We start from the raw sequence: 143,697 nt of genomic DNA, 5'->3' as shown, positions 1-143,697 counted from the left end.
TGTATTTCCCCAGTAGACTGAGTCGTAGTGGAAGGTGCTCTGATTATAACAAAGATATTTAAAACAACACTGAGGTATCAGGTGGATAAAATTTTTAGGTTTCATGCATGAAAATGCTGCTTGTACATCTACTGATCTCTATGCCGCTTGCGGGATGTTACTGAACAGTTCTATTCTGAGATGGCTGATTCACATTTCAAAAACTTCTTACAATGACATCCATAAGAAAAACAAACAGGAGTGACGCACATGTGTATGAATGGTTTCAAAACAGTAATTATTGTAGAAAGGGGGTAAGTTTCGGTGGGAGAGTATAACAGGTAATTCAGTGTTAACAACTGAGTTGAAAACGTAAATTAACCACCGTAAAGAGTAAAAAAGCTGACGTTTCGAGCGTTAGCCCTTCGTCAGAGCGATTGGAGGAATTGTGGGTTGTGTGTGGGTTTAGATGCAGATAGTGGAGCTACGCCATTGGTGGGAATATGGTGAGGAGAAAACAGGAATAAATTAGTTGAATGAAAAGCGCTCGTTGATTCCGTGGGGATTAAGGGTGCCGATTTGGAAGATAAATTTTTTATTCTGGTGTTTTGCGGTTTTCCGAACTCCCTAGATGTAAGGAAAGGCCGCAGACTGCCATAAGCTGTTTAGAATGATCAGGGAGATTAAAGTCTCTAGCGACTGACTTGGTTGTGTCCTTGTCATTTCTTTCCACGCTGCAAAGGTGTTCTCGGAAACGGTCACCCAGTCGTCTTCCTGTTTCGCCGATGTATAACTTTTTGCAATAAGTGCAAGTTATGCAGTAAATAACATTGGCGGAGGTGCACGTAAAGTGATCAGTGATCTTAATGGACCTTTTTGGGTCCCGATATTTTCTCTATGTTATGAATAATGGAACAAGTTTTGCATAGTGAGCGAGCGCATTTGAAAGTCATTGGTTTGAAATGAACTCCTGACTAAAAAGTTGCTTATGTTTTTGTCGCGTTTGAATGAAACAAGTGGGGGTTGCGAAAAGATAGTGCCAGTCTCTGATTGGAGTAATTTAAATTTTTTAAGAATGATAGATTTAACTGCGTGGTTGTGAGGGTAAAATGTAAGAGTAAACGGAATGCGGTCAGTGTTTTCCTTCTCAGCCGTTTTTAGTGCTTACTGTCGATCAATTTGTTGGGCAAAGTGGTGGCCCGCTTGAACGACAGAAACAGGATAGCCACGTTTATCGAAAAACTGGCGCATTGTCTCTGATTTTCCGGAAAAATCAGAGTCGTCACTACATAAACGACGAAGTCTGAGAAACTGTGAAAAGGGTATGGAGTTCTTGACGAGTGATGGCTGTGAAGATGAATACAACAAGTAACTATCTGAATCTGTAGGTTTTGTAGTAAACACGAATGCATAAACCGTTGCCTTCAATTGAAATTTTGATGTCTAGAAAAGCCAAAGAAGTGTCGGAAATTTCCCAGGTATATTTAAGAGCCGGATGAAAGGAATTGACGGCGGTTATAAATTGAGTGAGCTCCTCTCTGGAGGAGGTAGCGCCGAAATTAGTTATTGTAGTTTGAGTAATTTAAGTTAGTGACACCTACACACTGCAAAGAAACTACGCTTGTGAGAAACTGATCTGACTTAAACTTCCTGTAGAAAATGATGATGATAAAAAATGGATAATGAATGAATAAACGAAGGATCATTGTAAAATTGTTCCTGCAGATACAGAATAGGGTTTCAAAGGAATAAAAGCAAAAGCCTTCGTTAAAGCTGTTTGAGTTGTATTTCTCTTAGGTGCTGATGTTTATCAGTGTTAAAAGTATAAATAATATTCCTCTTAAGTTACCTTGCTGCCATCAATCTTCATGACAGTTGTCCACACCCCATCGCCACATCCAAAACCTCCCATGTGACAGTAAACAGAGACTGATGTTAAGCCAAAGCGGAGTGTGGCCACTCGAGTTGAGTTGAAGCTGGTAGACAGTTACAAGATTAGTTATATGCTAATATATTTTAAGTTGGGAAAGTATAGCGTTAAACAATTAACAATTTTATTATAAAAATACAACTCTGGTTTTGGCTTCGTATGGACGTTATCAACAAATTGTCATGCTAGCTACCAACATAGACGATTCAGTGCTATTTCTTAAGACCCAATAGAGGCAGCCAGTGTTCTACATAGCAAAATAAAATATATTTTTCAGGCGAGGTAAAAGAAAAATAACGGCATCCTTAGACTCACTTGTATGCCTCAAATAATTGTTTGCAAGACGTTGCACCTGAAATAAAAAAAAAAAAAACATTAGGAAAGCGAAAAACAAATTAGAAAAAACAAAAACAAAGAAAAAACTAATATATGCGGTAACTAAACAGACTCTGTGCAACGCTGTAATGTATGGGCCATCATACCCAAACTAATGTATGTTCATTGGAATGGTATTGATTAAGAGAGCGATTTTGTCATGTTAACTGATTCTATCCACATGAAGATTTTACATTAAATTTCAACAAAATGAGAGTTATGACGAGAAGATACCTTCGATCCCTATCAAGTTTTTTAGTTTTCTGGAATATCATAAGCATGTCCATTGACTTTTCACGTGCATTTATTCTTTACAAAACTTGTTTAAAATCTTCATTTGATTTAAATAAAATCATGACGTTTCTGTTTGCAGATATGAATTTATTGTTTCTTCTTGATTTGATAATTATATGGTACTCGCTCATTTCGTTTGCAAAACACCAGGATATTTATGTCTGAGCACCAATGTACATGTAATATTACCAATAGGTTTATATACAATATCCATAGGAATAGATTAAATAACAAATAATAATTATAATAAATAGATTAAATAACAGTTAAAATTGCATTTGGCGAGGGAACAAAATTGAAAGAAAAGACTCATCCCCCCTCCCTAAAAAAATGTAGTGCAGAAAAAAAAAAAATGATAATAATAATAATAAACAAACACTAGGCAAGATCATCGTTGTAAATCATTACCGTTTTCACAATGTTTTCCAATGAAGTCGTCTTTACAATGACATGTGAATGTTTCGTCTTGATAGTTTGCCAAACATTTACCTCCGTTTTGACACGGCGTGGAAATGCATTGCGACTGAAAAATAATAACAGATTACGGTGATCACGTTTGAACTTGGCATAGATGGATTGCCTCTTGAGATGCGAATGTTTGATTATGTTTTAAAAGTATGTGCTTTTTGCTGGTGAAGCAACTCAACTAAGGGCCTATATAAATGGATTTGGGGGACCCCATTTAGGTGAGTGCTTGGGAATTAGCCCGTGTTACTTACAATTTTACAACTCCGGGATTCCGTGACGAAGTTTCGAAAAGTTGTTGGCGAGGTTTGATTGTAACATCAACGTGACCCCAGTTAGACGGATTACCCCACCTTGAGACGTTTACATGACAAATATGACCTCAGCTGACAGGGTTACCCTACCTGGCAGACCAGGCAACCCGCCAAAGCGGGTACCCCACGTACCTATCATGTAAACGTGATCAAGATGTAATAAAATATAATACGGATCGACGGATTACTCCCTTATAGACGCATTAGTTTACCGTTAAATCCATAAAAACAGGCTCTAAATTGGAAACTGAAAAACGCTAAAATTTTTTATAGCTTCTCCTTGCCGTCTGGCAGAAAAAGCTGAGTACGTCTAGCGTTAAACATTCAGTCGTTTTGTTTCGTTGAGTTTCGTTGTGTTCTTTTTATATTTATTATACTTTTAATTTGTTTCGTTAGTCTATTTGTTTTAAAGGCTGTTGTTTCAGTTGAAATTTTAACAATCAAGGATAAAAAAAAAAGTATTTTTTTTTTGAGTAACGCACTGATAGATGCGCATGCAATCGTTGTTAAGATTTGGCTTCTTTCAGCTAGTTTTTCTGAAACCTTTACCTTTTTAAATAAGTGATGCGAAGTCTTGTTTCCTGTAAACTTCTGAGACTTTTGGTATTTGTCAGAAGACAGCAACTCGCAAAAAATATTTCCAGGGGCTTCTTTATTGCTCGCCACATTTACAGAAACACATGACGGGAGACGAAGACATTCAAACGTGCAGTCAAACACATCAGTCACCATAAACATCTCAATGCTGGGAGCATCCAGGTAATGGAACTGGTTTTTCACGAATGCATAGGATGCATACGTCACAGCTACACGCAAACAAAAGGGAATAGATATGAAATCTGTATGTTTTATTACACCGTGTTGAGATCAAGCCCCTCCTCGCTCTTCCCCACCATTAAACTTCCGAATTGAATGAAGAAGTTATACACATTTTGGACTCAGTGTGATATCCATACAAACATATCCCAAAATTCAATTACCGAATGTTTACTGTCGATTTACAGGTTGGAAAGTTTTGGATTTCTGGAGAAACATCTCTTAAATACTATGGCATTTTATATGCTTTTCTTCCTAATAGCTTTTGTTATCACTTCTTTAGCCACGTCAAAATACACCCTTTTTTGGAATAATTGAAGGCAACTTAATTGCTTCTCTCAAAACAAAAGGCAAGACCTCCAGGGCATAATTTTTCAATTGTTGAAATAATATTTTCGGTTTACTAGTACAACTTCTCACCTTTTATTGATGATATTTAGAGATTGGCACGTTACCAGCGTTACTCCGCGGAAAATGTCTTTTTTCATACTCGAAATTACAAAAAAATATTGAAACATGTAAAGTGTATATGCAAGGAGGGCTTTGGTTATAAAAAATGTTTTCTTTGCTTGTTTTTTCAAAAAAGTTTCGTTGGCTATATTTTCTCTGTGTCATAATTCATAGAAGAATATTTGATTGAGACATTCGATAATGCATTAGGAATATTAAATCTGTTAATCAAACTTTGGATGTTTTGATAATAATTATGCTACCTTGCTAAACAAGCCTGAGATCGTTTTGAATATTGCTGACAAAATGCCTAAATGAACATTTGAATAAAGAATAGTCGTAAAAGAGAGGTAATTTACAACAGTGGTAGCTGTGGAAAACAAGAATTACCTTTAACACAGGTTGCTTCAGGAATTATGGAAGAGAGTCCGTGGAAAATCAGTAAGCTACTGGCAAAAGACAACATAGCTCATGATATATCAGAACATCGTAAGTTACGCAGTGCACGCCTTTTGTAATCCTTCAACCTGAATTTTTAAGGCCAACAGCTAAATTTTTTCTTCATCATAACTTTGTACATGTTCCTTGTCAGCTCACCAAAAATAAAATCAATTCTGCTCAGATAAATAAATTATCCAAAGTGGGTGAAAACCAAGTAGGCGGGGGGTTTATCCTTTTTGTTTGCATGAAGCCATAAATATTATCATTACAATTGATTTCAGCAGCCAGTAATAACTTCTATGAAACCTATCCTAATTGATTTTGTCATCCTGAAAGTATAAAGCACGCAACATGGAATTTCTTAAGTATTTGGTAAAATAATTTGATACCTTATGTGCCGTTGTTTAGATTAAAATGCGTTTTCTCTTTTAACTAAAAGACAGTCCAGCAGTCTGCCCCTGTTGGCTTACCATCGAACAAAAATTTGGAATTTTCATCATTACTATGCGTATCAAAATTTTGCCAGCCGCTCCCTCCATCAAAAGCACCATGTGTTTATTACAGTTTATCTAAAAAAGCCATGATTGTCGTTGACATTCAAGATAAATTACTAAAAATCACCTACCAACAACTGCGAATTGCTTGTTGAGTTCGTCAAATTATTTTGTTGTAAAAACTACGGTGTTATACAAGGATTACTATTGTTTTTGTAGTAATTCAAAGCATGTTTTCATCTTGAGTGCGCCAACACACTTTACGGTTTTTATTCGGGGATTGTCGATCCTTTTATTTTCATTCATTAATTCCTCGCTTACATTGTCGAAGTTTATACAAAGGGATGCTTAAGATAAAACTTCATGGAATAGACAGTTTCCAAGGGAGAGACAGGTCGTATGTACATGTATGTCCCAACTATTGTGAAGATCACGTTTTATTTTTTTACTTCAGATTTCAAGGTATGTGGAAGAGGCATTCATCACTCATTTATCGTGTAACATCAGCCTTAAAGCTTGACAATCAAAGAACGTTAATAGAGAATAAGTCCCTCAAAGAATATAATTTTTCAAGGAAAATCAATTAAACTTAATCATTGTTAGTGTTACAATAGGCTTTGTGAAAACTGCGAATATATAAATTGTATGCTGCCTGTAGTATACACTCTCGAATTCGCTGTTACTCTTTTTGCAAATAAAGGAGGTAATTTTCTAAAGAAACTGTGTTGCTACGTCGGTGGGAGAGTATACCAAGGTAATTTAGTTTTTATTAACTAAGTTGATAACGTAAATTGGCCACGGTAAAGAATTTAAAAGCTGACGTTTCGAGCGTTAGCCTTTCGTAAACCCTTCGTCAGAGGGCTCTGAAAAATGGCAAAACGTCAGCTTTTAAACTCTTTACGATGCCCAATTTACGTTATCAACTTAGTTGAAAATACAAAATTACTCTTTCCTCATAAAGTTTTCCAAAAGAAATTAGATTCCGCAAGGCTCGGCATCACAAATTCTGCACTCCAGTGTATAAACATTATTTCTCCAATCGGAAAAAAATTTAATGGGGTTCTCACTGCACTAAGATGTAACCCATGGTTTTAATGAGCTTGTCACCGTTATCTGGATCATGTATCGCACCATTTCCACAAGTAATACTATCATCAGGGTTCCCGGCACCGCCAAATCCAATCCTGGAATCACATGAATCACAGTCATTTTGCTCATTTGAAACGATACCGATCCTTACTAAAGCGCAACCATCACCATAACATCCGCCTGCATTGAATCCTTCCTTGTTGCAGTTTGTCTGTAACGAGGCTTCCGAGCCAATAAGTGCCTTCCAAGTGGAACGACCCAATGAGGTGGCGCGGTAATGTCCATCAGCGATCAGGGAATGCAGAGAAGTAGCCTGCTTGTTGAAGGCAACAAATCGCGTCTGGCCGCCAACTTTCATACCGAGACAGATCTTGTTGAAGGATGTGTCCCAGTAGGTATGCAATTTGGTTTCTTCTGAGTCAAATCCAGTCTCTCCTCCGGCAGCGTTGTATTGATTTTTATCTGACCAATAGCTCGAGTAGTATTTAAATGTGGCCTGAATAAATTAATTACAAAGTTAGAGTTAGAATTCGTCTTCATATAAATCAAAATCATTTGGAGGCAAGAGAGAGCAGCAATGTGAAATAGAGGCCTCTTTTGTAAGGTGATCACCCCTGTTTTTCCTCTTTTTTCCCCACTAGGTAATGAATAATGCTCATCAGCAAGAGATGTGACGATCTATCCTACCTTGTTGCCGTCAATCTTCATGACAGTTGTCCATACCCCATCACCACACCCAAAATTCCCCATGTGGCAATAAACAGAGACTGATGTTGAGCCAGAGCGGAGTTTGGCTAGTCGAGCTGTGTTGAAACTAGAGGACAGGTTCAAGATAAGTTTTAAGCGTTATTTTATTAGCTAAGTATGCCTTAAATGCAACAACTTATGATAAGCGATCCTAAAGGCAGTGACATTTGGTGTTATGACACTGCGCCCGCGCAAGTCCTGCCTAATTCCTAAGCAGCTATCTTGGTAAAAATTCATATGTACGCACCTCCGTGCATCCATAACAACAATGAGCATGTAGCTACTTCGCTTCTGAGTAGTATGAAAAAATGAAAGAATGATTCTTGTAATAAAGATTTGGTCTCGAAATATTTCTTGGTTGTTTTTGCTTTTTCCTCAATTCGTAGGTTTTGGGTAGAATACGATCAACTCGGAAACCCGACACTGTTGTAATAAAAAACTCTTATTTTCCAGCAAAACTTGTGTCTGCATGCTGGGTTTTAAAATAATTGGTTCATGGTTTAGCTGTACGTAAATTGAGCTCTGGATGCACTGGCGTTACTCATGGCTGCGGCTCGAGCAACTCTTTTGCTTCTCTCATGCTCTCCAAACATCTCACGTGTATCCATAGCTTTAAGCATAGACCAACTCTTTATTTCATGTAATGAAAAACTATTTTAGGAGGGAAAAAAAACCTTTTCACAGAAATTGACTCACTTGTATGCCTCAAATAGTTCTTTGCACGATGTTGCACCTGAAATTCAGCAGAAAAAGAAACGATATAAGGAGAAAGCCCCACTGTTATTGACTGTAAGACTCAAGTGGCGTAGCATCGACACGTAGGTAATGTTAGGTCGTTCTGCTCTGTCGTTTGTTGTGTATATGTCGGGAGTAGGTCGTTGGCATGGAACTAGCAGTTGTTAAAATCTGTTGACGGAAGTCTGTACTAAGTTATGGAGCCAGCTTGCCAGAGTCAGTCGTTGAAAGCAATTAGTGCTTTAAGTTAGACATTGCGCAGAATGACAGTGAAAAGTGCGGTTTCTGCTTCGATTATGTTCAGCAAAGTGATTGACGTCACACATACCATAACCTTTACTTTTCTAACAAGATGAGGGAAACTAGTTTGCAACACGGCGGTCAGCTTAGGGAACGAAAACAAATACCTGGATCGTGTTATGATAATATGTTTGCCCTAGGTTTAAAACAGCATATGTAAAAAGGAGAAACATTTTCCATTTTAAATCATTACCTTTTTCACAGTGTTGTCCAATATAATCGTTTTGACAAAGACATGTGAACGTATCGTCCTGATAATTTGCCAGACATGTACCACCATTTTGACACGGCGTAGAAATACATTGCGACTGAAATAACAAAGTAATAAGTTGTTTTATTCTCAGGTAATTTGGTTTTATCAACTGAGTTTATAACGTAAATTGGCCGCAAGAACATTTTAAACGTTAGCCCTTCGTCACAGCGAAGGGCCAACAGACAAAGGGCTAACACTCGAAAGTCAGCTTTGAAATTCTTTACGGTGGATTTGAATATTTATGACTTCAATGTAAGAAACGCATGTGAGAAAGTCAAATCCATTTTTTATCAGAACAAATTGAAAATATTTTGATTGCTTGGCCTTTCTGGTTGGCAAAAGGAAAAAAACACAGAACAAATTAAAAGATAAAAAAAGGAACGCAAAAGAAATCAAACCAAAGTAAGAGTTGAGTAGACCTGAACCAAAAATTAAAATCATTTTGTTACCTAGGCGTGTATTTTGTTGTTTTCGTCGTTATTACTCTATTCATGATTAAAGCAAAAACATCATTTTTATCGGATGATTCACTGATAAATACTCAGATACAAGCAAATTCAGAATTTATATTTTTTATCTTCCTGGTTTTTTTTGTGTTTTGTTTTGTTTTGTATTTTTGGTTTGTTTTCCCTTGTCTGTTTTTTTAATTATCTTTTTTATCATTATTTTTTATATGTTTTAAGCCGTTATTATGTTATTTTCGCTGGTTTTTTCAAAAGTTTACCTTTCGGAGTAAATGATGAGAAGTCTGGTTTCCTTCGAACTTCTGGGAGTTTTGGTATTTATCAGAAGACAGCAACTCGCACCAGATAGTTCCATCGGCTCCTGTGTTGCTCGCCAAGTTTACAGAAACGCATGACGGTAGACGAAGACAATTAAACGTACAGTCAAACACGTCCGTCACCAAAAACGTCCCAATCTTGTTAACATTCAGGTAATGGAACTTGTCTTTAACAAAGGCATGAGATAAGTCTGTCACAACTACACAGAAACAAGAAGAAAACGATGTGAGAGCTGCATCTGATTCATTGAATTAAAAGTGAAAAAAATAACAGGTTTTGAGTTTACTTTAAAGTTTTCCTCTCCAGCTCTCTAAATTCCAATTATGCGATAAAGGGATTACCGTTTTGTATTTGTACGTTAAAGTATTCTATTTTGAAAAATTGCTCAAACTTCAGCACAAAAGCTGGTGTATTTATAAAGATATGCAATATCTTATTGGTCGAGTTTCATGGCACAATTACACCAAAGCAAAAGCCGAAGGCAAAATTTAAAAAAAAAGGCATCTATTCAACCTAGTCAGTTATCTTTGCCTACTCCAAATTTTATTGCAAACCTAATCTATTTAACACAGGGAGCAAGGCGTCCGGAATTTTTTTTCTCTTTTTTTTTGAATAGGGATTGTTAATATTAATATGTCTATATGTTTTTTATTAAACCTCAAGATTTTATCATAATCGACTCGGGTACATCATACTAAAACTTCATATTTCTCAATGTTCGATTGAGAGATCAGATCAGTACAGATCGACCGTATAAATGTTTATATAAATAGTGACTTGAGTGTAAATGTCTTTGCCTCCTCGCTCAATAAAGGCTTTGCTGGATACCGTTTGCCTATTTCATAATACATTAGAATATCAAGGTGAGACATTCAATAACGGACATGAAATCTTTATTTAGCGAATCAAACCGCGCATGCTTCAGTGAAGATCAGGCTACCGCATCAAACATTTTCGGGTAGAGGATATCCTTTTGAGTATAGCACTTGAAAATAAATTTAAAAAAGAACAAAAAAAAATCCGCCGAGTTCATCATGAGTATGTTGCTAAGAAAATACCAGACAGAACCTGAATAAAAAAGTTCTCGTCAGAGAGTCCTTGAATTTTTTGTTCACCATCTTATTAACCTGACTTAACCTAACTTAACCTAGAATAAACGCAGTAATAATTTTGTTGCCGAAGATTATACTAAAATCTTACCTCTAGCACAGGATGTTTCAGATATCCTTCCGGAAAGTCCGTGGAAAATTAGTAGGCAGCTGACAAAAGACAACATTACTTGTGATATCAGTTTTTCGTAAGTTACAAAATGTATGTCTTCTCTAATCCTTGCTTTGTTGATTTGTTACTTGAGGCTTACAACAAAACTTTTCCGTAGGAGTACATGCACATAGCTCTTGTCAGCTCGCCGAAAAAATCAATTAACTTCGTTAGAGGTCATGAAATTGATAAAACAGCCCTTGTTATTGACATCCAAGGAGGTAGGATACATCCTTTTTGTTTTTGTTTTTTTTTATTCTAAAGCATAAATATCATGGCTTTGAAATCAAAATTTCAAAGGAATCCATTTAGCCAAGCGTAATTAAATTTGTCATCTTTTAAGGCCGCGTTGCGCAGAAAAGTGTTTCTAAAGAGTTTGGAATGAATAAGCGTCCATTTTAATCAATGCCCTATACAGCTAGTATGCATTTCTGTGGTTGACAATATACAATATCAATAGCATTAATCCCCGATAAAGGCTCCCATCGATGTTCCAAACAAAATGGCTATCTAAGCTTCTTAACAAATAAATTTCGTGTCTTGAAGAGCTACCAAGTGAAATGATTTAACAGGTTTATTTAGCATTAGGAACTGAGTTTATAACATAAATTAGCCCCCTAGAGAGTTTAACCATAGTTTCTTTACACCATGGTTTTTTTAGAAACTTACCCTCTTTATTAAAATGATTTTAAGTTTACTATTTCCTCCCAAATTGATGATCATGGAAAATATAAATAAAATACGCGAGGACAATATGACAATCCCAACAGAAAAAAAAACAAACCAGTCGAAAAGAATCATATTTATAGTGTTAGGGGTAATTGTTGTTGATTCTCGAAATTTCCAGACTGCTGAGTCATGCTGACTTGCATACCGTAGAACTTTGCAGAACATTTTATCAAGTCACGTATTTATTATGTAATAATAAATACATGTCCTTTTTTTTTTTTTAGTTGCGTTGCTAAAATCACAGACAGAAGACGTTATGAAGGATTTGAAACTGAGTGATATACGTTTTTTAGGTTTGTGCAACGAAATATTTTTCTTAAAGACCCCCAACTTCCCCCTTTTTTTAACTACCCTTATTATCACTCGACTCATATTGTTCTTTGTAATTTTGGCATCATAACTTTCAAACTCCTGATCTGCTTGCTAAAACTACAGAAACGCACAAGCGAAGAGGAAGACATACTCATGTGCCGTCCATTACGCGCCCAGTGTATTGTCCCAGTGCTACGAACATTAGAATGATATACTGCTGTTATCTTATAATAATAATAATAATAATAATAATAATAATAATAATAATAATAATAATAACAACAACAATAACAATGAAGGATTTTTATAGCGCCATACCGAGGGACTTTGGCCAGGCTGCATTTAGCAGCAGATGCCCCCATTTTTAGAAATAGGGGAAGACCTAAACACCGGGATTCCGGCGCCAGTCTAAAATAAGACAAACATTAACTAACTTTAGTAATGCAAATTCGATCAATAATGGCGATGCAAATCGCAGTGATAATAGGAGAAGATAACATTACTGAAAGATAAATTGAAAGAGACTTTACCATGTGTAATCCTAAGGTATTTTGGGGGATAAACCCACCATTTATTGCACTAAGATGTAGCCCATGACCTTAATAGATTTTACCCCGTTGTCTGGGTTGTGGGAAGCCCTATTACCACAAGTATTACCGTCATCCGAGTATCCCCCAGTCCCAATACCTATTCTAGAGTCACATGAGCCGCAATCGTTTTGCTCATTTGCAATGTAACCAATCCTTGCTTTAGAATGAGATGCAGAGCCACCAATAGCATTAAACCCTTCGATATTGCAGTTATTCTGTAAGGATGCCTGAGAACCAATCAGTGTTTTCCACGTGTCACGGCCAAGTGACGTGGCACGGTATTGCCCATCCGCAATCAGTGAGAACAGAGAACTGGAATGATGATTGATTACAATGAAGTTGACTTTTTGGTCGATCTTCATACCGAGACAGATCTTGGTGAATGGCGTCCTCCAGTAGGTTGGCAGTTTGGTTTCTTCGGAATCAAATCCAGTGTTTCCACCGGGGGTATTGAAATCGCGTTCATCACTCCAGTATGTAGAATTATAATGGAAGGTTCTCTGAGAGAAAAGACAGCATTTTCGTAAAAAAATGAAGCAGATGGAAAACTATAATTGAAATATTTCATACAAATGGATATAAGTCTGCACCACCAACCACATCACATTCTATTAACCAACATTTTCATTTAACTAAGGATCTTGTTACATGACTCAGCCTACCGCCAGTTTCCTATAGCTCAGTGGTAGAGCATCCGAAGTAATCAAAAGGGCATAGGATTTATTCCTGTTAGGATAAGGAGCAATCAGATTTTTCTCTCCTCGGGTATATCGGTGCCATTCCTTGAACAGCAACATCTTTCATTTTCATCATTATCGTTATCGTGAAAGTTACCGTTATTATTAATTTGGTTTTGGAAGAAAGCAAAGAAGGAAAAACGAGTGTTAACAGCTAATATTTGGCTCCATTCTCGCTAACAGGAAAATCGCTTTGAAATAACGCTTAAACTGGTGAGAACAGTGCTCAGAACGATTTCTACTAGAGATAAACTAATGGCTCAAATTGAATACAAATGATACCTTGGTACCATCAATCTTCATAACAGTTGTCCATGCTCCGTTTCCACACCCCAAATCTCCCACATGACAATAAACAGAAATTGGAGATAAGTCAAAACGGAGGGTCGCAGACTGACTTGTGTTAAACCTGTCATAAAAATCACAATGACTAAACTCTAGTATTTGCTCTGTGTGCACTGGATATATAGTTAATGTACAAAAATATTGTAGTAGTGGGCAATTCATTTTCGCTGTTATTATTTTGTTCGATTATGTTTTTCCCAGAAAAAGCCCTCGAAATTAGAAACTGGTCTCCTATCTAAAGTGAAGGAATGTATAGCCCCCTAAAAATAGAAAGCAAATTTCCACCCAAAGTACTTCTCCTCATATGCCCAGCAACCCGTCACACAAGTGAAATAAACAGCTTAACATGATTCATTCATTAGGAGTCAAATGGAGTGGTCTTGAATCAGACTTAGATTGATTCGTTTTAGTAGAAATGGCTGCCGGTAAGAGACCGAAGACTGCATAGATGCAATATATAGATTAAACAAGCCTAAAAGCGAAGCTCTTGCCAGTTAACTTTCCAACTCTTCATTATAATAAAAAATGCAATAAAGCTCTTAAGCACTGGCTGTCGAAGAGTTTCTGCAAGGGGATTTAGGGACCATTCTGGATGTGGTGGAGGGGTACGATGTTCTCATAATTTGCAAAGCAATCAACACGCATGCCAATCAGCAGTATTTTCAAGCAGCCGAGGACCTTCGTTGTTGTTCCTGATGTTTTAAGCAATTTTCCGACGATAGGGAATATTTTCTTCTTCAGATGAAGTGTATGATGTCAGCATTAATTGAAATTATATTTCATTGAGCGAAGACTGCAGAGAGGTATGACTTAATCGGGATTATATTAAAGAAAAAGTCCTAAGGGGTAAACAGAAGCGGAATTTTTTTGGTGTAATAGCAACTGATTCTAACTTTTTTTCGTACACAAATTAGCTTGAATCTTGCATAAACCTTATTAAGCTCCATCTTAACTCTATTGTCTTCCATAAAATATGAATCCGTGGTAGTAAAAGAAAACTCCAAGACTTACAAGTTCGATTCATAGATCTCCTTGCATGACCTCGCACCTAAAAAAGGGAATGTTACGGTGTTATATCAAATTATCTTAAATGTAAGATTTATTTTTCATTTAGTTATTTATGCTTTGTAATTTCTATCATTTTATTATCCCCATTTTATTCAACTCCTTAAGCTAAATATATGACTTTCATATATTCTTAACCATCCTTAAGCTTAATTGAAATTTTTCTGAAATCGATATAATTGCAACGCCTAAAGGTACTCACAGCCCACTAATCGATCATTTGCTCAGAAATGAAAAATCGTCTTAACCTCGCGCCTTCTTCTTTGAGCTTCGAAAACCAATACATATTTGTTTCTCTATTTAGGACTTTTATTCAATGTACACAGTAAGGAAAGAATAAAATAAATTAGGGAAACTGCTGTGATTGGTTTTTGAAGCTAGCTCACCGTGAAAAATGTTTGTCGTTCTTGTTTTCTCTTAACAGATCAGAGGGAGTCTTCAACTGGTTGATCAGAAAGCCATTGAACGTTTAGCACGGTCAAATTCCAAACTTACTTAAACTGCACAGCAATGGTGGCAATGATGATGATAAAAATAATTACAATAATAACAAAAGTTATTATTATTATCATTATTATTACTATCATTGTAGTAATAATGAGTGACACATTTCTGTTGACCACGATATGTAAAATTTTTTATGCCTACCTGTTTCGCAAAATCTTCCGATAAAGCCTTCCTCACAGATACATTCAAATGAGTCCCTTCGATAGTTTGCAAAACAGGTACCACCATTTTGACAAGGAGAAGAAGAACAAGGTGACTAGTGTACGAAGGAATTAAAATGGATGAAAAATAAACGATTAGATAGATACAAAGGTGGTAAGAATAATTATGATGATGCGAATCCTGCGCGAGAAATATTTATCGTATATATTTCGTTTTTGAAGGGTCGTTTCACTGCAAACGGAAATCGACAGCTACAAATCAGAAATCGTGTTTCAATAAGAAAAAAGAGGTTTTGCATAAGAATTGACTCTTTAACGCCATGTTTTGACCACTTCTTACCCAGTGAATCGAATTCATAGCCAGTGACAGAGAGCCGAATTCCATAGCCACCGTGAATGTACTCTACATGTAAATGCAAGATGCGATTAACAGACATCGATCAGAAGAAATATGTCGAATCGCATATCTAGGGAACAGTGAATGCATTATACATGCAAATACAAGATATTACATGCAAATACAAGATATTACATGCAAATACAAGATATTACATGCAAATTCAAGATATGATAAAAAGACCTCTAGCAAAAGAATTATGTAAATGAAACTATACCTTGATGGAAAAGTGATGCGAACTTTCGCTTCCTCGGAAATCTGCTTTGTTTCTATACTTATCAGAGGACAGTGCTTCACACCAAAGTTTCCCATCAAACCCTTCGCTAGAAGCCAGATTCACAGATACACACGAACGAAGTTGTAGACATTCAAACGCACAATTAAAGGAGTCTTTTACTACGAACGTTCCAAGTTTTGTCACATTTAGGTAATGGTGCCAGTGTCTCGTGAAAGTGTGAATGATGTTTGTGAAACCTGATGAATTTTAAAGTGAAGGTAGTCACATTAATAAAAAATAATAATAAAAATATATATATATATATATGTATATATTATGGGAAAATTCTGAATATAACTAGAAAACAGTGATTGCTCAGGCTACAGACTTGTACTACCTTAATTAGATATTCTCAGGTAGTAAGGTACGTGTGATGAAATTCGTACAATTTCTTTTTTCTTTTTTTCTTTTTTAATTTCGAATAAAATAAAATACCTCCAATCAGCTCTACAAACCTTCTTTCCCGCGCTTTGCACTTAGCAGTTTGCGCGCTTTATGTTGCTTCCTGATGTTTATATTTTTAATATTTAGAAATACATTATCAGTTCCACTTATTGTCGTGACCATATTTTTTCGTTCAATATATGATAAAACAATAATTAGATTCGGTTTTTGTGATATTCAGAAAAATCAAGGTCTCGGTGAGGGTTACTATATGAAGGCTTCGGCTTCAGCGGATAACCCCCACCTCGACCTTGATTATTCTGAATATCACCGAAACCGAAATTAATGATTGTCCAAAATATTACCTGAAAAGGCTTGATCTACCTAATGCAGCCTAAGTTCAACCAGAGATCCGATGGACAACAGTGTGAAAGTAACGACAATTTTCTTCATGAATTCTAAGAATTTGACACTACGCTATGTGTACTTTGGTCGATTATTGATTTCAAGGCTCTCGTCCTCGCCGTCGTTTTCGTAAATATCATTTTCCCGTAAATAATCAATCTAAGGATATCGACTGGCCCTAAAAAAAATTTCAATGAGTACTGAGTCATTTCAAAATTTAGTTGAAATCTTTTTTTTTTTTTTTATGGACACGGTAACTTTACCTACTCCGAAAAAAAATGGAAATTTGGATAAGTGCTCAAATAATGCAGGGAAATTTAGATCATCAGGGTGCCACTGAAAAATAAATAGAGAAAGCAAGCCTCTTACCTGTGTAACAAATCACTCTGCTTGAAATTAAAAGCCAAAGGCTTAAGTGAAAAGAAATCAATTTGATGACAGTTATGACTGATAATGCTTGCATGACTGTAGGCAAAATTTATATTTGTCGCCAGTGGTTGTTTTAGCTCCTGAACACTTTGCCGCACCTGTCATTACCGTCTTCAGCAGGTTCTGTGAATACAAATGAATAATTTATGTGTTGGGACAAAGAAATTCAAACGTTAATCATCTTAGTAATATTCTAGGAGAAAACTCAGCATACTCATGGGCTGATTACACGCAATTAATTCCAAACAGGACAGAAAGCGACAATTCAGAGGAAAACAGTGAAATTGAAATCAGGACTTAAAACATAAAGCTGATTACACGCAATTAATTCCAAACAGGACAGAAAGCGACAATTCAGAGGAAAACAGTGAAATTGAAATCAGGACTTAAAACATAAAGCTGATTACACGCAATTAATTCCAAACAGGACAGAAAGCGACAATTCAGAGGAAAACAGTGAAATTGAAATCAGGACTTAAAACATAAAGTTGATATTAGATTGACTCGCAGGAAAGTCGTGAAATCACAACAAAACAAAATGGCGGACAGGCTGAAAGAAGCAACCGTTTTCATCGAGAGTTCGAGTTAGAATTCTCAGAACAAAATACCCAACACAACATAAACAACTGGCTAAAAGACCAAAAGTATTGAATCGGAAGGACCGGAGGCCCTCTTAGGAAAGACGGGGACGATTACGAGCTTGATAGACTTTCGTATACTGTAATGGTTAATGCTGACCAATACCTAACAGAGAAAGAGTGTCAAATTCGATTGTTTGTTGCAGAGAGTTAAAAAAGAAAAAAACTCGAACATACAAAACGATGTCGATTTCAATCGTGGGCTCAAAATAATGTATATTTGTATGTATTTCATCCACCGGTCTAAAATCAACATAAATTATATTAGTGTTATTTTATCTCATTTTAAACATCACGAAGAATAAAAACTTTCTAAGATTTTCTTTAAGCGGAATCCACAAATATTGATATGTGACCCAGAGCGGTCTTCCCTGTAAAACCTTAAATCCAATCCGGATATTTTTTTGTAATAAGCACCTTAGTTCTCTGAACTTCTCTTGCCATCTATCGAAATCATAAAGATGTTTTTCGTCTTGTCACGAGCCTGGGACAAAGAAAAAATTCTGAGTCCCCATGAGGAATCGAACCTTAAACCTTCCAATACCGCGCTCGGATGCTCTACCACTGTGCCACAGAGACTCCACGTCGAACGAGGTCTATTACGAAGTTCATATGACAAAACTTACCTTTCTCTCATTCTATTTACAAACATGACGCTATAGGCATTACCGATCCTAGCAGTATGCAGGACGCGTGTCACATGAACTCGACTATTTCGACCTCTGAGCTCATTCCCAAGCACCATTTTATTTGCATTGATCTCCTTTGTTTATGTTTCAGTCACCTCGCATATCTTCGCCATGCAAAAGGGGGGGCACCTGCATAGCACATAAGAGAAATCGTGCCTGGAAATTCCAGTGCACAAACACTAGCCTTGGAGAATACTGCGAAAACGGCAAATATCTTCTACTTTGACTTAAGGAGACACTAAACCGTTGAAACTACAGCTGTACAGTGTTTACGCTTCCCAAAGCTCCCAGATTGTTTTCTTGAGAAACAACGAAGTAGATGACAGACCTTGCAGACGCGCCTCTAGAACGCAATGGCAGTGGAGAGAAGGAAGAACGAAAGATATGAAAGAAATAACCCTAACGATGACATGTGCTTTCTTTAATGTTAAGAAGGCAAGGCATTTTTGATAGTTCCCTCTTAGTTTGTTCTGAGCATAAATAGGAGCCCATTCACGAGATTTGAGCTCGTCCGCCAGTGGAATATGTTATACTACAAGAGAGAAAAAGTGGTTAACATAACAGCTCTATGTAAATTTTTTTTTATAAAACGCTGAACCGCAGCGATTTCTAAATGATATGTGTTGATGATAAATTGCGACAAGCATGTACATAAAAGTAGTGCGTAAAAACCAATGTTACACAAGATCAACCTATGAATCAGTTTTCAAAGTGCTGTAGTATAATAGAAATGGTAGTTAGAATTGACAAGTAAATTAGAAATGTAAAATTTACGAGGAAACATCTTCAGTGAGAACCAATGTTTGAGAAATACATAAAAAATACAAATGAAAAGCTACCGGTAAAAATTCATTATTCCGTCGGCTCATGATAACATTCAGTTTCTGGTTGTATACTTTGCTTTGTCATCATTCCTTTAATAACGTCTAACAAATACGTAAATAAAACGTTTGGTATGACATATGGCGGCATCTTGTGAGGCAAAATCTAATTAACAAAATTATAGGTTATCCAATCAGAATATAGAATTCTACACTTTATCGTCTTGATTTTAGGCTAGTTAATATTTTCAAAGCAAGGAAATTTAATTATTTTGAGATAAAGCGATAAGAGGCTACTCGGTATAAAAGGTTGAATGAAAAGTTCTTCATATACATTTTACTTAACAGTAAGATGTGAGGTTCTCTATTTGCACAAAATATGTTTACCTGTGTTTTGTTATTTTAATCACGCTCTGGTGCTTGCCATTGCTAAGGAGCTCGAGGCCCAAATTAAAATTGGCGGTAGAAGTGGCTCACAGGAATTCAGTTACAAAGATCTGAAGGTCGCACTTCATACGGAAACTATGGTCAGAAGTTAGAGATTATTTATAGTGATTCTAAATCTTGCTTTGTTTAAAAAAATAATAATCTAAGTGATTCCAATCTTCTTGTTTTGCAATTATATCGATGGGGTGCTTTTACCTTCAAAACATATTCAAAAGGAGATTCACAGCTGCCGTCACTGATCGTTGATCCGTCAATAAGTAATTATTAGTTACTGACGGACTCCGGACTCCAGGCTAAGTCCTTAAGTGACAGTGATGGGTTTGACTGCAGGGTCTATCAATTATGGAAAGTTTCTTTCGTTTTCTCGCTTTCTCCTGGGAGAGTGATAACATCGACACTTTTTAATTTTCTTTTTCCACAGACGCATGTTCAAGGTTTACGCGTCACAACAATGCGACTTGCGTGCCAAGTTACCCTGACAACAAATACCACTCTGATTGTGTTCCTGGTTACGGAAGAAACCGCTGTGAAACAGGTGTAATAATAAAATATGGCCAATATTCGTGACGGGCATTGCTTTAACCAGAAATCTTGAAGTGTAACCCTTTACACGTCAGTCTAGACCAAAAAGTTGACCTCTTTGGGAGCACCTCTTTTAATGAGAAAGGTAAACATTGCAGTCACCATAAAACGAGTTTCGACCATTGCTCCATCAAATTTCCCATTTCCATGCTTTTTTTTACGTTAAAGAGGGCTATCTTTAAAACAAGGAACGGGGAATTGAGGAATCGGAGAATTGGGAAAATGAAGAATTGGGAAATTGGAGAATTGGGAAATTGGAGAATTGGGAAATTGGAGAATTGGGAAATTGGAGAATTGGGAAATTGGAGAATTGGGAAATTGGAGAATTGGGAAATTGGAGAATTGGGAAATTGGAGAATTGGGAAATTGGAGAATTGGAATATTGGAGCATTAGGAAATTGGAGCATTGGGAAATTGGAGCATTGGGAAATTGGAGTATTGGGAAATTGAAGCATTGGGAAATTGGAGCATTGGGAAATTGGAGCATTGGGAAATTGAAGCATTGGGAAATTGGAGCATTGGGAAATTGGGAAATTGAAGAATTGGGAAATTGGAGCTTTGGGAAATTGGAGCATTGGAAATTGAAGAATTGGGAAATCGAAGAAGCGGGAATGGGGAATGAGGAATGGAGAATGGAGAATGGAGAATGGAGAATGGAGAATGGAGAATGGAGAATGGAGAATGGAGAATGGAGAATGGAGAATGGAGAATGGAGAATGGAGAATGGAGAATGAAGAATGGAGAATGGAGAATGGAGAATGAAGAATGGGGAACGGGGAACGGGGAATGGGGAATGGAGAATGGAGAATGGGGAACGAGAAATGGGGAACGAGGAATGAGGAACGAGGAATGAGGAACGAGGAATGAGGAACGAGGAATGAGGAATGGGGAATGGGGAATGGGGAATGGGGAATGGGGAACGAGGAATGGAGATCGAGAAGTGGGTAATGAGGAATGGGGAATGGGAAATGAGAAATGAGGAATGAAGAATGAGGAATGGGGAATGAGGAATGAGGTATGAAGAACGAGGAATGGGGAATGAGGGATGGGGAATGAGGAATGGGAAATAAGGAACGTGGAATGAGGAATGGGAAATAAGGAACGTGGAATGAGGAATGGGAAATGAGGAATGGGGAATGAGGAATGGGGAATGAGGAATGGGGAATGAGGAATAAGGAATAAGGAATAAGGAATGAGAATGGAGAAGGGGGAATGGGGAATCTTTAAAAGCGGGAATCTTTAAAATGGTAATGTTTGAGGAATTCCCGCCTAAGAGGGCAACTTTTCCGCCGACCACTCATACATTTGGTCGATTTCATTCCACGCTTTAAAAGATTCTCCGTTTTAAAGATTCCCGCTTCTAATGATTTCCCACATTAAAGATTCCCCGCTTTTAAAGATTCCCCGCTTTTAAAGATTCCCCGCTTTTAAAGATTCCCCGTTTTAAAGATTCCCACTTTAAAAGATTGCCGGTTTTAAAGATCAGGGTTCAAAATAATTTTTCAGCTTTCAGCGTGAATTTTTAGATTTTTGTCATGGCTCATCTTTTCCCCGATTGTTAATAATAAATTTCAGCATCAGAATCTTTATTTTGATCAACATGTTTTGTTGCAGCGATTCCTTTCTAACAAAGCGTAGTGAACGGCTTAATTTTTCGGTGTTTGTTCAAACGTGAAATATACAACTTTGCCTAGACAAACTGTCGCGCTACTGTCAAGCACCGACTTTAATTTGAACGCGTGAGAAGGCTTTACAAACGACGTTAATTAATTAATTAAACAGGATTTGACGGAAAATAAATCTTTATCAAAGGTAGTGTGTACGTGCAGAAACATAAACACGGTAATGTGTTGGTGTGTACAAAAACTTGCAATACGTTGAAAGCTGAATACTGTAAACAAAATTACTCCCTGTAGCACGCTTCAAATTTCGACACTTTACACTCGTTTACGTTTCCCATAAGCTTTTAAAGCATTTTCACCATAACAGGAAAGCGACTTTTACTTCAGTTGGACGATCCCATAATATTTTCTATAAAATTCCAGTTCTTCGGTGAAAAATCGCTGGCAAGTGTGCTAAAAGTTCCTGCTGTTGTTTTGAACCCTGAAGATTCCCGCTCTTAACGATTCTCCATTTTAAAGATTCTCAAAATTTTCGTTCAAATTTTCTGCAGATATCGATGAGTGCGCTAATAGTCCCTGTTTGAACGGAGGGACGTGTGCAGACCAAGTCAATGGCTATGTTTGTAGCTGTCAAGCGGGATACACAGGGCTTCATTGCCAAAAGGGTGAGTCTTCGACTCAAATTCAAGCAACTTTACGCATAAAATGTATAGACGCCTGACTTTGGATTAATGTGTTTGGTATTTTTACATGTACTCAAACAAAGACCGGGGAAACTTGCCTAAACAATGACATTATATTCGATTGCTTGTAGCACTGAAGTCATGCAAAGAAGTCTATGATGAAGACAAGCGAGACTTCTTAAAACTGATGTCTCTATTTTTTAATCCCCTTTTTTTCTGTATTCATCCCAATTAACTTACATTCAACAACTGGAGTTTACAAAGAATAATTTGGCAAAAGACAGGAAAAATAAGAGATCTGCATATCAATTATTTTCTATAACTCATCGATCACAAACCTTTACTCTTTTTTTACCATAAAGTGAAAATTCACCAAAAGCTAAAGTTACAACTTCCCTTTTTTTTCTTACAAAGAGAAATCGTGATATGGGTAACAAAACAACGGAACTCAAAAAAGCATCATGTGCCAATTTAAATGATACTATTACTAATTACCTTCAGAGTACGTTTACAAGGAAGCGTTTTTGCTTTTTACCCATTCAAGTCATATTTTGAACACTATTACGTTCCTAAGTAAATTTTCAACAATTATCATAAAGTCCCTGCCAAGAAATGTAAATCACGGGAAGCTTATTGTGGTGTTTTGGGGTTCGTATAGGTCAAATAAAGATGGCAAAATTGCTTCAATTATCATCAATGCGCAGCCAATTTCTGTTTACTGTCATATGGGGAATTTTGGATGTGGTGATGAAGTTTGGACAACTGTCAAGAAGATTGATGGCAATAAGGTAGTATACACTGTAGTTTATGATAAGAATTCTTTGTGCTCTTGAGCATTATTCATTTCTCAACTAAGACGATAATCAAGGGTGAGTGCCTCCCCCATTACAAAGATGTTTTTAATTTAATATCACTGGGAAAAAAGAGGCGTATATTTCAAATTCCACTCACGTCCTTGCCTCCAAATGCTTTAAATTTATATCTAGGCCTCATTATAACACTGGATACAAACTAAGTTTGTAATTAATTTAACCCAGAATACATTCATTACAACTCAAGGTATTGGTCAGACAAAAATCAATACAACCTTGTTGAAGGAGAGACTGGATTTGATTTACAAGAAACCAAGCTACCGACCTACTGGGACACACTCTTCTCCAAGATCTGTCTCGCCATGAGTTTAGGAGGACAGAGTCGATTTTGTTTGTTTTCGTTAACAATTAGGCATCTCCGCTGCAATCACTGATAGCCGACGGATAATATCAAACCACTTCGCTGGGTCGTGGAACCCGGAAAACGCTGCTCGGCTCCGAGGCCTCTTTACAGCCAAACTGCAACAAGGAGCTCGAAGGATTCAATGCAGGTTGTAGTTATGGTCCAGTTTGCGCGGGAGTAAGGGATCGGTAACGCTTCAAATGAACAAAGTGATTGTGATTCTTGTGCCTCCAGGATTGGATTCGGTTGTGCAGGGTCACCCTGAAGACAGAATTAGCTGTGGAAATGGTGCTACATCCCGCCCAGATAACGGTGACAAATTTATCAAAATTAATGAGATCCCCATTAGCTTTTACCGTATTGGACAAAAAATGTTTAAGCTGTAAAAAGTGAACTTCCTGATACACTGAGAGTTATGGTTCAAATTTGCTTCTTCGATATTCCGTAAAAAAGCCGGTAAAGTGAATTCGAAGTTATACAACATGCAGCATGGGAATCCTGGAATCATAATATTCTTACATTATTCATTCACAGTTTCTTTTAAACCTATTGTTTACAGCGCTTAAATTGTTGATGTCCCTTGTAAGACGTGATACTGACGACTGATGTTTGTTATATTTTCGAGCGTTACGACTTCTTCTGTACGATAAATAAATGATAAGTGCATTATCTAGCTACATTTTCACTCCAAGAATATTACAAAAATTGTCTCCAATATATATGCGATGTAATCATGATCGCACATTTGCTAGGACATCACTAGCTTATGTCAAGGTTTTTCTAAAGCCTCGCTTAAGGAGAGCTACGTGCTTTGACATGTTCTACGATGTTTAATCGACAGTTATTGATTGTGAGGACGCATATAGTCGACTAGCCTCAGATACTTTCATTATCAAATGGGAAGCTTTTACATTTTTGAATGTTTCTAATGCGCCAAAAATAGAATCGGTTCAATGGCCGATGACCAAGCTGACAGTGCGTGTTAAAACTACACGACTAAATTGGCTGTCGCATAGTTACCTGATTCTTTTGGAAAAGGTGCCAGGTATGCAGGGACAAAGCCATAATATATTATATATTGACACAGCGGGTTAATTCGTGCTAGCTTTACAGGCCCTTATCTTTTTGCTGCTGTCATGAGGTTATTTGGTTTAAAAATTACGTAATGTATTTACGAATTTCAATCCACGAGGTTGACCGGTGGAGACCGGGACACGATTAAAGAAGAAAGTACGCTTGTAGGCCGGGACACAATCCAAACAATACAAAAAAATGCCTGCACTTAACCACAAGGAATTCCACAAACATGTTAACTAACTAAGGAAAAAACTATATTAACTAGTAACTAGTTTAACTAAGAAAAGCTTAAACATGCCTTCAGGGGCTGCTGGCACTGGCTTTCAAGGTCGAAGTAATTTTTAACCAAATTTCAGTCAGGAGACTGTGGAAACATGACCATTAAAGGAAGAACATAAAACGTCCTTCAATGGCTGAGAGTTTTTCTTTTAATCAATTGCCGTAACAACGGTGAACAAGTAAGCCAAAGCCCCTCAATGAAACAAACAAAATAGAAAGAAAAAATAAAAACCAAACAAACTGAAAAGCTATAGTGACAATGAGAATGAGAACATTAAGGCGAAAGCCGGCCATTTTATTGCCGATATAGTTGTCCTGCAATAACGCCATTGCAGCAATCGGCGAACTTTATCTTCACCACACTGCTGATGATAAGTGTCACCAGCTGTAAAAGGTGTGTTTGAAAAAGAAATTTCTAGTTTGCTTTTTCCCAGAGCTGCAACTATAGTCAACCTCTAAACAAGGTATTAGATTTGAAGTAATGCGTAAAGTCAAATTGATTTTTTTGTTGTACAAGCGAAACTTAATCTTCTGTTTAACTTTATCGTATAAATCAGACAGAGCAAATCCTGGAGGTGGTCTCGATGTTTGGTTTTTTTATAATTAAACATAGAGGTATTCCCAAAATAGTTATGGCGCCTGTGCTAACCATTCGCATTCATGACAGACGAAGTTAGCTTCGTCATTTGATTGCCAGAGCTTATCCAGAGGTAAACGCATTATTTTGACAAAATGGAAAGTGAGGCATGTTTGATTTAATTTGTAAAAATGAATTTGCTATTTGCTTATTCCTGGTTTTGGATAACCCCAAATGATATAACATAAATTAACAAAGCTATCCCTTCAATCATATGTGGGTGAGAACTGATATATTTAGATCGAGTGACCAATCAGAAAACTAAAATAAGTTTTATTTTTTTGTTGTTGATGATAACTTAAACACTCTGATGTCAAAACACATAATAGCTATTCATTTTAAATAATTTACTTGTAGCGTTAACAAAGCAGGTGCTTTTTAAAAACGAACAGAAATATTAAGCCATAGAGCATTATAAAACTACTGGAGATGAAGCGGCTGAACGTTTTCCTGAGCGGATAATCGCTTAACCTTTAAAGACATAGAATGCAAGCCCTTGCATCCAGTCTTGCATGTTTCTTTGCGTTTTTTATAAAGCCGCTCCAAGGCCACCTTCAAATTAACGGCAGTAGTGGTTTGAAGCGGGGAATTGCAGTGAACGGCAGTCAAAGTAAGGTATCCTATGGCAACTTTGCAGTCGACAAATTCCATCGTCTTCAGGTAGCATCAAATTTACTGACTGCTGTTAGTAACTACAAAGAGTGTGCTTTGATCTGTGTGAATGATCCGAATTGTTCATCATTTAACGTTGCTTCTTCTCCGCGGTTGGATGGTAAATTTCTCTGCGAGTCGTTAAATAAAGACAAGTATACTGCAAGTCCTGAAGAGCTAACGAACTCACAGGAATATCACTACTACAGTATAAAGGTATTTCGAAATATATCAATATAATTGTTTTTACCTCATTTGCAGTGTTAGAGGTGATCTCATTGCATAACTTTCTTTAATCCTGACCTACTAATTTGAGAAGAGTTTAACAGCATTAAAAAACACATTTTCTGTCATTAAACCTTTTGAGTAAATTTTCGTTCAAATAAATGCAATTTCAATATAATTTTTGTTTAGTTCATTTGCCTAAAAATCAAAAATCTAATTTTTTTTTTCGCGGAGGCAAATTTTTTTTGCTTGCATGATGTCCATAGGACCGGGAAAACAGTTTGCAGCCCTCTCAATGGTCTAATGCTTCAATAGTCATCTTTTCATGCCGAATTGATTTTTTTTTCTTTAAGCTGTGATATTTTTGCTTATCCTCTCGTCCCAAAGGAAAAACAAAATAAAAACGACTCTCCAACAAAAGTTATTCAAAGTAACTTAGTTTATGCAGCCTTCTGCGCCATTTATCAAACAAGTTTACTTAATTAAAACATAAGCATACACTGGAAAAAAGGATAGGGTTCAAACTTAACGAAGGAATTTTATTACAGTTTCAAAAAAGGAAAAGAAAAGAAATTCATTCTAAAGAATACCCACTTATTAATGTATTCCATGACAGTGTCATTGGTCACGCTTACTGGAACAAATTTCGGTATATACTCAATACATCAAGGCTCCTCTTGTGTATGGATTTTGTTTTGTCTCTTTGTTTTATTTTGTATTGTGTTTCCTTTTCGTATTATTTTTTTTTTACTTTTTATTTTTTATTTTTTAGATTTTTTAATTTGGGCATTCCAGCACTTTGCAAAGAAGACAAAATAAACTGAAAGATTTTTATTCCAATCGTTGAATTGAAATTAGTTTATCGAGCAAATAATTTGTCATTTGATACCTTTATTTGTGCCGGTTTTGGAAAAAGATGAGCTAGTCCAGTGGCCAGCGAGCTGACTTGTCTGGGCTTAGAAACCTCACTTCCGCAGTGTCTTTCTTCGTGTAGAAGTATGATGAATATTGTGTGCTGTTGATATGGAGTCCACTAAAACTGGGGTCGGTTTCTATTACTGATCATCTCCGGCTACAGAAATAATACCTGTCGGCAATAATCGATAGACAGTGAGGGCCTGACCAGCATCCGCGTATTAACAATTAATACATTCATAAACATTTTTTTTTAGACATCATGCTCAAGCTTTCCGTGTCAAAACGAAGCAACTTGTGTTCCGGATTACGTTACCAACCAATATCACTGTAGCTGTGCTCCAGGTTACGCAGGAAACTTCTGCGAAATAGGTATGGTAAATGTTGGTTGCACACATTGTTTTAGATTCGAGATGCACGGTTGTCAAGCCATAGGTCCATTAAACACTAAGCACACGGGAAAGGGGAGAGGCTTATTGATTCTTGGGGCTTCCACACTGGAAGACTTATTAGCTAAACTGCATGACATTCTGATATTGCATATTATTACCTTTTATTGTTCTAGGAAAATGAAGAAAATGGTAGCATCATTTTTACGCCCCGTGTTTTAATTTCAGAGATTTTGTTTAGAGTCAGGGGGGAAGGGTGGCGGGAGAAAATAAGGATGGGAAGTAAGAGTTTTATAGAAATAGAGCGGCTTCATCCCGTCACCCGTTCGCCCGTTCGCCCGTTCGCCCGTTCATCCATTCCTTCGCTCCTGTTTGTGAACTCCTTTGGGAACAAAACTCTCACTTGAAAATTTGACGATTGACCGGGCAATCGCTCCTTAATTTTGTTTATTTATTTACTTTTTTTGATTAGAGCCGACATACAAATAAACTAATGTTGTAATACTATACGCTTCGCAGCTCTGAAGTCATGCAACCAAGTCTACAGCACGATCGGGTAGGTTACCTGAAGTAGTCACGGTTACTTTTTGCACATGGTTTACTTTATGGTTTATGCGGAGGTACCTTTTTTAAAAACAATAAAACAGTAAAAAAGAAAGAGATACCTTAAGAAATGATCGATGGAGTTTTTCTAAAAGTAGTTGAAATTACTATCTTTTGGATATTACATTCTTTGAAAGTTTAATTGATTTTGCGATTTTTGATCTTGCAGCTCATCAAGTCAGCTTAGAACACTGATCATTGATGGACAGCAAACTGCCGTTTACTGTCATATGGGAAATTTTGGATGTGGGAATGGCGGATGGACTACTGTCATGAAGGTTGATGGCGCTAAGGTATGACAATCATCGGGGCCCTAGAAAATCATTGCTTAATATAAGTTATGAATTTGCCCTGAAACAACTGGGTATAGTTGTAAATACTAATAAGAGGTATATTTCCAATTTCTATCAGAGTACTTTCAACAACGACGCTAACTACTGGACAAATAAAGATTCTTACAACCTTGCTGGAGGACAAACGGGATTCGATTCACAAGAAACCAAGCTACCAACCTATTGGGATACACCTTTCACCAAGATCTGTCTCGGTATGAAGATAGGCTCTCAGAAAAGATTTACTTTGATCAACAAGCAAGCCAGTTCGTTTCATTCGCTCATCGCTCAAGGACAATACCTCGCCACCTCACTCGGACGTAACACCTGGAAATGGTTAATTGGTTCGCAATCTTCTATGCAGCATTATTGCAACAAAGAAGGTTTTAATGTTGCTGCTGGCGAGAATAATGAGCAAAAAATTCGAATTGGTATCTTTGCTAACCAGGAGGATGACTGCACAACGCCAGACTCTAAGATAGGCTTCGGTATGGGGGGAAGTTCTAGCACCAACACATGTGGAAACGTAGCCAACGGTGAATTCAGCCCGGATAATGGTGGCAAAAACATTAGAGCTGTAGGATATATCTTAGTACAGTAAAGAGGAAAATTACCCCCTGAGAAGCCAATAGCTTTTCGCGCGAGTTAATTTTTTGCTCGTTTTCTTTATAAGTTTTACCCACAAGGGTCTGAATCAGTTAAGAAGGGTGACTTTATTCCATATATTGACAATATTAGTCTGCGACAGTTGTGGTAGGCAGTGTCTTATTCTTTGAGTATTTCGTTAATTACCAATACGGTATTCTCTTCCAAGATGCTGAAAATATGTACAAACTCTACGATAATTATAAACATGAACGTATAAAGTATATGAACTGTTTTAGTTAGCGTCAAAGCATGGTTTACCCTGTCTGTTCAAAGTTTTCTACCAAGCAAATCTCAGTTTAGAAAGCATACATTTTAATTCTTCATCTTAAATGTCATTGTGCATTAAATCTCAAGGTTAAGAAAAGTTTTTAATACCTTCTATCTATATACTTAATTTGCTTATTATACAGTTATCCAGAACAAGCGAATAAATTTAAACGGAGATTGACTTCACACAGAACCAATGTTAAATCTTGCCCGAATTTAATTATTCTGAAGAAAATATCGCATCACGGTGTGTTGTCAAATAATCGCCTGGGCGCTTACTTAAAATGTCGGCTTAAAGGATAGGAAGTGGGCAATAATTACAAGGAAGGTGCTCAATAACAGAGGGCACTTATTAAGAAAGCGCAGTCGTAGGGAAAAAATGAAAAGAACAAGCGACAAACATTAAGGAAGTCTGCAAGCGCATAGAGATAGAAGTGACTGGAACAGAGAAGAGATTTTCTCCTGAACTGATTCAGCTGTAGTTGTAGCTTGAAAACTTGTCAATATATTGGCAGGTTTTCCTTGTAGCCTTACTATTAAAGAAAGTGAGGGAATAAGGGTGGTGGAGGGGAGAGGGGGGGGGGGAAATTAGGAGGCGCTTAATAGTATGAGGGGGGCATTAGTTTGATACTATGTCCAAGAGTTTGGCGCTTATTTGGGAGAAGGTGCCTATTAGAGCGTGGGTGCTTATACGAGGAAATGAGGTAAACCCGTGCCATCTATCAGAGGGCGCGAACAAAGAAAATGTTAAAAACAAGCCCGACGTTTTTTCTTCAAAACTGGTTATAGAGCGGGGCAGTGTTAGCACCTGGGACTAAGACCAACCCCTCCTCTACTTCGCATGGTCATTAAAAAGTGCTTTGGGATAGCACAAAGCTCGTGGAGAAAGTGAACAAGGATTGGAATAAAAAGAAGAACGAGAGCAAATGTAGCCTGGAAACAATTGGTTATTGAAACGAGCTAACACCGGCTCGTTCTTCAGTCTGACGAAAAGCCTTGCCTAAAAAAACTGGTTTTACTTTACTTTGAACTGGTACAGGTGTGTGTGAGAAGGTCAGCGAGGTCTAAGTTAAAGACGTCATTGATACACTCGGCTGTGCACCAAAATGCCATCTATGATCTCATTATCACTAAACATATGCTAGGTGACATTTAATTTATTATTAATCACATGATAAATGTAATGGCACACGCATTTTGATTGGTTCTTCCTTATGATTTACAAACGCATAGTTAACTTTACCATCAACATCATTTTGCTCTGTTACATAATTTAAAACAAACAGATTCCATGTTGTCGTGAGTCTGTACAATAACAGATCATACAAGACGACAAGTGGTATGAACTTTGGCAACACACACGGCTATCCATACCGCATTGCGACGTGATCTGTGACCTATTCCTGCAGAGAGACACTGTAACATGTTAACTATCAAACAACAACTCTGATGCTCAACCACTTAGCCACAGAGACTCTATTGTGAGCGAGGGCCATTACGAATTTCATACGTGACACGTGTCCTACATACTTCTACTGTACTGCTAAGATCAGCAATGCCAATCAATAGCGTCGTGTTTGTAAAATAAAATAAGACAGATGGGTACTCAGATCGAATGTTTGAGGTTTGATTCCTCACGGGGATTCAGGATTTTTTCTTTGTCCCTCGCTCCTGACAAAACGAAAAACATATTTTTCAATTTCTTTACTTCGCTCAAATCTTACCATCTCCCCTATCCTATTTACAACATGCAGCATAGATAGACAACAAATCAATGCATATCAACTGCAGGTTACTGCAGAAAGATTTAAATTAAAAAGACTGTAGAGACACTACATACGTAATTGAAAATCAAAGCTGGGAAAAGATTTTTTCTGTAGCTAGATGAAACAGAAAAAAGAAAACCTTTAAGTGCACCTAATTAATCTTGAGTTTTAAGAAAATGTGTTTACTTTATTTTCATTTTTTTACATTACGTTCTCTTGGTTTTATTTAGCCCTATTTGACAGCTACGTATTTTCTACATGTGAGCATTAGGTCGATCGATTAGGACTATTCTTTTCTACTTGAAAAGAAAATGGACATGTTTTAAGTGGTGCGATTGAATATTTCGAAAGCCCCTCGCAAGTCATATGTTGGTTCCTTCGAGCAGCTGAGGTGGTAGCTGTATTAAAAATTCCTTAGTCACTGCACCAGTATATATCCCATTGCTTTTATGTTTTGATTGCCGTTATCACCACCGTGCTTGGCTACATTTCCACACGCGTTCGATTTCTTAGGTTGCCCCCATGAACCAAATCCGAGCCTGGAGTCACAAGATGAGCAACTTTGCTCATTGTTACTAACGATGCCGATTCGTGCTCGAGAACCTGCATCACTACTGCACCTGACATTAAATCCCTCCTTGTTACAATTTTGCTGTAGGGACGCTTGTGAACCAATTAAGGTCTTCCATTTATTACGACCCAATGACAGAATTCGGTATTGCCCGTCACCAATCAATGACAAGAGGGAACTTGCGTTCTTGTTGATTACAATAAATTTAGTCTGATTACCGATCCTCATGCCGAGGCAGATCTTGTTGAAGGGCGTGTTCCAGTAGCTTGGTAACTTGGTCTGTTCTGAGTCAAACCCAGTCATTCCTCCTTGGATGTTATATTCCTTTGTATTCTCCCAGTAACTGGACATATAATCAAAGGTTTCCTGGAAGATAATGTAAGATCATATCTTACAAATGTAGCCTTGCTGTGCTTTTACAGCATGAAGTCACCGAATTATCATTACCCCTCCAGGATAGATGTCAGTCTATACCAGGTTCCCCCTCCTTCCAGCAATTCGTCTGCTTGACAACTTGTTTGCTGGTACCCGAGTTATAGTACTCCTTACTGGAAAGAGGCAATGTGGCGTCTCGCATTCAAATATTGAAATGATTGAACTAGTCCTGAAACCTTCACTTATAAACTTATAAATTATGTGCTCAGAGCGCTAACTACTAGGCTAAGACGTCTCTCGTAGTCTGTAGGAAAAAGAAGAAGGACAAATCTGAAACAGGAGAGCATTAAGAAATGAACTAATGAATGAAAAAACCGTGCCTATATGTTGTAACAATTTGTTTCAGTCTTGGAATATACCTGTAAGAGTACAAATGCAGTGAACATCCAGTTAAGGTGTTCATTTAGTAAATAATGAAGCATCAAGCTAAGAGGCTAAGCTCCCCTCTTCAACTGTTTGTCGAGAAGGAAGTCAAACCAGGTCATTGATTTGTTTAAGTAACTTAATAATGTGTCAGTGATGATAAACTAGCAAGTGCCTGATCAGATGTTACTAATGCTTGGAGGATACTGGGTGAATGCTGCCTGAGATAATATCCAAGTTTTTTCATCGCCAGCCTTGGAAAAAAAAAATTTTTTAGCCAAATTTTTTTAATACTATTTTAAATCATACATTACTCCCATTGATCTTCATGACAGGCGTCCACCCTCCATCTCCACATCCAAAATCTCCCATTTGACAGAGAATGGGAAGTCGACGTGAACCAAAGCACAGAGATACCAACTGACTCACGTTTGACCTGCGAATGAACGGTCTTCCTTGAATACAGCTGAGATTTAAGGTTTGAGTGAGTTGTTATTTTCATTGTATATTCTATGTATAGCATACCAGTTTTTTTTTCTTTTCTTTTTTTTTTTGCTGAATAACTAGACTAACGTAAACGTATTTGCAAGTTCACTATTATATTAATCGTGTAGTTCTTCAATTAATCAATCAATCCTTATTAAAAAGAAAAAAAAAGTTAGAACGACCACAAAAATTGATAAATACTCGCAACTGAGTTTTCGCAGTTGCACCAGAACTCAATTTAGGCTTCTTTGGTCGAACGGTCGAGGAAAATAATTGTAAAAGGAGCACGCTCAAAATATCACACAGCTGAGGCTAAATTATGAAAAGAGACCAGCACAGTGCCTTCCTCTTACCTTTGAGCATCATACACTTCTTGGCATGACTGTAAAGCTGAAAATGAGGGAAAGAAGCGACAAGTTAAAAAAGTCGGTCGTACCATTCTATCTCTTTCTAAATATCTAATTATACAGAGAAAATTGCAAGAACTATCGCATCCTTCTAAGCCAGATGCAAGAGAGACGTTTCTTAATTTTCGATTATCAAAGCACCCTCGTTACCTTTTTCGCAATATTTTCCAACAAATCCTATATTGCAGAGACATTTAGAGCCATCCCCTCCATGGTTTTCCTGACATGTTCCTCCGTTTTGGCAAGGCGCAGAAGTACAAGAAAACGGAAACTGAAACTGAAAGGGAAATTTGATATAGATAATTGCTGCAAAAAATGCAAAGAATTAAAACGGTTTACCGAGGTTTCAGGGAAAGATCTCAAATAAACATCTCCCTTCAAAATCAAAAACAATTTCATTTTGAAAGCAGAACTCTAAAATAAGAAATGAATCCTGGCGCATCCTACCGAGAAGTGATGCCAACTCTTGTTTCCGCTGTACTGGCTGGCATCTTTGTATTTATCAGAAGAAAGTAACTCGCACCATAGCTTTCCAACAGCTCCTCGAAGTACAGCTACGTTTATGGAAAGGCACAAAGGGTTACTAAGGCATTCAAATGTGCAGTCAAAAAAGTCGTATACGGAAAAAGTTCTAAGTTTAGACACATTTAGATAGTGGAGTTTCTCTTTTTTAAATAGACCCTGTTGAAATGTTCGAGGAGCTCCGGTCTTCGAAATGCAGTCTCCTGTTGTGAAAAAAAAAAGAAAGACGTTATTAGCATCATTATTATCTACTGAATTTTTCTCTACTGTGAGAACTCAAGTTGAAGGAATCGAATGACACAGGATGGTTTTGACTTGTTTTTTATTGACCTGATAACTTCCTCCTTGGCCAACAGTGACGCACAGAAGGACCCCTGCCCGCACTTCCAGGTAACGTTTATGAGACAGACTTCACCGATATAAAGAACTCAACGTACTAAACGATTTTGTTCGATGCGAAAAAAAAAACCCGCTTTCAACATTTTACGCCCATTTCTGTCAAAACAGATACCCACAACTGAATTAAAACCTCAAGTCATGGCTCTATGAACTCTTTCGACAACAAAATGCAATAATTCTTGTCCATTTGTAACCGTACTTCTTTATTTCGAAGTTTTTCTTTAAGTTTTTTTTTATTATTATTATTATCTTGCCTGAGAATTCAAACTAATAGCTATATAGACATTTATGCCAGAATTGTGTACTAATTATGCTAATTATACTAATGTTGCCCATGTCATATATGCTTCAATGAAAATGGAGACTTGATTATAAGCTGATACAGGAAAAAGAATTACTGAAAGCTGCTTGACATGCAGCATAACCTGGAAGATAAAATCTTGTAGAGTGAAGATTTTTTTTTCTGAAGGATATATTTTGGATTTTGTTCGATAACGTCGAAAAGGACCATTTCTTCAAAACGGCAAATTTCATTTGTATCCATATCATCATATCTGTAGAACCCTGCCTAAAACAAATTACTCATCTATTTAATTATTTTGGGATGCGAGTGTTAGCCTAATTTTATTCAAGGCGAAATGGAACTACTGTGAAAAATCTAACATGGTTTTAAAATTTTTATCCTTTCCAAAATTACGTGAGAAAATCATTTATCACTACCTACCTTGAATAGTAGCCAAATTGCCGTAAACGAAAACTTCCAAGAAAGAAAATACCCCGAACAGGATAAACACCGAGTATCTGCATCGTTTCATAGTGGAACTTTGGTCGATTTTTCGAGGAAACCTTGTTGAAATTATAACGTTCGTTATTTTTTTCGCTTTTTGTTGGCTTTACCGGTTAATTGCTGCAAATCCCTATGTATTAACTGGTTTTTGTATTCACCTCGCTGCGTGTCTAAACTGGTGGCCACATCATTTCTCAGATTAAGAGCTTTTGGGTCCTAAATGATAAACATGAATTATTTATTTCAAAACTGGTGCTTTGATAAGGATCTTTTCATTGAGGAAATAATAAACATTTTTGGCGAAAATGTATTTTGCACGATTACAATAGAAGCTATTAGCGTCCTTCAAAGATTAATTCGTATCTCTTTCTTATTCTGTTGACGGCATGGCTCTACAAAATCAATATAATTGTGTTTAACGCAACGACTAAGGATAGAGACACAAAAAACGGAAATATGATAACGTTGACCGTAGAATATCAATGACTAACGAACCAAACCAAATGGATAAAGAGATAGAAAATCACATGGAGGTAACCATATTGAACTATCGCATTCTTAAAATCAGCTTCAATAACAATGTACTTTTTTGAAAAAAAAAAAAGGGGGGAAATTTTATCTCGTTAAGGAAGAACGTTGGCAAAAGCGAAAGATGCTTTATCAAAGCTTCAACTGACTGATCAGATTGACTCTCTAACGGCAAAACTACAAACTGACAATTGAACTTTTGAGTTCCCACACAAAAGTTACCACAAACACCGCTGCATGTCTGCTTTGCATAAATCTCTTTTTTAGTCTTACTCGCGTTTCCTTTTCTGTTTCATTAAATCCTAATCGAGCGATTCTGTTTTCGTTGTTTATTCCGTTTGCACAATTTTTATAATCTGCTCTCACGTCTTTGTTAAGGACTCTATCTTTGAAATCCGTTTGTTTGCCATAATCGGCGAGGACGTATGACATTTTACAATGGTGTCATTTATTGTAGTGATTTTGGTGTTTTTTCCACATAAAATAATACTTCAGATAAGGACGAGATCCTTTTTTTTTCTTTTTTTGAATAATTTGGCAAATGCAAATTGCCTGCCACGACGACTTCCATTACTATTTCTTCATTTTGCGAATATAATGTCTACCTTTTCGAAGTTTGAGCCTCTACTCGGTACAAAAGATTTGGAAAGACGGTATTTGGCGGGCTTTGAATTTACGGATCAGTTTTTGAAGGGGAGTTGAATTGTAAAGAAGGCCTTTGATATTTCTCGATGATAATGAAACGGTTTACACTTTACTAACGCACAAATAACCATTATAGTTCCGTTATAGATAGTTAAAATTAAACTTAACATTCGGAAACTTGAAACCAATGATTTTCATGTACTCTGGAGTAACATTCAAAGTAAGGGAATTGATAATCATTTTTATTTGAGCTGTCATCTTATATCTAATATCAGTGCTGTATTTTCAATTACACAAGACAATCAATCTTTTTGCTTTGTCGTAAATAGCTGAGATAAATGATGCATAAATCAAGATAATAGAACACATCTACAATTTCTATTTATTCAGCTTTACTTTCGGCTTACTGACGTGCCACCTGGTCTACAGCTAAATTAAATTAAATTTCATTATTTTCTTTCCTGAAGCGCTTCGAGCAATATTACAGAAACACAATGACACAATATTACTTTTAGCATATTGAGAGTTCGTCGCAAGTGGATTTTATCGTATCGTGTCATTATTTTGCTTGATGCTGTTGCCGTTAAAACTGGCTATGAAGATCGTGATTTCAAAGATGTACACGGTGGCGAAATTCGATATTTTCTTCGTATTTCTATTTTTCCAAGCGAACTTCAGCTGTTCGTCAGGTCAGTGATAATAACGATTGTTTATTAAAACGGAAGGGAAGAAAACGATAGCCGATCACGATCACGATAGCCTTAGACCAGTAAAGCCGAAGACAATGATTAATCTTTTGATCGTATCCTATACAGATACATGTAAGGCATAAGCGAAGCAACACTGCAGATCATGGTCAAACAAAAATATAACATACACGGTGAAAACGAGTCGGAATTGCATGGCGCGTGTTATTAATAGCTCTTTGCTCATACTCTTCTCCTAAGCAGACGCAAATAACCTCAATAAGCTTAAATTTTCTAACTAGCAACCTCATCGTACTACCGATTTTGGATTAGATATAGCATAAACTTGATATTTGTCTTACTTATCTTCTCTTCAGAAAATTTTTGTGAACGCCTATTTTCAAAAACCGAGTACCATTACTTGGATGTTCCACATTTTGGAACAACGAAGGTACATGACGAGCTTGCTTGCGTTTTTCAATGCCTCAGGAGCCAAAGATGTCTTTCAGTAAACATGGCCACCTCTGAGGAAGCAAATGGAAACCTTTGGTGTGAGTTGCTGTCGTCTGTAAAGGACAGGAATGTCAAAGAGTTTAAAGAAAACAAGAGTTCGCATCACTTTTCCATTATGGTATGATTGCTTACGTGATATTTCATAACGAACGAATTTTTAGTATTATTTTACAAAGAGTCGTTCATGGCTTAGACTTTTCAAAGTCGCCCTTCTGTGAGGGTGGCTTGATGAAAAAGGTGTCTAATGGCGAATTGTACAATAATTGTGTCTTTACATACCGCGTAAACGGCACCGTTGTAATTTTAAGGTGAAGTTCATCGTGTAACACAGCGTTTTGATAACGTCTTGATTCTTTTACGTCAATATGGACCAAAATAAACAGAAAATAACTGGGTCAAACAATTTCATGTCACGTCAGTAAACAAAGGAGATTTGACCTATCTCTTCAAGATGCTATCGGAACATTATGAGCCTTTTTGAACTGTATTTTTTGGGAACGGTACTTTAAGCAGGTAGTAATATAAAACATAATTGGTGAGAATCGAAGAAACTGCGAGTTTTCGAAGAAATTTGAAGCGAGATTCATCGCGATTTGATTTCCTCCTAAATACTTCCGATTTATCGTAAAGCTCCTCGTAAATTATTGTTTGCTTTTGGTGATATATTGCAGTAACTCGGCTCAACGACAAAATATCGCATCAGGGCTAAATTTTCGGAAATTACTTTCATGCAGTCAAGCTGATTAACTTTTTTTTCATTTCAGTCAACTTGCCCATCCTCGAGGTGTCTCAACAGAGGCACCTGTCTATTAAATGACATTGGAAATGATCCATTTGAATGCCTTTGCGAGGAAGGTTATGTGGGAAAATACTGCAATACAAGTTAGTTATAAAGCTTTGTACCAAAGTGCTTCATCAGATCATCCCTATAGATATATCAATGAGGTTTTTAAGCAGAAATAGGATACTTACGGGGCTCTCTTAAAAGTAATACAAGCCTTAATATAATTAAGAGAGAGTTATATCAAAGTTACCTGCCCTGGATGATTTTGATATCCTATCATTTTAATGTATAAATAAGAAATTACTACTTCATTCAAGCTTTTTATGATATCTGGCTTAAATGTGCTACGATTCGGGTACGGACTTAAATTCATGAACAGCTGCTGCTCTGGTAATCCGAAAAACAAAAGGCAATGACAAGTAAACAGAAAAAAAACGGCTGGGATATCTAAAAAAGGGTAAGTCCAGTTACTATGCAATATTTAAATTGGTGGCTTCACAAATTTCGAACATTTTGGCAATTCTTTGCAATCTCAAAATGCAGTTAATGTCTTAATTTCAAATATATAAAAGGATGATTGAGAAAACCACTAAGGCAATAAACTTTTTCTTCACTTTCAGTTGCGAAGTCATGCAAAGAGCTTAGTGTAGCTTACAAGTGAGTTTTATTCTAGCTAGCCCCCCCCCCCCCCTGCCTATCCTAAATTTGTTGTAACACAGAAGTACAACGCCTAGGGAAAAGTAAATTTAACTTCTCACCAGTCTTTTTTTTATTATCATTATTATTATTATAATTTTTTTTAAATTCCTACTTGTTGTTTAATATAGATTTTCAACCTTGTATACATGTTTACCAGAGAAGAATTTTTGCATTTACTCTCAAAAAGGGAGTTTTACCTGATCGTTATTGATGTCCTTAGTGGCTATGCCTGCACTTGCGTTCCCAAAGACAACAAGAACGAAATGCAAAAAAGCTCGTGGCTAATAAGCATAAGAAAATCAGTAAAAATTCAGGGACGCAGCTTACTCTCCAAGCAAGTTCTGGAATGTATGAGTATAAGAAAAGAATGTGAAATGCAAACGAAGAAAGCTCCTTTTGACCCAGGATGTTTACATGTACCTTGTCTTTTGCATAGTTTAAACTTGAATCGACTGGTCACGCTTCACTTTGACTCCAAAGCAATCTCCATTTACTGTCACACTGGAGATTTCGGGTGTGGAGATGGAGCATGGACGCCAGTCATGAAGATTGACGGCAGCAAGGTATGGTTTTAATTCATCTTGTGCGTAACGAAACTAACGTTCGATCAGTCAAAACGTGAGCCAGAAAAACCAGATAAGATAGAGCTAATCAAGATTTGCATGCTCTTTTTTTTGTGTCAAACAAGTACGCTGCCCATCGAAACAATAAAATATCCATAAATGTAGCAACTGCAGCCATTTAAATGGAACACAGCCAAACGAGTCACGACAACAGATGAAATTACCCTATTAACGTTAGTTATGGCCTCTGCAAAGTTTTCTTAGTTGTTAAGTTTTTGAAAGACAAGATTAACCTGGATTAGGGTCCTTATCAATTTTCATTTTTGACAATTTTAACTCAAACATTCGAGACAGCTCGGACCTTAAACAAAAAAATCGTGGCAAAACTGGCTTAAAAATAAAGGATATTTCAAAAGTAGCTCCAGCTTGACAATGCACGCCCTTCATGAAACATGTAGAACCTTTAAGTCCTAAAATGGAAAGCAGCTCTTTATGTTTTGCCTCTCTTGTAGTGCTGTGATTTTAAGATTGGTTTATTTGTGAGAATTAATTTAATCAATGCATTCCGGACGAGGTTTGAGCGGGTGTGCTAAACTAACGATTGATTGGAGATGTCCTCGTCATCTCCAAAAGTATTCACATTAGTTACCAAATTTACTCAAAATGATTTTAATATCATTTTAGAGCACCTTTCACTACAGCTCAAGCTACTGGACGGATAAAAATGAATACAGCGTCTTGGGAGGAGCAACTAGATTTGATTCACTAGAGACCAAGCTACCGACCTACTGGAACACACCCTTTTCAAAGATCTGTCTTGGTATGAAGATTGGGCAACAGCTCAACTTTATCGTCATCGAGAGGCAGGCTGACTCTCTGTACTCACTGATCGCTGACGGGCAATATCGCAACACATCACTGGGTCGTGAGAAGTGGAAATTGCTGATTGGTTCACAAGCCTCCTTACAGTACCATTGTGATAAGGAAGGGTTCAACGCTGTTTGTAGCTGGAGTGAAAGGTCCAAAGCTAGAATTGGTATCTTGAGTAACAATGAAGATCTTTGCTCCAGTTGTGATTCTAGAATCGGCTTTGGGACGGGAGGGACTCCGGATGACTCTAACACATGCGGAAATTCCGCAGTGTACCTAACAGATAACGGTAAAAAACTCATCAAGGCCATGGGATATATCTTGGTTCAGTGACATGTAAACGTCGAAAAAACACAATTTTTTAGCAATGTAAATATTTAATATTAAGGCGATCTTCGTATTCGTTTCATGATCCGCGGTTCAAATATATGCTATTTATTTATTCACAGTCATTTATTCATCACTTCACAGATTTATTACGAACCAAAATAATGACTAGCTCTTAATTGGCTTGTTAGCTCATTTGGTAGAGCACTGCACCGGTGCCGCACGAACTTGAATTTTTTTTCAGGCATTATTATTACTACTGCTTAAGTACTGCTCATTATTGTGAAGATCGCTTTCGTATTCATTTCTTAATAAGCAGTTCATATATATGATTTTTATTTATTCATACAGTCAGTGTAGAATTATGTTGGCAACTAAGCTACCCAGGCCACGTCAATGGAGATTTATCGCTTTCGCAAATTTAATGTTTCATACTGATCTTACCTCTATTGTCCCTTAGTCGCCAGTTACCTTATGAAAAAATCATAAAACGGATATAACTGGAGACACTCAAACGGGCCCTTGTCGTCGTCAATTTATTTTATTCTGAATCGGAATTGGTGTGTTTATATTTGTGGAAAAGGGAAAACAGCAGGAAGAAAAAAGAGAAGAAAAAAAAACCAGCCATAGTGACTGAGTTTACGAATGTGCATTCAACTCTCATGCTTCTGCCCCTTCCTCCGTTTTCCCGCCTCTATCATCTGGTTAGGTGCGCAAAGTATTTTAGGTTGATGATCTGTAATAGTTGCTCCGTTATTTCGTATTTGGGGTTTTCCTGGGTTTTCCCCAGAAAAAATGGCTCATTGCGTAGCTTTCGAGTGTAGTAATCAGGCAAAAACCAAGCAAGATCCCAAGCTTCGCTCGTTTTGCTTCCACAAGGACAACAGTTTACGACGCGCATGGATCCATGCTGTTGGAAAGACATCTCCTCCAAAGATTCCCGTCTGTGTTCGGATCATTGCGGAGGCAATTGCTACTATAAATCATGCCTAATGGAAGTAAGGATAGCTTTGCTTACAGGATAATGACTGGATAGGCATTTGATAACAGAGGCCCTGCAACCATGACTCTTTAGTAACTCAGAGTGCTTTGAGCACCCAGCAAGATGGCGGACGCGGGAAGTTCGACCTTGCCGTGAGGCGGAAGAAAATTAACTAGGTTAGAGGAATAATTCTAATTATCGAGCAAATTTTTCTATTTCACAGTCTAGTGTTATAGGTATGCATATTCCTGTAAGATGAAGAAAACGAAGGGTAGAAGCTGTATATGGAGATTTTACATAAAAAAAGATAAAATAAAATGGACAAGAGAAGAAAAATTCACGATTTTTAGGAATTTAAAGGTTGGGCAAGTATATTCCAAGAATATTCCAAGAATGAAACGAAAAGCACCCTTTTGAAGAAGAAATACAGGATTGAGACCTCACGGTTACCAATTTTAGACAGAAAATTATAGTTAGCGTTTTAGTTCAAGAGAAGACCCCGTGTGATCAAGATCGTTTTTGAATAGAAGACAAGTTAGACTGGTCATCCCCGATAAAGTAATCAAGATCCGCGAACGTTGGCAAGCAATAACTTGTTTTGTGATTATGTTATCTAGCTCGTAGTTGTTACTCAAAGCGAAATTTATCGCTCGTTTTTACCTTTCTTTTAGTTCCTTTAATTGCCACGCGCTCGTTTCCAAAATCGAGTTTATTCTTAAGCTATGATCACAATACTCAGGTGATTTCTTTACGAAATAATTTCAGTTGACCGCTTCGATATAATAAGGCCCCAAGGAATAGGGAAGGGATAAAGAAAGAAAACATCCCATATTGCTTTGGTATTCATCGCATGCGCGTGTATCAACCCGGGAATCGAATTTGCAACTCTAGTTTGAAAAGAAACATTTACAGAGGGTATTAGCATTAACAGGTGATATTATTTTAGAGATTAATCCATTATTACATTATTTTTTTTAGTGATATGTGCAACATGAAATTTACAACAAAGATGAGCGTTAAGCCGCACTTCAAGATATCGATATAGTTTTCCTCATCTAAGAATTTACCATTTATTGATAGACTAAGCTTATGATTTTTTCCTGTCTAAATTAGTTTAGATTTTCTTACGTTATATCTAATTCCTTTTAATTAGCGGGAGCCCAAGCTATTCTTGATTCTCGAAGGATCCTTATAAACCTAACAATCTGTAAAAGTTTGAGATAAATTGATGAGATGGAATGTATCACACCTGCCTGGTCCTCTCTTACACAAACTCTTGAGTCCTGGCTTGTGTGCTTTTCCGACACAACTAATCAAATTGTTCTCCTTAAATGTTAAAACATTATTTCAATGGAGTTGGTATTTTCAGCCAACTCTGCCCACGAGACCAAAAAAAATCATTCATTGTATCACCAGGCTCTAATATTACCATCTCTCTTTTTCTATTTACTCACACTAGGGCAAACGACATTTCATATCCTAGAAGAATGCAGGACAAGTGAATCAATTTTTTACCACATAATTAATTCTCTTTATCTCAGTAGCAGAGCATTGGAGCGCGTAAAACGGAGGTCTTTGATTCGAATCTTGGCAATGGAATCAGAAGTTTTTCTTTGTACGTTATTCGAGCAAAACACTCTAGTTGTCTTTTGTACGTCATCTCCCGACTACTTGGTGTCGATGTTATTGCATGTGACTACAAATTATGGTTATCGTTGCCGTTGTTGTTATCATGAACATTATCGTAATAACCATCGTAATAAACAACTTTGTTACATCCAAAAATCACAGGTGTTCCGTGCAATCTAATTGGCTTTCCGCAGTGCGAATCGCGCTATATATATATATTTGGCGTAACGAATGACTACTAATTTTTTTTTCTGTAAACAGCTGGTTTGTAATATTACACCATAAAAAGTCGGTAAGATAACATGTAAAGAGTAGCTAAAACCAAAAATGTTTATTGTGTTTTTTTCGAGCGTGGGACAAAGAAAGCAATCTGAGGCCATGTGAGGAGTCGAATAAAAGGCCTACGGGTTTCGTACTTAGACGCTCTGCCTCTGACAAACCAAAAACTCTCTGGTGAGCCTAGCAATTACCAGGTTGAAATGTGACACGCGCCTTGCGTACTATCAAGATGAGCAATTTTGTAAGGTTAGTGTGAATAAATATACTGAGGGAGATGGATGATGATCCCGGTAAGAATATGACGAAAGTTGTTTTTCGTCCCGTGAGCAGAGTTGAATGAAAATCCTACGTCTTTTGGGAAAACATGATATACAGAGAACATTCTGATTAAGATTGCCACGGGAAAGCATTGAAACCATGCCTGAAGCTCCCTCCATGGAAGCGACGTCTTCGGACGGAAAACACGACAAAATGTTTCCAATTCGCACGAGAATACGGACAAAACTTTCTTTCTCAACGCCTTAGCATTGTTATTTAGTGTAACGCACACGGAGCTCCACTTAAAAACAATAGCAAAACCTTGTTCCCTTATTAAAATTTCGAACCGATTTACATTTTCATTTTGTTTATCGTTTCCGAATTGTGTTCATGAAGTGCGTCCCGACTTACATGTTTTGCTGCAGCCCAGTTTAAAAGCTGTCTTTAAGTTAGAGAGCTATTTTTAATATCATATTAGTTCTTTCAAGTGGCCTTTTTGTTAATGGTGAACAAGTTGTATTTTCTTTGTCCAAGGAGTGAGTCCAGTTCTAGTAAGATGACAAGGTCTAAGATAAAACAAACCACAATAAGAAACTCGATAAGTGCTTGTTTAATTTGAGTAAAACTACGATAAGGTTCAATTTACGAAAACAATGGAGCCAAAGTTTATTTTACAGCTATGCTGTGATTCACCGTGGTTTTAATCTACGTCCTCATTTATTTGTAACTCTCGAGTCGATGGTCGCTTGGCTCTTTTGTCTCTTCATCTTGCATCATCTGTGTACACTTCAACCGTCGCGCAATCTGGCAGACCTTCCTTTCGCGCTTAAGTCTCAGCTTTCCATTACACTACGAAGGAAGAGAGATACATTTCATGACATACAGATTCAGAAATACATTCCGTTTTCAAAGTTTAAATTACTTTTAAGGGTTTATGGTTAATGAGCAGCTCAGTTTTAGTTTGACTCACTCTCAGGATAACGCGACGAAGGGTTAACTGGATCTATATGAGATGAATTTACCAGCCTACATTGGGGCTGTGTATTTTCACGTACATACCACACTCCCTCCCGGACATGATAATCCTATGCCGCCAGATCCTTGGATAAGGAGCACAGAGAGCAGAAACAGAATACTGAACGTAACTCTTGCTTCCATCGCCTTGTGAAGTTTCATTCAGGTTATGGTGCCTGGTTGGGTCACTTTGATGCTGCAGAAACGTAACTGGGCTTTTATGGAGTAAACAGCGTTGAACACGTGTATCGTTGTTTGTTAAGCAACGAACCAATTTTGATCACTTCCGCTCTTGGCATAAAAATAGGATAATAAGTTCTAAGTAATTAGGCATCTAGGTGACGGCCGCAAATGTATGATATACCTAATGTACTCTAGACAAATCACATTGATAATGATTCAGTTCAGGGTGGATCAAATCATCTCTGATGCGGTTGTCTTTTTCCTTTTACCTATCCACCTGTGCTCTGCATTTGGTTAATGCACAGCTCGATTTTAGTTTTACTCACTCTACTCCTCTCAGGATAACACGGCGAAGGGTTTACTGGATCTACATGAACTGAATTTACCAACCTGCATTGCAGCCGTACATTTCCACGATACATACCACACTTCCTATTGGACATGATAATCCTTTGCCGTCAGATCCTTGGATAAGGAGCACGGAGAGCAGGAAGAGAATACTTAACGTCACTCTTGCTTGGATAATGAGTTTTAAGTAATTAGGCATCTTCCTGGTTACTCGTCGGTAAAGGTTGACGGCCGCAAATGTATGATATACCTAATGTACTCTAAAAACAATTACACTGATAATGATTCAGTTCAGGTTGGATGAAATCATCTCTGACCCAGCTGTGTTTTTCCTTTTACCTATCCACCTGTGTTCTGCTGCATTCTGATTGAGACGTCGAAACGTGAGTAATTAAGTATTATAGGAGTTGGCGGTACGATATCACAAAGTGATCGCGTAAAAAAACGCCAACTCTCTATACTACTTTACATATTTTGGAAATTATTTGACGAGATCATTTCATGAAATCATCGGGATGTTAGAATAGTTTTTTGAATAATATATATTTTTCTATACTATAGGAGATTAGCGATATGATCTCACATCATTTTCCCATTGCATGACTTTATGTTTCAATGCTTTCCTGGTATTGTGTGACATTCTCGGAAAAACAGGAAGAAGTTATCAGTTTTTGACTAAATGCTCAGACACAAAAAAAGTGGTTTCCCACGCGTCGGAATTGATATAGTAGTTCCCCACGCCTCGGAATTGGTATAGTGGTCTCCCACGCATCGGAACTGATTAAGAGGTTTCCCACGTGTCAGAATTGATATTGTGGTTTCCCACGCGTGGGAATTGATGGTGTGTATGACAATGTTTAGGAATTGTGGATCTAAAAGAATCTCATATAATGGTTTATAAAATGTTCAGCGAAATGCGCGCGCCGTGATTGGTCAAAACGAGCTCATCATATTTCCATAAAGCACGGGCCTTACGTCACACGAGTTCAGCGTTGAGATATAATGCACGTAAGCCTACGTCACCGGTCCAAGCGCGTGCAATTCACGGTACACTTTATGAAAGAAATAAAAACACTTGTTCCTCGAGCATTGTGGAGTTCTATAAGCACTTGGGAATTTTTAGGAACACTCGAGAAGTGCCAGAAGCACTCGCCTTCGGCTCGTACTTCTTCGCACTTCTCTCGTGTTCTTTTAAAATTCACGCGTATGGATATGGGATAGCAAATGAGTACATCGATTACATTGAAAACAAATCTTAAATTATGAGAAAATCAATTTATCATCGAAAGCATCACATTCAGAATGCAATCTTTGACATAAGGAAAACAAATACAATATACAAATATCAACGAATAATGAAAATAAGGTATTACAGGTTTTTTCAAAGATCGAGAGTGTGTTACCTCAGATTAATGGTGATCGCAAACTGAAGATCAATATTAAGTTTATTTTAAATCGAATATTAAAAATGATGAAATTACAATTCAAAAATATACCAATGCCCGAATCAAAAAAGAACATTAGCATTTTATAAGTAATATTGAAGTAGAATTCAAACGCTAATCGATAATGATATCAAAACAATTATTCAGAGATAACTTTTTGTGAATACTCGTTATTCTATTTGTCAACCAGAGGAAACAGATGGTCGTGGCACTGGTCGAGTCGCTTTCATCAGACGATGCATCAAGAAGCAAAGGAACACCAATGCTGGACCAAAGAGCGTTGCTTCTTCGTGGGATTGAAGAGGTGCAATAATCTGTTCTTTCTGTTTTTCGGTTAAAAGGTTCCTGTGTGTGATAAATTGATCAAGTTCATTCTAAGGAATAAGGGAAACCACCTCTCTGGCTCGTTTTCTGAGTCATTAGATGTATATAATATATGTTACTTTATTTTCAATCACCATTAAACAAATTTTACTTTATGTGCATCACAAAACAGATTTAAGCCCTCAGAACAGCATTGCCACTGATTTCTTCCTAATGCAAAATAAGAGCATACAAACTGAAAGTAGCATTTGGAGCTTTAGACATTGTATATTTGGGTTCAAGTTTGGTTGATCCACTCAGCAGTACCGTCCGTCTACCGGTCACGCCGATGCAGAAGGATTATGACGTCTTCCCTATGACAAGGAACCCTCCTGGAGAGACCGAACAGTTCTTCTTCTTAGACTTGGGTAAATTGCCTGTTGATGCATCAGATATCAGCAGGGGCACTACAAGGTGTTATCAAGAGTTTTGGAGTAAACCCTCTCAGGTTGGCCAGATTATGTAGCTGATGAGGAACTCAAACCGTATTTTATCCGTAGAACTGCGCTTACTGCTCGGCAGACCGAGGATGCGTCTCGTGGGGATGCGTGTTATCATTCCAACCTCATTAAGGAACAGGCTGATGCTAAAATTATATGAATAGCACTCATGTATTGTCGCTATGAAATCTATTGCCCGAAGTTACATCTAAAGGAATAAAGAAAATCGCCATAAAGACAGACATCAAATATGAAGTCTATAAAAATGTATTATTCAATAACAAATAAATGCATCATAAAATGAAAATCATCAGAAGTCAAAATCATCAGCTTGGAAGTTATGAAATCAATAAAGTGTCATTCAGCTGTTTTGATGATAAAAGATATACGTACATATTCACGAAAAATGGGTAACATCTTACGCTTCTCGTAATTACAAAATCCAAAAGTAAACGTTACTTCTTTTTCAATGTTAGATCGAAGATCATGATTGTATCATATAAGGCGTCGCCTTTTGCTAAACGTGATGCTCTCCTCTTTAACCAATCAAACGCTCAACTGAGCCGTTAAATACCTTTTTTATAAACAGTGTCGTATACCATTAATCCCGACGCGTTGGACGCTTCTGCATCAATTCCGACGCTATTCATATAAATGAAGAATGAGGGAATACCGTGGATCGGTACTCAAACATTCTGGGAAAGGCCTTAAACTTTGCATTATACAAAACAACTTATCTTTGCACAATAGAGAAATACCAGGAGTTGGTACGAATCTGATTTATGTACCGTAAATTACCTTAAATAGAATAGCCAGGCACTTAAACAACAGGTAAATTAACATCTATCATCTAACATTTAACGCCATTTATGATCAATGAATAAAGAGGGTAAGTTTCTAAAGAAACCGTGCTGCGGCGTCGGTGGGAGTGTATATCAGGGTAAGTTAGTGTTATCAACTGAGTTCAAAACGAAAATTAGCCACCGTAAAGAGTTAGAAGGCTGACGTTTCGAGCAATAGCCCTTCGTCAGAGCGATTGGAGGAATTGTGGGTTGTCTGTGGGTTTATATGCAGAAAATGGAGCTACGCTATTAATGGGGATACGGTGACGTGAACACAAGAATAAATTAGTTAAATGAAAAGCGCTCGTTGACACCGTAGGGATTAAGAGTGCCGACTTCGAAGAATTTTTGTTCTTGAATTTTGCGGCTTTCCGAACGTCGTTGGGAAAGGCCGCAAGCTGCCATATGCTGCTTAGAATGATTGGGGAGAATGAAGTGTCTAGCGACTGGTTTGGATGCGTCCTTGTCATTTCTCTCTGCGTCGCGAAGGTATTTTCGGAATCGGTCACCTAATCGTCTTCCTGTTTCACCAATGTATAAATTTTTGCGATAAGTGCAATTTATGCAGGAAATGACATTGGCGGAGGTGCACGTAAAGTGATCAGTGATCTTAATGGATCTCTTGGGTCCGTGGCTCCAAATACATCTTAAAAGTCATCCTTTTTTTTACTCCAAGTAAATTGCTGATTCATAATTATGGTGACCAACGCTTCGTCCGGCTTTTTGCCAATATTACAGTGCTTAATGAACTTTTAGGTTTTAATGCAACTGTTTTAATTTTTTCCTCCGAATGAGTTCATATTCCCCTCGACAGACACAGAATTTTAGAATCAGACACTCAAGGCTAACTTCAAAAAATCATGTAGCAAATTTATGATAAAATTACAGACTCCTTCATTTAGCAGATATGAAAAATATGTCTCTTCTTAGTTTTTATCGCTAAGAACCATCTGTTTATCCTTCGAGAAGCTATGAATAATGAATAATCTCGCTTCGACTTCAAAACAGTTTAAAACCGAATTACGATTTCCATGAAACTTCAATGCATTAAGATGACGAGTTTCGGCGTTTAGTGCCGTGATGAAGACATTATTTGTTATTTAAGTGCCGCTCTCGCTAAGAGCGGTCCTTTCGACTGCCCGTCAGAAAAAATATTTTCTTTTATTTTTTGCCCATGAAAAGGGTTTGAGACACATGTTTCAAAAATAGTTTAGTTGTTCTTCAATTCTCTTTTTTTGCGTCGCCACAAGTCAAAAATGATTTTTGGCCAGACCACCCCAATGGACAGCGATCGAAAGTGTAAAATTCAAAGATTTTGTCCAGCAAGCAGCGACTGCAACAATGTAGCTCAAGTTACAAGATGTATTTTAGTTAGTTCACAGACAAAATACGAAAACTTCAGCTGAAATATTTTCATACCAGCGTGATCAGAGGAGACCCTTCTCTTCCACCTTAATTTGCATATCAAAAATTCACTACTTCGTACGAAAGAATTCTCAAAATGCAAGGGTTAATCGGGCCGTAAAAGCATATCAGCGCATAGTTTATACACCAATGAGGTCACAGATTGCCTCAAACCCGCGGGTATATCTCTAGCTTCCATCCACCAACTTCTTCAAAACAACACAAATCCATATGTTTGCTCAATTGCGCTCGTGTCAAAGACATTTGCATGATTCTGAAAATTGACCAAGATCTCCTTTTGACCGTTAAGTTAGTGGTATGTTCTAAACACCAGAACACCTGAGAGGACACTGGAAATGTAGTAAAAGTATTTTTTAGCATCAAGAGCAAAAAGAAGAATGTGAGGCAGTGAAAGGAGACTGAGTTTTCAACGCCATTTGTCGTAAAAGCTGCCACCAGCTGAACTCACTAAAATTTACCTGGAAGGTATTAACTTTCTTTTGTCGCGAAACTCGTGGATTATAAAGCTTTGAAACGAAGTCCGATGAATCCTGAAACTGGAGTTTGAGTCCATTGGTAAACTATGCTAGCTGGTCTCATGAGCAGATCAAGCTAACAAAACTGAGTGAAAACATCATCCTTAACGTTCTAGTAAAAATGGATGATAATTCACGTTCCAGTGCTTACTAAAGTATGTTTTTAATTCAAAACATGCGTATCGTTAATCCATACGAACTGGCATCCCGTCGGATGTTTCTTTTGCCCGACTCTAGACGTCATCGTAATTGTTAAGGTGTTATTTCGGATCCCTCAACAGTTAATAATCGTTAAAATTAGAAAATAAGATTGAGTTCGATGTAATAGTCTCCACTTTTGTTAAGACGTTGACATGAACGTTGATTTGCATCTTAAAATAAGCTGAGAGTTCCAATAGTTCAGAATAGAAACATTTTTACTTATCATAGGTTTTACGAACGACTTGCAATACGAGTAGTTTCTTCGTTCTTGTTCAAAAACTGTTTAATGTTATTATTTTAGAATATCAGACTGAGTTATTTTTGTAACTGGACGCAATACTCTCCACTACTGTTATGAAGTTTCGTACCAATGTTAATTCGCATCAGAAGAAGCAAAGATTTATTGTAACAATTTCAATAGTTCGAATGCAGTAGTTTGTTCACATCTAATTTTTGCATATACTGACGACTCGCTATAACGAATGCGGTAGAATTGCAACGAAATGGCTGGTCTTTTTAACTCGTGAATTGCGCGCATGCGCATGTGGAGAATGGCACTCACTCGCTCGCTCGCTCGCTCGATTGTTTGATTCCTGTAAACTTTTTTTCGGTTTTAGGCTTTTGAGTGCATTTGATAGTTTTTAGCGAGCAATAAACAAATGAAATGGCGACCTTTGTTGCTAAGAATAGTGGTGGGGTGAAAAAGAAGACAATGATAATCTTAAAATAGTTTTTTTTTCATTTTAGTTTCAACAAGCGGCGCCAGCGACTGGCTGGCATGCAAGGATTCACACTGAAATAACAGAAAAACCTTCGTTTTTCATAAAATTGTAATTTACAATTCTTAAACTTGAAAACAATCTGAAGATCATTGATTGAAAATATCACTTACTGCGAAGTGCTGGGAGTTTACAGATGTTCAAAAGCTTTTTCTGTTATGGCGTGAGATTGAGGACAAAATCGATCATTACGTTCCGTATCGTGTGTTTTTCCTGTGTGAAGCAACTAAAGATACCGGCGACTGACGAAATTACAAGTTAACATGAAAATGAAATAACACCTAAACAAACAATTTTAGCTACCGATATTCAGTGAATTTTTAAAGAACAATTTTCTTTTAAGTTTCAAGACAATTTGGAGATTCAAAATAAATATAGGTGCTAAAATGCGAAAGTTATACACCACAAAATTGATAAATAGGCCTGAAATGATATTCTATCTTGTTCTTGATTACACGTTGCCTAGCACGTGACCAAAATCTACCCAGGCGGAGATCCAAAACGACGGTGGCAGTCTTGGCTTATTTATATCACCCAAAACTCGTTCCCGTTTGTCTCATTTGATAAAGAGGGAATCGTTAATGTCTTCATTAAGACAGTATTGCCTTGATTTTCTAATATTTACAATGATAGACAGTAAATTTCACTTTTCACCCACATTTACTTCCAACCTTTTCTTTTGAACCAGAAACACAAATGATGTACGTTTAAAACACATGACATCATCTACCCTTGTCAAATGTAATAGCATGATCATTTCAATTGTAATGCCTTCTTATCCCAGCGTTACTTTGTTTCTTTGCTACATTAGCGAACACTGAACTACTGCTCGTACTCTATATGACAATCGACTACAAAAATTTCCTAAACCAGATAACATTAAACATAATTAAAAAAATCATGTGTCAATTCACGAGTTTGCTCACAGAGCACTTTGATTTTTTTACCTTTATTGAAGAAATGTTGTGTTGTGGTTGATGCTACACTGGTTTGCAGATTTAAATTTTGAATGTAACCGAAGAAGTTACAATTCATAGACCCAACGTTTCGACACTCCTGTCAAGTGCTTTCATCTGGGGTGATCTAAACGCTGCAAGAAGAGGTCCTTTTATATGATCACTAATTAGCGGCCTTTTTTCTGACGAGGTGTAAATAGGCGTCAGGAAGCAAACCGTCATCGTCACGATTTAAATCGTGACGATGACGGTTTGCTTCCTGACGCCTTTAAATTTAAAGGAACGTGGGCGGAGTTGATATGCCAAGCCTCCAAACTAAGGCGCTGGTGGTAACGCCGATAAGTGGTGATAATTTTAGAATTATCCCACCCAGTTGTATGGTTAGTTAGGCATGTTTGCTCCGATAAAGCTGAATTTTCCTTTTTGCAAAGGAAAACCGCTTTTTGGTGCTCTTTTAACCGTGTATGGTCGTACAATTAACCAAATTTTTTCGGCTGGATGGGTTACTACTATTTCGTATAGTTATGGGACTACGCTGGAGCTCTGCTATTAAGTCAACGGTTCCTCGCGAAATCAAACACCGCGTAACACAACGCGTGACGCTTTCATGAATAAATACTTGTGTGTCCTAGAGTTAATCTTTCGCCTTTTTCGAGATTTGAGCTTGGGACGCCTCTGCTCAAAGTCCTTCATTGTAGCAAGATAGAATTCCGTGAGCTACATTATTGCAGTCAAAAAACCTCACCTCAGCACCCCGGGGTTGTAAGATTGCATGTAAACGCGTTTTATTTTTCGACCACGGCTAGGTGGGTTACCTCACTTACCTGGGGTCGCCCACCTCCATGTAAACAGCCCCTAACTTGTAGCATGATAGAATTCCTTGAGCTACATTGTTGCAGTCGCTACGCGCTGGACAAAATCTTTGAAATTTACACTTTCGATGGCTGTCCACTGGGGTGGTCTGGCCAAAAATCATTTTTGGCCTGTGGCGACGCAAAAAAAGGGAGTTGGAGAACAACTAAACTATTTTTGAAACATGTTACCTAAACTCTTTTCATGGGCAAAAGAAAAAGGAAAACTTTTTTTCTGACGGGAGTCGAGAGGATCGCTCTTAGCGAGAGCAGCACTTGATAACGATGGTCTACAACGCTCTCAAGCCTAAAAATAAAACCGATCTCTGATAAGGAATACACGCCGGACTGGGGGAAACTAGGGCAACGAAAGACGAAAACTTGAAAAAAAAAAACGAGGACTGAAGATGATTTTTGCAACATTTATGGTATAAAATAACTAAAACAAGCGAAAAAAGAGAGAAAAATATTCTCCCGCAAAAACAGGACGTAGCGAAGAAAGAAACATTGCTCCCGGAGATATTTTGATATCATGTACTAATTTAATACATATATTTCGCATGCATGTTCGTTTCGCTTTCGCCTATATTTAACTGACTCACTTTGCCGAGCTGAGACGTCGGATATTAGACTCGGTTTTTACCTATCAAGTGCAGAAATCGTGAGCCGCTGTACAATGTATGATTAACCTGAGCTTTTCCGGTTTCGTGTCGTTTTCCTTCGCTAAGTTTAAGTGCAGGTGATCACTGCCCTAAACGTCCACGCAATTTGTTTTAAAAGCGTCTTTCAATTTAGAATTTTGTTCAATATGTATATGATAGACCGAGCGTTGCCTTTGCGTTTCCACGCTATGCCGCACGCAGAGGAAATCTTATGAACTAGGAGCCAGAAATTTTGAAAACGGAGAAATAGTTATTCAACGATTGTTTAAAGGGAAGTTAGTGTTTTGCTCCCGAGCTAGATAGAAATCAAATGAAACGACCCGTTCGGTGTTTATTTACTCGAGCATTTGCTTTTGCTTTAGAGTTACATGTGAATTTTTTCGAAATCTTCAATAAATTGCTCAAAATCCTCTTTGTAGCTCTTAAGTTGCTGACCGCTTTGGCCTATGACTTCGTCTCGTCGCAGGATGTATTCCCAATCCAACCATCGAACAATCGTGCAAAAGCATTTTTAATTTCGCTCGTTTCCTTCAGCTTTTCGCGACTGCATGACAAAGAAAGAAAAATCATTTGCAAATAATCCATAACTAATCGCAAGACAATTAGTTTTTGATCATCTTATATTCATATACTCTATACTCTCTCTTCATATACTCTTCCATTTGCTTAATTTCATTTTGTTTTGAGGAGTGGAGAAACATTAACTTTAATTTTTTAAAATCATTTCACTGTAAGTTACCGCAAAATGAGTCTTGGGAAACTACTTTAAGTTCGCCAGAAGAAGTCAGGTGAGAAACAGAATACAGAATACCACATTTGTTTCCATCACTCTGATGCGTCTCACTCGGATGATGATGGTAGCTACTTGATTCAGTTGGCTTCGGAAGGAAAGTGCCGCGCGCATTTTTAGAGTGAAGATGAGTTTAACGTAGTTATTGGCTGAATCGAAAATTTATTTTATTAAAATTAATATATTCAATTTAGCAGTTTTCGGAAACAAATACAGAATAAGATTTAGCATTTACCAAATGTAGAAAACTAAAGGTCGCTCTTCGATCTTTCATCTTCAGAAAACATCTGTTTAAACTTCCTCTGACAAGAAAGGATCCATTTTCAGGCTTTGGTGTCAAAATTAAAAAGGTTTTCGGTTTCTCAAAAACCATCATGCGTGTCGGTGAGTAGTTATCGGTTTAACGTAGTTATTGGCTGAATCGAAAATTTCTTTTATTAGAATTAATATATTCAATTTAGCAGTTATCAGAAACAAATACAGAATAAGATTTAACGCTTACCAAATGTAGAAAACTAAAGGTCGCTCTTCGATCGTTCATCTTCAGAAAACATCTGTTTAAACTTCCTCTGACAAGAAAGGATCCATTTTCAGGCTTTGATGTCAAAATTAAAAAGGTTTTCGGTTTCTCAAAAACCCTCATGCGCGTCGGTGAGTAAATAAAAACAATAACTTGGTAGTAAATTGATAACGCTATCAAATATAGCTTGATAACGCTGTTTGTATTTAGTCGTTTTTTTTGCTCAGACTGAGGGATGACACTCAAAATGACAACCTTAAAAAAATGAATGACAGATGTTAAACTATCTTGATCTACTTTTTTTGATAATCACCTCATTGTTTGTAAATCAACTCAGCTAAGTAGCTGATGGAAGACGGTATCTTCAAACAGAGTAAGTGGTAACTCTGCCTCAAATAACAAGATCTGCGAATAGCATTTTTTCTCCAATATAACACTTTTAATGGAGCGATTCGAATTAAGACTAGCTAAGAGCAAATGTTCTCACAAACTTAAATAAAGCAACGAAAGCAAGGAACTTTCACTAAAAAGAATATGTTCTGAATTGTTCATGGTTTTATATTTTTTCAAAATTTGTTATTGATTTCCTTTCCATTTTATAAATAATGACGCACTTTAGCGAACCGAGTCGTATACCGTTATATTGCAAGTCGGCAAATGGACGATAATTGCGTGTAAGTCTGTCGAGGAAAAAAAATTTCGTAAACTAAATTCGGAGAATAAAGCAAGAAGTAACTTATTTCTTTTCTGTCTCGTAAGAAATTGTTACCCTAAGTTTCTCCGCGTATTTTCGTTTTTTTTTTTCTTAAGGTTCGCTAAGCATCAGTTTTTTTTTAACTGAGTAGATCTCGTTCTACAGGAAGACGACTTATTTTCTGAACAGCGACTGAAATTGTAACTGAGCACGCTGCTGTGTCTTGGGTAACTTCAGGTAGAATGCAAGGAGAAGAAGTGAGCGAGGCTTTATCTCAATAAGGATAAAGAAAAAAATGGTCAAAATTGTAATTTGCTGCTTCGAATAATTTTATTTGTTACATGAGTCATAATGAAAAACGATATCACTCCCTTTTCTACAACAAGATCTTGTCATTACCGCCCACGTTGAACATATATGCTACTGAGCACGATGCCTTCATCGTGACCGGGTGGATCAACATGGGTTTTGCGCTTTTTCCAAAGGCTTTCCATAATTTGCCTTACTTGGCACAGGTTTGGCTTGCCTTATTAAAATGGAAAAACCGAAAACCACTGTCACTGAACAACATAGTGTCTGAACTTAAAACAGGGCCTTTTATAATTTTGATTCATCAGGAAAGTTGAAAGCAGGTTTTTTCCTTTGGTTTTTTTTGGTTCTTTTGGTTTTTGTTTTTTTATTCATTTATTTTGTATGAGGGACCGGTTTTGCTAGCCTTATTAAAATGTACGAACCCGAGACCAAACAAATAAGAGACTCGTTCAACGTTTATTTACTTCATTAATTAAAAAACACAAGCAAAACACGCCGGCTATGGAGCTCAAAATTCCTTCATAAAGTCAGACATTAAACCAAGTTAAAGTTACATTAATTTTCAGCGTCGTTGTATATTAGTGGGATTCTTAACGAGTCTCAACTTGCTGGCCCCTCAGGTGTGCGTCCTCATCTAGCAGGATCTGTTTGCAATCGAGTTGTCGAGCAATGGAGCAGTTTGCTCGTTGCGTACGTTTGATGTGGAAGGGTGGTACAGAGGGTTTTTATAGTGGAAAGATCTTGGATCATCTGCACTCTAAGTGACATGCCACGCCCACAATGAAAAAGAAATGCCGCAGGTAAGACTATATCTTCATGCTAGAAAAAGTTTTTAGCATACAGCTGAACGGGATCAAATTCGTAGCAGCCTTGATGGTGACATAAAAATTTTTATAATTAACCCAAAGAGCAAACCAGAAAAGTGATATTTGCGTGGACTCTCCTCTCGCTACTCCTTTTGTTTGTTTGTTTTCTTTTAGTTCCTTTTTTTCTTCTTTTTTTTTTCATTATCACACGCTTTTAAGTCCTTCCTTCACTTTTAGTGTGTCGTTTTTTGTTAGTTGTTCAAAAGAACTTGATACAACACTTCTTCGACATAATGGAAAAAAATTGAAAAAAGTTTTCTTTCATCTGGATCAGAATTTGCATGTTATTCCAACTAACTTGTCTTAAAAAATACCAATTGACGACTTACTTAATGAAATTAAACGTTTTGTTTATGCGCGTGCCAAAGTCTAATTGCACTTCAGTTTAGACAATTATTCACTTAAATCGCTTGTTTCGACCATGCAGAAGGAAATTGGCGAAGAGCGTGATCAGTGCAAGTTTTCACTTTACCCGAGCTTTGAACTGGTCCCCTTCGTGGACAAACTGTGAACGGGAGAAAGGACTCAGCTTAAACAAAAGAAGGAATGAAATTTGCTCATTCTTCCACCTGCTTTATCTGATCAACATCAAGAAGCAAACTTCTTTAGGTCAATTCAGGTATAATTTGAATCAAACTCCCATGCCGCTCCTGTTTTGTAAACCTTTGAATTGAAGGGTTCGGCCAAGCTATGCAGAAGAAACTTTGGCGAACCAGCATGATCCGCGTGTGAGTTAAAAAATTCAGTCATTATTATTCTTAAGCCGAGTTGCTAACAACTTCTTCTTAGTGGTTCAAACACGAACGCACAAAAGAAAGAAAAAATAAATTTTCTATCTTTTTTGTGCATTGGATCACCTCCAGGCCCAGCACAACGCTCAAGTTAGCCGTGTCATTTCATTCGAAGTACCCAACTCAGGGAGCTGCATTTGATTCGGTTCTTCAAACACGATTAAAACATGCGATGCAACATAAATGGTGTGGCAGAATCAGTCTCTAACTTTATTATAGCGGAGCTCACAGAGCGTAGCCCCATAATTATACAAAATAGCAGTAACCCATCAAGCCGAAAAAATTTGGATGTACGACCGTACGACCGTACAAGGTGCTACTTTTAACATGTGTGGTCAACTGTACCGCGGGCACGCCAACGCCACGGCTTTGTTCAGTAGTCCAGTGGTCAGTGCACTGGGCTCCGAGTCGGACGACGCGGGTTCTAGTCCTGGCCGAGGCAAGGCGTTGTGCCCTTGAGACGTGCGGGAAAAAAAAAAAAGAGCTCCGCTTTTTGGCTAGGCTAAATCTATATATTAGAACAACACATCCATGGTTATTTTTGGGTAACTTATGAGCTGCAACAGGGGAAACGGGTGGAATGTACATGAGCAAGTTAATCTCCTTCCAATATTCCCTTTGTTTACGTGGGAAAATGAAAAAAAAAAGAAGTTATCGTGGTTCCTACTGTCTTTAAATATTTTTTTAGACGTTGTCAATGTCGCCTCAGTTCAATGACATTTTTGCAGTGTATACCGATGTTTCTATTCTCGTGATGTAGCGTAGACATGTTTAATTCGTAAACAAAATTCTGAGAATAAAGCACCAAGTAAATTATTTCCTTTTTGTCTTGTAAAATGAATGGAAAACATGCTAACTAATGCTCTTTTCGAATAACAGTGAGCATGTAGCTACTTCGCTTCTGAGTAGAATAAAAAAATGAAAGAATGATTCTTTTAATAAAAATTTGGTCTCGAAATATTTCTTGATTGTTTTTGCTTTGTCCTCAACTCGTAGTTTTCGGGTAGAATACAATTACCTGGGAAACCCGACACTGCTGTAATAAAAAACTCCTATTTTCGAGCAAAACTCGTGTCCGCAAGCTGTGTTTTAAAAGAATTGGTTCATGTTTTAGCTGTGGGTATATTGAGCTCTGGATGCACTCGAGTTACTCTCGGCTGCAGCTCGAGCAACTCTTTCGCTTCTGTCATGTTCTCCAAACATCTCACGTGCATCCGTGCATCTTTTTTTGTTATTAAAAATTAATTTAGGAGGGAAAAAAACCTCTTCACAGAAATTGACTCACTTGTATGCTTCAAATAGTTCTTTGCACGATGTTGCACCTGAAATTCAGCAGAAAAAGAAACGATATAAGGAGAAAGCCCCACTGTTATTGACTGTAAGACTCAAGTGGCGTAGCATCGACACGTAGGTAATGTTAGGTCGTTCTGCTCTGTCGTTTGTTGTGTATATGTCGGGAGTAGGTCGTTCGCATGGCACTAGCAGTTGTTAAAATCTGTTGACGGAGGTCTGTACTAAGTTATGGAGCCAGCTTTCCGGAGTCAGTCGTTGAAAGCAATTAGTGCTTTAAGTTAGACATTGCGCAGAATGACAGTGAAAAGTGCGGTTTGTGCTTCGATTATGTTCAGCAAAGTGATTGACGTCACACATAGCATAACTTTTACTTTTCTAACAAGACGAGGGCAACTAGTTTGCAACATGGCGGTCAGCTTGGTGGACGAAAACAAATACCTGGATCGTGTTATAATAATATGTTTGCCCTAAGTTTAAAACAGTATATGTAAAAAGGAGAAAAATTCTTCATTTTATATAATTACTTTTTTCACAATGTTGTCCAATATAGTCGTTTTTACAAAGACATGTGAACGTATCGTCCTGATAATTTGCCAGACATGTACCACCATTTTGACACGGCGCAGAAATACATTGCGACTGAAAAAACAAAATTATAAGCTTTTATATTCTCAGGTAATTTGATTTTATCAACTAAGTTGATAACGTAAATTGGCTTCAAGGATTTTTGAAGCTGACGTTTCGAGCGTTTTCCTTCGTCACAGTTTAGAGCTGACAGACAAAGGGCTAACACTCGAAAGTCAGCTTTGAAACTCCTTACGGTGGATTTGAATCTTTATGACATCAATGTAAGAAACGCATGTGAGAAAGTCAAATCCTTTTTTTATTAGAACAAATTGAAAATATTTTGATTGCTTGGCCTTTCTGGTTAGCAAAAGGAAAAATCACAGAACAAATTAACAGATTAAAAAAAGGAACGCAAAAGAAATCAAAACAAAGGAAGAGTTAAGTGGATCTGAACCAAAAATTAAAATCATTTTGTTTCATTTTCTTATAATGTGTTTTTCAGGTTTCTCTCTCTTTTGGTATCTTGTTTTTTTGTTTCGGTTTTGTCTCGTTTTTTTCCTTCTGTTTTCTGTTTTTTTGTTGTTGTTGTTGTTGTTTATTTTTTTGTTTTGTATTTTTTGTTTGTTTTTCCTTGTCTGTTTTTTTTTTTACCTTTTTTATCATTATTTTTTTTTAATGCCGTTATTATGTTATTTTCACTGGAGTTTTCAAAAGTTTACCTTTCGGAGTAAATGATGCGAAGTCTGGTTTCCTTCGAACTTCTGGGAGTTTTGGTATTTATCAGAAAAGGGCAACTCGCACCAGATAGTTCCATCGGCTCCTGTGCTGCTCGCCAAGTTTACAGAAACGCATGACGGTAGACGAAGACAATTAAACGTACAGTCAAACACGTCCGTCACCAAAAACGTCCCAATCTTGTTAACATTCAGGTAATGGAACTTGTCTTTAACAAAGGCATGAGATAAATCTGTCACAACTACACAGAAACAAGAAAATGATGTGAGAGCTGCATCTGATTCATTGAATTAAAAGTGAAAAAAGTAACAGGTGATGAGTTTACTTTAAGTCCCCTTTCCCTCCCCCCCCCCCCGCAAAAAAAAAAGAAAAAAAAAACAACAGCAACAAGGTCACCATTCTGAAAACACCAACACCAGCACAAGGCAACATTGCAATGGGGGGAATGTGAGGGGGGGGGGGGGGTGGGGAGAAAAATGAAAGTTATAGAAAAAAACAAAAAGTAGTAGAGCGTGCCAAGACTTTTGCCACTTATTGTATGCTTGAAATTTTAAATTCTTCAAAGGATGGGGTCAATATCAGAATTTGCAAGTTTGTCAATCTTCCTTATATCTAGGTTTACATGTACAGGTCTGTATACAATTCACTTTAAGAAATCAGTGTTATTATACCTTCATCACAAGTTTGACCCCTGAATCCAGCTGTACACAAGCAGCGGTAACCTTTGTCGGTATAACCGCTTTGACAAATGGCGTTATTCTTGCAAGGATTCTCGACGCAAGCACTCTACAACGAATCGAACCATACAAAAAAAAACGAGGCTTCTTTTAGGCTGCTTGTATCAAAAATATATTTTCTTAGAGATCAGGCAATACAGACTTGCAAGGAAAAAAATTGAGGTTGTAATGAAACTTGCAGACCGACCATCAACCCACAAACCTGGGCAAAAATAGTTAAAAAAGAAAAATGAAAGGTTCACAGAGGTGATCGACGAGTTAAAACAGGGGAAAATAACGAAGACCTTCTTTTCTGTTATGAAGTGTTGACTCAGAGCCCTACTGGCTAAATTGCAGTTACCTCAGCCGCGTGATAGAAGTAGTTTTCCTCCTCAATCAAATCGCCTTCGTGTCCTTCGTGTGTAACATTATTCCATTCACATTTGTATTTCCTATTACCATCCACTCCTTTCTCAAGATTGATACTGACACAATCGGGTTCCATATAACACACTGTTTCGCAGAACTCCTTCACCATAACTTCAACGATGCGGATCACGTAGTTTTTATGACGTTTCCCGTCAAAAGCTTTTTTTTCTGGCCCGAACTCCAAATGACGGCATTGGTCCGCATCACAGAATTCTTAAGAGGTGAAGGGTTTCAGTAATGCGTTTTAGATTAACAACATTAAGAAATTAACAAATTAATGAAAAAACCGTGCCTATATATTGTAACAATTTGTTTCTGTCTTGGACTCTACCTGTAACAGTACAAATGCAGTGAACACCCAGGTAAGGTGTTCATTTAAGAGAAAACCATGATATCTGTAAATAATGAAGCATCAAGCTAAGAGGCTAAGCTCCCCTCTTCAACTGTTTGTCGAGAAGGAAGTCAAACCAGGTCATTGATTTTTTTAAGTTACTTAATAATGTGTCAGTGATGATAAACTAAAAAGTGCCTGATCAGATGTTTCTAATGCTAGGAGGATACTGGGTGAATGCTGCCTGAAATAATATCCACGTTTTTTCATCGCCAGCCTTGGAAAAACCGAACGGGGTGGGGGGGGGGGGGGAGGGGTAAGGGGTAAGATCCAAATGGACTAGACACCCAACTAATGCAATCAAGGAGAGTTTGTCTTACTGTTTGATTGTCCCTTAGCAATTTTTTTTTTAAGCCAAGAGTCTTTTAATACTATTTTAAATCATACATTACTCCCATTGGTCTTCATGACAGGCGTCCACCCTCCATTTCCACATCCAAAATCTCCCATTTGACAGAGAATGGGAAGTCGACGTGAACCAAAGCACAGAGATACCAACTGACTCACGTTTGACCTGCGAATGAACGGTCTTCCTTGAATACAGCTGAGATTTAAGCTTTGAGTAAGTTGTTATTTTTCATCGTATATTCCTTATATAGCATACAAGTTTTTTTTTCTTTTTTTTTTCTTTTTTTTTTTTTTGCTGAATAATTAGACTATCGTAAATGTATTTGCGAACAAGTTCATTATTATTTTAATCAGTTAGTTCTTCAATTAATCAATCAATCAATCCGTATTAAAAAGAAAAAAAAGTTAGAACGACCTCAAAAATTGATAAATACTCGCAACTGAGTTTTCGCAGTTGCACCAGAACTCAATTTTAGGCTTCTTTGGTCGAACGGCCGAAGAAAATAATTGTAAAAGGAGCATGCTCAATTTTAAAAAAATAATAATTTTTATTTTGAGCTGTCATCTTATATCTAATATCAGTGCTGTATTTTCAATTACAAAAGACAATCAATCGTTTTGCTTAGCCATAAATAGCTCAGATAAATGGTGCATAAATCAAGATAATGGGACACATCTACAATTTCTATTTATTCAGCTTTACTTTTGGCTTTCTGACCTGCCACCTGGTCTACAACTAAATTAAATTAAATTTCATTATTTTCTTTCCTGAAGCGCTTAGAGCAATATTACAGAAACACAATGACACAATATTACTTTTAGCATATTAAGGGTTCGTCGCAAGTGGATTGTATCGTATCGTGTCATTTTTTTTGCTTGATGCTGTTGCCGTTAAAACCGGCTATGAAGATCGTGATTTCAAAGATGTACACGGTGGCGAAGTGTGATATTTTCTTGATATTTCTATTTTTCAAAGCGAACTTCAGCTGCTCGTCAGGTCAGTGATAATAACAATTGTTTATTGAAACGGAAGGGAAGAAAAACACGATCACGATAGCCTTAGACCAGTAAAGCCGAAGACAATGATTAATCTTTTGATCGTATCCTATACAGATACATGTAAGGCATAAGCGAAGCAACACTGCAGATCATGGTCAAACAAAAATATAACATACACGGTGAAAACGAGTCGGAATTGCCAGGCGCGTGTTATTAATAGCTCTTTGCTCATACTCTTCTCCTGAGCAGACGCAAATAACCTCAATAAGCTTAAATTTTCTAACTAGCAACCTCATCGTACTACTAATTTTGGATTAGTTATAGCATAAACTTGATATTTGTCTTACTTATCTTCTCTTCAGATAATTTTTTTGAACGCCTATTTTCAAAAACCGAGTACCATTACTTAGATGTTCCACATTTTGGAACAACGAAGGTACATGACGAGCTTGCGTGCGTTTTTCAATGCCTCAGGAGCCAAAGATGTCTTTCAGTAAACATGGCCACCTCTGAGGAAGCAAATGGAAACCTTTGGTGTGAGTTGCTGTCGTCTGTAAAGGACAGGAATGTCAAAGAGTTTAAAGAAAACAAGAGTTCGCATCACTTTTCCATTATGGTATGATTGCTTACGTGATATTTCATAACGAACGAATTTTTAGTATTAGTTTACAAAGAGTCGTTAATGGCTTAGACTTTTCACAGTCGCCCTTCTGTGAGGGTGGTTTGATGAAAAAGGTGTCTAATGGCGAATTGTACAATAATTGTGTCTTTGCATACCGCGTAAACGGCACCGTTGTAATTTTAAGGTGAAGATCATTGTGTAACACAGCGTTTTGATAAAGTCTCGATTCTTTTTACGTCAATATGGACCAAAATAAACAAGAAATAACTCGGTCAAATAATTTCATGTCACGTCAGTAGACAAAGAAGATTTGACCTATCTCTTCAAGATGCTATCGGAACATTGTGAGACTTTTTGAACTGTATTTTTTGGGAACGGTACTTTAAGAAAGTAGTAATATAAAACATAACTGGTGAGAATCGAAGAAACTGCGAGTTTTCGAAGAAATTTGAAGCGAGATTCATCGCGATTTGATTTCCTCCTAAATACTTCCGATTTATCGTAAAGCTCCTCGTAAATTATTGTTTGCTTTTGGTGATATATTGCAGTAACTCGGCTCAACGACAAAATATCGCATCAGGGCTAAATTTTCGGAAATTACTTTCATGCATTCAAGCTGATTAACTTTGTTTTCATTTCAGTCGACTTGCCCATCCTCGAGGTGTCTCAACAGAGGCACCTGTCTATTAAATGACATTGGAAATGATCCATTTGAATGCCTTTGCGAGGAAGGTTATGTGGGAAAATACTGCAATACAAGTTAGTTGTAAAGCTTTATACCAAAGTGCTTCATCAGATCATCCCTATAGATATATCAATGAGGTTTTTAAGAAGAAATAGGATACTTACGGGGCTCTCTTAAAAGTAATACAAGTCTAAATATAATTTAGAGAGAGTTATATCAAAGTTACCTACCCTGGATGATTTTGATATCCTATCATTTAATGTATAAATAAGAAATTACTACTTCATTCAAGCTTTTTATGATATCTGGCTTAAATGTGCTACGATTCGGGTACGGACTTAAATTCATGAACAGCTGCTGCTCTGGTAATCCGAAAAACAAAAGGCAATGACAAGTAAACAGTGCTTTTTAATTATCATCTTTTGTTGTTGTTGCTTTTAATGGTTTTAAAAAAATGGCTGGGATATCTAAAAAAGGGTAAGTCCAGTTACTATGCAATATTTAAATTGGTGGCTTCACAAATTTCGAACATTTTGGCAATTCTTTGCAATCTCAAAATGCAGTTAATGTCTTAATTTCAAATATATAAAAGGATGATTGAGAAAACCACTAAGGCAATAAATTATTTCTTCACTTTCAGTTGCGAAGTCATGCAAAGAGCTCAGTGTAGCTTACAAGTGAGTTTTATTCTAGCTAGTCCCCCCCCTGCCTATCCTAAATTTGCTGTAACACAGAAGTACAACGCCTAGGGAAAAGTAAATTTAACTTCTCGCCAGTCTTTTTTTTATTATCATTATTATTATTATTATTTTTTTAAATTCCTATTTGTTTTTTTAATATAGATTTCCAACCTTGTATACATGTTTATCAGAGAGGAATTTTTGCATTTAATCTCAAAAAGGGAGTTTTACTTTATCGTTATTGATGTCCTTAGTAGCTATGCCTGCACTTGCGTTCCCAAAGACAACAAGAACGAAATGCAAAGAAGCTGGTGGCTAATAAGCATAAAAAAATCAGTAAAAATTCAGGGACGCAGCTTACTCTCCAAGCAAGTTCTGGAATGTATGAGTATAAGAAAAGAATGTGAAACGCAAACGAAGAAAGCTCCTTTTGATCCAGGATGTTTACATGTACCTTGTCTTTTGCATAGTTTAAACTTGAATCGACTAGTCACGCTTCACTTTGACTCCAAAGCAATCTCCATTTACTGTCACACTGGAGATTTCGGGTGTGGAGATGGAGCATGGACGCCAGTCATGAAGATTGACGGCAGCAAGGTACGGTTTTAATCCATTTTGTGCGTAACGAAACTAACGTTCGATCAGTCAAAACGTGAGCCAGAAAAACCAGATAAGATAGGGCTAATCAAGAATTGCACGCTAATTTTTGTGTCAAACAAGTACGCTGTCCACGGCAAGAATAAAATATCCAGAAATGTGGATAAAAATGGAACACAGCCAAACGAGTCACGACGACAAATGAAATTACCCTATTAACGTTAGTTATGGCCTTTGCAAAGTTTTCTTAGTTGTTAATTTTTTGAAAGACTAGATTAACCTGGGTTAGGATCCCTATCAATTCTCTCTCTCTCTTCTCTTGACAATTTGAACTCAAACATTCGAGACAGCTCGGACCTTAAACAAAAAAATCGTGGCGAAAGTGGCTTAAAAATAAAGGATATTTCAAAATTAGCTCCAGCTTGACAATGCACGCCCTTCATGAAACATGTAGAACCTTTGATGAGCATGTAGAAACGTTGATTGGAGATGTCCTCGCCATCTCCAAAAGTATTCCCATTAGTTACCAAATTTACTCAAAATGATTTTAATATTATTTTAGAGCACCTTTCACTACAGCTCAAGCTACTGGACGGATAAAAATGAATATAGCGTCTTGGGAGGAGCAACTGGATTTGATTCACTAGAAACCAAGCTACCGACCTACTGGAACACACCCTTTTCAAAGATCTGTCTTGGTATGAAGATTGGGCAACAGCTCAACTTTATTGTCATCGAGAGGCAGGCTGACTCTCTTTACTCACTGATCGCTGACGGGCAATATCGCAACACATCACTGGGTCGTGAGAAGTGGAAATTGCTGATTGGTTCACAAGGCTCCTTACAGTACCATTGTGATAAGGAAGGGTTCAACGCTGTTTGTAGCTGGAGTGAAAAGTCCAAAGCTAGAATTGGTATCTTGAGTAACAATGAAGATCTTTGCTCCAGTTGTGATTCCAGAATCGGATTTGGGACGGGAGGGACTCCGGATGACTCGAATACATGCGGAAACTCTGCAGTGTACCTAACAGATAACGGTGATAAACTCATCAAGGCCATGGGATATATCTTGGTTCAGTGACATGTACACGTCAAAAAAACACTTTTTTTGCAATATAAATATTATAAATAAAGGCGATCTTCATATTCGTTTCATAATCCGCGGTTCATATATATGCTATTTACTTATTCACAGTCATTTATTCATCACTTCACAGATTTACTACGAACCAAAATAATGACTAGCTCTCAGTTGGCTTGTTAGCTCATTTGGTAGAGCACTGCACCGGTGCCGCACGAACTTGAATTTTTTTTTAGTCATTATTATTACTACTGCTTAAGTACTGCTCATTACTGTGAAGATCGCTTTCGTATTCATTTCTTAATAAGCAGTTCACATATATGAATTTCATTTATTTATACAGTCAATGTAGAATTATGTTGGCAACTAAGATACCCAGGCCACGTCAGTGGAGATTTATCACTTTCGAAAATTTAATGTTTCATACTGATCTTGCCTCTATTGTCCCTTAGTCGCCAGTTACCTTATAGCTCATGAAAAAATCATAAAACGGATATAACTGGAGACACCCAGACGGGCCCTTGTCGTCGTCAATTTATTTTATTCTGAATCGGAATTGGTGTGTTTGTATTTGTGGAAAAGGGAAAACAGCAGAAAACAGAAAAAAAAAACAAATTAATTAACGAAAACGAAGAAAAAAAAACAAGCCATAGAGACTGAGTTTACGAATGTGCATTGCGCAACTCTCGTGCTTCTTCCCTTTCCTCCATTTTTCCCGCCTCTATCATCTTGTTAAAAGCGCAAAGCATTTTAAGTTGATGATCTGTAATAGTTGCTCCGTTATTTCGTATTTGGGGTTTTCCTGGGTTTTCCCCAGAAAAATGGCTCATTGCGTAGCTTTCGAGTGTGGTAATCAGGCAAAAACCAAGGAAGATCCCAAGCGTCGCTTTTTTTGCTTCCAAAAAGACAACAGTTTACGACGCGCATGGATCCATGCTGTTGGAAAGACATCTCTTCCAAAGATTCGCGTTTGTGTTCGGATCATTGCGGGGGCAATTGCTACCTTAAATCACGCCTAATGGAAGTAGGGATAGCTTTGCTTACAGGATAATGACTGGATAGGCATTTGATAACAGAGGCCCTGCAACCATGACTCCTTAGTAACTCAGAGTGCTTTGAGCACCCAGCAAGATGGCGGACGCGGGAAGTTCGACCTTGCCGTGAGGCCGAAGAAAGTTAATCAGGTTAGTGGAATAATTTTAATTATCGAGCAAATTTTTCTCTTCTACAGTCTAGTGTTATAGGTATGAATATTCCTGTAAGATGGAGCTGTATATGGAATTTTTACATAAAAAGAGATAAAGTAAAATGGACAAGAGAAGAAAAATTCACGATTTTCAGGAATTTAAAGGTAGGGCAAGCATATTCCAAGAGTGAAATGAAAAGCACCCTTTTGAAGAAGAAATACCGGATTGAGACCTCACGGGTAACACGGGTATCACCCCACACGGGTATCACCCCACGCTATTAAAGAAAATAATGAGGAATGGGTAAATAAGAGCGCAGTATAATTCGAAGTGTAACTGCTCCTGTTGAAGCTTCCGAGAAAAGCTGCGAAATGTTTTCTGGTTAGATTGACGCCCACGTGATTAGTTCTTTTTGGGCAGAAAATTATAGTTTGCATTTCAGTTCAAGATAAGACCCCGTGTGATCAAGATCGTTTTTGAATAGAAGACAAGTTAGACTGGTAATCCCCGATAAAGTAATCAAGACCCGCGAACGTTGATAAGCAATAACTTATTTTGTGATTATGTTCTCTAGCTCGTAGTTATTATTCAAAGCGAAATTTAACGCTCGTTCTTACCTTTCTTTTAGTTCCTTTAATTGCCACGGACTCGTTTCCAAAATCGAGTTCATTCTTAAGCTATAATCACAATACTTAGGTGATTTCTTTACGAAATAATTTCAGTTGACAACTTCGATATAATAAGGCCCCAAGTAATAGGGAAGGAATAAAGAAAGAAGAGATCCTATATTGCTTTGGTATTCATTGCATGCGCGTGTATCAACCCGGGAATCGAATTTGCAACTCTAGCTTGAAAAGAAATATTTACAGAGGGTATTAGCATTAACAGGTTATATTATTTTAGAGATTAACCCATTATTACATTTTTTTTTTTGGTGATACGTGCAACATGAAATTTGCAACAAAGATGAGCGTTAAGCCGCACTTCAAGATATTGAATATAGTTTTCCTCATTTAAGAATTTACCATTTATTGATAGACTAAGCTTATGATTTTTTCCTGTCTAAATACGTTTAGATATTCATACGTTGTATCTAATTCCTTTTTATTAGCGGGAGCTAAAGCTATTCTTCATTCTTGAAGGATCCTTATAAACCTGACAATCTGTAAAAGTTTGAGATAAATTGATGAGGTGGAATGTGTCACATATACACTTGCCTGGCCCTCTCTTACACAAACTCTTGAGTCCTGGCTTGTGTGCTTTTCCGACACAACTAACCAAATTGTTCTCTGTAACGGCCGACACAAGCGAAGCAAATTTCAACGACAGCTATGAGTTTCGCTGGTGAAGACGCACTATGAAGCGAGGATATATTTACAGAAAAGACTCGAATCGTTTTATTAGCGTAGTCGAGGTATCCAAGTAATTATCGCAAACTGAAATATGAAATTATAAGGAAGAAGCTGAGCTAAATTCTAAGATACGGACCAACATTCCAATCATTCCGATATAAAAGCAAGATCCCAAAAGACTAGCTAAAACTCGAAAACAAATTCACAAAAAGACTATCTTCAAGGATAAAGGAGAACCGCTTGCAAACGAATTCTAACAAAACTAATAACCGAGTGGGAAAAGCGAGCAGCTTGCTAACAAAGTATAAACAACGTAAGCCACGTGTTACAAGGTTGCAAAGAAACTGATATAAAAACTGGGCGAAACTACCGAAAGACTAGGTCTTTAAACAAGTACGAAGAGAAGGAACATAAGCACTTACATAACAGTCCCGCTTGTAAAAGTTCGACCAAAACGAACTTCGAGATAAGGTGGGCAAAAGGGCGCTTTTCGATAAACACGTCTTATCGTTAGCCCAACACAAGATAACTAACTAAAATGCGGTTCTGGGTGGAACTTAAAGATCACGTCCCTAATGGACAAACAGTAACGTCACTATTGCGGTTTAACACGTTTAACACGAAACAAACTTATAACAAATCAATGTCCGGTAGCAAAGGCGTGGCAGCCGTTACATTCTCCTTAAATGTTAAAACATTATTTCGATGGAGTTGGTATTTTCAGCCAACTCTGCCCACGAGACCAGAAAAAATAATTTATTGCATTACCAGGCTCTAATATTACCATCTCTCTTTTTCTATTTACTCACACTGGGGCAAACGGCATTTCACATCCTAGTAGAATGCAGGACAAGTGAATTAGTTTTTTACCACAGAATTCTCTTTATCTCAGTAGCAGAGCATTGGAGCGTACAAAACGGAGGTCTTTGATTCGAATCTTGGCAAGAGAATAAAAAGTTTTTCTTTGTTCGTTATTCGAGCAAAACACTCAAGTTATCCTTTGCACGTTATCTCCCGACTACTTGGTGTCGATGTAATTGCATGTGACTACAAATTATGGTTATCATTACCGTTATTGTTATCACGAACGTTATCGTAATCACCATCGTAATAAACATCTTTGTTACATCCAAAAATCACTGGTGTTCCGTGCAATCTAATTGGCTTTCCGCTGTGCGATTTATGTGATGAATCGCGCTATATATATATTTGGCGTAACGAATGACTACTAATTTTTTTTCTGTAAACAGCTGGTTTGTAATTTTACACCATAAAAAGTCGGTAAGACAACATGTAAAGACTAGCTAAAACCAAAAATGTTTATTGTGTTTTTTCGAGCGTGAGACAAAGAAAGCAATCTGAGGCCATGAGAGGAGTCGAATAAAAGGCCTACGTGTTTCGTACTCAGATACTCTGCCTATGGAAACCAAAAATTCTCTGGTGAGCCTGGCAATTACCAGGTTGAAATGTGACACGTGCCTTGCGCATTATCAAGATGAGCAATTTCGTAAGGTTAGTGTAAATAAATATACTAAGGGAGATGGATGATGATCCCGGTAAGAATATGACGAAAGTTGTTTTTCGTCTCGTGTGCAGAGTTGAATGAAAATCCTACATCTTTTGGGAAAACATGATATACAGAGAACATTCTGATTAAGATTGCCACGGGAAAGCATTGAAACCATGCCTGAAGCTCCCTCCATGGAAGCGACGTCTTCGGACGGAAAACACGACAAAATGTTTCCAATTCGCACGTGAATACGGACAAAGTTTTCTTTCTCAACGCCTTAGCATTGTTATTTAGTGTAACGCACACGGAGCTCCACTTAAAAACAATAGCAAAACCTTGTTCCCTTATTAAAATTTCGAACCGATTTACATTTTCATTTTGTGTATCGTTTCCGGATTGTGTTCATGAAGTGCAATCGGTACGCTTTGCGTCCCTACTTACATGTTTTGCTGCAGCCCGGTTTAGAAGCTGTCTTTAGGTTAGATAGCTATTTTTAATATCATATTAGTTCTTTCAAGTGGCCTTTTTGACAACGGTGAACAAGTTGTATTTTCTTCGTCTAAGGAGTGAGTCCAGTTCTAGTAAGATGACAAGGTTTAAGATAAAACAAACCACAATAAGAAACTCGATAAGCGCTTGTTTAATTTGAGTAAAACTACGATAAGGTTCAATTTACGAAAACAATAGAGCCAAAGTTTATTTTACAGATATACTGTGATTCACCGTGGTTTTAATCTACGTCCTCGTTTATTTGTAACTCCCGAGTCGATGGCCAATTGGCTCTTTTGTCTCTTCATCTTGCATCATCTGTGTACAATTCAACTGTCGCGCAATCTGGCAGACCTTCCTTTCGCGCTTAAGTCTCAGCTTTCCATTACACTACGAAGGAAGAAAAATGCATTCCATTGACATACAGATTCAGAAATACATTCCATTTTCAAAGTTTAAATTATTTTTAAGGGTTTTTGGTTAATGAGCAGCTCAGTTTTAGTTTGACTCACTCTCAGGATAACGCGGCGAAGGGTTTACTGGATCTATATGAGCTGAATTTACCAGCCTACATTAGGGCTGTGCATTTCCACGGTACATACCACACTCCCTTCCGGACATGATAATCCTATGCCGCCAGATCCTTGGATAAGGAGCACAGAGAGCAGAAACAGAATATTGAACGTAACTCTTGCTTCCATCGCCTTGTGAAGTTTCATTCAGGTTATGGTGCCTGGTTGGATCACTTTGATGCTGCAGAAACGTAACTGGGCTTTTATGGAGTAAACAGCGTTGAACACGTGTATCGTTGTTTGTTAAGCAACGAACCAATTTTGATCACTTCCTCTCTTGGTATAAAAATAGGATAATAAGTTCTAAGTAATTAGGCATCTAGGTGATGGCCGCAAATGTATGATATACCTAATGTACTCTAAACACAATCACATTGATAATGATTCAGTTCAGGGTGGATCAAATCATCTCTGATGCGGTTGTCTTTTTCCTTTTACCTATCCACCTGTGCTCTGCATTTGGTTAATGCACAGCTCGATTTTAGTTTTACTCACTCTACTCCTCTAAGGATAACACGGTGAAGGGTTTACTGGATCTACATGAGCTGAATTTACCAACCTGCATTGCAGCCGTACATTCCCACGATACCTACCACACTTCCTATTGGACATGATAATCCTATGCCGTCAGATCCTTGGATAAGGAGCACCGAGAGCAGGAAGAGAATACTTAACGTCACTCTTGCTTGGATAATGAGTTTTAAGTAATTAGGCATCTTCCTGGTTACTCGTCGGTAAAGGTTGACGGCCGCAAATGTATGATATACCTAATGTACTCTAAAAACAATTACACTGATAATGATTCAGTTCAGGTGGGATGAAATCATCTCTGACCCAGCTGCGTTTTTCCTTTTACCTATCCACCTGTGTTCTGCTGCATTCTGCGTGAGTAATTAAGTATTATAGGAGTTGGCGGTACGATATCACAAAGTGATCGCGTACAAAAACGCCAACTCTCTATACTACTTTACATATTTTGGAAATTATTTGACGAGATCATTTCATGAAATCATTGGGATGTTAGAGTAGTTTTTGAATAATATATATTTTTCTATACTATAGGAGATTAGCGATATGATCTCACGGCATTTTACCATTGCATGACTTTATGTTTCAATGCTTTCCTGGTAATTTGTGACATTCTCGGACAAACAGGATGGAATTATCAAACTAAATGCTCAGACACAAAAAAAAGTGGTTTCCCACGCCTCGGAATTGATATAGTAGTTCCCCACGCCTCGGAATTGATATACTGGTCTCCCACGCATCGGAATTGATTTAGAGGTTTCCCACGCGTCAGAATTGATATTGTGGTTTCCCTCGCGTCAGAATTGATGGTGTGTATGACAATGTTTAGGAAAATTGTGGATCTAAAAGAATCTCATATAATGGTTTATAAAATGTTCAGCGAAATGCGCGCGCCGTGATTGGTCCAAACGAGCTCATCATTTAAAAAATAGAGAAGCCTTGACTGTGCTTTGTTCTGTTCTCGACTACGTCTCGTGTTTCTCCCCACTTCTTGAAGAGCGTTGCTTCTTCGTGGGATTGAAGAGGTGCAATAATCTGTTCTTTCTGTTTTTTGGTTAAAAAGGTTCCTGTGTGTGATAAATTGATCAAGTTTATTCTAAGGAATGAGGGAAACCACCTCTCTGGCTCGTTTTCTGATACAAGCCTTGCCCAAGAATCTTGTCCTTTCCAAAATTACAAAGGCTATTCAATTCACCAGTTGCAAGCCCCAGAAGTACCTTCGAGGTAAGATTTGTTGCCATGGGGAGCATTTTTGTGCAAAACTTACAAGAGTACCAAACAGTGAACCTCCTTTCCTTGCAACATGATGAATTTGTGTTTTTGATATCTTGACATCAATGGCCTTATCAGATGCAATCGCTTTTTGGAATTTTTTTTTAAAGTTGTGTATTTGTAAACATCAGTTCATCATTCCCACTCAATTCGTGATTTGATAGCCGCAGAGTAATAGCTGATTTATCACGAAACGCTTTTGCCAATTTTGCTTTTTGATTATCACTCAAAGTGACACCATGTGAATGATATTGTGTCACTAGATGTACATAATGTATGTTACTGTATTTTCAATCACCATCAAACAAATTTTACTTTATGTGCATCACAAAACAGATTTAAGCTCTCAAAATAGCATTGCCACTGATTTCTTCCTAATGCAAAATAAGAGCATACAAACTGAATGTAGCATTTGGAGTTTTGGACAGTGTATATTTGGGTTCAAGTTTGGTTCATCCACTCAGTACCGTCCATCTACCGTTCACGCCGATGCAGAAGGATTATGACGTCTTCCCTATGACAAGGAACCCTCCCGGAAGAGACAGAACAGTTCTTCTTCTCAGACTTGGGTAAATTGCCTGTTGATGCATCAGATATCAGCAGAGGCACTAAAAGGTGTTATCAAGAGTTTTGGAGTAAACCCTCTGAGGTTGGCCAGATTATGTAGCTGATGAGCAACTCAAACCGTATTTTGTCCGTTGAACTGCGCTTATTGCTCGGCAGACCGAGGTTGCGTCTCGTGGGGATGCGTGTTATCATTCCATCCTCATTAAGGAACAGGCTGATGCTAGAATTATATGAATAGCACTCATTTATTGTCGCTATGAAATCTATTGCCCGAAGTTACATCTAAAGGAATAAAGAAAATCGTCATAAAGACACACATCAAACATGAAGACTATAAAAATGTATTATTCAATAACAAACATATGCATCATAAAATGAAAATCATCAGAAGTCAAAATCATCAGCTTGGAAGTTATGAAATCAATAAAGTATCATCCAGCTGTTTTGATGATAAAAGATATATGTACATATTCACGAAAAATGGGTAACATCTTACGCTTCTCGTAATTACAAAATCCAAAAGTAAACATCACTTCTTTTTCAATGTTAGATCGAAGGTCATGATTGTATCATATAAGGCGTCGCCTTTTGCTAAACGTGATGCTCTCCTCTTTAACCAATCAAACGCTCAACTGAGCCGTTAAATACCTTTTTTATAAACAGTGTCGTACACCATTAATCCCGACGCGTGGGACGCTACTGCATCAATTCCGACGCTATTCATATAAATGAAGAATGAGGTAATACCGTGGATCGGTACTCAAACATTCTGGGAAAGGCCTTAAACTTTGCATTATACAAAACAACTCATCTTTGCACAATAGAGAAATGCCAGGAGTTGGTACGAATCTGATTTCTGTACGGTAAATTACCTTAAATAGAATAGGCAGGCACTTAAACAACAGGTAAATTAACATCTATCATCTAACATTTAACGCCATTTATGATCAATGAATAAAGAGGGTAAGTTTCTAAAGAAACTGTGCTGCGGCGTCGGTGAGAGTGTATATCAGGGTAAGTTAGTGTTATCAATTGAGTTCAAAACGAAAATTGGCCACCGTAAAGAGTTAAAAGGCTGACGTTTCGAGCAATAGCCCTTCGTCAGAGCGATTGGAGGAATTGTGGGTTGTCTGTGGGTTTAAATGCAGAAAATTGAGCTACGCTATTAGTGGGGATACGGTGACGTGAATACAAGAATAAATTAGTTGAATGAAAAGCGCTCGTTGACACCGTAGGGATTAAGAGTGCCGACTTCGAAGATAAATTTTTTTCTTGAGTTTTGCGGCTTTCCGAACGTCGTAAGGAAAGGCCGCAAGCTGCCATATGCTGCTTAGAATGATTGGGGAGAATGAAGTGTCTAGCGACTGGTTTGGATGCGTCCTTGTCATTTCTTTCTACGTCTCGAAGGTATTTTCGAAATCGGTAACCTAATCGTCTTCCTGTTTAACCAATGTATAACTTTTTGCGATAAGTGCAATTTATGCAGGAAATGACATTGGCGGAGGTGCACGTAAAGTGATCAGTGATCTTAATGGATCTCTTGGGTTCCGACATTTTCTCTACGTTATGAATGAAAGGACAGGTTTTGCATCGTGAGCGAGTGCTTCTGAAAGTTCCTGGTTGGTCATTGGTTTGAAATGAACTTCTGAACATAAAGTTACCTGTGTTTATGTCGCGTTTGAATGAAAGAATGATAGATTTAATGCGTGGTTGTGAGGGTAATGTTAGAGTGAATGGAATGCGATCAGTGTTTTCCTTCTCAGCCGTTTTTAGAGCTGACTGTCGATCAATTTTTTGGGCATGGTGGTGGCCCACTTGAAACGACAAAAACAGGATAGCCACGTTTATCGAAAAACCTGCACATTGCCTCTGATTTTTTGGAAAAATCAGAGTCGTCACTATGCAAACGACGAAGTCTAAGAAACTGTGAAAATGTATAAAATACTTGACGTGTGATGGATGCAAATATGAATACAACAAGTAACCGGGCTATGTGTATCTGTAGGTTTTTAGTAAACACCAGTACATAGACCGTTGCCTTCAATTGAAATTTTGATATCCAGAAAAGCCAAAGAAGTGTCGGGAATTTCCCAAGTATGTTTAAGTGCAAGGTGAAAGGAATTGACGGCGGTTATAAATTGAGTGAGCTTCTTCCTAGTAGAGGTGGTCGCCCCGATAACGGTCGTTAATGTAACTGCCGAGGTCTTGACTAAAAAAATGGTTTTCGATGAAACCTACAGGAAGATTGGCGTAGCTGGGTCCCACTTTAGTAGCCAAGGCTACGCCATCAGTTATTTTGTAGTAGTTGCCACCGAATGAAAAGCAATTGAGTGTAAGTACTTGTTTGGCTGGACGGCGTAGTGTTTTAGAGTTAGGTTCCTTAACCGTGCGTTGATCGAGAGCCCTGGGACCATCGTCGTTGAGAATGACAATATAATGAGATGTAATTTTCATAGTGAAAATAAGTTTGTTTTGGACAAGGAAATTAGAATCACGAATAATTTCAAGTGCAAATGCCTGTCCTTAATGTAAAAAGGTAAAGTGTTGACGATAGGTGCCATAATTTTGTCTGAATAGCTGGAAATAAGTTCGGTGGGCAACTGCAGGCAGAAACGTTAGGTCAACCTTGGTTGTTAGGTTTGTGGATTGTAAGTAAAAAGTAAACACACGAAGTTTTAAGAGTGGTGATGGGGAGATTTTTTGCAGTGACCGAAAATTCTTGCTTAGCTAGAAGATCGTTACTCGTACTTTTGACAATGTTTTGGTTGATAAAAGTGAGATGTTTCTCAACTTTTGCATAATAGGTGTCAGAAAGATGCTGCAAAGCTTCCTTTGTGCGCCGCCTTGTCGCCCGCTTTGATAACTCAGCCGGGGTAACAATTTGCCATGTAAACGTATCAAGATGGGGAAACCCGCCTAGCCGGGGTCGCTTTATGACAAAAGCTCAAAAGCGAAACATGTATGTTTAAAATTTTGTACATGTCCCAGCCGTCTCATGGCAGAAATCACCAGAAACCGCAACGGACACACAAGGAGTGTAAAATGTTCACATTTCGGAATATTTAGCGTTGTAAATCGACCATATTTGGTTTCCCAAACTATTCCGTATAAAGTATTAAGTCAACGGTTCCTCACGAAATCAAACACCGCGTAACACAACGCGTGACGCTTTCATGAATAAATACATGTGTGTCCGAGAATTAATCTTTCGCCTTTTTCGAGATTTGAGCTTGGGACGCCTCTGCTCAAAGTCCTTAATTGCAAGCACAACAACAACCTCAAGAAACCCCACTCCAGCACCCCGGGGTTGTAAGATTGATGTAAATACGTTTTATTTTTCGGCCACGGCTAGGCGAGTTACCTCACCTACCTGGGGTCGCCCGCCTCCATGTAAACAGCCCCTAACTTGTAGCAAGATAGAATTACGCGAGCTACATTGATGCAGTCGCTGCGCGCTGGACAAAATCTTTGAAATTTACACTTTCGATCGCTGTCCACTGGGGTTATCTGGCCAAAAATCATTTTTGGCTTGTGGCGACGCAAAAAAAGAGAATTGGAGAACAACTAAACTATTTTTGAAACATGTGTCCTAAACCCTTTTCATGGGCAAAAAATAAAGGAAAACTTTTTTTTCTGACGGGAGTCGAGAGGATCGCTCTTAGCGAGAGCGGCACTTGATAACGATGGTCTACAACGCTCTCAAGCCTAAAAATAGAACCGATCTCTGATGAGGAATACACACCGGACTGGGGGAAACTAGGGCAACGGAAGACGAAAACTTGAAAACAAAAAGAAACAAAAAAAAAAAATCAGGACTGGGGATGATTTTTTCCATCTTCTTTTTACAACATTTGTGGTATAAAATAAATAAAACAAGCGAAAAAAGAGAGAAAAATATTCTCCCGCAAAAACAGGACTTAGCGAAGAAAGAAACATTGTTCATGGAGATATTTTGATATCAAGTACTAATTTAATACATATGTTTTGCATGCACTTTCGCTTTCGCCTATATTTAACTGACTCACTTTGCCGAGCTGAGACGTCGGATATTAGACTCGGTTCTTACCTATTAAGTGCAGAAATCGTGAGCCGCTGTACTTTGTATGATTAACCTGAGCTTTTCCGGTTTCGTGTCGTTTTCCTTCGCCAAGTTTAAGTGCAGGTGATCACTGCCTTAAACGTCCACGCAATTTGTTTTAAAAGCGTCTTTCAATTTAGAATTTTGTTTAATATGTATATGATAGACCGAGCGTTGCCTTTGCGTTTCCACGCTATGCCGCACGCAGAGGAAATCTTATGAACCAGGAGCCAGAAATTTTTAAAACGGAGAAATAGTTATTCAACGATTGTTTTAAGGGAAGTTAGTGTTTTGCTCCCGAGCTAGATAGAAATCAAATGAAAACAACCCGTTCGGTGTTTATTTACTCGAGCATTCATTTACTTTTGCTTTAGAGTTACATGTGAATTTTTTCGAAATCTTCGATAAATTGCTCAAAATCCTCTTTGTAGCTCTTAAGTTGCTGACCACTTTGGCCTATGACTTCGTCTCGTCGCAGGATTTATTCTCAATCCAACCATCGAACAATTGTGCAGAAGCGTTTTTAATTTCGCTCGTTTCCTTCAGCTTTTCGCGGCTGCATGACAAAGAAAGAAAAATCATTTGCAAATAATTCATAACTAGTCGCAAGACAAAGAGTTTCTGATTATCTTCTATTCATATACTATATGGAAAATATTGGTCAGTTCTTTCCATTTGCTTAATCTCATTTTGTTTTGAAGAGTGGGAAAACATTAACTTTAATTTTATTAAATCATTTCACTGTAAGTTACCGCAAAATGAGTCTTGGGAAACTACTGTAAATTATTCCGCCAGAAGAAGTCAGGTGAGAAACAGAATATAGAATACCACATTTGTTTCCATCGCTCTGATGCGTCTCAACCAGATGATGATGGTAGCTGCTTGATTCAGTTGGCTTCGGAAGGAAAGTGCCGCGCGCATTTTTAGAGTGAAGGTGAGTTTAACGTAGTTATTGGCTATATCGAAAATTTATTTTATTAGAACTAATATATTCAATTTAGCAGTTATCGGAAACAAATACAGAATAAAATTTAGCATTTACCAAATGTAGAAAACTGAAGGTCGCTCTTCGATCGTTCATCTTCAGAAAACATCTGTTTAAACTTCCTCTGAAAAGAAAGGATCCATTTTCAGGCTTTGGTGTCAAAATTAAAAGGGTTTTCGGTTTCTCAAAAACCATCATGCGTGTCAGTGAGTAAACAAAAACACTAACTTGGCAGTAAATTGATAACGCTATCAAATATAGCTTGCTAACACGAGGCAAACTACCGAAGTTAGTTGTAATTTTAATAGATTGTTTTTAGTCGTTTTTTTGCTCAGACTGAGGGATGACACTCAAAATGACAACCTTAAAAAATGAATGACAGATGTTAACCGAACTTGATCTACTTTTTGTTAATAATCACCTCATGCTTTGTAAATCAAGTTAGCCGAGCAACTGATGGAGGACGGTATCTTCAAACAGAGTAAGTGGTAACTCTGCCTCAAATAACAGGATCTGCGAATAGCATTTTTTCTTCAATATAACACTTTTAATGGAGCGATTCGAATTAAGACTAGCCAAGAACAAATGTTCTCACAAACTTAAATAAAGCAACGAAAGCAAGGAACTTTCACTAACAAGAATATGTTCTGAATAGTTCATGGTTTTATATTTTTACAAAATTTGTTATTGATTTCCTTTCCATTTTATAAATAATGACGCACTTTAACGAACCGAGTCGTATACCGTTATATTGCAAGTCGGCAAATGGACGATAATTGTGTGTAAGTCTGTCGAGGAAAAAAAATTTCGTAAACTAAATTCGGAGAATAAAGCAAGAAGTAAATTATTTCTTTTCTGTCTTGTAAGATATTGTTACCCTAAGTTTCTCCGCGTATTTTGGTTTTTTTTTTTTCTTAAGGTTCACTAAGCATCAGTTTTTTTTTTAACTGAGTAGATCTGGTTCTACAGGAAGACGACTTATTTTCTGAACAGCGACTGAAATCGTAACTGAGCACGCTGCTGTGTCTTGGGTAACTTCAGGTAGAATGCAAGGAGAAGAAGTGAGCGAGGCTTTATTTCAATAAGGATAAAGAAAAAAATGGTCAAAATTGTAATTTGCTACTTCAAAAATTTTATTTGTTAGATGAGTCATAATGAAAAACGTTATCACTCCCTTTTCTACAACAAGATCCTGTCGTTACCGCCCACGTTGAACATATATGCTACTAAGCACGATGCCTTCATCGTGACCGGGTGAATCAACATGGGTTTTGCGCTTTTTCCAAAGGCTTTCCATAATTTGCCTTCTTCACAAAAGTTTATAACATTTTTCTTACTTGGCACAGGTTTGACTTGCCTTATTAAAATGGAAAAACCGAAAACCACTGTCACTGAACAACATAGTGTCTGAGCTTAAAACAGAGGGCCTTTCATAATTTTGCTTCATCGGGAAAGTTGAAAGCAGGTTTTTTCCTTTGGTTTTTTTTGGTTCTTTTGGTTTTTGTTTTTTTATTTATTTATTTTGTATGAGGGACCGGTTTGGCTAGCCTTATTAAAATGTACGAACCCGAGACCAAACAAATAAGAGACTCGTTCAACGTTTATTTACTTCATTAATTAAAAAACACAAGCAAAACACTCTCTATGGAGCTCAAAATTCCTTCATAAAGTCAGGCATTAAACCAAGTTAAAGTTACATTAATTTTCAGCGTCGTTGTATATTAGTGGGATTCTTAACGAGTCTCAACTTGCTGGCCCCTCAGGTGTGCGTCCTCATCTAGCAGGATCTGTTTGCAATCGAGTTGTCGAGCCAAGGAGCAGACTCTTCGTTCCCGCCCCTTGTTTGAATTACAAACCTATAAATTAAAAAAGAATTTTAATTGCAGCCATACCTACTTGAAATGTGAAGAGCTCCTAAAAATTAGAATAATTTTTGCTTTTAAAATTAAGCTAGTTTTTTTTGCTTGTGATTAAAGGGCACCAAGTAATTTTTTGCTATAATTTAGTTCTCTCTTTACCAATTTTACTTGCTGCTTTTCTTTGGTCCAGATTAAAAAGATAAATTTAAGTTTCTTATGCATTTACCGGCCTAGAGTCCGGGTATACGCAGGCCATTGCTTCGGTTCCTTCGATCAGAAGAAGTGACAAGAGGAAAAGAACACCCAAAGCCAGTTTTGTTTCCATTTCTTCTCTGAGGTATTTTCGGATTCAGTTTGCTCGGTGCGGTAGTTTGATGTGGAAGGGTAGTACAGAGGGTTTTTATAATGGAAAGATCTTGGATCATCTGCACTCTAAGTGACATGCCACGCCCACAATAAAAACACTATATCTTCATGCTGTAAAAAGTTTTTAGCATGCAGCTGAACGGGATCAAATTCGTAGCAGCCTTGATGGTGACATTAAAATTTTTATGATTAACCCAAAGAACAAACCAGAAAAGTGATACTTGCGTGGACTCTCCTCTCGCTTCTCCTTTTGTTTGTTTGTTTTCTTTTAGTTCCTTTTTTTTTTTTTTTCATTATTACACGCTTTTATGTCCCTCCTTCACTTTTAGTGTGTCGTTTTTTATTAGTTATTTAATGGAACCTGATATAACAATTCTTCGACATAATAAAAAAAAAATTAAAAAAAAGTTTTTCTTTCATCTGGATCAGAATTTGCATGTTCTTCCAACTGCCTTGTCTTAAAAGATAACAATTGACCACTTACTTTATGAAATTAAACGTTTTGTTTATGTGCGTGCCAAAGTCTCATTGCACTTCCGTTTAGAAAATTATTAACTTAAATCGCTCGTTTCGACCATGCAGAAGGAAATTGGCGAACGAGCGTGATCAGTGCAAGTTTTCACTTTACCCGAGCTTTGAACTTGTCCCCTTCGTGGTTCGGACGAAAACAAACTGTGAACGGGAGAAAAGACTCAACTTAAACAAAAGAAGGAACTAAAATTTGCTCCTTCTTCCACCTGCTTTGTCTGATCAACATCAAGAAGCAAACTTCTTTAGGTCAATTCAAGTACAATTTGAAACAAACTCCCATGCCGCTCCTGTTTTGTAAACCTTTGAATTGAAAGGTTCGGCCAAGCCATGCAGAAGAAACTTTGGCGAACCAGCATGATCCGCGTGTGAGTTCAAAAATTCAGTCATTGTTATTCTTAAGCCGAGTTGCTAACAACTTCTCCTTAGTGGTTCAAACACGAACGCACAAAAGAAAGAAAAAAATACATTTTCTATCTTTCTCGTGCATTGGCTCACCTCCAGGCCCAGCACAACGCTCAAGTTAGTCATGTCATTTCATTCGAAGTACCCAACTCAGGGAGCTGCATTTGATTCGGTTCTTCAAACACGATTAAAACATGCGATGCAACATAAATGGTGTGGCAGAATCAGTCTCTAACTTTATTATAGAGCAACACATTCATGGTTATTTTTAGGTAACTTATGAGCGACAGTAGGGGACACAGGTGGAATGTACATGAGCAAGTTAGTCTCCTTCCAATGTTCCCTTTTTTTACGTAGGAAAATAAAAACAAGAAATCATGGCGGTTCCAACTGTATTTAAATATTTTTTTAGATGTTGTCAATGTCGCCTCAGTTCAATGACATTTTTACAGTATATACCGATGTTTCTATTCTCGTGATGTGGCCTAGACATGAAGCGTCAAAGAAAAAAAAGGTGATCACCAGCCATTAACATAACTTTAGGGACAACGAGATAAATTCAGAGCCAGGAAGGAATTTGCTTCTCATTGTCTTTGCGTTTTTTAGTATCATTACTTCATTAATTCAATTTATTTTTTTCTTAGCTCACGCCTTAGTAAAACTGCTGACACACGTCTCGTAACTTTCATTTCTTTTCATCGTGATTTTTATTTATTCAGTAGATTTGAGAAAATTAAATGCAAACAGGGACATATGAGGTTCTTTTACGGACAAAATATCAAACATGGATACATTAATGTTTTGTTCAATTACGTTATTGTTATACGTTATAATACAAGTCTAAAAATAAAATAAATCATTTTCATCCTGAATACATCGATTTTGGATGTCATACATCGATGTTGTGCAGCATACATCGCTTTCCTGACTCATTCACGCGTGACCTTATATAATTAAAAGATGTTCAATAAAACTAAAAGATGAGGAAGCGGAAATAGAAATGACCGGAAGTCAGATTAAACAAGAAGCCCCGGAAATTAACACTTCAAAATGGCGGAAATGAAGGCAGACGATCAGTGAAGTTTGAGAAGCAATATGCAAGGTGTGCGGATTTGGCTGCCCAACTTCAAGGGATTTTTTACGTCTTTGGGTAGGCTACTGGAAAGTGCAGATGGGCAAAGGAACATTGCGTCCTACGACTCGGCTGAAATTTTTAGTCGCCGTTTACGAGAAAACGAAAGAACTCTTGTCACTTTGACTCTAAGAATAGAAGAAGCCTTCCCAAATGAAGTTGAGGTGATCTCTGATCTGAACGAACTTGTTTTTCTTATGAACGAACTTTCAAGGGACTTTGACAGAATTTGACAGACTCGGAACGTTCTTCGTTTACTGCACCATCGTCCCTAAACGATCGTCTTTCAACTCTGGCTAGGAACGGTTTAGTTGGCGAATCAAGGCTACAGATCTTACAGCAACAGCTGCAAACTCTGCAAAATGACGCAGGTTTTCGTTGGGCTGATATCGGAAGAATTCTTGGATGAAAGTATTGCTTATGGCAATATTGGTTTTGGAAAGATATTGACATGAAAGGATGATCCTTCCTTATCTTACTTTCAGTTAACAGTTGTGTTATTCTTGGACCCACAAACCATTTTTATTTATAATTTTTCATAGGACATAAAAAAAACACATAGAATCATAATCACGAAGAGACTGAATAGGGGAGGGCGTTACTTGAGGTTTTAAGGAAAAAAATATTTGTAATTGGTACAATTATCCATGACTTTACATATGTTTATGGGAATGTTTTGCTCCTTTATTGCTAGAAATTTCGGATCATGTGTACTATAGGTGGACTCGGTCGACATATCGGGCGACAGTCGACCGATATATCGGTCGATCGACTATCGATCGACTATCGACCGACTATCGGTCGACTGTCGACCGATAGTCGGTCGACAGTCGACCGACTATCGGTCGATAGTCGACCGATATATCGGCCGACAGTCGACCGATAAATGTGTCGACCGATATAGTCTTAAACCATCGATACTCGACCGATACATGACCGATACTTGACCGATACGTGACCGATACTTGACCGATACATGATCGATACTTGACCGATACTTGACCGATACATGACCGATACTTGACCGATACATGACCGATACTTGACCGATACTTGACCGATTCACGACCGGTACTTGACCGATACATGACCGATACATGACCGACACTTGACCGATACTTGACCGACACTTAACCGATACTTGACCGATTCACGACCGATACTTGACCGATACATGACCGATACTTGAACGATACATCACCGATACTTCACCGGTACTTCACCGATACTTGACCGACACTTCACCGATACTTGACCGACACTTCACCGATACTTCACTGATACTTGGCCGATAATTCATTGCCCCCCGGGGGGGAGGGTTTATTCCACGATAAAAGATATAAAACTCTAATAAGTAATGTTATTACCTCATAATTTAGATGTAAATTGCGTGTCTGGAATCCAGTTTTAAATTTCTCTTGTGCCGGCCATAGCGCGTATCGTCTCCGGCAGCGAATTCCAAGTCCTTTCAGCGGCGAAGTAACGAAGAGACCTTAGACCATGTTTTGTACATTTTACTTTAGGTATCAAAGCATATTTGTGCCCCTTTAATTACGATGCGTGTTCTTTACTTGAAATGAATTAGCTGTAGTGGTGGGTGTCTTCTTTTGAAAACATCTGTCTATCGTAATTAACATATCTTGGGTGAGACGACCCTTTAATGTGTTTTGTAAACCAATCAAATTGAGCATTCTTTCTTAATGAAGGGTCTTTACTATAAATACATGTCATACCTAAGTGCACGGTCCTTTACCCTCTCTAGTTTTTCAAGTATATTCAACCTATTGACTTTGCCTGTTACTTTTCCGGAGATAGATGTGGTGTGAGAATTAAGGATCTGTGTTCACTTACAGTAGATCAAAATTATGAGATCTACAACGCACGATGTTTATTGCGTTGGAGACTTACTACACCCTTTTCAAAGGTTAGGTTATATTTGGTTTTATTGTCTGTGCTTTGGAAGCTTATTTCATTGGACAATGAATGGCATTTTAACTTTTTTTTCCGCCGCCGCTGTCATTATTCTTTAAAAAAAAAGTGTCACCGTCTGTCGATAAAGAGCACACAATTCGACTATTTAAAGGGTTAAAAACTTCCAGTTTGAGACATGACGGCAAACGGGACGTTGGTAGAGTGAACTCGCAATACTTCCAGCTGCACTCATAAAGTTTTAATTTCTATTTCATTCTATATCAAGCGCGTGTTTTTAATAAACGTCAAAACAATTCTAACAGTGTTTGTTCCCATTGGACCGCGAGTAAGGAAATTTCATTTTCCGATGATGTAGTCTTCAACGCTGGTGTACTAAATGGTGGTGACGGTTGAAAATATAGATCGTATTAGGTTCCGTAGCTTTGTAAATCCACTTTATAGGGATACAACTGTTTCGAGATATTTGTCCGACAAAATGGAGCAAAACAATGGCTGTGTGCAAGTGTTTTAAAAAACATTGGTTAATTTCCTTACTGTCCTCCGTAAAACAAGATGTATACCGGTAACTGCAGTTTGTCGTCCAAAAAAAAAATTTCATTCCAAAACTCAAATGGGAAATAGTTTTTGATCGCATGCATTTTAGCGAAAGCTTAATTGACTTTCTTTCCTTTGATTTGTAAAAACAAAGTAAAATACGAGAAATTGGACCTTTCTTGGAAACCTTCGATTTGTTTTTACTGCTCGGTGTATTCATTGGTTCAAATGATATAGATATAGAATGTGAACCGCGAAGCACTCGTAATATAAATTTTAATTTTTTTTAAATAAATGTTTGGGTGCTGGAAGAAGGCAATACTGCCGATACAATAAATCCCCCTGGGTTACTACCCTTTTAAAGGAAATTTGGGAGTCCTCACGGGGCAAAGAAAATTTTACCAAGTGGGGATTGAAGCCACGACCTCCGAATTAGATCTACCGACTGAGCTACGAGACCAGCACGAGAGCAGGTCGGGGTAAATTAGGTAGTCAATCGCGATAAATGTGCAAATGATATCATATGTACAAAACGGGGTAGTGTGGGGAGAAATTAGCATTTAAGGGTGTGTTTGCGTGTGCTTCGTGTGAGCCTATTGCTGCATAAAATAGAAATAACATAAATTAATAATAAGAAATACAATGAAAATAAAAGAAATGAGAAATAATGAAATAATTATAAAAAATAATAAAATAATACATATCTCGTTTCGCCCCAGGAGTCTTTGTGTGGGTAGTTATTTGAAGTTGCCCAACCCCCTACCCACGGGAAAAACTGAAAACTTCAAACATTTTCCATCCTAGGTTCACAAGGGCCGATCTTGTCCCGGGTATTACCTCGGGAGGGTGGTAACCGTAGGAAATCAGCGTTGTTGTTCAGCCTACAGGATTGAATAGTATTTTAATTTGTTATTAGTTTTCTTACTGCTATTTTATGCAGTAATAGGCTCACAGGAAGCATTAAGGAAGGTCTCTTCCCAACCCCCCCACCCCCATCACACACACAGACACACACACCCTCAAATACTAATTGCTCTCCATACCGAGCAGTTAAAAACATATCGACGATTTCCGTTAAAGGTCCAATTTCTTGTACTTTACTTTGCAGATTTCATGCGTATTACCCACATTTGGCCGTATGTTATCTGTGTGTTACTCCATGTATTCGTATGTTACTTTTATGTTACTCATATGTATCTGTGTGCGCCCGTATGACTCGTAATTACTCGTATGTACTTGTATGTTACTCGTAGTGCTCGTGTGGTGTTTTAGTCACTATCCTTTGAAGATAAATTGAACGAATGTAAGCTTATCTGCACCTTATCTTCTTCTCGCGAATGGCTATAGCACGTTTTATTCTCTTCTCTTCCATCCCAGCAAGTCGATCTCACCGCAGTGACTTCAACAGAAAAATAGCGCCATCCGAATTATTCCCAAAATCTTCGGCAAAACCTGTAACCAGATTAGAGCCAAAATGCCAAAAACTGTGCGCATTTTACCTTGAAAATGTTAACAATTAATGTGTCATCAAGAAATGTGCCCATAAAGAGATTCACCTCGATGCCTCGTATACATTGTATTTCATTCAGGTCTTTTTACAACTAAAATACATACGAAACATTACATCAACCGTATTTCAGTTTATAATACCAACTTATGTCCTGCACCAGCTAGGAAACAGTCTTTCTTATTTTTTTTCTATATATTCAACACGTTTTAATGAAATTTGTCTCTTCTTAAGCACAGTTCCAAAGGGGACGTCGACCTCGAGGAGAGAGATGGGTTCTTGGGCTTTTTGACACACAGTATGACCCCGCTCGACCGTATTTACAGCTTGTGAGAAGGCGAGATGCGCGTACTCTTTTGACCATTATCCAAAGACATGTACAACCAGGCTCTTAGGTTTATACTGATGAATGGGCGGCATACAGGCAAATGCAAAGGGTCTTGGGTTTCAATCATTACACAACACGCAGAGAGCAATCGGTCTGCAGCAAAGGACAAATTTAAGAAGATGAAAGGGAACACAAATCCTAACTTCCTACAAGAATACCTTAAGGAATTCATGTGGAGAAGATGGCATGGTGAGCTTCACCCGAATGGCTGTTTTGGACGGTTGATGGAGGACATTGCAGAACAATATCCACTTTAAATACCCAGAGGTGGGGGTACTCCCATATACATGTATGTGCCGCGGGATAGGGTATGGTTTTGGCGGTTATCGTTTTGCCTCTGTTAGCATTGTGTTTCCGTTGTGATCTCTAGATAGGTTATGTAAATTGTATCGGCTAAAATTGCAGTGTGTAAATGGCCAGCTAAACAAAAAGCAAATTCCGCTAAAATTGTCAACAAAGCGATTTTATCGAGATTTGTGTTTTGCCGCGCGGGGTTAGCCGTTGTTTGGTTATTGTTTTTCCTTGAATAGGGTGTCATATTTCGTGTTTGGACAATTCTCGTTTGTTCCATCCTTAAAGTGGGACAGGGTTCAAGACTCTTCGAGGCACACACTTATTCAAAATTTACGGGAGTACCCCCCTCCCCCGAAACGGGACAGTTCCTGTGACCTTAGTGCAACATTGGTGCAATTTGGTATTTTTTTCAATTTTAGACTCAGAAGCATATAAGGTAAAAACCCGCTAATAGGAACCTAATTTTTTTCCAAGCAAGGCTAAGAAGGTTATTATAAAAGATGGTGCTTAACTGGAAAATTTGGCTACTCAGGTTCTTTAACAGGTTCTTGTTTTCAAATAGACTGCGAGCAGTCTCTTTTGCTGTGAAATCCCACTGAAACGAACGGGGAAAAAGCGGACGTGATCGACGAGCGATGAGGGGCGAGGCCGTGATCTGCGAGAAGCAGGGGCGCCAGTCACAGCGAAAAGAGATCGCAGCTTGGCCGCTCACCACTCGTCGATCGCGCCCTCTGCTCGCAGTCTAGTTTTCAAAATAAATGAGTTGTTTGTCATTGGAGGGCGTGGCCTATTTTTGGTATTGAATGCATAATATGTTAAAAATCCAAGCATATATTTACCAAGTTTACAAAGCTATCCAAGATAAACAGAAAAAAACGCAACATTAATGCATGGAACTGTGTTGTTACTTTGATTGAATTTCTCAAAAAAAAGAACCTGTTTCAAAGTTGTAGGCTAAAACAGGTTCTCGTGTAAAAGGAGTTTTAATGTACGATTTTTGTCTAACATTTTCAGTCAATCTATTTTTTTCTTAAAATCTAGGTTCTTAAAAAAGGGTTTTTTACTGTACCTGTAATAAATTCAAACACTGCAATAGTCTAGCACACTCGAGTTATTTTACGCGAGGTATTTTTAGCATTTGACTTCATTTTCCCTAATTCTCAACCAGGCTATAATTGGAACGAGATAAAGAAATGGCGACTGCAACTTCTCGGAAGTAAAAATACAAATAAAAAAAAGATTTCTGATGGTCGTAATGGATTGATATTTAGCAAGGTATTTTAGACAGTCATATTTTATGCGAAATTATAAAAAATGAATATCGACAGTTTGATCGTAGTAGCACTTTAAAAACATTACTTTCCCCCTACACTTCTGGAGGTGGAAGTCTACGAGAAGTTTCCATTTACTCACTCTTTGTTTAGCAATTTATTAAAGCTTTGAATATCTATCATCTTGAGGCCTCCTTTATCGTAATCATTGATCATTTGTGTCCTTTTAATTTTGTCCCATTTGCTCTCCCAGAGAAAGTCATATAGCAGGGTATTGATTTCCTTAAGTGCACCCTGATGCGTTAGAAGAGAGGTTACAACATGTACAATTTGGGATACTGCCAAAACTTTTATTATCGTGATTTTACCTAGAAGAGTAAGTCTCCTAGCAGACCAGCTGCTTAGGATGTTTTTTACTCTCTCAATTTTCTCTGAAAAAATGGCATCGCCAGAACACATCAGAACGCTTTAAAGGTAGTGCAAAATGCGATGGAAAATTTGGAGCTATGCGATGTTTGGAGAATTTTTAATCCAAATGGCAAGAGGTATCTGGAGGCAAAGACAACCAGATATTCATTGCAGACTTGATTTCGTTTTAGTAAGTCAAACTACAGTACTTACCCGCTTATAAGAATCTGAGTTCTCAGTTCTAAATGTACTCATAGGGTGTACTCATGTGAATTCTAATTCAAAACCAACATGTACATACTACCGTTTTTCATACATTATTTATACCAAATTTAGAGATTTTTATAATCCATACATGTTTAAGTTCACTACTTTTGAGAGTCATGTCTTTTATCTTTGCCTGAAGATCTTTAAGGTTTATTTTCTAAAACAGGAACCTGTTTTAAATTTAGGCTAAATAGGTTCTTATGTAAAGGGGGTCTAAATTGATATTTTTAGGCTAACAGGTTCGTGAATTTTAGGTTCTTAGAAGCGGATTAGTACTGTATTTCCGATAGGTGGGTGCCGCGGAGTTCCCTATTTAAGGATAAAAAAATTGATACCTTTGTTAAGGCCCAAACCCCCAAAAAGACGCCCTATTCTAGGTAAAATAACAATAATAAAAAAACAAACAAACAACGGCTGACCTCGCACTGCAAAAAAAAAGTCTGCAATTTTAGCTGATGCAATTTAGGTGGATCCCATTACTGACATAAACTGGACAGTTAATATCGTTAACGTTGTACAAGCAATATAACGTTAAGGACCTGTTAGAGCTATAAGAGCTAAGGAATAATAATCATTTTAGGTATGTTGGATTAAGGGCAGCATGACATCAGGGATAAAGCATAAGCCGGGTAGTTTTAGGAAAAATGGAAATACGTTAAGGTACAACATTAATTACACAAGAGCGACCAACTTTACAATGTATTTTTCCATTACCAAATGGGAACATATATCGAAAAAACCTCGCACTCTTTCTTAGTCTATTTTCTTCTGAGCAATATGGTCGGTAAGTGAACCTATACTTGGCCGATACTTGACCGATACTTGACCTATACTTGGCCGACACTTGACCGACACTTGACCGACACTTGACCGACACTTGACCGAAACTTGACCGATACTTGACCGATCCTCGACCGATACCTGACCGATACTTGACCGATACTTGACCGATACTTCACCGCTACTTGACCGCTACTTGACCGATACTTGACCGCTACTTGACCGATACTTGAGCGCTACTTGACCGCTACTTGACCGCTACTTGACCGATTCTTGACCGATACTTGACCGATACTTGACCGCTACTTGACCGCTACTTGACCGATATTTGACCGATGCTTGACCGATACTTGACCGATACTTCACCGATACTTCACCGGCAGTTGATCGCTACATATCGGCCGATGCATCGGCCGACAGTCGGTCGATATATCGGTTAACCATCGGTCGACTATCGGTCGACAATCGGTTGACTATCGGTCGACTATCGACCGACTATCGGTCGATAGTCGACCGATAGTCGACCGATATATCGGTCGACGGTCGCCCGATATGTCGACCGAGTCCACCTATAGTACACATGATCCGAAATTTCTACTGCTCAAATTAATACAAAATCCCTGTTAATTTCCTAAGTAGTGGCCAAGGAAAATATGCCAGTGGACCCTTCATATAAAACAATAAAATTTTCAAATCCGTCTAGGTTACTCAGGAAATGTTCCATGTTCAAAGTTCCAGTTTCAAGTTCCTCAGCATATTAATTGTTTCGTTAACAGCATGATAAACTCAACACCAACAAAAAGAGCTTACAAGAGCTAATTTACAAGGGTATAAACTTCTCTGCAATAGCCATTATGCATGCAATGTAGCCACAGCTTTACCTCATTTGTTATTGTTTTGAGTGATTACAAATCAAGGCTAGATCTCAGGTTTAAAATGTTAATACTATGAAGTATCTAGTACATTATGCCAGTATAACATCGTGTATTTTTTTTCCCAGCTATTCAAAGTTTTACATCCCTTTGTATTAGTAAGGCTGTAAGATTTGAGATTATAACTGATTATTGTTACTGTTTCCCATTTACATTGTCATTAGTAATTTTATTCTTGGCATACTGACATGTATAGTAGTAACCAATTTATACTAACTGTATTAAGAGTTCATTCCAAGTACATGTAGTTAATACAATAAATCATAAATAGCAGTTTAAATAAAAAGAAGCAATCTGCAATACCACTTGGTAGGCTATGATTCCATCATGATCACCAGTTTGGAAGGCTGCGTCTCTAGCTTCTTGCAGTGACAATTCTTGGTTATGTGACAGAGTAGTGATTGAGTCAGGTACCGAAACTGCATAGTCACTCTGCATGTCAGGTACAGGCCCTTCTTCATCAATCCCATAATGATTGAATAAATTAACAGTCTTTCTGACAGTCACATCTGTCACAGCCTTATACCCAGAATTTCTGAAATGTAGCATTCCTTGTATCCAGAGCTGATTGGGAGAGAAGTTGCAGTATGTGCTTACAGGATGATTATTCCACTGACTGATAAATTGGTTAATTGCATTATTAATCAGTAGAATGTAGACTAGAAGAATACAAAACAGATGCACCTCATCTGTTGGATCTAAAATTCCACTGTGCTCAAGAAAGAGGAAAATGTTCAAAAAGCGGCACACAATAACCCAGTTGACATCACACCAGAGATGCACTATTCTCTAGTTATGAACAGATTTTCCAGTGATGTGGCTGCCTCTATTTAAACCTCTTTCTTGCAGCATAAAGCGAGGAACTTCTATGTTTTCCATTCCAAGATCACTGCGAACTCTTGATGGTAAATTGTAGAGCTCAACAGCTGACTGGAAATACTGCAGTACAGTTAAGGCCCTGTTATTGGTTGATGCCTAAAGGAATACTATCATTCTTGAAAAACCATCTAAACCACCATGAATTATAATTTTGTATGGCTGAATTAGTTTGTGGTTGCCATCAATATGCCTGTTGGACACCATGAAGACATTTGTTCCACAACACTATCACATATAAGTTAGGTTAAAATATAGTATGAAAAAAAAGTTAAATCTGCCTATCTGAGTAATAGTGGTAATAATAATAATGACAACAACAACTATAATAATCATAACAACAACAAGAGACATTTTTGACCACCCATGAGTAACAGGCATGATAGTCAGGAATTTTGAGCATAATATCAGGGGAAGGTGGGGGCTGGGAAACTGGGTTAGGGTGATCAGTGAGGGGGCTAGATAGAACTGAGGGAGGTATCACAAATCATGAGTTGAATTGGCATTAATGCTCATGCATCAAAATTACAGCCTGACCTCCCTTGTATCACAGATTTAAAACCAGTGTTGCCCCTGTGTGGAGGGAACTCCCATATAAAAAGGAAAGGAGTGCTTGTCGCAAATTTTGACAAGAACCCTTAAAAGGTACCAAGATCCTGTTTTATGGGCATAGCTTAATATGCTTTTCACCCCTAAGAGGAAACAATTCTGAAACAACACAGTTAACCCTAGCTGTCATTTTTTTCTGTTCAAGACCTTACCTAAGAGGAGGCGCAAAAGCTCCCGCTGTGGACCTTTCGGAACTGACCACCATAAGAGGTACCAACCCTGCATTTTTAAACCCTAAAAAGTATGACAAGCATCCCTGTCCTTTTTATACAGGAGTCCCCCCTGGGGGTGTTGCCCCAGTGAAATAACAAACTGCCTGACTATTTTGAAAAGAGGGGTAGTGGGCTCTAATGGTGTAGGGGGGGCCTGTTAAAAAAGGAGACCTCTTTAAACAGAGACTCGTCAGAAAGAAGGTAGTGTTAACTAAATAGCGCTTCAACGAATTCTTTACTTTACCATAACGCATTGGGGCATGGCTGCTCTTAAAGTGCGAAGAACCGGATCCACTCTTCGAATAGATTCCTGAATACAATGGCGCTGGAATCGTAAGCCCCTTTGCTTCAAGCCCCTTTCAACCTGGCGTTGACCAGCGCTTGGTGTCACTTCAAGAATTTCCCTCACATATTTGTCAAGGTCAGCGTTGGAGACATCACTGAAATTCTCTCCCACACCAACTGGCAACCCAAAGTCATATCTTCGACGGCGCAAAGTTCTTTCGGAGATTCCAAGAATTCTTCCGATATCAGCCCAACGAAAACCGGCGTCATTGTGCAGAGTTTGCAGCTGTTGCTGTAAGATCTGTAGCCTTGGTTTGCCAACTAAACCGTTCCTAGCCACAATTGAAAGACGATCGTTTAGGGACGATGGTGCAGTAAACGTAGAGCGTTCCGAGTCCTCGAAAATTCTGTCAAAGTCCTTGAAAGTTCGTTCGTAAGAAAACGAGTTCATTTAGATCAGAAACACCTCAACTTCATTTGGGAAGGCTTCTTCTATTCTTAGAGTCAAAGTGACAAGAGTTCTTTAGTTTTCTCGTAAACGGCGACTAAAAATTTCAGCCGAGTCGTAGGAAGCAGTGTTCCTTTTCCCATCTGCATCTCCAGTAGCCTATCTAAAGACATAAAAAATCCTTCGATGTTGGGCAGCCAAATCCGTACACTTTGCATAGTGCTTCTCAAACTTCACTGATAGTCTGCTTCTATTTCCGCCATTTTGAAAGTGTTAGTTTCCGGGGCTTCTTGTTTAATCTGACTTCCGGTCATTTCTATTTCCGCTTCCTTATCTTTTAGTTTTATTAAACATCTTTTAGTTATATAAGGCGTGAATGAGTCAGGAAAGCGATTTATGCTGCACAACATCAATGTATGACAACCAAAATTGATGTATTCCGGATGAAATCGATTTATTTCATTTTAATACTTGTATTATATATAACACATAACAATTTTTGTCCGTAAAAGAACCTCATAGGACATTAGTAGTCGGGAAAGTGATCAGCCTCAAAAATTTTAATTTCAAGGCTTACTGAAAAAAATAATAAATCAAAGCTTAAAACCTGTCTTTTTTTTCTGTCTCTTAGAAATTCAAGTCGTGGAAATTCAAATTCAAATGCGTGGACTCTCCTCCCACTTCTCTTTTTGCTTGTTTGTTTTCTTTTGGTTTTTTTTTCCTCTTATTTGCCATTATCATACGCTTTTAAGTCCCTCCTACACTTTAAGTGTGTAGGTTTTTGTTAGTTGTTTAATGGAACTTGATATAACATTTCTTTGGCATAATGAAAACAAAATTGGGAAAAGGTTTTCTTATTCCAAATACATTCTCTCAAAAATACCGATGAACGACTCACTTAAAAGTTTGTTATATGTGTTTGTCAAATTCTGATGGCACTCCCGTTTAGACATACATTAACTTGAATCGCTCGTTTCGACCATGCAGAAGGAAATTGGCGAGCGAGCATGATCAGCGCAAGTTTTCACTTAACCCGAGCTTTGAACTGGTCCCCTTCGTGGTTCGGACGAAAACAAACTGTGAACGGGAGAAAATTATTATGATACGGAGACTAAACTTAAGCAAAAGAAGGAACAAAATTTGCACCTTCTTCCACCTGCTTTGTTTGATGAACATCAAGAAGCAAACTTCTTTAGGTAAATTCAAGTATAATTTGAATCAACTCCCATGCTGCTCCTGTTTTGTAAATCTTTGAATTCAAAGGCTCGGCTAAGCCATGAAGAAACTTTGGCGAACCAGCATGATCCGCGTATGAGTTCAAAAGTTCACTCATTGTTATTCTTAAGCCGAGTTGCTAGCAACTTCTCCTTAGTGGTTCGAATACGAACGCACAAAGATGCGAGGTTAACTTTTTCGCAAAGTGATTACTCAAATAAACATCCCTAAATGACTAAAAACATTTTACCACTTAAAACCAAGGAATCGCTATATTGTTCGTTCATACTACCAAATTTTTATCACTGCAATCACGTTTGGCACCACTGCCGAAAAAGAAACACTACTTAAATCGAAAAAGTCAACGAAAGGGCATTGAGATATGTCTATAATAATAAACATGCATCCTATCAGCATCTCTTGGAAAGGATAAGACTACCCTCCATGGAATCTCGAAGAATTCAAGACATGTTATTGACAAAACATAGAAGTATCTCGAACAAAGCACCACAGGCAATTAGGAATCTTATTAATTTACTCTCATTTAAGTACAATCTCAAGCGCCAAGAATATGTTTTATCTTTACCTAAAGTTAAGACTATTAAATATGGACTCAAGTCATGGAGATATTTTGCAGCTAAGAAATGGAACGAACCATCAAATGACATTAGAATAAAAGTAGACACCATTGAAGAAGTAAGCAGAATTAGATTGTTAAATTTCGGGGATTAGTAAATTTGTAATATCAGTTTTAACTAGTATTTTGACTGTGACGGTGATATTGTAATAATAGTTTTAAATAGTTTTAATCAATATTGAATTTGTGATTTTGTATGTATGTAACATAAATGGTGTGGCAGAATCAGTCTCTAACTTTATTATAGAGCAACACATTCTTGGTTATTTGTAGGTGACTTAAGAGCGACAAAAGGAGAAACAGGTGGGCTGTACATGAGCAAGTCAATCCCCTTCCAATGTTCCTTTTGTTTTCGAAGGAAAACAAAACCAAGAAATTATGATGGTTTCTACTGTATTTCAATATTTTTTTAGATGTTGTCAATGTCGCCTCAGTTATGTGACATTTTCACAGTATATACTGATGTTTCTATTCTCGTGGTGTGGCGTAAAAATTTAGCGTCAATGAAAGAAAAGGCGATCACCAACCGCCAACATATTTTCAGGGACAACGAGATAAATTTAGAGCGACGAAGCATTTTTCTTTTCATTTTTAAGCATCATTACTTCATTAATAATATTTATAATAAAGTTCAGATATAACGCCTGCTGTCATTGGTTAAAAGAGCGTGCTCTATGAAAGTATAGAGCATAGACCTGAGTTAAAGCTGTCACGCCATCTGCCGAATCGTACTATGTCCGACCTTTTCCGAGACTTCTCTCTAGCTTTTCTTTCGTAAATCGAGAGTGACATTTCGGAACAAGCGAGCAAAGGTAATTTACATTATTATATACTCAATAAAATATCGCGTTTCTGATTGGTCAATGATGAATGCATAAATAGGTTATAGAGTGCAATAGAGGTTATAGAGTGCAATACGGAGAAGTTGCCATGGAAACACCGGGGAAGCGCCAAATTTGAACACCAAATTATAAAAAAATGGCTGACAGCCGGTTTGCTTTGTCAAACCAAAACATCGTTGAGCAACTTAAAGAAAATGCGAAAAACAAAAACACAAAGCTACACAGACCTGGTTAAATGTCTTGCAAACATGGGCGACTCAACGAAAAGTAAACCCAAAAATGGAAGAATACGAGCACGAACAACTCGATAAAATATTGCAAATCTTCTATATAGAAATACGCACAAAAGACGGGTGTGAGTACGAACCTGAGAGTTTAAAATCCATGCTGGCAGCCCTCGACCGCTATTTAAAAGAGCATGACTACAAGTACTCTATTATACGAGACCGAGAGTTTCACCAGTCGAAGTTGGTACTCGAAGGAAAAGTGAAGTGTCTCCGTCAACAAGGAAAAGGCAAGAGACCCAACGCCGCGAACGCACTGACAGCCGAAGAAGAAAAAAATGCTATGGAGTGAACAAAGTCTCGGCGACTGCAGTCCAAGAGTTCTTTCCCAGACGATGTGGTGGATCTTGACTCAACATTTTGGCCTGAGGGGAAGACAGGAACACCATTCAATGGAAGTCGAGGACTTCAGTTTTTGTGTGGACGACAGCGGCACAGAGTACGTCACATTTAAAGAAAATCCCACAAAGACGAGGCAGGGAGGACTGAACACAAAACATCGTAATGTTCTGCCAAAAATGTTCGCTACTGGCGGTCAGAGATGTCCTGTTGAGTTACTGAAGCAATACCTTGCCATAATCGAAAATCCCAAAACAAATGTTTGGTATAAGAAGCAGCGGCTCGGCGTAAACAGCATCGACAATATGATGAAGAGCGTCGTCAAGAACACAGCTCTGGAAACAAGCAAGAAGAAATTGACTAACCACACCGCAAGGAAGACAGTTGTAAAGAAACTCAGAGCAGCAAGCGTCGAGAGGCAGTCGATAATCCAAGTGACCGGCCACGCAAGTGAAAAGTCTCTTAACGACTACGATGAAGGTAACGAGAAGGAACATCGACAGCTTTCAAACATTATCAGCAATGTTCCACAGTCAGCAGCCTCCAGCGGTTTTCCTGGTCTACCAATGTGGTCTTCTCCTGCAACGACTTCAACGTGTGAACAGGTGAAAACAAGCGGCCATGCTTTCACTGTGAACAACTTTCACAACTGTCAAGTCACATTTAACGTGATTCAGGGGCAATGCAGTTCACCAAAGTCTACAAGTCAGAATGTTATTCTCTGAGGCCGATTGAGATCAAACATTTGAAAACAGTTTAGCGGGCTTAAGTACTCTTGCCGCTTTTAATAACTGAAATTTAGCTTTTGAGTTCGGCTTGTAATATTTTCTGAGAAACTTTCAAGTACTTCACGCTTGATTTACCTGTCACAACATTACATTTTTGATTGGTTCAAATAAAACATGTGAGCATTTTGGAACCCATTGAAGTGTTTTTTGTAGTACGTAAGGCGTGCAGAGTAGCGCAATGGAGTAATTTTGTCGAGAATATAATAAATAAAAAATCGTACGAACCTGCTCGTGCATTTCGTGATTTATGGTCACTCGTGATGTTTTGAAAGTTTTCAAATTGCACTCGCCTACGGCTCGTGCAATTTTAAGAACTTTCAAAACATCACTCGTGCCCATAAATCACGAAATGCACTCGCGTTCATACGATTTCCTATACTTACAGCAACGTGAGCAGAGACAAAAATCCTCAAAGATGAAACAAAATGGACAGTCCGAGTTTTAAATGTTTTCACGCTCAGTTAGATTACAAGTTAACGTACAGTAATAAATATCAAACACAGCTCGCACTTGTATATTACACAAAGTTTCGTGTTCAAAAACAAAACAGAAAAACACAGGAATTATTAAAAATATAACCAAGCATAGCTGTTAAAATTCATACTAATCATGACGGTGTCAGAGCGACTACGATAATGCTGAGGTCTGTCGCGGCTAGCTCATCATGGCGATCTTCAGTCATCGCGGTGTAGCAAGCCTCAGGAATTAAATCGACCACCCTTCGAGTGGAAAAAAAGAGCTTCCTCCGATAACCATTCCGATGCGTTGAGTGAAAGGCCACATCAGTCTCTGCAGCCGAGTTTTATAGTGCTGTCATTCCGAGCAATCTTCATGTCCTGGTGAATTCGGCTGTCGTTCATTCATAAAACACCCGCCTTGAACGGTTTGTTTTCTACTTGTTATGTGAATTAACTTGCGTATTTTTGTGAGCCACGATTGGGCCGAATTTCACTGAACCACTTTCAGATTCTGTATTAGGAACTAAAAAACTTCAGGCTAAAGTGTTAAATTCGACATGCCGAACTATTCTAGTTTGTAAACTTTTGCAGAATACGAACTTTGATGGTTTGAAATTTTTGACAGCTTTAATCTTGTACAGCCAGTCAGATTGTTTGAACCATTCTAACAGGGATTCTGGTTGGCTTATTGTAGCGTGCTTTATGAGAGTATAGCGCATGCTGACGACACTGTTGTTCGCTTTGGAAATAGATTTTGTTTTGAAAATTGAATGTAATTCTTGGGGAATTTAACGAGTTCTTTATTATATTTATTCAGTCAAGAAGTAGGGAGAAACACTCGACTACGTCTCGTGTTTCGCCAGAACAACAGAACAGAGCACAGTCTAATCTACTCAGTTCTGATTGGTTAAGATAAATGCAATTTTCAGGTTATTCAATGTAGAAGAGGGTTAATTCAGTACAAAGAAGTAACAAACCAGACATTCTGATTGGTTAATAATCACTGAAACTCACAGATAGCCAATCAAGTGCGAGCCTTGGATGTCGCAACATTTGGATACGCTGAAAATTTGTCAGCGAAATAATGGCTGGTGTTTTAAGTAGGTTTTCTTACGCCACCGCAACAACAACACAGCAGCTGAAAAACGGCTCTAACAACGAAAACACTGTAAAAAGCACTGCTCCTTGCTCTTGTAGGTGTTTAGGGAAGGGAATTGCCAAGCAAATCGAAAATTACGAGCCGACCCAGCTGAACAATTTACTCGAGCGATTCTGCGCCGAAATTAAAAAACATGGTTAAACCTCGCAAACGACGATTCCATTTCATCGAAAGTGATTTGGACACGGACTGAACAATTCCTTGAACTATTTAGCCTAACTTTATACTTTTTTTAGTCTCGAAGATGTGAAAATATAAATGTATATTATTGTTTTGATCGTACGCGGTTGTTTTTTTACCGAAAGCACTTGCAGGGTTTGAATAAATTATTTTTGCACTTGATGCACGCACTTTGCTTCTGCATAATCATGATAATCTATCTCGTATTTTTTCACGTATATTATTAGTACGTAATCACATGATTTTTCTCGTGCAATTTGGATTAAATATGCACTTGCTAACAAAATTGCACTCGCCTTACAGGCTCGTGCAATTTGTGGTCTTTGAAAAAATTTACTTATTCTTTGTTATTCTAAGTTACACTCGAAATCATGTGATTGCTTCTACTAATTCAATTATATTTTTCTTCTTAACTCACACGTTAGTGAAACTGCTGACACGTGTCTCGCATTTTTCATTTCATAGCGATTTTTATTTATTCAATAGATTTGAGAAAGTTTAATTTCCCAACGGCGGTAATGCAAACGGGGACATTAGTTGTCAGGAAAGTGATCAGCCTCAAAAATCAACGCGTACTGAAAAAAAAGAAATCAGAGCTAAAGACCAGATTTTTTTATTGTCTCTTAGAAATTCAAATCAACTCCCTTCAGCCTTAGCTTAATATTTTCCAAAAATGGTCTTCCCTGAGTCTTTATAGTTTGGAGCATGTAAGTGCTGAACGATCACTAGCTATATCCATTTCAGAGATCTGGAACTACACCTAAGTCAGACAAAGTTTCAGCAGACTGTGTATTTTTCGGCCATTATACAGTTTTTCTTGCTATTCAATATAATTTCATCCCTGTCACTTGGCGAAATTATTGCCAGCAAAGTCACTTCCAAAAATATGAATGTTTCAGACCCTCAGGGAGCCTCGTCTCGCGGTCTGCACATTACTTACCAGTACATAGACCAAGCCACGTTCACCAATGAAGGGACTGAGAAGTTAGATCAAAATATTCAGCGAGTAGACGAACGTTTAACGCGACTCATCGCCCTGTTCATTCTGCAGAGGAAAGTTGGTATGTCATCGGTCCGTTGCGGTGACGACTATAAGAAGCAAGACGAAAGTTCAGAGCGAGTGAACAATAGATTAACGAAAGCGGTTGGCTTCTCGCAAAACATCGCTGGATCCTCGTCGAGCATGAAGAATGACGATGTTATAAGAAACTCATCCCAGACTCTTTACAAAACAAGGCTTGGATGCCATGGATACCGAACAAAGGTATGTATAACTTCCAACAGTGGACTAAAGACTCCAAACACTCCAGCATTGTTCATGTTGGCATAAATTTGGAGCAACTACCCACGGATTAGACTTTACGGCAACTGACTGTGGATTTAGGTTCACGTTAACCTGATCCGAATCAGCTAAACACGGGCCAGAGTACAACAGACCAGGAGGGACCACACACGGCTTCGGGTCTATTACGGTTGCTAAGGCCTGTTCTCTGGCTTGCGACTTGGCAATCTCCGTTTCCAAAGTAACACGCCTTTCTTCTTGCTTAAGACGGAACTTTCGTTCTTCTAGAAACTGGCGCTTACTGAAGGCTGCTGCTTCCGCTGTTAATACCACGACGCAAATGGCCTCCTTTGCTCTCGCCGCCGATAGAGATGATGCACTGCTGCTTCTGCGTGAACCACTATGACTAGAACCCTTAGACACTCTTGAAGACTTAGAAGCTGACCGAAAACCAACCTCATCAATTGAATCAATTGGGCTAACCTGGACATTCAACTGGAGCACTTCTTCGGCTCTAGCGATCCAGTCCTGAACTCTCTGAACAAAGTCATCCTTTAGCACAGCCATAGTTAGTAGAGGAGACTATGGCACAGCTAGCAGCTTGCAAGCGATCGAAGGATTCCCGACATCTGGTAATGCAAGCCTCGTCTTGAATGGACGACAAGTGCAGAATGTGCGCTTCTTTAAAATTCTCCAAAGGGACCATAAACTCCGTAAATTTAACCTTCACGCGGTCAATGTTCTGCGCGTCTGACAACAAGGCCTCGACTTCACTTTTCTTGACGGTCGCAGTTGAGAGAAAGCCTGATCTTGAATTCTTGAGGCGAAGAAGCTTGTCGTACAGGGCGCCTGCATTAAGAACTGACATCGTGACTTGAATACCTTGCCGAACAAATTTCTAACGATATAACTTCCAACAGTGGACTAAACACTCCAAACACTCCAGCAATGTATTAACGTGCTTTATTTAAGAAACGATGTTGTAGTTGCGGTTGTTCAAAGCGGCTAAAAATTTGTTAGGAGCTGGGAAAAACTACACTGGAGCGGCCACCAACTGTAACGTGAAATCTGGCTGCCATAGAGCGAAAAATGACTGCTTGGAAATGGCAAGCGAAAAAAAACTGAACCGAAAAGACTTACACGACCTTTAGATACTAACGAATATATTACAATAAATTAATCGACTAACACGCTGAAATACATTCCGCACACACGACGAACTAGCCTACAAAAATCCCAAGGGGCAAAAACAAAAGACATTAATAAACGGGTGTTTAGTTCTTCACAGTATGAGATTGTTCTCCAGTGCCGAATTTCATTTTTGGGTCTTAAGTTTAAAGATGGTTACGTCAAATAAAATTTGGGAAATTCATGAGTGTTCAACTTATGGGTTATCATCCTTGCTGTTCTCCTTTCAGGAAAGGTAGCATCGTCGTGCAAAGAGATTTATTCAAAAAAAAGGTGAGAATCGGTTGAAATGTTACAGAATCAAAAGCCACTGGGCTTTAGTCTTGAGAGAGTCTCCAAGATGCGCGGTGATAGTTTTAAGCGTAAAGCTGAAGACCCTCGGCAGACCCTCGGAATTAGGGATAGGAGACAGCAGAAGAATACCACTTTGTTCTAAAGTGTCTGCAGGAATAAGGGAAATAACTAAATAAAAAGATTCGGACAGTTACCTTTTGTTCATGGAAAACTATTTTAATGTATGTGTGCGACCTAAGTCCAATACTATAGTGCTCCGTACTATATCTTAGTAGAGGAAAAATTCTTAACCGAAAAGAAATTTCATGCCAAAGGGGAACGATTAAGGCCCAAATGAAATCGGTTATCTTATTTTAAAAGATCACAGATTGATGAGATTCTCCTCCTCAACTATAGCTAGCATTTTCCCCGTAGAGCCAGCTTCAGTGTTTTTTTTTTTTTTAATTGTTATTATTTGCCTCTTCCGTTTGATTTAAAACATGAACTTTCGTTCAGGTATTTATTCAAATACCATGCTTTGATTTACCAAGTGTCAAGATCGACTCCGACTCTTGTGTTCCTTTCGATAATAGGTTTCCGGAAGACAATGCTTACATACTTCAGACGGATTGTGGGTATGTTCCTGCTTACTGTCAAATGACTAGCTCTGGCATGGGCACATGTGGAGGAGGTGGATGGACGCTGGTCATGAAGATTGACGACTAAAAGGTGGTTCCTTTATAAAGTTCAGTAATAGGGAGAGAACTTTTTTTGCTGCCACCTAAATTCATTTATCGTAGGGAGGTTGCTTAACTAAGGAAATTAAAATTTTTCATAATTTACTGAACATAGAAGTTCAAAATCCGTGATCGCGCCCATCAGTCCGCAAAACTGTAATCAAAACCTTTTTCTTGTTGTTTCTCAGAAACAACAAGAAAAAGGAAATTAAAATCCGATGATGGAACTGCATGAAGTTGACATTTTTTATCCTAAGAAGTGCCGCGCGTATTTTTAGAGTGAAGATTAGTTTAACATAGTTATTGGCTGAACAGAAAATTTCTTTTATTAGAACTAATATATTCAAGTCAGCAGTTATCAGACAGAATTTAAACTTCCTGTAAAAAAAGGAGGATCCATTTTCTGGCTTTGGTGTCAAAAATTAAAAAGGTTTTCGGTTTCTCAAAAACCCTTATGCGCGTCGGTGAGTGAATAAAAACAATAACTTGGTAGTAAATTGATAACGCTATCAAATATAGCTTGATAACGCAAGGCAAACCACCGAAGTTAGTTTTAATCGGGTTTTCAGTCGCTTTTTTGCTCAGACCGAGGGATGACACTCAAAACGACAACCTTAAAAAGATGGATGACAGATGTTAACCTAACTTGATATACTTGTTGTTGATAAACACCTCATTGTTTGTAAATCAACTTACTAAGCAGCTGATGGAGGACGGTATCTTCAAACACAGTAAGTGGTAACTCTGCCTCAAAAAACAGGATCTGAGAGATGCATTTTTATCTCCAAAATAACACTTTTAATGGAGCTATTTGAATTAAGACTAGCCGAGAGCAAAATGTTCTCGCAAACCAACGTAACGCAAAGAGAGCAAGAAACTTTCACTAACAAGAATATGTTTGGAATAGTTCATGGTTTTATATTTTTACAAAATTTGTCATTGATTTCCTTTCTATTTTATAAATAATGACGTGCTTTGGCAAACCGAGTAGTATACTGTTATATTGCAAGTCGGCAAATGGACGATAATTGTCTGTTGAAGAAAAAAAATTCATAAACAAAATTCGGAGAATAAAGCACGAAGTAAATAATTTCCTTTTTGTCTTGTAAGAAATTGTTACCCTAAGTCTTCCGCTTATTTTTTATTATTTTTTTAAGGTTCTCTAAGCATCAGTTTTTCTTACTGAGTAGATCTGTATCTACAGGAAGACGACTTATTTTCTAAAAACTGACTGAAATTGTTACTGAGCATGCTCCTATGTATGTTGGATAACTTCAGGTAGAATGCGAGGAGAAGAAGGGAGCGAGGCTTTATATCAATAAGGAAAGAGAAAAAAAATTGTCAAAATTGTAATTTGCTGCTTCGAATAATTTCATTTGTTACATGAGTCATAATAAAAAACGATATCACTCCCTTTTCTGAAACAAGATCCTGTCATTACCGCCCACGTTGAACATATATGCTACTAAGCACAATGCCTTCATTTTGACCGGGTGGATCAACATGGTTCTTATGCTTTCCACAAAAGGCTTTTGATAATTTGCCTTCATCACAAAGGTTTATAACACTTTTTTTACTTCGCACAGGTTTGGCTTGCCTTATTAAAATGAAAAAACCGAAAACCATCGTCACTTAACAACATAGTGTCTGAACTTGAAACAAAAGGCCTTTTATAATTTTCGTTCATCAGGAAAGTTGAGAGCAGGTTTTTTCCTTTGGTTTTTATATTTTATTCATTTATTTTGGATGAGGGACCGGTTTGGCTAGCCTTATTTAAATGTATGAACCGGAGACCACACAAGTAAGAGACTCGTTCAGCGTTTATTTACTTAATTAATTAAAAACAAAAGCAAAACACTTTCTATGGAGCTCAAAATTACTTCATAAAGTCGGGCATTAAAATCAAATTTAAGTTACATTCATTTTCAGCGTCGTTGTATATTAGCGGGATCGCTAAAGATGCTCAACTTGCTGGCCCCTCAGGTATACGTCTTCACTGTAGCAGAATCTGTTTGGCATCGAGCCGTCCAGCAATGGAGCGGACTTTTCGTTCCCGCTTTTCGTTCGACTTACGGTTACAACTCTAAAAAATTTAAAAAAAGTATAATTGCAACCATACCTTCTTGAAACATGAAAAACTCCTAAAGATCATAATAATTTTTGCTTTTAAAATTAAGCTAGTTTCTTTCGCTTGTGATTAAAGGGCACCAGGTAATTTTTTTGTTATAATTCAGTTCTCTCTTTACCAATTTTACTTGCTGCTTTTTTTAGTCCAGATTAAAAAGATAAATCGAAGTTTCTTATGCATTTACCTTCCTAGAGTCCTTGGGTGCGCAGGCCACTGCCTCGGTTCCTTCGATCAGAAGAAGTGACAAGAGAAAAAGAACACCCAAAGCCAGTTTTGTTTCCATTTCTTTGTTGAGGTATTTTCGGATTCAGTTTGCTCGGTGCGTTCGTTTGATGTGGAAGGGTAGTACAGGGGGTTTTTATAGTGGAAAGATCTTGGATCATCTGCTTGATATGCGATATTACACGCCCACAATGAGAAAGCAATGACGCTGGTAAGTCTACATCTTCGTCGTTGTAAAAAGTTCTTAGCATGCAGCTGAACGGGATCAAATTCGTAGCAGCCTTGGTGATAACATTAAAATTTTGATAATTAACCCAAAGAGCAAACCAGAAAAGTGATACTTGCGTGGACTCTCCTCTCGCTTCTCCTTTCGTTTCTTTGCTTTCTTTTAGCTCCTTTTTTTTTTTTTTTTTTTTTTTTTTTTTTTTTTTGATTATGACACGATTTTAAGTCCCTCCTTCACTTTTAGTGTGTCGGTTTTTGTTAGTTGTTTAATAGAACTTGATATAACACTAATTTGGCATTATGGAAAAAAATTGAAAAAAGTTTTTCTTTCAGCTGGATCAGAATTTGCATGTTATTCCAACTGCCTTGTCTTAAAAAATACCAATTAACGACTTACTTAATAAAATTAAACGTCTTTTATATGTGCGTGTCAAAGTCTCCTGGCACTTCCGTTTAGACAATTATTTCTTAAATCGCTCGTTTCGACCATGTAGAGGGAAATTGTCGAACGAGCATGATCAGCGCAAGTTTTCTCTTTACCCGAGCTTTGAACTGATCCCCTTCGTGGTTCAGACGAAAACAAACTGTGAACGGGAGAAAACATTCAACTTAAACAAAAGAAGGAACAAAATTTGCTCCTTCTTCCACCTGCTTTGTTTGATGAACATCAAGAAGCAAACTTCTTTGGGTAAATTCAAGTCTAATTTGAATCAAACTCCCATGCCGCTCCTGTTTTGTAAACCTTTGAATTGAAAGGCTCGGCTAAGCCATTCAGAAGAAACTTTGGCGAACCAACATGATCCGCGTATGAGTTCAAAAATTAAACCATTGTTATTCTTAAGCCGAGTTGGTAACAACTTTTCCTTAGTGGTTCAAACACAAACGCACAACAGAAAGAAAGAAATACATTTTATATCTTTCTCGTGCACTGGCTCACCTCCAGGCCCCACACACCGCTCAAGTTAGCCATGTCATTTCATTCGAAGTACCCAACTCAGGGAGCTAAATTTGATTCGGTTCTTCAAACACGATTAAAACATGCGATGCAACATAAATGGTGTGGCAGAATCAGTCTCTAACTTTATTATAGAGCAACACATCCATGGTTATTTTTAGGTAATTTATGAGCGACAATAGGGGAAACAGGTGGAATGTACATGAGCAAGTTAGTCTCCTTCCAATGTTCCCTTTTTTTTTACGTAGGAAAATAAAAACAAGAAATCATGGTGGTTCCTACTGTATTTGAATATTTTTTTAGATGTTGTCAATGTCGCCTCAGTTCAATGACATTTTTACAGTATATACCGATGTTTCTATTCTCGTGATGTGGCGTAGACATTCAATTCAATTCAATTTATTTTCTTTCTTAGCTCACGCCTTAGTAAAACTGCTGACACACGTCTCGTAACTTTCATTTCATTTCATCGTGATTTTTATTTATTCAGTAGATTTGAGAAAATTAAATTTCCTCACGGCGGTAATGCAAGCAGGGACATAAGTAGTCGGGAAAGTGATCAGCCTCAAAAATTTTAATTTCAACGCTTGCTGAAAAAAATAATAAATCAGAGCTTAAAACCTGTCTTTTTTTTTCTGTCTCTTAGAAATTCAAGTCAACTCCCTCCAGCTTAAGCTTAATATTTTCCAAAAAAGGTCGTCCCTGAGTCTTTATAGTTTGGAGCATATAAGTGCTGAACGAAGACTAGCTATGTCCATGTAAGAGATCTGGAACTACACCTAAGTCAGACAAAGCTTCAGCAGCCTGTGCATTTTTCGGCCATGATACAGTTTTTCTTGCTGTTCAGTATAATTTCATCCCTGTCAATTGGCGAAATTACTGCCAGAAAAGTCAATTACAAAAAGATGAATGTTTCAGACCCTCAGGGAGCCTCGTCTCGCAGTCCGCACATTACTTACCGTTTAACGCGACTCATCGCCCTGTTCATTCTGCAGAGGAATGCTAGTACCTCATCGGTCCGTCGCGGTGACGACTATAAGAAGCAAGACGAAAGTTTAGAGCAAGTGAACGATGGATTAACGAAAGTGCTTGGCTTGTTTCAGGACATCGCTGGATCTTCGTCGAGTATGAAGAATGACGATGTTAAGAAACGCATCAAAGACAAAACAAGGCTGGGATGGCATGGATCCCGAACAAAGGTATGAGATTGTTTTTCAATGCACAATTTCATTCTTGAGTCTTGAGTTTTAAAGAAGGTTGTGTCCAATAAAATTTGGGAAATTTATAAACGTTCAACTGATGAGTTATCATCCTCTCTGTTGTCCTTTCAGAAAGGTAGTATCGTCGTGCAAAGAGATTTATTAAAAAAGCAGGTGAGAATTGGTTGAAATGTTGCAGAATTAAAAGACACTAGGTTTTAGTCTTGAGAAAGTCTCCAGGATGCGCGGTGATAGTTTTAAGCGCAAAGCTGAAGACCCTCAGCAGACCTTGAGAATTAAAGACAGGAGACAGCAAAAGAAGACCACTTTCTCCTAAGGTGTCTGCAGGAATAAGGGAAATAACTAAATAATAAGATTCGGATAGTTACCGTACGTTTTTTCATGGAAAATTATATTAATGTATATGTGCGACCTAAGTCCAATATGTGGCATAAAGAGATGTTCCGTAATATATCTCAATAGAGGAAAAATCGAATTATATATTAGCCCAAAAGACATTTCATGCCAAAGGGGAGCAATTAAGGCCCAAATGAAATCGGTTATCGTATTTTATTTTATTTTAAAAGACTAGAGATTATTAAGGTTCTCCTCTTCAGCTAAAGCTAGCATTTTTCCCTTAAAGCAGGCTTCAGCATTTTTTATTTTATTATTTGCCTGTTCCGTTTGATTTAAAACATGAACTTTCGTTCAGGTATCTATTCAAATACTACGCTTTGATTTACCAACTGTCAAGATCGACTCCAACTCTGTTTCAATATCAGGTTTCTGGAGGACAGTGCTTACCTGCTTCTGACGGATTGTGGGTATGTCCCTATTTACTGTCACATGACCAGCTCTGGCATGAGTGCATATAGAGGAGGTGGATGGACGCTGGTCATGAAGATTGCCGGCCAGAAGGTAGGTCCTTTGTAAAGCGCAGTAAAAGGAAGGGAACTATGTTTGCTGCCGCCTAGATTCATTTATCGTAGGGAGGCTGCTTCACTCAGGAAATTAAAATTTATCATATTTTACTGAGCACAAAAGTTCAAACTCCATGATCGCACCCATCAATCGGCAAAACTGTGATCAAAACAAACAACAGGAAAAAGGATATTAAAATCCGATAATGGCAATACGTGAAGTTGACATTTTTTATCCTAGGGAGTGTCCGAGCGAGTCTGAAACAGTATTTGTCTACTACAAAACTGTTTTTGCGTGACGAACTTACTTTCTTTTGTTTTGTTATCACAGCGGACTTTTCCCTACGACTCAAATTACTGGAGCAACAAGGAAAGCTACAATTTAGAAGGAGGAATGACTGGATTTGACAGACAAGAGACCAAACTGCTAACCTACTGTAACACATCCTTCTCCCTTCTCATGAAGTTGACATTTTTTATCCTAAGAATTGCCGCGCCCATTTTTTCAGTGGAGATAGGTTGAACATAATTATTGGCTGAACTGGAAAGATTTCGAAGGAAAACGAAAGAAAGATTTCGAAGGAATATCCAACAAGAAACAAATACAGGATAAGATTTAGCATTTACCAAATGTAGAAAACTAAAGGTCGCTCTTCGATCGTTCATCTTCAGAAAATGTCTTTTTAAACTTCCTTTAAAAAATCGAGGATCCATTTTCTGGCTTTGGCGTTCAAGAGTAAAAAGGTTTTCGGTTTCTCAAAAATCCTCATGCGCGTCGGTGAGTAAACGAAAACAACAACTTGGTAGTAAATCGATAACGTTATCAAATATAGCTTGATAACGCAAGGCAAACTACCAAAGCTAATTTGAATTTTAAACGGTTTTTTAGTCGTTTTTTTGCTCAGACCAACGGATTACACTCAAAACGATAACCTTAAAAAGATGGATGACAGATAGTAACCTAACTTGATCTACTTGTTGTTGATAATCACCTCATTGTTTGTAAATCAACTTAGCTAAGCAGCTGATGGAGGACGGTATCTTCAAACAGAGTAAGTGGTAACTCTGCCTCAAATAACAGGATCTGCGAGTAGCATTTTTATCACCAATGTAACACTTTTAGCGACCTATTCGAAGTAAGACTAACCAAGAGCAAAATGTTCTCGCAAACCAATGTAACGCAACGAGAGCAGGGAACTTTCACTTACAAGAATATGTTTTGAATAGTTCATGTTTTTTTTTTTTTTTTAAATTTGTTATTGATTTCCTCTCCATTTTATAAATAATGACGCACTTTGGCGAACCGAGTCGTATACCGTAATATTGCAAATCGGCAAATGAACAATAATTCTCCGTCGAAGAAAAAAAAATTCGTATTTTATTCGTAATTTCACGCGCGCTATGTTAGGATAAAAATTATGAAATAATTCAAATAGTACGCGCGCTCTGATTGGCCATAAAACCATTTTACATGAGCGTATGTAAACCCGGTTTTCGTTCCTCTTTCATTAGTTATTTTATAAAAGAAATGTAAAATGGTTTCCGTGTTTACATAGCCTGATGTAAACACGCGGGAGGTTGGGAGAACACTCGATAAGCTGGATAAACTAGAGAAGTTTGGAGAGCCCTCAAAAAGATAGAGTTGCTCTCGGCTGCGCCTCGAGCTACTCTTACGCATTTTTCGTGCTCTCCAAACTTCCCAAGTGCATCCATAACTCGATATACGCAAGCTAAGCATGGACAAATTCTTAGTTTTCCTTGGTTTTTACTTTTTATTCATTTATTTTGGATTAGGGACCGATTTTGTTAGCCTTCTTAAAAGGTATGAACCGGAAGCAACCGAAATAAAAGACTCCTTCAGCATTTATTTACTTTATTAAATAACAAACAAAAGCAAAATACTTTCCATGGAGCTCAAAATTTCTTCACAAAGTCGGGCATTAACATCAAATTCAAGTTACATTCATTTTCAGCGTCGTTGTATATTAGTGGGATTCCTAAAGAGTCTCAACTTGCTGGCCTCTCAGGTGTGCGTCTTCATCTAGCAGGATCTCTTTGCAATCGAGCCGTCGAGCAATGGAGCAGACTCTTCGTTCCCGCCCCTTGTTCGAATTACAAGCCTATAAATTAAAAAAAGAATTTTAATTGCAGCCATACCTACTTGAAATATAAAGAGCTCCTAAAACTCAGAATAATTAAAAAGTTAAATCGAAGTGTCTGATGTATTTACCGGCCTAGAGTCCTTTTTTGTGCAGGCCAGTACACCTTCGGTTCCTTCGATCAGAAGAAGTGACAAGAAGAAAAGAACACCCAAAGCCAGTTTTGTTTCCATTTCTTTGTTGAGATATTTTCGGATTCAGTTTGCTCGGTGCGTTCGTTTGATGTGGAAGGGTAGGACAGAGGGTTTTTATAGTGGAAAGATCTTGGATCATCTGTACCTTAAGCGATATGCCACCCACAATGACAAAGCAATGACGCAGGTGAGAATATATCTTCATCGCCGGAAAAAGTTCTCAGCATGCAGCTGAACGGGATCAAATTCATAGCGGTCTTTGCGGTGACCTTTCAATTTTTACAATTAACCCAAAGAACAAGCCAGAAAAGTGATACTTGCGTGGACTCTCCTCCCACTTCTCTTTTTGCTTGTTTGTTTTCTTTTGCCTTTTTTTTTGTCTTATTTTCCATTATCATACGCTTTTAAGTCCCTCCTACACTTTAAGTGTGTTTTTGTTAGTTGTTTAATGGAACTTGATATAACATTTCTTTGGCATAATGAAAACAAAATTGGGAAAAGGTATTCTTATTACAAATACATTCTCTCAAAAATACCAATGAACGACTCACTTAAAAGTTTGTTATATGTGTTTGTCAAATTCTGATGGCACTCCCGTTTAGACAATTATTAACTTGAATCACTCGTTTCGACCATGCAGAAGGAAATTGGCGAGCGAGCATGATCAGCGCAAGTTTTCACTTTACCCGAGCTTTGAACTGGTCCCCTTCGTGGTCCGGACGAAAACAAACTGTGAACGGGAGAAAATTATTATGATACGGAGACTAAACTTAATCAAAAGAAGGAACAAAATTTGCACCTTCTTCCACCTGCTTTGCTTGATGAACATCAAGAAGCAAACTTCTTTAGGTAAATTCAAGTATAATTTGAATCAACTCCCATGCTGCTCCTGTTTTGTAAACCTTTGAATTCAAAGGCTCGGCTAAGCCATGAAGAAACTTTGGCGAACCAGCATGATCCGCGTATGAGTTCAAAAGTTCACTCATTGTTATTCTTTAGCCGAGTTGCTAGCAACTTCTCCTTAGTGGTTCGAATACGAACGCACAAAGATGCGAGGTAAACTTTTTCGCAAAGTGATTACTCAAATAAACATCCCTAATAGACTAAAAATATTTAGAGCAACACATTCTTGGTTATTTGTAGGTGACTTAAGAGCGACAAAAGGAGAAACAGGTGGGCTGTACATGAGCAAGTCAATCCCCTTGCAATGTTCCCTTTGTTTACGTAGGAAATTAAAAACAAGAAATTATGATAGTTCCTACTGTATTTAAATATTTTTTAGATGTTGTCAATGTCGCCTCAGTTATATGACATTTTCACAGTATATACTGATGTTTCTATTCTCGTGGTGTGGCGTAAAAATTTAGCGTCAATGAAAGAAAAGGCGATCACCAACCGCCAACATACTTCAGGGACAACGAGATAAATTTAGAGCGACGAAGCATTTTGCTTTTCATTTTTAAGCATCATTACTTCATTAATAATATTTATAATAAAGTTCAGATATAACGCGTGCTGTCATTGGTTAAAAGAGCGTGCTCTATGAAAGTATAGAGCATAGACCTGAGTTAAAGCTGTCACGCCATCTGCCGAATCGTACTATGTCCGACCTTTTCCGAGACTTCTTTCTAGCTTTTCTTTCGTAAATCGAGAGTGACATTTCGGAACAAGCGAGCAAAGGTTCGCAAAAATGCCAGGCGCAGTAATTTACATTATTATATACTCCACAAAATATCGCGTTTCTGATTGGTCAATGATGAATGCATAAATAGGTTATAGAGTGCAATAGAGGTTATAGAGTGCAATACGGAGAAGTTGCCATGGAAACACCGGGGAAGCACCAAATTTGAACACCAAATTATAAAAAAGTGGCTGACAGCCGGTTTGCTTTTTCAAACCAAAACATCGTTGAGCAACTTAAAGAAAATGCGAAAAACAAAAACACAAAGCTACACAGACCTGGTTAAATGTCTGGCAAACATGGGCGACTCAACGAAAAGTAAACCCAAAAATGGAAGAATACGAGCACGAACAACTCGATAAAATGTTGCAAATCTTCTACACAGAAATACGCACAAAAGACGGGTGTGAGTACGAACCTGAGAGTTTAAAATCCATGCAGGCAGCCCTCGACTGCTATTTAAAAGAGCATGACTACCAGTACTCTATTATACGAGACCGAGAGTTTCACCAGTCGAAGTTGGTACTCGAAGGAAAAGTGAAGTGTCTCCGTCAACAAGGAAAAGGCAAGAGACCCAACGCCGCGAACGCACTGACAGCCGAAGAAAAAAAATTCTATGGAGTGAACAAAGTATCGGCGACTGCAGTCCAAGAGTTCTTTCCCAGACGATGTGGTGGATCTTGACTCAACATTTTGGCCTGAGAGGAAGACAGGAACACCATTCAATGGAAGTCGAGGACTTCAGTTTCTGTGTGGACGACAGCGGCACAGAGTACGTCACACTTAAAGAAAATCCTACAAAGACGAGGCAGGGAAGACTGAACACAAAACATCGTAGTGTTCTGCCAAAAATGTTCGCTACTGGCGGTCAGAGATGTCCTGTTGAGTTACTGAAGCAATACCTTAGTAGGCGTCCTCAAGAGCTGCGCGACAAAGGTCCTTTTTACCTTGCCATAATCGAAAATCCCAAAACAAATGTTTGGTATAAGAAACAGCGGCTCGGCGTAAACAGCATCGACAATATGATGAAGAGCGTCGTCAAGAACACAGCTCTGGAAACAAGCAAGAAGAAATTGACTAACCACACCGCAAGGAAGACAGTTGTGAAGAAACTCAGAGCAGCAAGCGTCGAGAGGCAGTCGATAATCCAGGTGACCGGCCACGCAAGTGAAAAGTCTCTTAACGACTACGATGAAGGTAGCGAGAAGGAACAGCGACAGCTTTCAAACATTATCAGCAATGCTCTACAGTCAGCAGCCTCCAGCAGTTTTCCTGGTCTACCAATGTGGTCTTCTCCTGCAACGACTTCAACGTGTGAACAGGTGAAAACAAGCGGCCATGCTTTCACTGTGAACAACTTTCACAACTGTCAAGTCACATTTAACGTGATTCAGGGGCAATGCAGTTCACCAAAGTCTACAAGTCAGAATGTTATTCCCTGAGGCCGATTGAGATCAAACATTTGAAAACAGTTTAGCGGGCTTAAGTACTCTTGCCGCTTTTAATAACTGAAATTTAGCTTTTGAGTTCGGCTTGTAATATTTTCTGAGAAACTTTCAAGTACTTCACGCTTGATTTACCTGTCACAACATTACATTTTTGATTGGTTCAAATAAAACATGTGAGCATTTTGGAACCCATTGAAGTGTTTTTTGTAGTACGTAAGGCGTACAGAGTAGCGCGCTGGAGTAATTTTGTCGAGAATATAATAAATAAAAAATCGTATGAACCTGCTCGTGCATTTCGTGATTTATGGTCACTCGTGATGTTTTGAAAGTTCTCAAATTGCACTCGCCTACGGCTCCTGCAATTTTAAGAACTTTCAAAACATCACTCGTGCCCATAAATCACGAAATGCACTCGCGTTCATACGATTTCCTATACCTACAGCAACGTGAGCAGAGACAAAAATCCTCAATTCCCCTAGATGAAACAAAATGGACAGTCCGAGTTTTAAATGTTTTCACGCTCAGTTAGATTACAAGTTAACGTACAGTGATAAATATCAAACACAGCTCGCACTTGTATATTACACAAAGTTTCGTGTTCAAAAACAAAACAGAAAAACACAGAAATTATTAAAAATATAGCCAAGCATAACTGTTAAAATTCATACTAATCATGGTATCCGCGGGTTTCGCCCATAACGAGTTTCGCCCAAGAAGCGTTTCGCCCATAACGAGAATGGTTTCGCCCAGGCATAAATTCGATTCGCCCAGACTGACAGTCAGTGATTATCCAGGCTAAGGGCCTCTTTAGACATATGCTTTCTGTTCATACAATGTTCATACACGACTTTCGTAATGGCCAAGTAAACTTCAGTTTTCTTTTCAAATTCTATTGACAAGTGAAAAGGTGAGATTTTTTTGGCCAGAGTAAACAACGGTTCTTTTCAAGTTCTATTGACTAGTGAAAAGGTGAGATTTTTTTGGCAGGAGTGAACTTCGGTTCTTTTCAAATTCTATTGACTAGTGAAAAGGTGAGATTTTTTTTGCAAGAGTGAAAATCTATTGATAAGCGAACAGGTGAGATATTTTTGCAAGAGTAAGCTTTTCAAATTCTATTGATAAGGTTTGATTGAGATTGTTTGTGCAAGACGGTAATTTCCTTTAAGTTAAGGCTTTCGTACCGCACGCTTCGTCGGAGTAGTAAAGCTATTCCACGCGCGCGCACTCATGAACTTGACTAGTTTCTATCTCTTTTCCAATTATATGTTGCCGTTACCTATGTCAGAAATACAATCTTTAACTCTCGATTCCTTTGTTTTAGTATTCACGAAACCGTATTCACATGTATTCATAAGCTGGCGTGCGGAACTTATCTTCCGTGTACAAAAGATTTGCAACGATGATATGTTCCACGCGCAAGTGTTTTCAAAAGCGTTTAATTTAATTCTCGAGAAGAAAAGTGATGCGAAAAAATCATAGCAATGCTTTTACGACAAACGGACGTCTCTGCAGTATTTCGTGCGCGAATTACCTTAACAATCCCCGCTCCACAGTGAAAGCTATAATTGACTTGTTCGTTTCAACAGTAACTTGTTCGTTTCAAAATTTCATGATCTCAGGTCAAGTCACTTTTCTTCATTCTGTGCATACAAACGTTTATAAGGTTGACGTTTTCCGAGTGAGAGTGTAGAAGTTTTACTTATGGGCGAAACCTTTATTGTTCTGGGCGAAACCATTCTCGTTCTGGGCGAAACGATATGTGCGAAACTCGTTATGGGCGAAACCCGCCATAACCCTAATCATGACGGTGTCAGAGCGACTACGATAATGCTGAGGTCTGTCGCGGCTAGCTCATCATGGCGATCTTCGGTCATCGCAGTGCAGCAAGCCTCAGGAATTAAATCGACCACCCTTCGAGTGGAAAAAAAGAGCTTCCTCCGATAACCTTTCCGATGCGTTGAGTGGAAGGCCACATCAGTCTCTGCAGCCGAGTTTTATAGTGCTGTCATTCCGAGCAATCTTCATGTCCTGGTGAATTCGGCTGTCGTTCATTCATAAAACACCCGCCTTGAACGGTTTGTTTTCTACTTGTTATGTGAATTAACTTGCGTATTTTTGTGAGCCACGATTGGGCCGAATTTCACTGAACATTTCACTTTCAGATTCTGTATTAGAAACTAAAAAACTTCAGGCTAAAGTGTTAAATTCGACATGCCGAACTATTCTAGTTTGTAAACTTTTGCAGAATACGAACTTTGATGGTTTGAAATTTTTGACAGCTTTAATCTTGTACAGCCAGTCAGATTGTTTGAACCATTCTAACAGGGATTCTGGTTGGCTTATTGTAGCGTGCTTTATGAGAGTATAGCGCATGCTGACGACACTGTTGTTCGCTTTGGAAATAAATTTTGTTTTGAAAATTGAATGTAATTCTTGGTGAATTTAACGAGTTCTTTATTATATTTATTCAGTCAAGAAGTAGGGAGAAACACTCGACTACGTCTCGTGTTTCGCCAGAACAACAGAACAGAGCACAGTCTAATCTACTCAGTTCTGATTGGTTAAGATAAATGCAGTTTTCAGGTTATTCAATGTAGAAGAGGGTTAATTCAGTACAAAGAAGTAACAAACCAGACATTCTGATTTGTTAATAATCACTGAAACTCACAGATAGCCAATCAAGTGCGAGCCTTGGATGTCGCAACATTTGGATACGCTGAAAATTTGTCAGCGAAATAATGGCTGGTGTTTTAAGTAGGTTTTCTTACGCCACCGCAACAACAACACAGCAGCTGAAAAACGGCTCTAAAAACGAAAACACTGTAAAAAGCACTGCTCCTTGCTCTTGTAGGTGCTTAGGGAAGGGAATTACCAAGCAAATCGGAAATTACGAGCCGACCCAGCTGAACACTTTACTCGAGCGATTCTGCGCCGAAATTAAAAAAACATGGTTAAACCTCGCAAACGACAATTCCATTTCATCGAAAGTGATTTGGACACGGACTGAACAATTCCTTGAACTGTTTAACCGAACTTTATACTTTTTTTAGTCTCGAAGATGTGAAAATATAAATGTATATTATTGTTTTGATCGTACGCGGTTGTTTTGACCGAAAGCACTTGCAGGGTTTGAATAAATTATTTTTGCACTTGATGCACGCACTTTGCTTCTGCATAATCATGACAATCTATCTCGTATTTTTTCACGTATATTATTAGTACGTAATCACATTATTTTTCTCGTGCAATTTAGATTAAATATGCACTTGCTAACAAAATTGCACTCGCCTTACGGGCTCGTGCAATTTGTGGTCTTTGAAAAAATTTACTTATTCTTTGTTATTCTAAGTTACACTCGAAATCATGTGATTACCTATACTAATTCAATTATATTTTTCTTCTTAACTCACGCGTTAGTGAAACTGCTGACACGTGTCTCGCATTTTTCATTTCATAGCGATTTTTATTTATTCAATAGATTTGAGAAAGTTTAATTTCCCAACGGCGGTAATGCAAACGGGGACATTAGTTGTCAGGAAAGTGATCAGCCTCAAAAATCAACGCGTACTGAAAAAAAAGAAATCAGAGCTAAAGACCAGATTTTTTTTATTGTCTCTTAGAAATTCAAATCAACTCCCTTCAGCCTTAGCTTAATATTTTCCAAAAATGGTCTTCCCTGAGTCTTTATAGTTTGGAGCATGTAAGTGCTGAACGATCACTAGCTATATCTATTTTAGAGATCTGGAACTACACCTAAGTCAGACAAAGTTTCAGCAGACTGTGTATTTTTCGGCCATGATACAGTTTTTCTTGCTATTCAATATACTTTCATCCCTGTCACTTGGCGAAATTATTGCCAGCAAAGTCACTTCCAAAAATATGAATGTTTCAGACCCTCAGGGAGCCTCGTCTCGCGGTCTGCACATTACTTACCAGTACATAGACCAAGCCACGTTCACCAATGAAGGGACTGAGAAGTTAGATCAAAAGATTCAGCGAGTAGACAAACGTTTAACGCGACTCATCGCCCTGTTCATTCTGCAGAGGAAAGTTGGTACGTCATCGGTCCGTCGCGGTGACGACTATAAGAAGCAAGACGAAAGTTCAAAGCGAGTGAACAATAGATTAACGAAAGCGGTTGGCTTGTCGCAAAACATCGCTGGATCCTCGTCGAGCATGAAGAATGACGATGTTATAAGAAACTCATCCCAGACTCTTTACAAAACAAGGCTAGGATGCCATGGATTCCGAACAAAGGTATGTATAACTTCCAACAGTGGACTAAACACTCCAAACACTCCAGCATTGTTCATGTTGGCATAAATTTGGAGCAACTACCCACGGATTATACTTTACGGCAACTGACTGTGGATTTAGGTTCACGTTAACCTGATCCGAATCAGCTAAACACGGGCCAGAGTACAACAGACCAGGAGGGACCACACACGGCTTCGGGTCTATTACGGTTGCTAAGGCCTGTTCTCTGGCTTGCGACTTGGCAATCTCCGTTTCCAAAGTAACACGCCTTTGTTCTTGCTTAAGACGGAACTTTCGTTCTTCTAGAAACTGGCGCTTACAGAAGGCTGCTGCTTCCGCTGCTAATACCACGACGCAAACGGCCTCCTTTGCTCTCGCCGCCGATAGCTATGGTACAGGAGATAGTAATGGCGTGCGGACGTGTATCTGAGGGCTCCGCGAATTCCGTCGAATTTGTTGGCACTGAACCTTCTTTAACTCCCTTAAACCAATACCTACATTGGGACGACAAACAAAGTCTATTCAAGTGGAAAGGAAGCCTACCACAACTTCAGGAATTTTGTTCGAATGTCCTGAATTTGGAGGTTTCTGCAACCGCGAGTCCCTCTGAAAGGTCTAGTTCTTTGAAGTCGAAGACAATAACGTTGGTTTTATTTAACAGTACCGGCACCCTTCAAGTCCAAGGTCCGGAAGCAAAGGCAATGAAAGCCAAACTAAAGAAGAAGCTACTCCAGTTACCGGTTGATGACGACTCGGTTATTCTCGTGAATGAAGAAGAAGCCTCTACTCCGGCATTTAACAAGAACGCCAAATCAGTACAAGAGGAGTTGGACTGTCTAAAATCTGAAGTGCTGAACTTATGGGCTCATATAAATAGAAAACCTAAAGAGGAAGACCTGAGATCCGAAAATTCTCGACTTCGGAATATAATTATATCTTTGAAGGAAGAAAATAAAAAGTTAGTCCAAGAACGCGATTCTTTAAGTTTTGCATTGCAAATCGTATCCAGAGAAACAGCTACTCAATGCCGTTCAACGAATAACACCTTTAATGAACACACCATTGTCCAAAGTATGGATGAGTCAACACCTTGCGCCAACAAAGAACAAGGCTTCAGTGTGAAATCAAAGAAAAAAAGAAAGAAATCGAAAAACAAAGGAGCTTCCAACAACACCCTGACAGGAAAAGAATTCGAACCCGAAAAACAACCAAAAGAGCGCACAACCCTGCTCATAGGAGGAGATTCGATGATCCCAAGAATACCTGGAAAAGATTTGGGAAAAGCAGTCGGCCATAGGGTTATAGTCATGCCTTTCTCGGGCGCTACGACAACGGCCATGAATCACTATCTCAAGCCAAATCTAGAACCTTCGCCCAACGAAGTGATTTTACACATTGGGACTAATGATCTTAAAACCAGGGAACCAAAGGCTGTTGCGGAATCGATTGTGGATCTCGCGAGGCAGATCGAGGGCATCTGCAATACTATAGTCACACTGTCGGAGCTTGTATGCAGAAAAGATAAGCTTGACCAGGCAGTGAAAACAGCCAACAAGCATCTAAAGAAGTTCTGCCATCAAAATGGATGGAAATTAATACATCACGAGAACATATCTCATAGCGGACTCAACAAAGGTGGACTGCACTTAAATTTTAAAGGTAATGAGCATTTTCATAATAATTTTAAATCGCACCTAGAATGAGATAATGTGTTTTCCGTCAATGCCGTGCGGGATCGATTAAGCAACCAGAGAGCCGAAAAATCTATCTCACTATTGCCTCCTTTGCGCGGTTTTAAATGGCATCACTCAATATTAATCAATTAACAACACATATAGACGAGCTAAGAATCCTATTAGCAGACAATGATATCGATATTGTTTCCATAAATGAAACGAAACTGAACGAGAGTGTTCGAGATCATGAAGTTCATATTTCGGGATACGAAATAATTCGCCGCGATAGACTTACAAAATCCGGCGGAGGGATATGCTTCTATGTAAAAACCTCAATCAACTTTACTGTACGAAATGACCTACATATAGATGCATTTGAAAATCTTAGCTTGGAAATCCATAAGCCAAATTCGAAACCTTTTGTGATTGTTACTTGGTACAAACCACCTGACTCTCCTATTAGCATTTTTTCACCTTTTGAATCCCTAATTGGAAAATTGGATAGTGAAAATGTAGAATATTTTGTACTGGGAGACATGAACTGTGATATGATCACTACTCGATATGACAACGATGTATCCAAATTAAGGAGTATTGCCGATGTCTACGGACTCGAGCAGCTCATCTCTGAACCAACGAGGATAACACCCACCTCTTCAACTCTAATTGATTTAATCTATACCAACTGCTCAGATAGGATCGTTTGTTCGGGAGTTTGTCACATCGGGATAAGTGATCATAGCACGGTGTATGTATATAGAAAACTTGCCCAGAACGGAATGTCTAATGGACGTAATTCTATTACATATAGAAATTTCCGAAATTTCGATCGTCAAAATTTTCGTTATGACATCCTATCTCAATGTTGGGATAATGTATATGAGTCTTCCAACCCAAGCGTGATGTGGCAGCAATGGAAATGTACATTTCTAGCTATTGCTGACAAACATGCCCCACTGAAAATGATGCGTGTTCGTTCAAGGAGTTCTCCGTGGATTACCTCTGAATTGAAAGACTCTATGCATAATAGAGACATATTAAAAATCAAAGCTAGCAAGACAAATGATCCTAACGATTGGGCATTATTTAAGAAACAAAGAAATATAACCAATAAGCAAATACGCTCAGCTAAGCTAGTTTATTACCAAAATAGTTTTAATAAGCACACCAGCGACTCCCGAAAGACCTGGCAGACTATAAACGAGCTAACCTCTCGAAAATCTGGGAAAACGTCAGTGGCGTCACTAAAAGTGAACGGATTAACGATAATTAATCCGTTGGAGCTATCAAACGAATTCAATAACCACTTTGTTAATATTGGTCCAAAACTTGCCAGTGAGATAAATTGCGATAGTAGTGGCTATCAAAGATATCTTACTGCTACAGATAAATGGTTTAAGCTCCAACCCACCAATCCAAATAAAGTATTTTCACTTTTAAATAAACTAGACAAGTCAAAGGCAACGGGCCTCGACAAAATATCTGCTAGGTTGGTCAGGGAATGTGCTGATCTTATTTGTGTACTGATATGTGATATTTTCAATCAATCTATTAACCAAGGGACGTTCCCAGATGACTGGAAATATGCAAGGGTTTCCCCTCTTTATAAACAGGGTGACCACGGTGATGTAAACAATTACCGCCCAATATCGGTGATTCCAATAGTGGCGAAGGCGTTTGAAAGGATAGTTCATGAACAGTTATATGCCTATTTGAAAGAGCACGATATTCTATGTCAAAACCAGTCAGGTTTTCGTGCTAATCATTCAACTGTCATAGCTTTGTTGGAAGCGACAGATTCTTGGGCATATGATATTGATAACGGGAAAATCAATGGAGTGATTTTTCTGGATTTGAAGAAAGCTTTTGCCATTGTTGATCATCAGATTCTTCTATCGAAACTAAACTCTTATGGTATACATGGCAAATCTTTCAAATGGTTTCAGTCATATCTAGAAAATCGCACACAAAAATGCTCTGTGAATGGGTCGCTTTCCAATAGCTACTCACTGACATGCGGCGTCCCTCAAGGGACCATCCTCGGTCCATTATTGTTCTTATTATATACTAACGATCTTCCAAATTGCTTATCAAATTGTAAACCAAGAATGTACGCTGACGACACGCACCTTACATATGCGGGCAGTAATCTTGAGAATGTTCAGTTTTGTCTAAATGAAGACCTACCAAACGTTTTCAACTGGCTACAAGCAAACAAACTTACATTGAACATGACCAAATCCGAATTCATGCTAATAGGGTCGAGGCAGAGACTGAATACTCTCACGGCTTCACAAACAATTACAATGAACAATACTCAAGTGAGCCAGGTTACAGCTACGAAATCGCTTGTTGTAATAATAGACGATAAACTCGATTGGCATAGTCACATCGAAAAATTAACCAAAAAGATCGCCTCTGGTATCGAGGCCCTAAAGCGAATTAGGCACCTGATCCCAGCATCAACCTTACATCTCGTTTATCAAGCCTTAGTAAAACCTCACTTTGATTACTGTGACATTGTTTGGGGTAACTGTGGGAAAACGCTACAAGACAAACTGCAGAAATTGCAGAATAGAGCAGCCCGTGTGTTGACATTCTCTAACTATGATGCTGATGCATCTGAGCTACTCGAGTTTTTAAGGTGGAAAAATCTTACACGCCAGCAGGAAATTCACAAAGCCACCATGATGTTTAGATGTCTGCAGGGGCTAGCTCCAGAGTATCTGTGTTCACAGTTTACGTGGCGTGACTCTGCTTATGACCTCAGGGACTCTGAAAATAAGCTCGATGTTCCCTTTGCGCCACATTATGGAACAGTCTACCATGCGATATAAGGAACACAGAGTCTCTGGGGGTATTTAAACGTAAGATCAATGACATTCTTTAAGTCTAACGCACGGCACTCACGGAAAACAGCTTTTAGTGTTATAGTATATAGTTTGAGTTTTAAATATTCTAGCGTATGTGATATGTATTTTTTAGGCTGATGAATTGACCGTGTTTAAATAAAAATAAAATGAAAATGAAATGAAATGAAATAGAGATGAGGCACCGCTGCTTCTGCGTGAACCACTATGACTAGAACCCTTAGACACTCTTGAAGACTTAGAAGCCGACCGAAAACCAACCTCATCAATTGAATCTTCTGGGCTAACCTGGACATTCAACTGAAGCACTTCTTCGGCTCTAGCGATCCAGTCCTGAACTCTCTGAACAAAGTCATCCTTTAGCACAGCTTGCAAGCGATCGAAGGATTCCCGACATCTGGCAATGCAAGCCTCGTCTTGAATGGACGACAAGTGCAGAATGTGCGCTTCTTTAAAATTCTCCAAAGGGACCATAAACTCCGTAAATTTAACCTTCACGCGGTCAATGTTCTGCGCGTCTGACAACAAGGCCTCGACTTCGCTTTTCTTGACGGTCGCAGTTGAGAGAAAGCCTGATCTTGAATTCTTGAGGCGAAGAAGCTTGCCGTACAGGGCGCCTTCATTAAGAACTGACATCGTGATTTGAATACCTTGCCGAACAAATTTCTAACGATATAACTTCCAACAGTGGACTAAACACTCCAAACACTCCAGCAATGTATTAACGTGCTTTATTTAAGAAACGATGTTGTAGTTGCGGTTGTTCAAAGCGGTTAAAAATTTGTTAGGAGCTGGGAAAAACTACACTGGAGCGGCCACCAACTGTAACGTGAAATCTGGCTGCCATAGAGCGAAAAATGACTGCTTGGAAATGGCAAGCGAAAAAAAACTGAACCGAAAAGACTTACACGACCTTTAGATACTAACGGATATATTACCATAAATTAATCGACTAACACGCTGAAATACATTCCGCATGCACGACGAACAAACCTACAAAAATCCCAAGGGGCAAAAACAAAAGACACTTAGTTCTTCAAAGTATGAGATTGTTCTCCAGTGCCGAATTTCATTTTTGGGTCTTAAGTTTTAAAGATGGTTACGTCAAATAAAACTTGGGAAATTCATGAGTGTTCAACCTATGGGTTATCATCCTTGCTGTTCTCCTTTCAGGAAAGGTAGCATCGTCGTGCAAAGAGATTTATTCAAAAAACAGGTGAGAATCGGTTGAAATGTTACAGAATTAAAAGCCACTGGGCTTTAGTCTTGAGAGAGTCTCCAAGATGCGCGGTGATGGTTTTCGCGGTTTTCGGAATTAGGGATAGGAGACAGCAAAAGAATACCACTTTGTCTTAAAGTGTCTGCAGGAATAAGGGAAATAACTAAATAAAAAGATTCGGACAGTTACCTTTTGTTCATGGAAAACTATTTTAATGTATGTGTGCGACCTAAATCCAATACGTGGCATAAAGAGATGCTCCGTACTATATCTTAGTAGAGGAAAAATTCTTAACCGAAAAGAAATTTCATGCCAAGGGGGAACGATTAAGGCCCAAATGAAATCGGTTATCTTATTTTAAAAGATCACAGATTGATGAGATTCTCCTCCTCAACTATAGCTAGCATTTTCCCCGTAGAGCCAGCTTCAGCGTTTTTTTTTTTTTAAATTGTTATTATTTGCCTGTTCCGTTTGATTTAAAACATGAACTTTCGTTCAGGTATTTATTCAAATACTACGCTTTGATTTACCAACTGTCAAGATCGACTCCGACTCTTGTGTTCCTTTCGATATCAGGTTTCCGGAAGACAATGCTTACATACTTCAGACGGATTGTGGGTATTTTCCTGTTTACTGTCAAATGACCAACTCTGGCATGGGCACATGTGGAGGAGGTGGATGGACGCTGGTCATGAAGATTGACGACTTAAAGGTGGTTCCTTTGTAAAGTTCAGTAATAGGGAGAGAACCTTTTTTTGCTGCCGCCTAAATTCATTTATCGTAGGGAGGTTGCTTAACTAAGGAAATTAAAATTTACCATAATTTACTTAACATAAAAGTTCAAAATCCGTGATCGCACCCATCAGTCCGCAAAACTGTAATCAAAACTTTTTCCTGTTGTTTCTGAGAAACAACAGGAAAAAGGAAATTAAAATCCGATGATGGAACTACATGAAGTTGACATTTTTTATCCTAAGAAGTGCCGCGTGCATTTTTAGAGTGAAGATTAGTTTAACATAGTTATTGGCTGAACAGAAAATTTCTTTTATTAGAACTAATATATTCAAGTCAGCAGTTATCAGACAGAATTTAAACTTCCTGTAAAAAAAAAGGAGGATCCATTTTCTGGCTTTGGTGTCAAAAATTAAAAAGGTTTTCGGTTTCTCAAAAACCCTCATGCGCGTCGGTGAGTGAATAAAAACAATAACTTGGAAGTAAATTGATAACGCTATCAAATATAGCTTGATAACGCAAGGCAAACCACCGAAGTTAGTTTAAATAGGGTTTTCAGTCGCTTTTTTGCTCAGACCGAGGGATGACACTCAAAACGACAATCTTAAAAAGATGGATGACAGATGTTAACCTTACTTGACATACTTGTTGTTGATAAACACCTCATTGTTTGTAAATCAACTTACTAAGCAGCTGATGGAGGACGGTATCTTCAAACAGAGTAAGTGGCAACTCTGCCTCAAAAAACAGGATCTGAGAGATGCATTTTTATCTCCAAAATATCACTTTTAATGGAGCTATTTGAATTAAGACTAGCCGAGAGCAAAATATTCTCGCAAACCAACGTAACGCAACGAGAGCAAGAAACTATCACTAACAAGAATATGTTTGGAATAGTTCATGGTTTTATATTTTTACAAAATTTGTCATTGATTTCCTTTCCATTTCATAAATAATGACGTGCTTTGGCAAACCGAGTAGTATACCGTTATATTGCAAGTCGGCAAATGGACAATAATTGTCTGTTGAAGAAAAAAAAATTCGTAAACAAAATTCAGAGAATAAAGCACGAAGTAAATAATTTCCTTTTTCTCTTATAAGAAATTGTTACCCTTAGTCTTCCGCTTATTTTTCATTATTTTTTTTAAGGTTCTCTAAGCATCAGTTTGTCTTACTGAGTAGATCTGTATCTACAGGAAGACGACTTATTTTCTAAAAACTGACTGAAATTGTTACTGAGCATGCTCCTATGTATTTTGGATAACTTCAGGTAGAATGCGAGGAGAAGAAGGGAGCGAGACTTTATGTCTACAAGAAAAGAGGAAAAAATGGTCAAAATTGTAATTTGCTGCTTCGAATAATTTCATTTGTTATATGAGTCATAATAAAAAAACGATATCACTCCCTTTTCTGAAACAAGATCCTGTCATTACCGCCCACGTTGAACATATATGCTTCTAAGCACGATGCCTTCATTTTGACCGGGTGGATCAACATGGTTCTTGTGCTTTGCACAAAAGGCTTTTGATAATTTGCCTTCATCACAAGGGTTTATAACACTTTTTTTACTTAGCACAGGTTTGGCTTGCCTTATTAAAATGGAAAAACCTAGAACCACTGTCACTTAACAACATAGTGTCTGAACTTGAAACAAAAGGCCTTTTATAATTTTCGTTCATCAGGAAAGTTGAGAGCAGGTTTTTTCCTTTGGTTTTTATATTTTATTCATTTATTTTGTATTAGGGACCGGTTTGGCTAGCCTTATTTATATCTATGAACCGGAGACCACACAAGTAAGAGACTCTTTCAGCGTTTATTTACTTAATTAACTAAAAAACAAAAGTAAAACACTTTCTATGGAGCTCAAAATTACTTCATAAAGTCGGGCATTAACATCAAATTTAAGTTACATTCATTTTCAGCGTCGTTGTATATTAGCGGGATCCCTAAAGATGCTCAACTTGCTGGCCCCTCAGGTGTGTGTCTTCATCTAGCAGGATCTGTTAGCAATCGAGCTGTCGAGCAGCGGAGCAGACTCTTCGTTCCCGCCCCTTGTTCGAATCACAAGCCTATAAATTAAAAAAGAATTTTAAAAACTAAAAAATTTTAAAAAAGTACAATTGCAATCATACCTTCTTAAAACATGAAGAGCTCCAAAAGATCAAAATAATTTTTGCTTTTAAAATTAAGCTAGTTTTTTCGCTTGTGATTGAAGGGCACCAGGTAATTTTTTGCTCTAATTCAGTTCTCTCTTTACCAATTTTACTTGCTGCTTTTTTTAGTACAGATTAAAAAGATAAATCGAAGTTTCTTATGCATTTACCGGCCCAGATCCCTTTTTTGTGCAGGCCAGGACACCTTCGGTTCCTTCGATCAGAAGAAGTGACAAGAAGAAAAGAACACCCAAAGCCAGTTGTTTCCATTTCTTTGTTGAGGTATTTTCGAATTCAGTTTGCTCGGTGCGTTCGTTAGATGTGGAAGGGTAGTACAATAGGCTTTTATAGTGGAAAGATCTTGGATCATCTGCGCGATATGTGATATGACACGCCCACAATGAGAAAGCAATGACGCTGGTAAGACTACATCTTCGTCGTTGTAAAAAGTTCTTAGCATGCAGCTGAACGGGATCAAATTCATAGCAGCCTTGGTGATAACATTAAAATTTTGATAATTAACCCAAAGAGCAAACCAGAAAAGTGATACTTGCGTGGACTCTCCTCTAGCTTATCCTTCGTTTCTTTGCTTTCTTTTAGCTCCTTTTTTTTTCTTTTCTTTTCTTTTTTTTTTTCATTGTGACACGATTTTAAGTCCCTCCTTCACTTTTACTGGGTCGGTTTTTGTTAGTTGTTTAATGGAACTTGATATAACACTACTTTGGCATTATGAAAAAAAATTGAAAAAAGTTTTTCTTTCAGCTGGATCAGAATTTGCATGTTATTCCAACTGCCTTGTCTTAAAAAATACCAATTAACGACTTACTTAATAAAATTAAACGTCTTTTATATGTGCGTGTCAAAGTCTCATGGCACTTCCGTTTAGACAATTATTTCTTAAATCGCTCGTTTCGACCATGCAGAGGGAAATTGTCGAACGAGCATGATCAGCGCAAGTTTTCTCTTTACCCGAGCTTTGAACTGATCCCCTTCGTGGTTCGGACGAAAACAAACTGTGAACGGGAGAAAAGACTCAACTTAAACAAAAGAAGGAACAAAATTTGCTCCTTCTTCCACCTGCTTTGGTTGATGAACATCAAGAAGCAAACGTCTTTGGGTAAATTCAAGTGTAATTTGAATCAAACTCCCATGCCACTCCTGTTTTGTAAACCTTTGAATTGAAAGGCTCGGCTAAGCCATGCAGAAGAAACTTTGGCGAACCAACATGATCCGCGTATGAGTTCAAAAATTAAACCATTGTTATTCTTAAGCCGAGTTGGTAACAACTTTTCCTTAATGGTTCAAACACAAACGCACAACAGAAAGAAAGAAATACATTTTATATCTTTCTCGTGCACTGGCTCACCTCCAGGCCCCACACACCGCTCAGGTTAGCCATGTCATTTCATTCGAAGTACCCAAATCAGGGAGCTAAATTTGATTCGGTTCTTCAAACACGATTAAAACATGCGATGCATACATAAATAGTGGCAGAATCAGTCTCTAACTTTATTATAGAGCAACACATCCATGGTTATTTTTAGGTAATTTATGAGCGACAACAGGGGAAACAGGTGGAATGTACATGAGCAAGTTAGTCTCCTTCCAATGTTCCCTTTTTTTTTACGTAGGAAAATAAAAACAAGAAATCATGGTGGTTCCTACTGTATTTAAATATTTTTTTAGATGTTGTCAATGTCACCTCAGTTCAATGACATTTTTACAGTATATACCGATGTTTCTATTCTCGTGATGTGGCGTAGACATGAAGCGTCAAAGAAATAAAAGGTGATCACCAGTCATTAACATAACTTTAGAGACAACGAGATAAATTCAGAGCCAGGAAGGAATTTGCTTTTCACTGTCTTTGCGTTTTTTAGTATCATTACTTCATTAATTCAATTTATTTTCTTTCTTAGCTCACGCGTTAGTAAAACTGCTGACACACGTCTCGTAACTTTCATTTCATTTCATCGTGATTTTTATTTATTCAGTAGATTTGAGAAAATTAAATTTCCTCACGGCGGTAATGCAAACAGGGACATAAGTAGTCGGGAAAGTGATCAGCTTCAAAAATTTTAATTTCAACGCTTAATGAAAAAAATAATAAATCAGAGCTTAAAAACCTGTCTTTTTTTTTCTGTCTCTTAGAAATTCAAGTCAACTCCCTCCAGCTCAAGCTTAATATTTTCCAAAAATGGTCTTTCCTGAGTCTTTATAGTTTGGAGCATATAAGTGCTGAACGAAGACTAGCTATGTCCATGTAAGAGATCTGGAACTACACCTAAGTCAGACAAAGCTTCAGCAGCCTGTGCATTTTTCGGCCATGATACAGTTTTCTTGCTGTTCAGTATAATTTCATCCCTGTCAATTGGCGAAATTACTGCCAGCAAAGTCAATTACAAAAAGATGAATGTTTCAGACCCTCAGGGAGCCTCGTCTCCCGGTCCGCACATTACTTACCGTTTAATGCGACTCATCGCCCTGTTCATTCTGCAGAGGAAAGCTAGTACGTCATCGGTCCGTCGCGGTGACAATTATAAGAAGCAAGACGAAAGTTTAGAGCGAGTGAACGATGGATTAACGAAAGTGCTTGGCTTGTTTCAGGACATCGCTGGATCTTCGTCGAGTATGAAGAATGACGATGTTAAGAAACTCATTAAAGACAAAACAAGGCTGGGATGGCATGGATCCCGAACAGAGGTATGAGATTGTTTTTCAATGCGCAATTTCATTCTTGGGTCTTGAGTTTTAAAGAAGGTTGTTTCCAATAAAATTTGGGAAATTCATAAACGTTCAATTTATGAGTTATCATCCTTTCTGTTGTCCTTTCAGAAAAGGTAGTATCGTCGTGCAAAGAGATTTATTAAAAAAACAGTGAGAATTGGTTGAAATGTTGCAGAATTAAAAGACACTGGGTTTTAGTCTCCAGGATGCGCGGTGATAGTTTTAAGCGCAAAGCTGAAGACCCTCGGCAGACCTTGAGAATTAAAGTCAGGAGACAGCAAAAGAAGACCACTTTCTCCTAAGGAGTCTGCAGGAATAAGGGAAATAACTAAATAATAAGATTCGGATAGTTACCGTACGTTTGTTCATGGAAAATTATATTAATGTATATGTGCGACCTAAGTCCAATATGTGGCATGAAGAGATGTTCCGTAATATATCTCAGTAGAGAAAAAATTGAATTATATCTTAGCCGAAAAGACATTTCATGCCAAAGGGGAGCGATTAAGGCCCAAATGAAATCGGCTATTGTATTTTAAAAGACCAGAGATTATTAAGGTTCTCCTCTTCAGTTATAGCTAGCATTTTTCCCTTAAAGCCAGCTTCAGCATTTTTTTTATTATTATTTGCCTGTTCCGTTTGATTTAAAACATGAACTTTCGTTCAGGTATCTATTCAAATACTACCCTTTGATTTACCAACAGTCAAGATCGACTCCAACTCTGTTTCGATATCAGGTTTCTGGAGGACAGTGCCTACCTCCTTCAGACTGATTGTGGGTATGTCCCTTTTTACTGACACATGACCAGCTCTGGCATGAGCGCATGTAGAGGAGGTGGATGGACGCTGGTCATGAAGATTGACGGCCAGAAGGTAGGTCCTTTGTAAAGCGCAGTAAAAGGGAAGGAACTATGTTTGCTGCCGCCTAGATTCATTTATCGTAGGGAGGCTGCTTCACTCAGGAAATTAAAATTTATCATATTTTACTGAGCACAATCCTAAGAAGTGCCGCGCGCATTTTTTTGAGTGGAGATAGGTTTAACATAATTATTGGCTGAACTGGAAATTTATTTCATTAGAACTAATATATTCAAGTCAGCAATTGCCACTCAACATTGTCCTCACGACAGAAAAACTTTCCCTCACAACGAAAGAAAGATTTCGAAGGAATATCCAACAAGAAACAAATACAGGATAAGATTTAGCATTTACCAAATGTAGAAAACTAAAGGTCGCTCTTCGATCGTTCATCTTAATAAAATGTCTTTTTAAACTTCCTTTAAAAAATCGAGGATCCATTTTCTGGCTTTGGCGTTCAAGGGTAAAAAGGTTTTCGGTTTCTTAAAAACCCTCATGCGCGTCGGTGAGTAAATGAAAACAACAACTTGGTGGTAAATCGATAACGTTATCAAATATAGCTTGATAACGCAAGGCAAACTACCAAAGTTAATTTGAATTTTAGACGGTTTTTTAGTGGTTTTTTTGCTCAGACCAACGGATTACACTCAAAACGATAACCTTAAAAAGATGGATGACAAATGGTAACCTAACTTGATCTACTTGTTGTTGATAATCACCTCATTGTTTGTAAATCAACTTAGCTAAGCAGCTGATGGAGGACGGTATCTTCAAACAGAGTGGTAACTCTGCCTCAAATAACAGGATCTGCGAGTAGCATTTTTATTACCAATGTAACACTTTTAGTGAGCTATTCGAAGTAAGACTAACCAAGAGCAAAATGTTCTCGCAAACCAATGTAACGCAACGAGAGCAGGGAACTTTCACTTACAAGAATATGTTTTGAATAGCTCATGGTTTTGTATTTTTAAAAAATTTGCTATTGATTTCCACTCCATTTTATAAATAATGACGCGCTTTGGCGAACCGAGTCGTATACCGTTATATTGCAAATCGGCAAATGCACAATAATTGTCCGTCGAAGAAAAAAAATTCGTGTTTTATTCGTATTTTCACGCGCGCTATGTTAGGATAAGAATTATAAAATAATTCAAATAGTACGCGCGCTCTGATTGGCCATAAAACCATTTTACATGAGCGTATGTAAACCCGGTTTTCGTTCCTCTTTCATTAGTTATTTTATAAAAGAAATGTAAAATGGTTTCCGTGTTTACATAGCCTGATGTAAACACGCGGGAGGTTGGGAGAACACTCGATAAGCTGGATAAACTAGAGAAGTTTGGAGAGCCCTCAAAAAGATAGAGTTGCTCTCGGCTGTGCCTCGAGCTACTCTTACGCATTTTTCGTGCTCTCCAAACTTCCCAAGTGTATCCATAACTCGATATACGCACGCTAAGCATGGACAAATTCTTAGTTTTCCTTGGTTTTTACTTTTTATTCATTTATTTTGGATTAGGGACCGGTTTGGTTAGCCTTCTTAAAAGGTATGAACCGGAAGCAACCGAAATAAAAGACTCGTTCAGCATTTATTTACTTTATTAATTAACAAACAAAAGCAAAATACTTTCCATAGAGCTCAAAATTTCTTCACAAAGTCGGGCATTAACATCAAATTCAAGTTACATTCATTTTCAGCGTCGTTGTATATTAGTGGGATTCCTAAAGAGTCTCAACTTGCTGGCCTCTCAGGTGTGCGTCTTCATCTAGCAGGATCTCTTTGCAATCGAGCCTTCGAGCAATGGAGCAGACTCTTCGTTCCCGCCCCTTGTTCGAATTACAAGCCTATAAATTAAAAATAGAATTTTAATTGCAGCCATACCTACTTGAAATATGAAGAGCTCCTAAAACTCAGAATAATTAAAAAGTTAAATCGAAGTGTCTGGCGTATTTACCGGCCTAGAGTCCTTTTTTGTGCAAGCCAGTACACCTTCGGTTCCTTCGATCAGAAGAAGTGATAAGAAGAAAAAAACACCCAAAGCCAGTTTTGTTTCCATTTCTTTGTTGAGGTATTTTCGGATTCAGTTTGCTTGGTGCGTTCGTTTGATGTGGAAGGGTAGTACAGGGGGTTTTTATAGTGGAAAGATCTTGGATCATCTGTACCTTAAGCGATATGCCACCCACAATGACAAAGCAATGACGCAGGTGAGACTATATCTTCATCGCCGGAAAAAGTTCTCAGCATGCAGCTGAACGGGATCAAATTCATACCAGTCTTTGTGGTGACCTTTCAATTTTTACAATTAACCCAAAGAACAAGCCAGAAAAGTGATACTTGCGTGGACTCTCCTCCCACTTCTGTTTTTGCTTGTTTGTTTTCTTTTGCCTTTTTTTCTCTCTTTTTTCCTCTTATTTTCCATTATCATAGGCTTTTAAGTCCCTCCTACACTTTAAGTGTGTAGGTTTTTGTTACTTGTTTAATGGAACTTGATATAACATTTCTATGACATAATGAAAACAAAACTGGGAAAAGGTTTTCTTATTCCAAATACATTCTCTCAAAAATACCAATGAACGACTCACTGAAAAGTTTGTTATATGTGTGTGTCAAATTCTGATGGCACTCCCGTGTAGACAATTATTAACTTATATCGCTCGTTTCGACCATGCAGAAGGAAATTGGCGAACGAGCATGATCAGTGCAAGTTTTCACTTTACCCGAGCTTTGAACTGGTCCCCTTCGTGGTTCGGACGAAAACAAACTGTGAACGGGATAAAATTATTATGATACGGAGACTAAACTTAAACAAAAGAAGGAATAAAATTTGCACCTTTTTCCACCTGCTTTGTTTGATGAACATCAAGAAGCAAACTTCTTTAGGTAAATTCAAGTACAATTTGAATTAAACTCCCATGCCGCTCCTGTTTTGTAAACCTTTGAATTGAAAGGCTCGGCTAAGCTATGCAGAAGAAACTTTGGCGAACCGGCATGATCCGCGTATGAGTTCAAAAATTTAGTCATTGTTATTCTTTAACCGAGTTGCTAACAGGTTCTCCTTAGTGGTTCAAACACGAACGCACAAAAGAAAGAAAAAATACATTTTCTATCTTTCTCGTGCATTGGCTCACCTCCAGGCCCCACACACCGCTCAGGTTAGCCATGTCATTTCATTCTAAGTACCCAACTCAGGGAGCTAAATTTGATTCGGTTCTTCAAACACGATTAAAACATGCGATGCAACATAAATGGTGTGGCAGAATCAGTCTCTAACTTTATTATAGAGCAACACATTCATGGTTATTTTTGGGAAACTCATGAGCCACAATAGGGGAAACAGGTGGAATGTACATGAGCTAGTTAGTCTCCTTCCAATATTCCCTTTGTTTACGTAGGAAAATAAAAAAAAAAAATTATCGTGGTTCCTACTGTATTTAAATATTTTTTTAGATGTTGTCAATGTCGCCTCGGTTCAACGACATTTTTACAGTATATACCGATGTTTCTATTCTCGTGATGTGGCGTAGACAAAGCGTCAAAGAAAGAAAAGGTGATCACCAGCCATTAACATAACTTTAGGGACAACGAGATAATCAAACAGAGAGAGTGGTAACTCTGCCTCAAATAACAATATAAGCGAGTAGCATTTTTATCTCCCAGATAACAATTTTAATGGAGCCATTAGAATTAAGTCTAGCCAAGAACAAAATGTTCTCGCAAACCAAAGTAGCGTAACGAGAGTAAGGAACCTTCACTTACAAGAATATGTACTGAATAGTTCATGGTTTCATATTTTTACTAAATTTGTTATTGATTTCCTTTCCATTTTATAAATAATGACGCCTTCTGGCAAACCGAGTCGTATACCATTATATTGCAAGTCGGCAAATAGACAATAATTGTCTGTTGAAGAAAAAAAATTCGTAAACAAAATTCGGAGAAAAAAGCAAGAAGTAAATTATTTCCTTTTCGTTTTGTAAGAAATTGTTACCCTAAGTCTTCCGCTTATTTTTTTTTTTTTTTTATATTTTTAAGTTTCACTGAGCATCAGTATTTTTACTGAGTAGATTTGTATCTACAGGAAGACGACTTATTTTCTGACTGACTGAAATTGTTACTGAGCATGCTCCTATGTGTCTTGGGTAACTTCAGGTAGAATGCAAGGAGAAGAAGGGAGCGAGGCTTTATGTCAATAAGGAAGGAGAAAAAAAAATGGTTAAAATTGTAATTTGCAGCTTCGAATAATTTCATTTGTTACATGAGTCATAATAAAAAACGATATCACTCCCTTTTCTGAAACAAGATCCTGTCATTACCGCCCACGTTGAACATATATGCTACTAAGCACGATGCCTTCATTTTGACCGGGTGGATCAACATGGTTCTTGTGCTTTTCACAAAAGGCTTTTGATAATTTGCCTTCATCACAAGGGTTTATAACACTTTTTTTACTTAGCACAGGTTTAGCTTGCCTTATTAAAATGGAAAACCGAGAACCACTTTCACTTAACAACATAGTGTCTGAACTTGAAACAAAAGGCCTTTTATAATTTTCATTCATCAGGAAAGTTGAGAGCAGGTTTTTTCCTTTGGTTTTTATAGTTTATTCATTTATTTTGGATGAGGGACCGGTTTTGCTAGCCTTATTTAAATGTATGAACCGGAGACCACACAAGTAAGAGACTCGTTCAGCGTTTATTTACTTAATTAATTAAAAAACAAAAGCAAAACACTTTCTATGGAGCTCAAAATTACTTCATAAAGTCGGCATTAACATCAAATTTAAGTTACATTCATTTTCAGCGTCGTTGTATATTAGTAGGATCCCTAAAGATGCTCAACTTCCTGGCCCCTCAGGTGTGCGTCTTCATCTAGCAGAATCTGTTTGTCATCGAGCCGTCCAGCAATGGAGCGGACACTTCGTTCCCGCTTTCCGTTCGACTTACCGTTACAACTCTATAAAATTTAAAATAAAGTATAATTGCAACCATACCTTCTTGAAACATGAAGAGCTCCTAAAGATCAGAATAATTTTTGCTGTTAAAATTAAGCTAGTTTTTTTCGCTCGTGATTAAAGGGCACCAGGTAATTTTTTGCTATAATTCAGTTCTCTCTTTATCAATTTTACTTGCTGCTTTTTTTAGTCCAGATTAAAAAGATAAATCGTAGTTTCTTATGTATTTATCGGCTTACCGTCCTTGTTTGTGCAAGACAGTACACCTTCGGTTCCTTCGATCAGAAGAAGTGACAAGAGAAAAAGAACACCCAAAGCCAGTTTTGTTTCCATTTCTTTGTTGAGGTATTTTCGGATTCAGTTTGCTCGGTGCGTTCGTTTGATGTGGAAGGGTAGTACAATAGGTTTTTATAGTGGAAAGATCTTGGATCATCTGCGCGATATGCGATATGACACGCCCACAATGAGAAAGCAATGACGCTGGTAAGTCTACATCTTCGTCGTTGTAAAAAGTTCTTAGCATGCAGCTGAACGGGATCAAATTCATAGCAGCCTTGGTGATAACATTAAAATTTTGATAATTAACCCAAACAGCAAACCAGAAAAGTGATACTTGCGTGGACTCTCCTCTCGCTTCTCCTTTCGTTTCTTTGCTTTCTTTTTTTTTTTTTCATTATTACATGATTTTAGGTCCTTCCTTCACTTTTAGTGTGTCTGTTTTTGTTAGTTGTTTAATGGAACTTGATATAACACTACTTTGGCATTATGAAAAAAAATTGAAAAAAGTTTTTCTTTCAGCTGGATCAGAATTTGCATGTTATTCCAACTGCCTTGTCTTAAAAAATACCAATTAACGACTTACTTATTGAAATTAAAAGGTTTTTTACACGTGCGTGTCAAAGTCTCGTGGCACTTCCGTTTAGACAATTATTAACTTAAATCGCTCGTTTCGACCATGTAGAGGGAAATTGTCGAACGAGCATGATCAGCACAAGTTTTCTCTTTACCCGAGCTTTGAACTGATCCCCTTCGTGGTTCGGACGAAAAAAAACTGTGAACGGGAGAAAACACTCAACTTAAACAAAAGAAGGAACAAAATTTGCTCCTTCTTCTACCTGCTTTGTTTAGTGAACATCAAGATGCAAAAGTCTTTGGGTAAATTCAAGTGTAATTTGAATCAAACTCCCATGACGCTCCTGTTTTGTAAACCTTTGAATTGAAAGGCTCGGCTAAGCCATGCAGAAGAAACTTTGGCGAACCAACATGATCCGCGTATGAGTTCAAAAATTAAACCATTGTTATTCTTAAGCCGAGTTGGTAAAAACGTTTCCTTAGTGGTTCAAACACGAACGCACAAAAGAAAGAAAGAAATACATTTTCTATCTTTCTCGTGCATTGGCTCACCTCCAGGCCCCACACACCGCTCAAGTTAGCCATGTCATTTCATTCGAAGTACCCAAATCAGGGAGCTAAATTTGATTCGGTTCTTCAAACACGATTAAAACATGCGATGCATACATAAATGGTGTGGCAGAATCATTCTCTAACTTTATTATAGAGCAACACATCCATGGTTATTTTTAGGTAATTTATGAGCGACAACAGGGGAAACAGGTGGAATGTACATGAGCAAGTTAGTCTCCTTCCAATGTTCCCTTTTTTTTTTACGTAGGAAAATAAAAACAAGAAATCATGGTGGTTCCTACTGTATTTAAATATTTTTTTAAATGTTGTCAATGTCGCCTCAGTTCAATGACATTTTTACAGTATATACCGATGTTTCTATTCTCGTGATGTGGCGTAGACAAAGCGTCAAAGAAAGAAAAGGTGATCACCAACCATTAACATAACTTTAGGGACAACGAGATAATTTCAGAGCCAGGAAGGAATTTGCTTTTCACTGTCTTTGCGTTTTTTATTATCATTACTTCATTAATTCAATTTATTTTCTTTCTTAGCTCACGCGTTAGTAAAACTGCTGACACACGTCTCGTAACTTTCATTTCATTTCATCGTGATTTTTATTTATTCAGTAGATTTGAGAAAATTAAATTTCCTCACGGCGGTAATGCAAACAGGGACATAAGTAGTCGGGAAAGTGATCAGCTTCAAAAATTTTAATTTCAACGCTTAATGAAAAAAAATAATAAATCATAGCTTAAAAACCTGTCTTTTTTTTTCTGTCTCTTAGATATTCAAGTCAACTCCCTCCAACTCAAGCTTAATATTTTCCAAAAATGGTCTTCTCTGAGTCTTTATAGTTTGGAGCATATAAGTGCTGAACGAAGACTAGCTATGTCCATGTAAGAGATCTGGAACTACACCTAAGTCAGACAAAGCTTCAGCAGCCTGTGCATTTTTCGGCCATGATACAGTTTTCTTGCTGTTCAGTATAATTTCATCCCTGTCAATTGGCGAAATTACTGCCAGCAAAGTCAATTACAAAAAGATGAATGTTTCAGACCCTCAGGGAGCCTCGTCTCGCGGTCCGCACATTACTTACCGTTTAACGCGACTCATCGCCCTGTTCATTCTGCAGAGGAAAGCTAGTACGTCATCGGTCCGTCGCGGTGACGATTATAAGAAGCAAGACGAAAGTTTAGAGCGAATGAACGATGGTTTAACGAAAGTGCTTGGCTTGTTTCAGGACATCGCTGGATCTTCGTCGAGTATGAAGAATGACGATGTTAAGAAACTCATTAAAGACAAAACAAGGCTAAGATGGCATGGATCCCGAACAAAGGTATGAGATTGTTTTTCAATGCGCAATTTCATTCTTGGGTCTTGAGTTTTAAAGAAGGTTGTTTCCAATAAAATTTGGGAAATTCATAAACATTCAACTTATGAGTTATCATCCTTTCTGTTTTCCTTTCAGAAAAGGTAGTATCGTCGTGCAAAGAGATTTATTAAAAAAACAGTGAGAATTGGTTGAAATGTTGCAGAATTAAAAGACACTGGGTTTTAGTCTTGAGAAAGTCTCCAGGATGCGCGGTGATAGTTTTAATCGCAAAGCTGAAGACACTCGGCAGACCTTGAGAATTAAAGTCAGGAGACAGCAAAAGAAGACCACTTTCTCCTAAGGTGTCTGCAGGAATAAGGGAAATAACTAAATAATAAGATTCGGATAGTTACCGTAAGTTTGTTCATGGAAAATTATATTAATGTATATGTGCGACGTAAGTCCAATATGTGGCATAAAGAGATGTTCCGTAATATATCTCAATAGAGGAAAAATCGAATTATATCTTAGCCGAAAAGACACTTCATGCCAAAGGGGAGCGATTAAGGCCCAAATGAAATCGGCTATCGTGTTTTAAAAGACCAGAGATTATTAAGGTTCTCCTCTTCAGCTATAGCTAGCATTTTTCCCTTAAAGCAAGCATCAGCATTTTTTTTATTATTATTTGCCTGTTCCGTTTGATTTAAAACATGAACTTTCGTTTAGGTATCTATTCAAATACTACGCTTTGATTTACCAACTGTCAAGATCGACTCCAACTCTGTTTCCATATCAGGTTTCTGGAGGACAGTGCTTACCTGCTTCAGACGGATTATGGGTATGTCCCTATTTACTGTCACATGACCAGCTCTGGCATGAACGCATGTAGAGGAGGTGGATGGACGCTGGTCATGAAGATTACCGGCCAGAAGGTAGGTCCTTTGTAAAGTGCAGTAAAAGGGAGGGAACTATGTTTGCTGCCGCCTAGATTCATTTATCGTAGGGAGGCTGCTTCACTCAGGAAATTAAAATTTATCATATTTTACTGAGCAAAAAAGTTCAAACTCCATGATCGCACCCATCAATCGGCAAAACTGTGATCAAAACAAACAACAGGAAAAAGGATATTAAAATCCGATAATGGCAATACGTGAAGTTGACATTTTTTATCCTAAGGAGTGTCCGAGCGAGTCTGAAACGGTATTTGTCGACTACAAAATTGTTTTTGCGTGACGAACTTACTTTCTTTTGTTTTGTTATCACAGCGGACTTTTCACTACGATTCAAATTACTGGAGCAACAAGGAAAGCTACAATTTAGAAGGAGGAATGACTGGATTTGACAGACAAGAGACCAAACTGCCAACCTACTGTACCACACCCTTCTCCCTTCTCATGAAGTTGACATTTTTTATCCTAAGAAGTGCCGCGCGCATTTTTTGAGTGGAGATAGGTTGAACATGATTATTGGCTGAACTGAAAATTTATTTCATTAGAACTAATATATTCAAGTCAGCAATTGCCACTCAACATTGTCCTCTACGACAGAATTAACTTTTCCTCGTAACGAAGGAAAGATTTCGAAGGAATATCCAACAAGAAACAAATACAGGATAAGATTTAGCATTTACCAAATGTAGAAAACTAAAGGTCGCTCTTCGATCGTTCATCTTCAGAAAATGTCTTTTTAAACTTCCTTTAAAAAATCGAGAATCCATTTTCTGGCTTTGGCGTCAAAAATTAAAGAGGTTTTCGGTTTCTTAAAAACTCGCATGCGCGTCGGTGAGTAAATGAAAACAACAACTTGGTAGTAAATTGATAACGTTATCAAATATAGCTTGATAACGCAAGGCAAACTACCGAAGCTAATTTGAATTTTAAACGGTTTTTTAGTCGTTTTTTTGCTCAGACCAACGGATTACACTCAAAACGATAACCTTAAAAAGATGGATGACAAATGGTAACCTAACTTGATCTACTTGTTGTTGATAATCACCTCATTGTTTGTAAATCAACTTAGCCAAGCAGCTGATGGAGGACGGTATCTTCAAACCGGGTTAAGTGGTAACTCTGCCTCAAATAACAGGATCTGCGAGTAGCATTTTTATTACCAATGTAACACTTTTAGTGAGCTATTCGAAGTAAGACTAACCAAGAGCAAAATGTTCTCGCAAACCAATGTAACGCAACGAGAGCAGGGAACTTTCACTTACAAGAATATGTTTTGAATAGCTCATGGTTTTGTATTTTTAAAAAAATTGCTATTGATTTCCTCTCCATTTTATAAAAAATGACGCACTTTGGCGAACCGAGTCGTATACCGTTATATTGCAAATCGGCAAATGCACAATAATTGTCCGTCGAAGAAAAAAAATTCATATTTTATTCGTAATTTCACGCGCGCTATGTTAGGATAAAAATTATGAAATAATTCAAATAGTACGCGCGCTCTGATTGGCCATAAAACCATTTTACATGAGCGTATGTAAACCCGGTTTTCGTTCCTCTTTCATTAGTTATTTTATAAAAGAAATGTAAAATGGTTTCCGTGTTTACATAGCCTGATGTAAACACGCGGGAGGTTGGGAGAACACTCGATAAGCTAGATAAACTAGAGAAGTTTGGAGAGCACTCAAAAAGATAGAGTTGCTCTCGGCTGCGCTTCGAGCTACTCTTACGCATTTTTCGTGCTCTCCAAACTTCCCAAGTGCATCCATAACTCGATATACGCACGCTAAGCATGGTCAAATTCTTAGTTTTCCTTGGTTTTTACTTTTTATTCATTTATTTTGGATTAGGGACCGGTTTGGTTAGCCTTCTTAAAAGGTATGAACCGGAAGCAACCGAAATAAAAGACTCGTTCAGCATTTATTTACTTTATTAATTAACAAACAAAAGCAAAATACTTTCCATGGAGCTCAAAATTTCTTCACAAAGTCGGGCATTAACATCAATTCAAGTTACATTAATTTTCAGCGTCGTTGTATATTAGTGGGATTCCTAAAGAGTCTCAACTTGCTGGCCTCTCAGGTGTGCGTCTTCATCTAGCAGGATCTGTTTGCATACGAGCCGTCGAGCAATGGAGCAGACTCTTCGTTCCCGCCCCTTGTTCGAATTACAAGCCTATAAATTAAAAAAAGAATTTTAATTGCAGCCATACCTACTTGAAATATAAAGAGCTCCTAAAACTCAGATTAATTAAAAAGTTAAATCGAAGTGTCTGATGTATTTACCGGCCTAGAGTCCTTTTTTGTGCAGGCCAGTACACCTTCGGTTCCTTCGATCAGAAGAAGTGACAAGAAGAAAAGAACACCCAAAGCCAGTTTTGTTTCCATTTCTTTGCTGAGGTATTTTCGGATTCAGTTTGCTCGGTGCGTTCGTTTGATGTGGAAGGGTAGTACAGGGGGTTTTTATAGTGGAAAGATCTTGGATCATCTGCGCGATATGTGATATGACACCCACAATGACAAAGCAATGACGCAGGTGAGACTATATCTTCATCGCCGGAAAAAGTTCTCAGCATGCAGCTGAACGGGATCAAATTCATAGCAGTCTTTGTGGTGACCTTTCAATTTTTACAATTAACCCAAAGAATAAGCCAGAAAAGTGATACTTGCGTGGACTCTCCTCCCACTTCTCATTTTGCTTGTTTGTTTTCTTTTTTTCATTACCATAGGCTTTTAAGTCCCTCCTACTCTTAAAGTGTGTAGGTTTTTGTTAGTTGTTTAATGGAACTTGATATAACACTTCTTTGACAAAATAAAAACAAAATTGGAAAAAGGTTTATTTAATCCAAATACATTCTCTCAAAAATACCAATGAACGAATCAAGACTTAAAAGTTTGTTATATGTGTTTGTCAAATTCTGATGGCACTCACGTTTACACAATTATTAACTTAAATCGCTCGTATCGACCATGCAGAAGGAAATTGGCGAACGAGCATGATCAGTGCAAGTTTTCACTTTACCCGAGCTTTAAACTGGTCCCCTTCGAGGTTCGGACGAAAACAAACTGTGAACGGGAGAAAATTATTATGATACGGAGACTAAACTTAAACAAAAGAAGGAATAAAATTTGCACCTTTTTCCA

General features: G+C 37.9%; 6 protein-coding genes, 6 long non-coding RNA genes and 8 pseudogenes across 12 annotated transcripts in view; 8 read left to right on the top strand and 12 right to left on the bottom strand.

Moving 5' to 3' along the window:
• The window catches only part of LOC131792368 (uncharacterized), a 4,545-nt gene extending 450 nt beyond the window's left edge, over nt 1-4,095 (bottom strand). Inside the window, exons 1-5 of the mRNA XM_059109739.2 lie at nt 3,907-4,095; nt 2,987-3,101; nt 2,225-2,261; nt 1,829-1,955; nt 1-39 (exon numbers count right to left, since the gene is read on the bottom strand). The exon at nt 1-39 is cut by the window's left edge and continues 450 nt beyond it. Of these exons, the coding sequence (XP_058965722.2) occupies nt 1-39; nt 1,829-1,955; nt 2,225-2,261; nt 2,987-3,101; nt 3,907-4,095 (507 nt within the window). The remainder of the gene's footprint in view (nt 40-1,828; nt 1,956-2,224; nt 2,262-2,986; nt 3,102-3,906) is intronic.
• Nucleotides 4,096-6,621: 2,526 nt separating this feature from the next.
• LOC131792367 (uncharacterized) lies at nt 6,622-12,127 on the bottom strand. Its single transcript, XM_059109738.2, has 7 exons — nt 12,084-12,127; nt 10,665-10,723; nt 9,407-9,663; nt 8,623-8,737; nt 8,091-8,127; nt 7,335-7,461; nt 6,622-7,143 (listed from the first exon to the last, which is right to left on the bottom strand). The coding sequence occupies exons 1-7, from the start codon at nt 12,125-12,127 to the stop codon at nt 6,622-6,624; spliced, it is 1,161 nt and encodes a 386-aa protein (XP_058965721.2).
• A 209-nt stretch (nt 12,128-12,336) lies between these two features.
• Nucleotides 12,337-18,259, bottom strand: LOC131792365 (uncharacterized). Its single transcript, XM_066170040.1, has 7 exons — nt 18,118-18,259; nt 17,003-17,185; nt 15,785-16,041; nt 15,151-15,265; nt 14,449-14,485; nt 13,375-13,501; nt 12,337-12,855 (listed from the first exon to the last, which is right to left on the bottom strand). The coding sequence occupies exons 2-7, from the start codon at nt 17,094-17,096 to the stop codon at nt 12,337-12,339; spliced, it is 1,149 nt and encodes a 382-aa protein (XP_066026137.1). The 5' UTR covers nt 17,097-17,185; nt 18,118-18,259.
• Nucleotides 18,260-31,966: 13,707 nt separating this feature from the next.
• Nucleotides 31,967-35,623, bottom strand: LOC136282698 (uncharacterized). The gene is made up of 6 exons (XM_066170406.1): nt 35,456-35,623; nt 34,258-34,535; nt 33,961-34,087; nt 33,757-33,793; nt 33,227-33,353; nt 31,967-32,485 (listed from the first exon to the last, which is right to left on the bottom strand). The coding sequence occupies exons 1-6, from the start codon at nt 35,544-35,546 to the stop codon at nt 31,967-31,969; spliced, it is 1,179 nt and encodes a 392-aa protein (XP_066026503.1). The 5' UTR covers nt 35,547-35,623.
• A 1,570-nt stretch (nt 35,624-37,193) lies between these two features.
• On the top strand, nt 37,194-42,440 carry LOC131792395 (uncharacterized). The gene is made up of 6 exons (XM_059109761.2): nt 37,194-37,380; nt 37,755-38,008; nt 38,655-38,772; nt 39,295-39,331; nt 39,810-39,936; nt 40,621-42,440. The coding sequence occupies exons 1-6, from the start codon at nt 37,263-37,265 to the stop codon at nt 41,137-41,139; spliced, it is 1,173 nt and encodes a 390-aa protein (XP_058965744.2). The 5' UTR covers nt 37,194-37,262; the 3' UTR covers nt 41,140-42,440.
• A 2,435-nt stretch (nt 42,441-44,875) lies between these two features.
• On the bottom strand, nt 44,876-45,525 carry LOC136282700 (uncharacterized). Its single transcript, XR_010718365.1, has 2 exons — nt 45,341-45,525; nt 44,876-45,130 (listed from the first exon to the last, which is right to left on the bottom strand). It is a non-coding gene; the product is annotated as an uncharacterized lncRNA (long non-coding RNA).
• Nucleotides 45,526-49,201: 3,676 nt separating this feature from the next.
• LOC136282699 (uncharacterized) lies at nt 49,202-77,459 on the bottom strand (annotated as a pseudogene).
• LOC131792415 (uncharacterized skeletal organic matrix protein 5-like) lies at nt 62,906-67,989 on the top strand. The gene is made up of 6 exons (XM_066169882.1): nt 62,906-62,971; nt 64,119-64,372; nt 65,020-65,137; nt 65,704-65,740; nt 66,214-66,340; nt 66,903-67,989. The coding sequence occupies exons 2-6, from the start codon at nt 64,256-64,258 to the stop codon at nt 67,419-67,421; spliced, it is 918 nt and encodes a 305-aa protein (XP_066025979.1). The 5' UTR covers nt 62,906-62,971; nt 64,119-64,255; the 3' UTR covers nt 67,422-67,989.
• A 15,559-nt stretch (nt 77,460-93,018) lies between the features above and the next one.
• On the bottom strand, nt 93,019-95,729 carry LOC136282542 (uncharacterized; annotated as a pseudogene).
• A 2,343-nt stretch (nt 95,730-98,072) lies between these two features.
• LOC131800001 (uncharacterized protein KIAA1958-like) lies at nt 98,073-99,036 on the top strand (annotated as a pseudogene).
• Nucleotides 99,037-100,641: 1,605 nt separating this feature from the next.
• Nucleotides 100,642-104,365, top strand: LOC131800002 (uncharacterized; annotated as a pseudogene).
• Nucleotides 104,366-106,178: 1,813 nt separating this feature from the next.
• Nucleotides 106,179-106,861, bottom strand: LOC136282667 (uncharacterized). The gene is made up of 2 exons (XR_010718344.1): nt 106,689-106,861; nt 106,179-106,459 (listed from the first exon to the last, which is right to left on the bottom strand). It is a non-coding gene; the product is annotated as an uncharacterized lncRNA (long non-coding RNA).
• A 1,866-nt stretch (nt 106,862-108,727) lies between these two features.
• Nucleotides 108,728-110,548, top strand: LOC136276740 (uncharacterized; annotated as a pseudogene).
• Nucleotides 110,549-111,881: 1,333 nt separating this feature from the next.
• LOC131800004 (uncharacterized) lies at nt 111,882-112,469 on the bottom strand. The gene is made up of 2 exons (XR_009341428.2): nt 112,256-112,469; nt 111,882-112,145 (listed from the first exon to the last, which is right to left on the bottom strand). It is a non-coding gene; the product is annotated as an uncharacterized lncRNA (long non-coding RNA).
• A 1,965-nt stretch (nt 112,470-114,434) lies between these two features.
• Nucleotides 114,435-115,540, top strand: LOC131770516 (uncharacterized protein KIAA1958-like; annotated as a pseudogene).
• A 3,702-nt stretch (nt 115,541-119,242) lies between these two features.
• LOC131800003 (uncharacterized skeletal organic matrix protein 5-like) lies at nt 119,243-126,196 on the top strand (annotated as a pseudogene).
• Nucleotides 126,197-128,013: 1,817 nt separating this feature from the next.
• LOC131773065 (uncharacterized) lies at nt 128,014-128,665 on the bottom strand. Its single transcript, XR_010718255.1, has 2 exons — nt 128,525-128,665; nt 128,014-128,270 (listed from the first exon to the last, which is right to left on the bottom strand). It is a non-coding gene; the product is annotated as an uncharacterized lncRNA (long non-coding RNA).
• Nucleotides 128,666-133,519: 4,854 nt separating this feature from the next.
• LOC136282419 (uncharacterized) lies at nt 133,520-134,106 on the bottom strand. Its single transcript, XR_010718273.1, has 2 exons — nt 133,892-134,106; nt 133,520-133,781 (listed from the first exon to the last, which is right to left on the bottom strand). It is a non-coding gene; the product is annotated as an uncharacterized lncRNA (long non-coding RNA).
• A 2,504-nt stretch (nt 134,107-136,610) lies between these two features.
• LOC131796079 (uncharacterized) lies at nt 136,611-137,262 on the bottom strand. Its single transcript, XR_009341082.2, has 2 exons — nt 137,128-137,262; nt 136,611-136,890 (listed from the first exon to the last, which is right to left on the bottom strand). It is a non-coding gene; the product is annotated as an uncharacterized lncRNA (long non-coding RNA).
• Nucleotides 137,263-137,362: 100 nt separating this feature from the next.
• On the top strand, nt 137,363-141,049 carry LOC131768601 (uncharacterized; annotated as a pseudogene).
• Nucleotides 141,050-143,697: the final 2,648 nt, after the last annotated feature.

The sequence above is a fragment of the Pocillopora verrucosa genome, chromosome 7 (assembly GCF_036669915.1).
Source record: "Pocillopora verrucosa isolate sample1 chromosome 7, ASM3666991v2, whole genome shotgun sequence".
NCBI lineage: Eukaryota > Metazoa > Cnidaria > Anthozoa > Scleractinia > Pocilloporidae > Pocillopora > Pocillopora verrucosa.
This window is presented reverse-complemented; position numbering and strand designations above follow the sequence as displayed.

Excerpts from the sequence above, each read along its gene's own strand:
- LOC131792365 (XM_066170040.1), bottom strand. The coding sequence starts at position 17,096 with ATGCAAGCATTATCAGTCATAACTGTCATCAAATTGATTTCTTTTCAC. Across the intron at positions 16,042-17,002 it reads CAGAGTGATTTGTTACACAG|GTTTCACAAACATCATTCAC; the intron begins GTAAGAGGCTTG and ends AAAATTCATCAG. Across the intron at positions 14,486-15,150 it reads CGGAAGATTTTGCGAAACAG|GTGCGAGGTCATGCAAGGAG; the intron begins GTAGGCATAAAA and ends TCCCTTTTTTAG.
- LOC131792367 (XM_059109738.2), bottom strand. The coding sequence starts at position 12,127 with ATGGGGGCATCTGCTGCTAAATGCAGCCTGGCCAAAGTCCCTCG. Across the intron at positions 9,664-10,664 it reads TGAAACATCCTGTGCTAGAG|TTGTGACAGACTTATCTCAT; the intron begins GTAAGATTTTAG and ends GTTTCTGTGTAG. Across the intron at positions 8,738-9,406 it reads CTCATCATTTACTCCGAAAG|TCGCAATGTATTTCTACGCC; the intron begins GTAAACTTTTGA and ends TTGTTATTTCAG.
- LOC131792415 (XM_066169882.1), top strand. The coding sequence starts at position 64,256 with ATGGCCACCTCTGAGGAAGCAAATGGAAACCTTTGGTGTGAGTTGCTG. Across the intron at positions 64,373-65,019 it reads CGCATCACTTTTCCATTATG|TCGACTTGCCCATCCTCGAG; the intron begins GTATGATTGCTT and ends TTTTCATTTCAG. Across the intron at positions 65,138-65,703 it reads GGGAAAATACTGCAATACAA|TTGCGAAGTCATGCAAAGAG; the intron begins GTTAGTTGTAAA and ends CTTCACTTTCAG.
- LOC131792395 (XM_059109761.2), top strand. The coding sequence starts at position 37,263 with ATGCTGTTGCCGTTAAAACTGGCTATGAAGATCGTGATTTCAAAGATG. Across the intron at positions 37,381-37,754 it reads GAACTTCAGCTGTTCGTCAG|AAAATTTTTGTGAACGCCTA; the intron begins GTCAGTGATAAT and ends TCTTCTCTTCAG. Across the intron at positions 39,332-39,809 it reads GAGCTTAGTGTAGCTTACAA|TTTAAACTTGAATCGACTGG; the intron begins GTGAGTTTTATT and ends TCTTTTGCATAG.
- LOC136282698 (XM_066170406.1), bottom strand. The coding sequence starts at position 35,546 with ATGAAACGATGCAGATACTCGGTGTTTATCCTGTTCGGGGTATTTTCT. Across the intron at positions 33,354-33,756 it reads GAAGTGTATGATGCTCAAAG|GTCAAACGTGAGTCAGTTGG; the intron begins GTAAGAGGAAGG and ends GTTCATTCGCAG. Across the intron at positions 32,486-33,226 it reads TGAAGATCAATGGGAGTAAT|GAAACCTTTGATTATATGTC; the intron begins GTATGATTTAAA and ends ATTATCTTCCAG.